At 35.4% G+C, this 144,179-nt stretch overlaps 3 protein-coding genes, 2 long non-coding RNA genes and 2 pseudogenes across 5 annotated transcripts; 2 read left to right on the top strand and 5 right to left on the bottom strand.

Annotated features, from left to right (window-relative positions):
• Positions 1-21,103: 21,103 nt before the first annotated feature.
• LOC126752300 (uncharacterized) lies at positions 21,104-23,766 on the bottom strand. Its single transcript, XM_050463010.1, has 5 exons — positions 22,759-23,766; positions 22,606-22,701; positions 22,433-22,518; positions 22,128-22,340; positions 21,104-21,201 (listed from the first exon to the last, which is right to left on the bottom strand). The coding sequence occupies exons 1-5, from the start codon at positions 22,850-22,852 to the stop codon at positions 21,118-21,120; spliced, it is 573 nt and encodes a 190-aa protein (XP_050318967.1). The 5' UTR covers positions 22,853-23,766; the 3' UTR covers positions 21,104-21,117.
• Positions 23,767-43,670: 19,904 nt separating this feature from the next.
• Positions 43,671-44,453, bottom strand: LOC126752110 (uncharacterized; annotated as a pseudogene).
• A 5,476-nt stretch (positions 44,454-49,929) lies between these two features.
• Positions 49,930-60,613, bottom strand: LOC126753710 (uncharacterized; annotated as a pseudogene).
• Positions 60,614-61,478: 865 nt separating this feature from the next.
• On the bottom strand, positions 61,479-62,341 carry LOC126753407 (uncharacterized). Its single transcript, XR_007666134.1, has 2 exons — positions 62,268-62,341; positions 61,479-62,212 (listed from the first exon to the last, which is right to left on the bottom strand). It is a non-coding gene; the product is annotated as an uncharacterized LOC126753407 (long non-coding RNA).
• A 27,153-nt stretch (positions 62,342-89,494) lies between these two features.
• On the bottom strand, positions 89,495-90,169 carry LOC126753402 (uncharacterized). The gene is made up of 3 exons (XR_007666130.1): positions 89,933-90,169; positions 89,817-89,874; positions 89,495-89,758 (listed from the first exon to the last, which is right to left on the bottom strand). It is a non-coding gene; the product is annotated as an uncharacterized LOC126753402 (long non-coding RNA).
• A 9,008-nt stretch (positions 90,170-99,177) lies between these two features.
• Positions 99,178-102,841, top strand: LOC126753381 (uncharacterized). The gene is made up of 3 exons (XM_050464777.1): positions 99,178-100,974; positions 101,039-101,242; positions 102,640-102,841. The coding sequence occupies exon 1, from the start codon at positions 99,545-99,547 to the stop codon at positions 100,796-100,798; it is 1,254 nt and encodes a 417-aa protein (XP_050320734.1). The 5' UTR covers positions 99,178-99,544; the 3' UTR covers positions 100,799-100,974; positions 101,039-101,242; positions 102,640-102,841.
• Positions 102,842-106,612: 3,771 nt separating this feature from the next.
• Positions 106,613-141,162, top strand: LOC126753371 (long-chain fatty acid transport protein 4-like). The gene is made up of 4 exons (XM_050464766.1): positions 106,613-107,051; positions 138,685-139,308; positions 139,368-139,569; positions 139,699-141,162. Exons 1-4 carry the CDS (start codon positions 106,933-106,935, stop codon positions 140,638-140,640), a joined length of 1,887 nt encoding a protein of 628 aa, XP_050320723.1. The 5' UTR covers positions 106,613-106,932; the 3' UTR covers positions 140,641-141,162.
• Positions 141,163-144,179: the final 3,017 nt, after the last annotated feature.

Here is a 144,179-nt window from a genome sequence, read left to right as displayed (position 1 = left end):
AACGTCAATTGTTACTCGCCGCGCTGTTCGACTTCGACTGTGCTGTTGTCATATGTTCTTGTCCGTGTAAGGGTCCGTTTAATTAGTTTCGCCAAGTTCGGTAAAACCGTCAGGGATGTAATTATTGGTATTTCTTTCCGCTTCTATGTTCCCTTCCTACATATATTTGGCTATATTTATGTAACTGTAAATTAGAAGTAAAACGAAATGTTAATTATTAATTGTGGAGACGATTAATTTGAATAATAACTATCCTATCATCTAAGTTGGTCCAAATTACATGTATATGCCAACTTTCATGAATACCAGTTGACTCGTTTTTGAGTCTATTTGGAGCATACATTATGTATTAAGATTTTCCAGAAATTACACTGTATGCTCGAACCTTTATGGAACACATTGAAGAGTCTAGATTACTTTCCGGCACAGTTATATCGCTCCGAGACCCCTACACTTTATCTAGTTCGTTGAAATATTCCCACGCCGTCGCAGCTTCGCCTGAAGTGTTGTTCCTCTTTTTGATGCGCTTGCAGGTCACCATGAAGTTGAGGAATTTCCGTGAAATGTCATCACGCGAGAAGGGAAATGCTAAGTCGGTGTCCTTTATTTTCTGCAACATCGCCTGCCACAAGACCACACGCTTTTTCCTTTTCGATTGAAAATCTGGCTCCATATCCAACCTTATTGAGAGTAAAAGGCTTTTGCGCTCGTGCGTCCACTTTTTATTGCTATAAAAATGAGATTTCAACTTGTAATATTGTAAAAAAGTAAATAGTTTAAAAATTTGCTTACCTCTCTTGTTCGGTCGCCATTGTATTGAACAAAAGCATCAACAATGTTAGTGATGCGCCGACTCCTTTTTTCTGCACATTTATCGGGCAGGGTTGCCATTAAGAATACGATACATCGTCAAAGTTTGTACAACTGCGTTTGAAATTGTGCTACATTGTTCGAATACAAAGCAAAATACGTTTAGGAAGTCAGCCTTTATGTGTATTCGGACAGTTTCTTACGCTGGCTGCAGCTTGGTTATTCATATTATAATTAGGCCTATACGCACCATAAACATTTTCAATGCGCGATAGGATGGAGGAGGAATTGTAAGTGAATTGTGTATTAAATATTAATTTTATTTTTGATATATATATAATATGGGGTTCGCTACCCTCTTCAGTCCACAATATCCAAAATAAGTATGCTCTTTTGGTTTGAAAATGTTTATTGCTTTACTTTTATTCAAAAGGTACAATTCGCTTTTAGTTGCAGTAATCTTAATTACAAAACGTTATTCTTTCCACTTTTAGTTACAATATAATCTTCACTTATTCCTTTCGGTTTTAGCTAAAATACTTCTTCTTAGTTTGCTGCGCGAGTTAAGTGTGTAGAGCCAAGATTAAATAAAAACACAAAGTTGTTATAATTAACTGCACTCTATTTTATTGGTTCTTCTGAACTAACTTGAAATGTCGATGTCACTGCTATTTATAATAATCAAATTGTTCAGCTGCTAAGCTGTTATACGATAACTTATTGTTTAATTGTTTGTGTACAAATTCTGCATATGCAGAATTTACTGGTCAATGCTCGAAAAGTAATATAAACAATAATAAAGTGAACGACCCTTATGCAAACATATTGCTTAAGTGTCGTTCTGTACATAAATAGTGTAAGTATCGCTACAAAGTAATAAGCGACAATAATTAAAACTGCTGTTTATGCTTAATCGGCATATTTCGTTTTTGATTGTTTATATGTATTTTCGTGCATTGGCTTTTTAATTGTGGAGGCTAAGCCTTAGCTGTGGTTTTGGAGTTGGAGCTGCCGTCGTTGTTACTGACGTAACTCGCGCGTCTGTTCAGTTTGGCGATCGACTTCTGACTCCCTTTCTTTTTGCTCATCGCAATCGGAGCAACCCACGCTACATCATTTCTGTGTTGTCCCTTTTCCTATTTTCCCTTTCTGCCAGGGATGCCATCCCACATTAATGTAATGAAAGATGTCATCAGGTTATAATTCAGTACTTTTGAAAATTCTTTTACTTTTATCGCTTTTCTTTTTTTGCAGTTTTCCTTAGACAAGAAACGATTTCATCTACATCTTTTTTGCCTTTTTTCTTAGTATTTTTCATAAAATTGTCACATCGATTTTCCAACATTTCGTCAGCAATTATATACCTTATATACCTTATTTATAAGCATCAGTGTATCAAGTTTAGTCGGTAATTACCCGCCAGTTCGTGAGTTCACTACTTACCGGTAACCACCACTGGTTACAAACCATAATACCGCCAATGACATCGCCATGTTAAATTCATGAGTGAATCCTCCGCTCGTTACCAAAAATGAATACAAATTACCGAAAAGCTATTCCTATCGAGAAAAGAGTGGCTATAACCACTCTGCAGAGTATCGTAGTATCGCCAACATGTTCGGTGTAGGAAAATCTACGGTTTGCGAAATTTTACTGGAATTTTGCACCGAATTCTGGAGATTACTGCAGCCATCCTGTTTTAAAATGTTGCCTCTAAACAGAGAAAATATAACCGAATTGGTGACTGTGCATATTGTATCACAATATCTACATTTTACACAATTACATATACATTAAATCAAAGATAAAGTTGTACACACCAAACAAAATTCAATTTTATTTTCCATATAAAAACTAATACATATCAACGTTAAACATACATATATTATTAAACAGAAAATACTTATATTCATTAATTTTTTTATTTATTTAGAAATTGAATTAATCGTTCATTTGTTTCTTTAGAATCTTTTATATATTGTTCCATCATTTCGGTTTTTTTATTGCCGTTTTCAACCATTTTTTTTGTCAAGTCCTTAATTTCGTTGCTGGTTTCACTGGATTCCTGACATGCTTTCTCGAGCTGTTTTTCTATTTGTTCAAATTTTTTTAATATGATGCTCTGAAAATGATTCCTTCTTTTATTAATAGAATCACTCGGCTCGGGAGACGGTACTGGTAGCGAAGAAGTATCGGTTGGCGACATCGGCATCGCTGAGGGCGAGATGCAGCACCAAATGTAGAAGACGCAGCCGTTTCCACCAAAATTTGGAGTGGTTCGGAGTTAGTAGAACCTTTTTAATATGAATGTGGGGATTTGCATCCCGCTTCTGATACCACTTTGTGGGGGATTGTTTTAAAAATGAAACGCTTTATCTTGTTTTATTATATAGAATGATTTATTAATACACCGGTTGAAAAACGTAGGTTTAAATATTCTGTACAAATTAGTTTAGTGACCAATGCGTCCGTACAGTCTGGAGTTTCAAAATCAAGTGTCTGTATTTTTAACTGTCGCTGTCGGCGTTCATTCCTATTCGTTGAGTCCGTTCATTTAGGGTGTATGTTTAGGGTTGCATGCGTGCGCAGGTCAGGTCATTATTCGTTGAGTCCGTTCAGTCAGGGTGTACGTTTAGAGTTGCATGCGTGCGCAGGTCATGGTTGCAATCCCACATGTATATATGTATGGAAATATAAATATTATATTTAATTACAAAACAAATGTTTCTTACTTTGAAAACTTTCCTCCACTAAGCTCTCGGCGTTGTAGCTGACGTACGGCAACAGTACGGCTCTCATTTTATCATAAAGTGGCCACTGCGAGGGAGAACCGCCAGTTGACCCGACTGTTGTCTTCTCTTTCCTGTAAAACATGATATATGTGTAAAAACTCTATTTTTCCTTAATTTTATTTAATTACATACCTATATCTCTGTGAAAGATTGTGCATTTTCGATTTTATTTCACTCGCCGTGAAATGCACACCTTGTTGCTGCAACTCCATTGCCATTACCTCCACTATGTGGTTGTTTTTCCTAGGACCGCGAAAAGCACTTATTTTGCTCTGCCACAATTCAATTAGTAGGGCTTCTGCCCTATCACTCCAACAACTTCTTTTCTTATATTTTTATTTTTCTATTTTTGAAATTAATATCAAGTGACAGCTGTATATTTATATGGAATGTAAACAAATATCAAGTGACAATTTAGGGCCGGCAAAATATGTCTTCCAACAAAATCGATTAAACTAGAGCAGGCACCGATTATAATGAGTGGAATGTAAGTTTTCAAGTAGTTTTCAGCGAAAACTGTCTTTTCGTTTGACAGTTTTTACATGGACGAAAACACAAGTTTTCGTGCGAAAACCACTTTTCCCACGAAAAAATTTTGCCGGTCCGAACATAGTATAATACTTGCTACGCTCTGATCTTTATTAGTAAAATCACTTATATTTATATTCTTAGAATTCTATGTGTAACGGCTTATTACTTAAAATGCTTTGACATTACATTAAGTGATGAAATGCCAGAATTGAATTTCCAATTATTCTCATTATCATAACAAATAATGGAATATTGAATTGCTTACTTAAGGTTGGTACGCGCTCTGTAATTGCTCAAGAAAAAAAAATACATTATTTCTCAAGTCACTGCGCTGGTTCGCATTGTGAATGATCTACATTAGAAGAGCAAGAGAGAATAAACAAAGAAAACAAACTTTGTGCGTAATATGTATGTGTGTATGTGTATGGTAACATAAATATTTTTATTGAGATTTAAGAAATGTTGTTGATGTTTGGTAGGTTTTATACAACATTTCAAAATGGAATATACTTCATAATAATGATTTCAACTAATTTAGGATGAATTTGACGATTACTTCGAATTTCCTTCAAGAAACAATTGTTGATTTGATGTTTCTTCGCTAAACAAGGTTTGCCATATTCACATTTTACTGAAAAAAGTATCAAAAATTGGTACTAGATTTCTTGAGAGCTGCGTACTAGCACAAGTAAGTTTGTCGCAGGAAAGTATCTTGACCGTTTCTTAAGCGTTTTTTTATATGAAGTTTTTATCATGAGAGCTGCGTACTAAGCTTTATTAAAACAAATGATGTATTAATATCTTATTAATTAAAGTATTCTGCCGTGGGAAGATACAATTTGTTTACATTTATCATAAAGTGTCAGTGTGGCTGCTGCCGTTAACTCCCCCCTCTCTAAGATGAATCGTCCCCGATTCAATATAATTTTTTGATATATTGTAAATTCTTCCGAAAATAGCGTTATATGCCATTTCTTGGAATTTTAATTCTTTGCTTATTAGTTTTATATGATTTTTTTAATTTTAAAATGTTGACCAGTAACCCTGTCATTTAGAAAAATATATGGCAGAGTTAATTTTGGCCAAAAAAATTACCCTCCTTAATATTATTAATGCGCTGTGTCTTAATCGGTGGCTACACATTCTGTTGTGTACTTCCATGTGGCCTTTTTTTCTAAATTGTTTTGGTTAAAGGTTGTTGGCTTTTCCAACATACGGTTGCGTGTATGGATGCTTGTATCGACATCCATTGGTGTAGGTCGTGGTTGGTTATTCTGATAACCCATTCTTTGGTTGTAATTCCTTTGTGGCTGGACTTGTGGGAACCGTAAATTATTATTGAAATTACCGTTATTGAATCTGTGGTTACTAAAAGTATGTTGCCTGTTCTTGTTGTTAGGATTTGAATGGTTTTGATTTTTTCCAAATTGCAATGCGAAGGTCGCTCGCATATTGTTAGATTCTAATTCTTGTGCTTTTGCCAAAGCATTTGGCAACCATGTCTAGATGTATGACCAGGAATACCGCTAATGAATGCTCTCGCTGGAGCATCGCAAACTATAGCACGAAGTTCGATTTGAATGGTTTTCTCAAATACTTGTAAGCCATAATGCAGCAAGTGCCCCGACTCACTACAAAACGTACCTAAAAAATTTTCAAGGTTATTCGGTTTACTATGCCCTAAAAATACTGCTACTGGAAAAACAGGCACATTTTCTAAATTATTTATTCGGATTAAAATTGGGCAAAATTGGGCTTTAGAACTCTTAAATAAAGTGAGTCCTGTATGTTTGTTTGTTTGTTGCGTCGTTATTTAAAGTACTCGAAGCTCTGCTATTCGATGAATCGTCTTTTTCTGTCACATCAGTGGCGCCGCCTACTACATTGCTTGATTTAAGTTGCACGATCATTAGCTTTAACTGCTCGACTTCTTTGGTCAGGAGCTCATTCTGCGTCTTTAAATCACGTTCCGCTGCCTCCTCCAAAGGTGATTCATCAATGCCCACCGATTCAACCTCCTCGCCAGCGAAACTAGGACAATCGCCACGCTCAATTGCAGGCACATCGCCCAACCTTATTGCCAGGGCACTTTTGTTGCCATGAGTCGGGAGCCCCAACCGCTTCAACCACTCACGCAACTGGGCCGCCGTAAATATGTTTGTATCGACGCACTCCATTTTTAGAAAAAATGTTTGCAAAAATTTTGTTAAAACTTTGCTACTGTGCCCGAATCCCACTTCTGAGATTTTGTAGTTTGTTATTTTTTCTCACTTTCATGTCGCCAGTTACAAGTTTTAAAAATTACATCAGGGTTGCTTATTCGAGTAACATTAAAATAAGGTATGATACAAATTCAAAAGTACAACAGGATTGCTTATACAAGTAATATTAAAATAAGGTAACGATACAACATAATACAGTAATCACATTTACATTGCTACATTTTTTATCTATTTGCTCAAACCGACATGGATATATGGACCCCCTGCAACATTGAATCCACAAAATCAAATTTATAAAACGCGTTTACATTAAAATTTTCATCTCTTAAAATTTTAACTAGGTCAACTGCGCAATCTCGAGTGGGCTTATGTTTATGAAACCATCTCGGTAATTTAGTATTGAAGTTATCTTTCTCTGGAACTCCTTCTAAATCTATCTCACTGCTTAAAACACTTTCTTCTATTTATAGCATTTGCTCATCTTTTTCACATTTTTTATTTCCTTTAATTTTCACAATTTCGTCTATATTTTCCGTGTATTGAAGGCGCCTTATTCTGCAAAATATTAATTCGGTGTGTAATGAAATTTCTAGATACAACAGAAAAATTTATGTAGGATTGCTCACGTTGAGCCTCCAATTTGTAGGAAGGCTTGCGTCGAGCCTCCGGTGACGAGTATAGCATACGGCCAACCGACCGATATATAATTATAAACTGATGCACACAAATAAATCGTACCAATCTCGCTTCACAAATAGATTTTTCTTTATTTAATTTCACTTTATTCACTATAACTTTACAAATGTTCAATTGCTTTTCTTAAATGTTTAACTGGCGCTTTACAATATAACTCTAAGTAGCTAATGCACTTTACTGGTCGCCGTCCGCTATTCAAGTGCCGTCCGTTATTGGTTTTTTTCCGTTCGCGTCCCCTTTTCGTTCAGTCAGTGTTGTCGCGTGTCAAAAATGTCCAGTCCGCACGGTTGCATTTCTTAGTCCTACATTTATGAATTAAAAAAAGAAAAATTTTCGCTGTATAAAATGAAAGAAGAAAGAAAGAAGGAAGAAAATAAAGAAAAAAATAGGCGACATAAGGAAAAAATTGAAATAAAACTAAAAGAATTGGAATAAAAAAAATTAAAATACTCAAAATAAATAAACGTTTTTCTGCAATTCAAAACTAATTTCAATTATATTATTGTATTTATGTTACATAGTATATGTACATATATTTTACATATATTTTAGGAATGCAACTATGACAATGCATTCGCAATTTGTCTTCGGCGATGATCTGTTGCTGTTCCACTGAAGTTTCCTTCAACTGGTTCCAGTGGACCTACCACATCAACAAAAGTTTCTTCTTCAGGATCATTCACATTATATTGTTTGCAAATATTGTGTAAAGCACAACAAACATTTACAATAACAGTTGCTTTACTAGGTGGATATCGTAGTTTAGGTTCACCTAGTATACAACGAAAACGGCATTTCAGCACTCCAATTGTTCGTTCAACTACGTTCCTTGCCCTTGCATGTTTCTTATTAAAATTTGATTCTACTGTTCCTGGTAAAGCGTTTCGGAATGGCGTCCATAGATACTCGTGTAGTGGATAACCAGAATCACCTATAATATATTTCATTTTAGTATTTATGTATGTACATACACATATATAAATTGTAGTTACCTAAGTAAACCGAATTATGATCTCCTCTTTGGTATGTTTGCTCCAGATATGTTTTTAAAGCTGTTGGATATCTTACTTTTGCACTGCACGAATCCAAGAAAAAACGTTTTGGAATGTTCAACTCAAAAAGACAAAAAGATGTAGTTTATTCAATAGTTAAAATGCAAGTGAAAGAATGTTCTGGTTTTTGGGTTTCTTACAAAATTTAAAAATCAGGGTTACTCAAAAATGTAAGTTGCTAAAGGGTTGCATTTCAACAAAAGCGCTATTGTTCCACACAAATGAGTCGTGGCTAGATCCTCCATATCTTGCATCAACACGCCGTATAACCGTATCCTGATCGCATGCCTGATAAAAATTAATTTTTTTGGACGAAATAATAATAAGTAATAATTTATTTATTTAGTTGCTACTTACAATCATCGCATTTATGCTGTAAAATCCTTTTCTATTCATATATAAGTGCTTGTTCTCACATGGAGCAATAATTGCAACATTGGTTCCATCAACGCAACCAACCACATTTGGAATTCCTGATCTGGTGAAAAATTTCCTTCTTGTTGTTCGTTTCTGCTCTTCAGTTATGTCTGTTTTGATCCAGACACTGCACAGAGTGGATTCCAATATTGGAAGCAATTCCTTAAAAATCAACGAAACAGTGGGCTGTGCAATACCTAGTTGGAAATCATTTCCCACTGTTTGCTGATAGCTCCCATGAGCCAAATCTGAGAACGCAGCACAATTTCAACATCGGCGATATTGACGGCGATAGGTTAGTCGGACATTTTTCCTCGTCTTTTTATAACGGACTTTGTTCCTATTTTACATAACACTGTGCAACCTCTTAACGAAAATCGGCTGAGAACAAATGTTGTCCTTCAATGTTATTTTTTATGCACTCTTATTAGCCATGCATTCTGGCTAGGTTAAAAGTGATAAAACAAACGCTTATGCAATAATATTTTATATCTGATTATGCTGTCGATCAAATCAACTCCAACATAACAATTGTCTAGCAAATTACGTGTATCTGTAATATTTTTATTTTTTTATCATAGCGTTTTACGGATTAAAATTTCAAAACAAAATTAACGAATAAGCGGACAATCTTATTATCCTTCAAGCCACAGTGGATATATCTACTCCTTCAATGTTACCGACGAACTCTTCTGAGTATCCTCTTTCCTTCTTCAATAACGTTTTCTCTCCTTGGTGTTTACAATCAGGTATTCTGTTTCGTCGAATTGTTCCGAGACTATGTATTCCCCTTTTGGCAAAAAATTCTATAAGGCGTAATGAAGTGAAATAATTGTCAAAGTAGATTCTATACTGCATTTGATTTGGAACAATCCGGCACAATCTCATGACAACGTTGGACGCAGCTCCTAAATCTGGTTCACTTGGTCCCACAATATTTTCTGCACCTGTCTCAACCTCAAAGTTGTATGCAAATCCGTTTACACCGCAAAGAACAAACATTTTATATCCCCGATTATTTGGTTTTTTGGGATTATACCTCTTCAAGTTATGTCTAGCTTTAGTAGAACATATTTGCTCATCCACACAAAGGTATTTTTCCAATGCGATTTTCTGACAACTTTCATTCAATTTTAGAATCAATTTCCGAGACACGAAATGCATTGCTAGGATCTTTAGCAACTATATATAAATTTGTTTGTTCCGATATATATTTAATGAGCTCCTTCGGAAATATTTGGAAAAAAATTGAGCAGGAGAATCTAGGTCTAAAATATTGCTATCTAGAGTCTCGTCCCCTGTAAAACGAAGTTGATGTTCGTTCAAAGATAGGTTTTTTTTCTTCCATAGCACACTAATTTTAGATTTTTTTTCAATTTCCTGATGATCCTGGTGCACTCTGCACATTACTTTCACTGACGGCCATGGACAAAATCGGCAAACTATCTTCACATTCGTCATCTTCTATTATGTTTTCAAAACACAAATCATCCAAATCAGTGGGGTCAAAGTCTGGATCTGCAATGCTATCGCCATCAAAATCAAGTCCATCAACGCTTTTTTCGTAATCCATAAGAATATTTTCGATTTCATCCTCTGTCAGTTTTATATTAGTCATAGCACATAGCAAAAATATAAATATTGTAGCTGTTTAATAATTATAGTTCAAAACAATGAACTCGCCTTTCGAACTCCACAAAAAAAAAAACAAACGTTAAATTACACTTTTTATATTTTTTTTGAATTATTACACAATAGAGGCTTGACACGATCAGCACAACTTTGAAATCAAACATTTTAAACAGCTGATCAAAACACGTGGGACAGCAAGTGGTGCAATAAGTGTTCAAACCGGGTAGTACCAGTGTTGTAACATTAATATAAATATGGTTTCTATGTTCATACGAACAATTGTGAGCATAAAACCGGTTTGTTACAGATATGTTACAAGATGCTATAAAGGGTTAAATCGTTTAAAGTTGTTTTGATTTCTATTAGATCATTATGATCTGGTACTCCAGTAATAAATTTTAGTACTGAGCCTAAAATATCTATTGACCTTCTGCGGCGGTCGGTGGCTAGCAACTGATTTCTAAGAATCTCTATGCGGTTTAGTAATGTTTCGTCAGTTACGTCTTGATGATTTTGTGCTTCTAAGGTTACTTGTATTTCATAATATGGCTTTAGTATTGCTGTTAGGTTGGTCATGTGGAACAGGTACTCTTCCTTTTCGAATATGTATGCCGGATCTGTTTCTGTCAGTAAGTATTGTTTGTCCTGCAGGCTCGTTATTCTCTGAGCTGTCATTATGGACATCAGGTTTAGTATCAGGATTGTCTGGGTGTACATTGCTTCGTAGATTATCTTTATGTACAATCCTCCCCTTCGTTGTTAAAATTGTGTCCTCACGATTCTCCTTGACTGTCTGTTTCATGTAGCGGCGTGTAAATTTTTCGCGACGATTTTGTTTCTCGTATACTTCTTCACCTGGAGTATATATTTTATTTTGTCGTTTTTTATTGTGGTATGCTAACATGCGTTCTTGTTCTTCTTTTAATATGTCCTTGATTTCACTAAATTTATTTCTTTCAAAAAATATGTCAACAGGTTTACGATTTGTCACTGAATGTATAGTTCTATTATATTCTTTCACTGCGTTGAATATTTCTTCATCCGCAGTACTTTTATTTTTTTGCGATTTGAGCGCGTATGATTTCTAAAATTGTAGAGTTTAACCGTTCGACTTGAGCGTTTGATGTCGAATGACTGGGTGTAGTCATGGTATGCTGTATATATAGGGTGCTTTTGACGCTATGCTTTAAAAAAAAAATGTTTCTGATGGCTGTGTTCACTAGTTGACTGTTCATTGTAGAGGGAATCATTATCGTGCTCGTCTCTGGTGATTTGGTTGAGTTTCCTGTCTTTCAATCGTTGCTGGTTAAATGAATTTTCTCGATCTCGTTTCCTGAAATTTTTTATGGGATTTCGGAAATGATTGAAGCATTGTCCTTGCTATTGGAGTTGTTGAGCTTGCTGGCCGTTGTTTGTTGTTGCTTGTTGGTGTTGTGTAGGTCGTCTGTATTGGAAAGACGAGTCTACATCCATCTGTTGCTTGTACTTTCCTGGGCTGGTTGAACGATTGTTGTTGAACATATTGATTTTTTGTAGGTTGATGTATCCTTGGTGAGTACTCTAGGAACTGGTACTGCGCATCGTGTTGCATAGTACGTGCTCTGGCGTATGCTTCCACTATGTTCTTACATCCTCTGGAGTATAGAGCATTCTTTGTTGCTATGCTTCTGAGTCCTGCTATAAATGTGCGAACTGCTTTAAATTGCACTTCTGTGATTATAGCTCGTGCCACTTCCTCATTTTTATGAGACATTTCAACTTTAGACAGGATCAAATTTAATGCTTGGTTGATTTGATCATAGTACATAGTGAGTGATAAGTTATTTTGCTTTATTCTCATCATTTCTGCTTCCAGTACGTATTGTGGGCGTTGGTCGGCATATGAATCGTCCAATCGATCGATGATGTCATCGAAGTTTAGTTTGGTATTGTTATTTATCAGTACTTGTGCGGCTGTTCCAATAATTTTTGACTGTATCATCATGAGTGCTTGGATATATTTATTATGTCCTTCGAAGTTCTTGATACTATCTGTAAGAACCTACTTGTTTGCGTGAGTAATAAGACAATCGTGTATAGTATAATACTCCGGTAATTTATTGTCTCGTCTTCACAGCTTCACAGTATAAAGAGTACTAAACTAGAATGTGTATACATGTACGTAATTTACTGGGTATTGGTAGGCTCTCGTTGTTCGCTCTCTGGTTCGGTTCTCCACACTATCCATTAATCTCATAGCCATTTTTCTCCAAGCTCTATAATCATTTTGGTCTCCGTTGAATGTGGTGAGGATTTTAAACATATTTAAATCAATTTCTTCTGGACTTGTAAACGAACATTTGTAATCCGTTGATGGAGGTGGGAGGCTCAGATGATGCGATATTTTTTATTAATTGTATCGATTTTTTAACATCATTTTCGTAATTTGGGAAACCGTACTCGGGGGACTTCAGAGCATCTAAAATTAGAAATAGCAATTGTGAGTTGTGAATTTATGTATTTAATTAAAACAAACCTATCAAACACAAATTTTCCAAATAAGTTGGTTTTTTTAATGATTTTTTCTTCTGCAGCCCATCCCAATTGTACTCTAACAAGCACTCTTCTGTGATGATAAATTGTAGAGATTTTGTAATAGGTGTTGAACCTATACATTCTTTAATGCTACAAATCTATTGAAATCAGGAAAGTATTAATTATATAGTTTCGCAGAAAATACTGTTCATTCAGTTAACTTACTACGTCATTTTTTGGAAACATTTCAGCATTTTCCTCAAAATGTTCCATTTCTTCAACGCTTTTTATTGGAAATATGTCCAGGCTTGTAGATTTCGGAAATGCTTTCTCTAACAATTTATCCATCTTCACATGTAGCTCACAAATTAAGTTTTTCATTTGTTGCACCTCTTCTTCTATAAATAAATTGTTTAATCAATAGTACTAATATACACAATTATTTATAGTAATTACTTTTTTACCCAATTTTTTCATTTTATTTCCACACTCACAAGGTGGAGAATTTTCGTCATTTATCCGTTTTGACATTTTGGAATATTTTGTCTAAATCGATTATATTTATATTATCTGTTTCAATTTGCATATTCAATTGAAAGGATAATTAAAGTGTGAAGTGATGAAGAATTGGCAAAAAAACCATTTTATCTTGATATGGTACAAGTCCTTCAACTTTTAAAAAGCGGGCACCCGTCTATATTGATATCAATATATAGGCAATCCATATTTGGAGGAAAAGAAATTTTCATCAAAAAAAGGGCATTTTCTACTCCGAAATGAAAGTATTTTCCAGGCGACACATAAATTATATTAATTTCTGAGTTAGGCAACGTCATTAATTGTTTCTTTGATGCAGGTACACGCACGTCAGCACTACGAAATATTTGGAGAATTTCATCGCATGCCCTCTAACGAACTTTATATTTGACACACCAATTTCTTAATTTCGCATTTATGTCATTATTATTGTTGTTGTTAGAGTTAACAGTAGCCGCATTACGCACATTATGCACATTACATAGATTTATATTTAGTTCTTCGGATACATTTTTGCTACAACTAGGAACATCACTCACTCCACATTTAGTTTTTCCCATTTCAATAGAATAATTAATTTACTATTCAATTAGTTTCATATATATGAAGGATAAAATTGATTTTATTTAGTATATTATTTATGACAAATTATTTATCTGGGTGTTGATCTGTTCGCTGTCCGTTTTCGAATGAATTTTCCTTGTCTCTTTGCGTTATAACGCTTCTAAGAACTCAACGCAAGCGTCCCAACGCTTCGTTGAGTTTTTGTTTCAGTCCATGGTTGTGTTTTGTCTTCGTCGTGTTCAATAACATAGTCGTGTTCAGTAACGTAGTTGTGTTCAGTAACAAAGTCGTGTTTATCCTACACTCGATACCACATATATGTATATTAATCTAGACTTTTCAAAGACTACAACTTACTTGTCTTGTCCGAAATGAGAAAATAGTGGTAAACGGCGGAAGACAGATAGAACAATAATGGCAAACAGTAACGCGGTTGCATATACGCAGTATTCGGTGGCGGTCAACCTCGATACTCCCCGAAAATCTACCAGTTGAGCTTCCATACTGCTCTGGACTGGTGGCCAATAAAGAAGGTGAGGTTGGACCCCACTGACACACAAAATATACCCAACACAACACACAACACTCATACCAAAAACTAACCCTAATTCACAGTTAAACGCCTTCGCCGCTTAAAAACCTCACGCGCATACAACCCTAATAATTCGGTATTCCGACTAGTGGAGATCACACCACTAACATCTAAGTGCCCATTTGTCCAGCTAATCCCCATACCTCCCAAATCCCTAATGTCAGAGTACATCGGGCATTCAGCAATAACATGCACCCAATCTTCTACCCGCGCCCCACAAAAACAACCGGACCGATCAGATAGGTGCCTCTGATGCAAAAATGCATTCAGAGGCCCATGCCCTGTAAACAAAAAACCCAGACTCAGACAAAAACTGAAGTCTGGGTTATCCGCGACAAACCCAACATCCCGAATGTACTCATACGTCACTCGGCCATTGGGACAATTGTCCCAACGTTCTTGCCACCTACACCTAACCCTATCATCTAGAAGCCTCTTGCTCCCTAGATATCCCTCCCTCTCCACATCATCATCAGAGATCCAATCACACTGCAGCAAGGAAACACTCAAACCCCTTCTTAACCTGAAAGCAACAGCACGCTGTATGACAATCAGGTCAAGAGGGGGTGCTCCTAACAAAACATGCAAAGCCCCCGTCGAAACAGTACGACATACAGGCAGACATGCAAGCATCATACAACGCTGCATCGAGAGGAGTTTTTGGCGACCCGAGACCGCCACTGCTGTCTCCCACCATACAGCAGCTCCATAAGTGGCACAAGCCACAAACAAGCCACGATATATGGTACGGACAGCACGACGCCCGAGACCCCAATCACTCCTCAAGATGCGTCGTACTTTGCCTATGACCGCCAGTATGCGCTCCTTAACCCTAACCAAGTGTGGAGTAAAACACATTCTTTCACTCATAGTCAGTCCCAGATATTTGACTTGCGTCACATATCTGATACTGACTCCATTCACACGGACAATCGGTGGACGAACCGGCGACAATCTACCTTTCAGCAGCATTGCCACCGTTTTATCCATCGATATGTCAACCCCCACACCTAAACCCCAAGAATTAACGATCTCTAAGAGATCTCCTCCCGCCCGTTCTAATTCACCCCGCCAACGACCTTCAACCAGAAGGAGAAGATCATCCGCATACGCACAACACTTACAAAGTGGCTCGAGCTGCCCAAGCAGAGAATCCATCATGAGATTCCAAATATATGGACCACAGATGGAACCCTGCGGGCAGCCACGAACCACCTCAATCTCCACACTTTCATTCATACCAACTAGAGAAGCCTTTCTGTCCGAAAAATAGCTCCGCCAAAGAGCAATTTCCGGACAGCCAAGCTCCTCCAGCCGTTGCACCACCCGATCCCAGCTTAGGTAATCAAATGCCCCCTTAAAGTCAACAAATATGCCAAGGACATATTTGTTGACATTATCCCTAACAACATTTTGAACAAAAAACCACGCATCCTCTACACTGCGTCCTTCCCTAAACCCAAACTGCCTATCCGACCACATACCCCTCGTTAGCTCCTGAAGTCGTTCCACCATTACTCTCTCCAGCACTTTTCCAAGTACTGGAAGGAGACTGATGCCCCGATAAGATCGAGGATCGCTCCTGATCTTATCAGGGGACTTCAGGAGAGGAACAACCCTAGCCGTTTTCCACTCGCGTGGAAAATATCCCTCCCAAACGCACTTATCATAAATAGCCTCCAGGTATTCCGGAATGAACTTCCACAAGCTTTTGCACATCTCTCCGTTCAAACCATCAAAACCGGGAGACCGTTTAGACCTAACCAGGCCAAAGGCGTACCCCAACTCCCCATCATCTAATGGAGGGACAGGCACCTCTTGTGCTTGAGGTACCTGCACCTCCGACCTGGGAAAGAACGCACCTAACAGAACCCCCGCACACTCTCTCCACGACGATAACAGAGTGTCACCGACGCGAAGAGAGGTGATATCCTGACTTCTACGACCCCTGCAGATCCTATAGACCTGACCCCAGGGGTCGTTCCTATTCTCCCTAACGAAATTCCTCCACTCATCCTCCTTAATTTTGACTAACTTTACCTTATAATCCCTATTCGCACAACTAAATTCATACCTAAGCTGGGACAACCTATCAGAATTGGACCGCCGGGCGCGTTGAAACTTCCGCCTCAATCGCCTGACAGTCCTCCTCATCAAGGTTAGCTCACGCGTCCACTATTTAATTTTAGTAACCCTACGAGACTCAAACCTACCAAAAACCCTATCATTAACCCCCCAAACTACCTCATAGAGACGAGCAATTTGCTCGTCCACCCCCAACTCCTCAAACTCACTAAGCGGTATACAAAATACCGCTTCCCTAACCGAGAGGCCATATTGGTTCCAGTCAGTACCAGAGGTACGCCATCGCCGCCATGGACTCACATAAGGCAAAGGAGGGGATCGAGGGGTAACCATAATTTGAATCAAATTATGATCACTACTTGCTGCCTCATTCATAAGCGTCACGTCAATATCACTCACACCCCTAGGCACATCGAAAGTATACCACTCACTGGGCTCATTCACAACGTGGAAACCATTAGCCACCACCCATTCACTTAATGCCTCACCTCGACTGTGGCTCCGATATCCAGTCGAATGCCGGGATACCTTACTGAACCACATCGAAGACGAGGCATTCGCATCCATCCCCAGGATAAATGGACTACCACCTACAAGAAGTAGCAGCATGTCCATGTATCCCAGGTAGGGCTCTAGGGGCTCGCCACAACCATTCTACCGAAAACCCCCTCAATAGCTACACAAACACCCAGCCGTGAAGAATCCAAGACTACACAATCATAGCTTGGATTATTCACAACTATTGCGGCATTAGCTCTAAGGTCCGTGAAGACCCTAAAACCTCCAGGAAGACACCGAACCACCCCGTTGGTGGCAAAGGGCTCCTGGAGTAGAGCAATATCACACCTACCCTCAATCATACAACCCCCAACTCACACATTACGGCATATGACCTCTGGCAATTTAGCTAGATAATCCCCCATCAATGTCTGGCAAGGGCACGGTCAACAATGCCACAGTAAATCGGGCAGACAGCTGACATCATAAGATGTTCAGCTGGCCTACCCTTGAAAGCACAGTTGCGGCAATGTGGTGCATTGACGCAACCGGCAGCTCTGTGGCTGTGGCCTGACCGCACTTCCGACAGACATCTGATCTAGCCCTACATTCAGCCACTCTATGGTCAAAACCCATACACCGGAAGCAGCCAGCGACGGGGCTATCCGGTCGCACCCGGAAGGAAAACCACTTAATGTAGCACCGACCTACCTCCAAGAGGGCGGACATCAACTTGTCCGTACCCTCTAGGACGACATTGGTCCTACCATCAGCGGCCACCGTCCAGGGGCGACTGACCATCCTCACGTCAGACTTCAGGGATGCCGGGCTGAAGTCCCGGAGGTTCAACCGGAATAACTCCTCCATGAATTCCTCATGGGGGATCTCCGTATGAACCCCCTGGACCGCAACCCGAGGACCCAACTTCCGGGTGACAGTCACGTGCAACCTCACCTCCTCAAACTTTTTATTCTTCACCACTTTTTCCCTCTCACGAGCAGAAGGAGTGCGAAGAATCGCCCCACCTCCCTTAAGTGGCCGGACATCATGGACCCTCACTCCAAGTGAGGGACCCACCTCCTGAACCACCTTCTTCATAATATCCTTAGAGGAAGTTGCAGGCCCCTTGCTCCTCACAACCACCGCCCAAGTCTCCACCGGCTTCGGCGTAACCGGTGCAATAGCGCCCCCAGCACCTGTGCTGCAGGCGCAGGCATCGGTGCCGACGGAGCCGGCAAAGACCCACCCGGCGGCGAAAAGTGCCCCCCACATCCATCTCTAAAGGCGTCAACCTGTCCACGAAGATAGGCATTCTCGGTAATAACCGTCATCAGGAGTTCCTCATACTTTGAGGCAAACTCCAGCAGCCCCTTCGCGACATCCTTCTCAAAATTCTTAGCACCGAAAACCAACTCACTAAGCTCACCATTTAATCTCTTCGCAGCCACAACATGGCTGGTTAAACACCAACGCAGAAACCACAAGCACAAGGGAAAACCCGGAACAGCTGCTCGCGGGCGCGTGTGACTAAACACACAGAAAAACCTATCAACCGCGCAAGAATGTTCAGTGGCAGCCGCCACCCAAGCGGTTGACTAACGCGAAAAAACGCGAGGGCACACCCCACAACCCAAGCACAAAGCCTGAAAATGGCCACTCAAACGGGTGCCGGGCGGAACTTTGTCCCCGTAAGTAAGTAAGTAAGTCCCCCTCGCAACACGGGTAGCTGAACGCTGGACGCACAGCACAACTCACACTTGACAGGCAATTCAGCCGGCAGAGAACACCAACAATACGGTACAGCACTGAAACTGTGTGACAGTTCAGCAACTACAACCGTATGGCAGTACACCCAACCGCAAAAACCACCTGTTACAAAAACCCACTTTGCCCTCATCATTTATTTTCAACATTAAGCGTTGGTCTTGGTTGTAGAAAATCCGTAAACAATATACTATTTTCGGTAGAACAAGACGGCGTGGGATACGACTCACTGTTTATTGCATCTACAGTGAATTCTGCCATTAGCCGCTTACATTCATTTCTAGATAGTACAAGTTTTGTCTATTTCGGAGAACGGTACAAGTTTATTTGCAGGAACGAATAAAAAGAGCGCAATTTTATGAATGATATTCAGATTTTCGATAACTGTACACTGTAAATATGTGTTCAGTTTTTCCTTGAATTCTGTAACTGGTTCGGAATCGGTGACAGCAACAGAACAAACTTTTTGTAACCTATGAAGTAAAACATAGATGAGATAAATTGTGGCATATTTTTCACCCTCTAACTTTTTAGACGCTTGTTCGAAAGGCTCTAAAATGGCGATTATAGCGTTTAAGTGATGCAACTGAATATTATTTATTTTGTCTAGATTATATCTTTGGTCGCTTCAATCGCTTTCTGAAGTACATTATGTAGCAAATGTCTCACACAGGATAGGTGACGATATGAACGGAATGCAGCAACCATATTGGATCCCCTGTCCGTCACAATAATCCCAGTTAGAACAGTGACGGTCACGTTACCTAGTGACATGCCGGTAACGCGTGCCGGTTTAATTGTCACTTTTTCCTATCACGTTCTTAAGGGCGAATCAAAAAAGCTCCCAAAACTTTTGTATACATGTGATCTTGTATCACCTTCTCGCTCACATATTTTCTGCTGTAATATTTCCTTCCACAGTCAAATTGTTTCCTTGTTGTTTTGAGAAGCTTGCCTCTGGGTTATAGCAACCAGAAATGTTGAATTTCTTCCGTTTAAATGTCAATTAGAACAATTACAATAACAAATGCGTAAAAATGGATTGAAAACTAAAATGACGATTATACATGTACCTTTTACGGGAGTGAAGAAGTTGTCGGGCATTCCTCCAAATAGATGTCATCAAAAAGCGCTGATGAATCCATCTGATTAAGAAATAAAAATTTGGCAGCATCAAATTCATTTTAAATAACTTAACATAATATAATAAAATACGATCGGGCTACAATAATTTACATCTTTTTCACAAATTTTCATAAATTTAGATGCACTAAGATTAAAAGCATTTTTTTCCCGGCTCATACATACATACATATATGCACTAAATGTATATTTTTTCATATTGAATTAGTATTTGTTTTACTCACCCTTTTTCCAAATATTATCTTGAAGACACAAAATGTTCGCAAAAGTTAAAGAAACACAATTATAATGTCCGTAGGTTTAAATATTTATTTTAAATATATGTAGGATTTACTTCAAAAGAATACGGCGTATTAATTGTAAACTGTATTTTTTATTCCATAATTCAGCGCGGTGACGCGACCGCATTACACAGCGTCTTCTTCACTACTCCCCGTTTGAACAATTGAATCTTAGTTTATATAACAAAAATGGATGATCCATGATGGCTGCTGATGGATGCTTCGTCCAATAACAGCTGATTTGCAGTGTTGCCATCTGAACTACATTATTCGTTCAGTGACAATACTGCCACCTATTCTATATTTTATTTCTTCCTACATATAATAAATATGCGCAAACACAAATCTGCACAATTCTCAACTATCGACGCGTTTGTAACCGAATTCTTTTTTTCTTCGAATTCAATTTGTCACAACGAACAAGCAAACGTCAATTCACGGTATCATGCTGTACGCTTTCACATCCATCGTTTTCAATAAGCGGTGACAGCTAAAAAATTTGTTGTCTTCTTTTGTTTTATTTTTTTTATTTTAACATCTGTTGAGTGAAGAGCTTATAGTATAAAACAAACAACGCGCTAAATATGTTTTCCTTAAAAAACTGTCTGTCCAAAGGTCGGTTGTTAATCCATATCCATATAGTTTGGCATATCCAAGGTCGGCTCTTACTACGTTAAAATATTTGTCGTATATATGATCTATGTTTCTGGATAATGTAGTCGCATGCGGCAACGCACTTTGCACATTGATAGGCTGCCCATATTTCACACCAAGATGAGAAAAATATTCTAATAGTTTATGTAACCTGTAAGAACCTACTTGTTTGCGTGAGTAATAAGACAATCGTGTATAGTATAATAAACTAGAATGTGCCCAGCAAGAAGACTATACGTTATATAATGCCATAAACCTGTCGTATAACTATGGATAGTATGCGTGAAAAAATCGAATAGTTTACATCAGTTTGTACAGAGGCATGGGAAGATTCTATCGCATACTTTGAATACGTGTGAGTTGTCTATCCTTTTTATTTGCATACAAATTTACCATCACTTTGTCATATGCTCGTCTCTTTTTAACCCATGGTAGGATGGTATAGTAGTTTGATGGTAAAGTTGTATGATGGTAAAGTAGTATGATGGTAAAGCAGTACGATGGTAAAGTAGTATGGTATACTTATCCTTTTATCCTACTCCATATAAAATAAAACAAATACAGGTTATTTTTAAAAATTTATTGAATTTTTTATTTTAAATTGTTATGGAAATGTATATTTAATATATTTTTAATTTGTTTATTAGTGATTAAAAAAATTAATTTATTGCATTCATTGCATACGTACATACGAGTATAATATATATTAAATAAATAAAAATTAAGAAAAAGACAAATCATTGCATTCGTTGCATTCAATGCATCCGTACATATAATATATACATATATATTACATATAGTACATATTTAAATAAATAAAAATAAAAAAAAATAAAAATAATTGCATCCATTGCATCCATACATTATTTAAAAATTGCACCTACTTTGGTTGTTGTTGTTCCGACCTGGAATTATAAAACATTAATTATTACTAAAATTTTGGAAAAGAAATAACTTACCGTTTATTTAAAGATAATTTGTTTTGGCGGTACCTATTGTGGCTAAGGTCCACCACAAAACTCCTTCCTTACAAATGCCCGTTCAAAACCTGGGCGTCCTTCCATTACAAATAGTTTAAGCTTCTAATATATTAAGCGCCCGTTTTTAACAAGTTTTCCTTCCATCAAAATTAAATCAAAAAAAGGAGGACATTGTCGGTAAAGATTTTTCTCATTACCTCATCTACAGATGCATTTGCTAATTTTATTTGTTGAAGATAAATTTTCTGTGAATTTAAGGAATTGAAATGTGTTAATAGTTAAATTACCAAATAAAATTTTTAATTAACAAAGTATAAGACTAATACATACTTAAATAATAAAATAGTAAGAGCAAAAAATTACCGTTTCGTCAGCAAACTCTTTGGAATTTAGTTTATCTTCGAAATCCAGCGCGGCGTCTAGTGTGCAGATTGGTAGTCTTGACGCTATTTCAATTTGCATGGGATTTTCTATTTCTCCTACCAATCGTCCAATGGAGTGATGGACTTTAGCTAAAACCACCTTACATTCGCGCAGCGTGTGTGTTTGAGCCAATAGAAGACCTTTATCAATAACCTAATGTACAAATATATATATATATATATATATGCATTTATATTTATCAAATAAAGAAATACATATATAAATTTATTGGTACATATACATACATTTTCTTTGAGGGTTTTCTCAATGTCATCCATCCTTGTCATCAGCACCTTTTGGTTTCTTAGGATTTCCTTAATACCTTGAGTTACTATAAAATAAAAAATATTTTATATAATTTATATCATTTAACCGTAATTTATCTTATTCATTATTTATTGAAATGTATATAATATACCTGTGTCCTGCTGTTGAAGGTTGTCTGGCTGTAGAATGCTGTGTCGTAGCTGAACATTGTATGGCGCTGAAACTTGAAACCTTCTTCTTTGTGATGCTAAACAAATAAATAACTAAATTAGCTATTGATTTCAATAACAATTTAAAATTTTACATTGGGGTATTTCGGCTTCCGGTGGTGGTGACTGGTTATTTATCGCCACAAATTCTTCATATTCATTCTCTTGGCTAAATAATTCTTCATCCATATTTCTTAAAAAAAAAAACAACAAAATTAAATATTAGTGCAGAATTTTATAGTACATAATATCATAAAATTGGTTTATAAATGGGAAAGTGTACTAGTTACGAAAGCCCGGGCAGGCGAGCCACAGGTAAACAAACGCACTCTGAAGTTTTTTACAATTTTTTTTGAACCAACTTTTATTCCATGATCTTTTAAGACAGCAATTTCCTCGCAAAAGTCCTTCATAAAATCATTAATGTTCCAAGGTTTTTCACTTCCAGAGAAACATGCGATCACAAAAGGACTTTCTTGTGGATATCCAACAATGGCGCCTAAAATTGGCCACAAAACTTTATTTGAATTTTTAAAAAGCCTGAGGCCATCAATCCCGACATCAATTTCAATATCATTATTACCTTCAAGAAAATCAAAATATTTTTTTAAAAAATGCTTTTGTATTCCAACATAAATGAATTCTCCACTGGGAATGGATTGAATATTAACTTCTTTTTTTTCTGTCCCAAGTAGGGCCTTTGCACATAAAGGAAAATCTTTAACACCGATTTTATTTAGCGTTTGAAGCAAATCAGTAACGGTGTTTTGTGAAACGCTGTTTCTTATTGCCCACTCCTTCAGTGCAGTAGCCTTTTCATTTATGTTGGAATTCACTGCCTCACTATTCCTACCCAAACTAGCACTTTCTTGCCCCTCATCTTCACACAAGGATAACTCTTCAGGTTCACTAGCACTAATAACTTCACGATTTTCACTTTCAACGCGAGCAAACTCATCTAGCCTTCTATATTTCGCCGCGTTAACTTCAAATTCTTTTTTCTCTTTTGAAATGGCGTTCCGAAACGATTTCATATTTATATTTAAAAACAATAAATAGTGATTTATATAATAAATACTTGCCTCAATTTTGTCGCTGTCAAAGTGTATAGCTGATTCCAATATTTTTAATTCTTTTTTTTTTTTTTTTTAAGATAACGATTAAAGTGTGCGCGCGCACGTCTATTCACTTCACAAGTTTTCACACAAATGTGAGAAATGCAGTTTTCCACTTTGTTATATACTGATTACTTCTACTGATTACTTCTACTGATACTGATTACTTCTTACATCAAACGACTACAATGCATATCTGCATATGATTGTTTATATGTATTTTCCATTCTTGTAGCACAACTGTGGAGGGAGCCGTCGTTGTTACTGAAATATATTCACTTCACAAGTTTTCAACATGTGATGCAGTTTTCCACATTATATACGTAAATTTTTGATTTTTTTTTTTTTTTAAGATTTGCATATGTGTTGGTGAATACGTTAGCGAAGTTTTGCTGGGTGTATACATGTACGTAATTTACTCGGTATTGGTAGGCTCTCGTTGTTCGCTCTCTGGTTCGGTTCTCCACATAACCCACTGTCTTCAACTATTTTGTATGGCCTGCAGCTTTTAATGACCCATTCAGTTATAATTTCCAACGCTTCCTTTTTGCGTTCTGCACTTATTTCTACTTTATTGATACTTTCGCAATTACTGGCCAATGTGTATTTTATGAAGCACTTGTGCTTCAACAAGCTTGAGGTGGATTTTTTGCAGTGCTTAAATATATTGAAACCCATTTTGCACGCTACAATATTTGGTATTTGTTCATTAATTTCATTTACTACTATTCCAAATACGTCCCAAACTTTGCTTTTCCCAGTAGCTTTAGAAATTTTTAATTCACCACTAATAATTCTTTCTCTTATGGCACTACTACTTAAGCTACTACTTAATGTGATGTTTGCTGCAGGTGAGTCGTTAGTAAATGACTGCAAATATTAATACATTATAAGAAAAGAAACAAAATATGTAAATATGTCGGTCCATGTGCGGTAGCATCGTCTGTATTGCTGTCCGTACAATTTGGTGCTGCAGTAGGAGCGCCGTTCATGGGCAAGCCGGTTTCCATTTCTCTAAGTCAATATATTTCTGGCGAAGCGTAGCGAACAACTGTGCGACCGATTTCCCCACGTACTTGCACACCAATGCATCAGTACCAAAAGCGCTTCATCACTCTTAGTATATCTACCAGAACAAAGCCTTGTGCACATTCTTTGTCTCTTTCTTGCCTTTACAACACTCGTTGATTTTATCGTAACGCGCAGAAGGACACTCGGCAAAACGAAATGCTTTTACCTCGCTCTCACACCGAAGGATATAATGAAGAGAAACATGAAAACAGCATACTTCGATTACATTGAAATTTATTTACAAAGTACTTTGCATACACAGTAGTTTGTCATTTATTACAAAATTACAGGGTCATTCGTCATTTCAAAAATGATATCCAAATTAACAAAGTTATTTGTTTACATCGACAAATATATATTTAATAACTTACGCTATCAAGTTCCATATCCGTAATTAAATAATGACAAAATTTCAGCGCAAGCAATACCAGCCAAGTCACAAACAAACAAAAACTAATTTCGGATTTAAAAGTACTTGGGAGTAATACAAGCAGCACGAAATATTTTCTCTACTTGTTGCTGTAGCTTCGGTTAACTTTTGTTCACGATCGTGGCTAGTAGTTTACTATGTACATTTGGTTCAACAGAAAGAGTATAATTAGTAATTGCACTCTCAATGGAGAGTAGCGGCTTTGTGCTGTTAAAGGTTCGCAATCTCTTTTGAGTAGAGTACAATACTAGGAGTGCTAGCAAGCATGTTAGTGGCAAATGTATTTTTGCAACTCTTTAATACACATCCTTCGTTGTAGGTCTGCTATTACTACTTGCATAGCTGCTACTTCTGCTGAGGTTGCCATTTTTATAATTTTTTTAAAAACAAATTTTCATAATAAAGTGAAATTTTTCACTTTTTTTCTTTATTTATGTATCCTTCTATGAAGGTTTGTTTTGTTTTATGAGACTATGTCCCTTGTAGATTTTACGACCGACTTATTGAAGGATTTTATATCCGGAATCCTTGTTATGCGGTCCCTGCTCGGGCGCCAGTTATTTTCTTTAATCAATGAACATGTATTTTAAGTCCTATGAAGAACTGTTTCTTTATTTATTAAATATGTACTTATTGTTATGACAATGTACAATGAACAAAGAACCTATATTATTGTGTTGTGTTTCTTTATATAGCATTTCTTGTAATGTGTTATCGATCTGTGATTTGCTGAAGTGTTTTGGTGTCGTGTGTATTGATGAGGACTTTGGAATGCGGTGGTTTCTGTTTGTTATTCACTTATCAGTATAGTTTGTACTTTGTATTAATTGTACTTTGGTTGATAGATATATTTACTCGCGCTACTGTCAAGATGATGGTCGACAGATTCGTTTGGCCAGGCATTGCGAAAGATTGTAGATCCTTTGCTAAATGTTGCATACAGTGCCAACGCTCTAAAGTCATTCGACACAACAAAAGCTTATTTCATAATAAATCCCAGTAGCCGATTCGGATCTAACCTAATTTGTCTAATTTGTCCACCGTTCTTCAGTGATAAGCATTCTGTGATAGAATCAGCGATTTTAATTTTGTCGCTAATTGCGGTCGAATTAGCAGAAGTCGCAATATTGTTGCTATTCTCTACTTCAACTGCGAGCGATATCAAAAAGTATGCAAGTGCTTTTGCTTCTGCTTCTGAAAAAATCAGAAGTCGCATGCTTTGACTGGCGCAAAAATCAAACAGCTACGAAAATCAGAAATCAGCATAAGTCGCCGTTATTCGTTTTTCTGCTTTCTGCTTTGCTGTAGCTTTCGATCGTATACATAAGTTGCCGCAGCAGCGATCGACAATTTTCGACAGTCGTCGGCAGTCACAGTCGCGAAAAGTAATGCATTCGACTTTTTGCTACTTTTGATTTTTGTCGCTGTTGCTTTCGATCAGCAGCGTAAGTCGAAAAAAGCAAGAAGCGTCAGATTCGTGGAAGTCGGCCGTTGCGACCGTTTTTGATTAGCTACGACTTTAAAGGAATGTTTGGCAATTACTTATAGTGTACTTGAATTTTCTTATTATGTTGTTCATTTTCAAATTTTTTAATTTTTCTTAAGTTTACAAAATTAAAAATTTAAATCAAAATTCGTTGGAATAAATAACATAAAAACATAACAGTAAATTAATTTTTCATTGCTTTCATTACATACATTACTCATTTTTTTGATTATTCATTACAAAGTTCCTCTTGTTCAAAAAGTGGCAACGTATCAATGGCCATGTCCAGAAAGCTAGGATTTAATTTTACTAGCAATATGTTCTCAAGAACATCGTGGCTTAATCGATTGCGAGAGTCGGTAAGCACCAGTCTTCAAGTAGAGAAAGCTCGTTCAATCGACACCTGTTATAAAAATAATAAATAAAGGAGAAAACTTTAATTAATTAGGCCATTTTCATTTACCTGAGTTGGCGGTACGGCATAACAAACATTACTAATTGCGTATAATTCCTGGTCGGTATACTGTTTTCCTTTCCAATAAGACAAAACGTCTATGTATGTCAATCCTTTGATGAGAAAGTTTCAGGTTTTCAATTTTTGAATATACATCGATTGTACTGTTGACTTCTGATTTAACGCCTTGAGATAAGTACGCTTCTATCAATTCGTCTTCCTCATCAAAAAAATAATTCTGCATTTCATTGAGCTGGAATTCGGAGTTGAGCACATATTGCCAGTAGGGTGAAGACTATTAAGTCTATCCCAAATAGATTTTAAATGATTTATTGCGTCATTTTTTGTTGCGGCGATAATATCTGTTGAAAACGTGGATCCAACAACAAGCAAGAAACTATAAATTTGTTATTCAACAATATTTTTGTTCGTTTTTCAATAGAATTTAAAATTTCATTTCCACTATGAGCAAACTCAATGGGTATGAGCAAACTCAACGCATATGAATAAACTCACTGTGCTTGAATAAAAGCGCCGTCTCCTTAAGCGATTTGCAGCACTTACATACATATGTATGTCTGTTTAAATTTGAAGAATTTTTTAGTGCCATCCTCTTTAATAATTTCAGATAATATATTCCAAACATGGCTCCTTCCCTTATGTCGGGCTGACAATGTGTAGATCCCCAGGCGTTTGTACGTTTTTTTTTCTAAAATATCTTCTTGCTCCATATCGACGGGATGACAAATACATACCTAATAAAATATAAGTTGTGTACCAAATTCTTAGTGCAATGCATGTGACACATAAGCTGATCGCGAACAAAGCATACAAAAACTATATACATACCAGAGAACTGCAAAACTCACTTTTTCCTTAAATCAGCTCATACGCAAAAGTTTCTATTCAATTCCAATCACTGAGCGAAAGTGAGCTAAACATTTCGTGAAGTGAGCGAGCATGAGCTAAATATTTCGTGAAGTGAGCAAACGTGAGCAAAGCATTTCGGACCGAAGGCTCACATTGTACGCAAATGAGCGGTTCGGCAACATGAGCTGATTTTTACTCAACGCTGTGTTTCGCTCAGTGATTGGACTTGAATAGAAACTTTTGCGTATGAGCTGATTCAAGGAAAAAGTGAGTTTTGCAGTTCTCTGTTCCTTATTGCATAAGCACAAGTCCCTGATGTGATTTGCTTAATACGTTGAATAAGCATTCCTGAAAAAATTTCCTTCATTGCCTCCCCGTTTTCATCGAGAGCTCCAAATTCACCTGCTCGTAATGTATTTATTTCCCTAGTTATGGTCATTTGATCTTTCCTAGGTTTAAAATGTTTTTTTTTTTAGTTTTTTTTTACAATCTTCCCAACTAGCTGGTGGGGCAAGATGCAAATGATGTTTTGCTTTCCCACCTATTTTTAAATAGTACTATACTCTAAAAAATTCTTGTTCTTGGTTTAGATAATCCCTCAGAATCTTATCTATTGCTTCAATGAATGCTGGCAATTGGCCGCCATCACTCTCAAAAGAATTTCCATTTTCGATACATTGTCTTATTGACAATTGGTTATTGGCTGCATTTTGCGCAGTTATTTGAGTTAAAGATGCTAAGCAGCGAGTTAGTAATTCTATTTGTTCTGCCATTATACTTGGTGTGTTTTTAAATTTAATTTAATTCAGATTAAGATTAATTATTATAATTTTTTTTTCAAATCACAATTGTATATTCTGAAGTTAATTAGTTTAAGGGGTTATACCCCTTATTGTTGTTGCTGGCTTTGATGATAATATTGATTGTTGCAACAGCTACTCCTGTTGTTGTTATTCTTGCCTTTGCTTTCAATTTGATAACAGTAGTAACCTTTTTTTTCGGTTTTCGGTCGTGGTATTTAATTAAAACAAGAACGAGGACTGTTTTATTAAAATCAAAACTTAAGTCTCCTTAAGCTACATATTATTTTTACTGACAAGAATAGCCTCTTTCATTCGGATTTGCATTAAACCTGTTCCTCATAATATTTTAGTACGGTGTAAGTATAGTCGTTAATAGGCTACATGGTACAAAAATTGTGTGTCTTCAAATAAATACACTATGTCTGTCTCAGTCGAAACAAATCTTCTATTACTGAGGTCAGTCACTAGATCTGCAAAACAGGAATAAATTGTAAATAATATTATAATACCGCCGTACATACTATAGCCTGTCTTCGTATGCTGTCTTTATGGATAATTTTTCCTCTCTCAGCTAGAATGGTTGCACCGCGATCTTCTTTTACAGTATGTTTGTTATATTTATTGGCACTTTTATTCCGTTTGTCCGTTTGGGAATAAATTTATCACCTGACTTATATGTAATTGTCTTTCTATCTTTATTGTGATAATTTAATACTCTTCCTTGATTTTTGAGTAAAACATCTTCTATTTCCGGATACTTTTCCCGATTGAAGAATACGTCTTCCGGTTTGTATCCTGCAGTTGAATGGATAGTTTTATTGTACTGTCGTACCGCGTTAAACAATTCTTCGCCAGGAGCTGTTTTGTTTTCGCTAGTTAAGCTTGTCGAAATTTCGATTAGCGTACCGTGAACCCGTTCAACTTGATCCTTCCTTGTTGTATGGTGTTTTGGAGTCAATGCATGTGTAATATGAAGTCTGTTATACACCGCCATCGCTACGTTGCCTACAAACATATTTTCGTTATCAGTCATAAGATGCTTGGTGTTGGGGTACACTTGAGATAATATTTCCTCTATGTACTCATGACAATTTAATTTGTTTTCCAGTTTTCGTAAGTAACAATATTTTGAGTACTTATCATTCATGAATAATAAATAATAATAATATTGTGTTTATTATTTTATCTATTTGTTGAGTTTAATATCTCCACCTTCACGTTTGATGGCAATACTAAGACTAAAGGACATTAGGTTTGCTTACAACTATTTGTACTATCGACAGAACATTCAGGTTGTTCTGTTGTGTTCTTATTTTAAGATGATAAATATATTTGGATAAGTTCTTATCTATTACTGATAATTACAATACATTATTATGTGTATGTGATACATGTTTTTATATTTACAGCTGATAAAGATTTGTTGATGTATTTGGGTTCGTGAGTATGATAAGGAATGTTATCTTCCTTAACTCGCGCGTTAATTAATAACACTTGGGTTATTTTAGTCAAAAAAATATTTTAGTTCTGCATTGACAGCAGAACGTTCTTTATTCAGTAATATTCAAAATACAAAAGACGAAGCGTGTATGGTTATGCTTCTGTTTATACTAATGGGTAATCTACAATACATATAATTTATCGTTCTTGATAATGATGTAGTTTAGTGTTATCACGAACTTTGGACATTGACCCTTTGGGTGTGGTCAGTTGTTGCCATGTGATAGTGATGTGTTGTAAGTTACATGTGCCTTAACTCGTTCGTATCGTTCGGTGACTGACTTCTAACTCTAACTGTGTTCGCTCATCGCAATGGGAGCAACCCACGCTATGGCATTTCTATGTTGCATCCTTTCATATTTTTCCCTTTCTGCCAGGGATGCCATCCCACATAAATTTGCCGTAGCTCTTTTTTGTTTTTAGGCTCGAAGGACCAAATGTTAATACCTAAAGGAAGTTTTATTCAATACGTTACCGCTGGTGGGGGGCAATGAAAGACTTGCATCGAGGAAGAATTATTTCAATCTGATTTTATCATTTCTTTGTTTACATCACTACTTACTTTCTTGTTCTTAACTATTTCTTTTTCCTCATCTTTTGCTTTCGATCGCACCATTTCGTATATCCTGAGTTTTTGTTTAAATTTCGTCATATCATGAGCGCCATACAAAATGCTTTTGTTTAAACTTAAATCCCTTATGCCATCGATCACATACTGGATGAAAGCAGCATTTTCAACGTTTCACCTTGATGCGATTTCTCTTATTAAAAAAAAATAATCTTGCACGTTCTCGTCTTTTTTTATTTTTCTTTCAGTTAATTCTTTGTGTATTGTAGCGCTGTTCGTTGCTGTTTGGAATTCTCTCAACAATGCGAATTTCACCTTTTCCCAGGAAACAATTCCCTTTTCACTGTTTAGAAATAAGTTTGCAGTACCTTTAATAGACTTTTTAGCAAAAACATATTTTTGAAAGTCATCCCATATTAGCTGATGTCTCCTCGAACTCATTTATCCAAACTTCCACTGGTAAATTTTCCTGTTCCATCGTATTGTTTCTTCTACATCGAGAAAATTCATTGCAAATCTGGAAAATTGTGTTGGTTGCGCTCTTCTGCTTCTCGGCATTTTTCTATTGCATAATCGTCGTTTAAAAATGATACGCGGCAATCGTCGTTTTCTCCTTCATGAGCGCTTGTTGTTTTTCTAATTGGATTATTTTGACGACAATATATCATGGAATTGCGAAAATGCATGGGGTTCACAAATCAACGGTGTGCAGAGTAATCTATCGACTGGCAAATATCGTGATAAACGAGTTCATGGACGTAACTATTCGTTGGCCAGAATTTGAAGAAAATCAAAATATCGCCACACAGTCTTTTTTTTTTTAATATTGGTGGATTTCCACAAGTCGCAGGGTGCATTGACGGAACGATGATTGATATAGACGCGTCTAACGTTAACGAGGAACAATTTGTGAATAGGCACGGAAATCATGCGATTAATGCAATGATGGTTTGTGGACCTAATTTTCAGATTTATGCCGTAAATTGTAATTGGCCATGGAGTGTGCACGATGCCAGAGTCCTACGTAATTCTAATTTGTTCGGCAGATTTGAAAACGGATTCCGTCCATTCCCTAATGCCGTAATTTTAGGAGATAGTGCTTATCCGTTACTGAATTGGCTAATTCCTCCTTTGCGAAACAATCCGACGTCGCCACAAGAGCAGCTTTTTAATAGAGCGCATAAAAAAACAAGGAGGATTATTGAAAATTGTTTCGGTATGACTTTTAGACATACATTTGTTTTTTAAGATTTTTATAGCCAAGTTATTTTTACAGGTATCCTTAAAGAAAAGTTGCCTTGCTTGAACCATTTACGGTTGCAGCCAGAAAAAGCAGCGAAAATAATAATAATGTGCTGCATTTTCCACAACATTTGTCGAATGGATGCACAAAATGATGTGGATTATGACGAAGGAATTATGAATGGAGCAAATGAAAATGAAAATGAGCAGTCCTTTCAGAACACGGAGTCACTAAACAATTCTGAAAGGCTCCAAAGTCTGCTAAATTGGTTTAATTAATAATTTCTTCTTTTATAAGAAACCTTATTACAAAAAAATTAATGCCTTACCCACGAGTTTACAGGTTACGAAACTTTAATTTGTACACATTTGTTATTTTATTTGGATTTGGATTTACATATATATATATTTTAAACTTAAATTCTTCTTAATATAAAGTTTTCAGAAAAAAAAATAAAATAAAAAGAAAAAAATGAAATCAAATAATTCAATAATATACATATGTATATACTAAAAATTATTATTAATACGACAGCAGCGGACTTAATGAGAGAGTTTTATCATTTTCATTCATTGACTCCTTCTCCAAATCCGCTGTGAATTTTGATCGTTTCAAACCTAATTTTTGTTCTAATGACAAAATTTTTAGCTTATTTTTGTAAATTTCGGTTTCTAAGAGTTCAAGCTTCAACTCCTCATGTCTATCTTGTAAATTATATGTTCTTTTCCTGTTGGTTGGTCTCGTCCTTTCTGGTTGGATTTGTTCCAATATATTGTCCAAATTGGAGGACACTCCATCGCTTTCGGGTTGGCCGAGACCCTGAACAACTGTCGACTCATTGCCCAAAATGTCAAGTATGTAGTTGTCGACTTCATCCAGCAATACGTTTTTGCCACCCGCAGTGCCTGTCCTCTTGGCATTGTCTTTTTTCGCCTAAAATGAAGCGAATTTTTAAATTATAACTAGCTAATTATTAAAAAAAAAAAATCCTGCTGTGCATGTACACGAAGTAAGAATTGAATCTTGTTGAAAATAACTGTTAGCTGCAGCAAAAAATCTAAGGAATAACAATAATTTAATCGTCGCAGCGAATAATGGTGTAAACAACAAAACTACAGAAATACTCTTGCAATTTTGTTGCTTTAGCTGGAATTAGACCGTTTGTGCATTTAAATAAATTTCACTCACTTGCAAGCTCACTTGCAAGCTCACTTTTTTTAATTGCTATTCCTAGAATCGACCGAAAATTCTTTGAAAATAACAAATTATAACAAAATTACCAAAGTTCGGCTCTTCCAAAGGCCAAATAAATTATCTCTGGCATAAGTCCATTCGCGATTAGCAGCAGCTAGTCCGAGGGATTGTGCCGTCTTTAGAACTTCAGTCCAACCATCTTGCTTTTGCGTTTTGCAAGTTGCATTATTTTGAAAAGATCCAAATAAAGAATCCTTAAATGTAGATAAATATATTTATTGCATATTCATGTATACATTCTAAATATGATAATCAAAATAAACTTACTTTTTTCTCCTTTATAACTTGTAAAACGGCCAATTTATTGGCTTTGTTTTGTGCACGCGACATAGCACTCTAAATAATAAAGAGAAACTGAGCAATATTATCGAAACGTACATTGCTTTGCTCCACTTCTCATTGAGAGCGCTTAGCACATTATTGGACAAGTTTTCTCTATTTGCAAAGCAAAAGAAATTGTTGGTGCAACGCTTATCAAATCAACTTATCCAAAGTGCTCGTCAGTTTCGACAAGTTGAAAAGCTTATTGATAAGTTTAAAGTGCAACACTCATCAACTTTACTTTTCAAAAAAAACTCTTTTCAAAAATTTGCAAAGTGAAAAGTGCTAAGTGAATGGTGCAATGGGGCCCAGCAGTTATTACTGCTTAACTTGCATACCGCTCTATAAACTGAATTGATAATTTAAAAATAAAAGAATCATCTTACCTTTTTTGTTCGCCACTCCCTCAAACCGGCTTTAAATTTTATGCGTTCTCCGAAATATTTTGCGTCACATCTATCGAAAAAAGCAAGAATGAGATAGGAATTTAACCCCCCGTTCAATCAGGGTATCAATTATTTCGTTTAGCAAGCCCCAAGACTTTAATAATTCCAAGAATTCCTCGTTGCCTTGGCTTGGTTCACCATAAATATCGCACATTTTGAATATAATATAATAATTTTTACAACACAACTAGCAAGCAATACAACACAAGAGCAACTGAATGTGGCACGTGCCATTTACATGTTATTGCAGGTGGTTAATATATGCAACTTCACAAAAAAGCAACGGGATAAAAAGAATATCACTGTCGCCAAGTAAAATTAATAATAATAAATAAGAAGTTATCTTTTTATTTTCTGGCGGTTTCCTTTTCAAGAGATTTTAGAAGAAAAAATTAAGAAGACTTTGTAGTAAAAGTTTCTTCAATTTTTCCCCCCTAGCTCTCCTTGCCCGAAAAGCTTTTTTAGAAGTCAATCTCATTGATTATAGGTGAAGTTTTTGGCTCTGTGTAACGAATAACGAATTTCGATCATCACAGAGTTGTTGTATTAAGGTAAGCGCCTTCGATTGTTCACTTCTCAGTGAACTTACTTCCAAAACCAGAAAATTAAGCACCGCATTTACATTATTAGGATTATTAGGCTCCAACAAAGGTTCAGTTACTTCCTTGTTTGATTGAGCATTGCGCACTGATGGCGACGCAGGCGGCGAACGAATGGAATTTCTCCGAACAACCGCGCACACTTTACAATAAAAAGCATTTTTGGATTTCAGCAAAAAATCCACATCAGCCTGTGATAAATTCACACACGACAAGTGGAAGAATTGATTACACTTATGGCAGCTGATCTTGGGCTGAGCACGATCAACTCTATGGCCGCAAACACACGGCATTAATATACATATGTAGATTAAATAATAGAACGCGGAGCAGAGAAAAAATACGTCCGTTCACAGTGACGACCGATTATTTTGTTCTTTAAAAAGTACCAATGTACCAGTCTTAATATTTTCAAAAGGAACTTGGCATTTACTTATTTTTTGTGGTTTATTATTTTTAAATTTTCTATCTAGAGAGATTAATCTTCCTTTTGTTTGTGAAGAAGAATCTCCTAAGTTTATATTTTTCTTTGCGAATGGAAAAGCTGCAGTAAATTTACTATCTGCATAAAATTTTAATTTATTACGAAAGCATTTCTCGTACTTTGTTTCTTTTTTGGTTTTATTAACACATCTTTCAAGGGATTCTATTTTCCTAAACTTTTTTCGTTGATTATCTAGCTCTTTATCTATATGTGTTACAACACCGCAGTGAGCTAATTTTGAGCTTATGTTGGTTGATCCATATATCAACCACCCAAACACACTGTTGTGGAGTTTGTAATTCATTTTCTCTTCTTTTATCAAATTAAAAAATATGTCCGCACGATGGTAAGGTCTTCTGTTGACTGTCCCATGCTCGGCAAAATTGTTTACAAGTCTCATTATGGTCCATCTGCTCGGAGGATTGCCGCCAAACGTGCGCCTATACTCTCTTTGAACCGAAACTACGGACTCCAGTGCGTGATAGCGGCGGACAATCCAAATTCTTGTTTCAGTGTCCCAGTTATCCATTTTTGTTAAATGTAAAAGTCAATCTGCAAAATAAAAAAAAAAAAATTAACCAGATTCATTAAATAGAAAAAAAGTTATTTAATTTTTTTTTTGGTAGCGGCTTTCATCAGCCACCCTGTAGTAAGTCAATCTTACCCTGAACATTAAATGAAGGGTCGACCAGTTTTATATTCTCTGGAATTTTTTGGACTTTTATGTGTTCTGTGGGCATATGGGACACAATCTTTTGTACTACAATGGTGTCTAAATTTGTTTCTTCAGAGTACCAACAATCGTCAAGTTCAAAGATAGTAAAAATTTTGCTAGTGGAAAAGTTGTGAAGAAATTATCCATTGTAATGTTTCTACCGGATCCTTTGTATGGTGCCACCAAGTCATTAACAACTCTTTCACCAACATTTTTGAATTGAACGAATGGTGAAAGTTTGGTCATTGACCGGACGGTTAATGACTTTAAATGAAGATTAACTCTTTCATTTGTATTTGTCTTGTTTTAACCAACTCCTTCAATAGTCATAGATTCTCTCCTGGAAGGTAGAAAGAAGAAAAAATATTTAATTTCATAATAAAACACAACTTAAAAAAATAATACTCAATTATAAATAGGAAACTGCAATTCATTCCTGTAAACAAAAAAAAATTATATAAATTCAATGTATTTGCTGAAAATGATTGAGGCATAAGAATGGAGACCGAGGACATTGTCCGCAGTATGTGGATACAAGTTTGGCCTTCTTCCTTGCAGCTGACGAAGAGGTTGCAGTCTTCAGTTCAGAATAGCAGCCTCCGCAGCGATATCTCTTTCGCCTTCCGTCCTTTGTTACTTCCACTGATGTCGTCAAAATGTGCTTGCCTTGAGGAGGTGCTCGCGAAATTGAAGCGCTATCTCTTCCACTTAAATTTAGAATTATGTTTTGCCGGAAGTCAGATATTTCCATATTTTCATATTGGAATTACTTTCGTTATACAAAATATATGCATTTACAAATTTTAAATGTTTTAAAACAATTGTTGTAAACGTTGATGAGACAAGAGTTCCTTCGGTTTCATCCCAAACGTAATTACCAGACTCGTGACTTATAACATTGTACTATATAGTGAAGTTGTGAACTTGTAGTTTCATTTTATAATAAGAGGAGCTGGCGTTGGACTGTGGTATAAGTTTAACTGCCTCCATATCTATGCAAAATAGTAGAAATGCACCTAATTTGGCATTTTCGACATCATTTTGCTTCTCATTTCGCATCCTTTCAATTTCATTTGTTTGCTTAAAATTGGAACAATTCAATTATAGTTAAACACTGAGATCGCTGAAAAAACACGTGTACTGTTTACTAAAAACTTTAATTGTGTTTACTGTGCTGTCTACTACAAAGCAAAATATATCTAAGAAAGATCTATTGTTACTATCCCTTAAAAAGGGGCCTTTTGGTTTACAGTGTCCGTCTTCGATCACAAACCGTTTTACTTGATCATTGAGTTCTTTAAAGTTACCTTTATCAGTAACATGCGGTAAAGATTTTAATTTTTCTATGTCCAAACATGATGCATTTAAAGATTTGCTCGTACCTGGTTGTAGTTGCTCTGAATCTAAATATTCACTGTTATCGGGCCCTGCGATATTGCCACTTATGTCATCATTTTCTGCCATTCCGTCACGCTGTTCATTTGATTCTTCTTGTATACTATCTTGATTATTAAAGTACTGACTTATTTTAGGTAACTTTTTATTTTGTTCTTCAGACTCCTGAACTGATACTTTCTAGAACAAAACCGCAAAAAGTTTGTAATAATACTATAGGCTATGTTCGTAAATGCATCATGACTTGCAGCATAAGCAACAGTAGCAACACTGCAAGTTTGACGTTTGATACTTCTTAAACAATTTTTGACAATTTGCAGATACATTTGTTTGCAATTTTGAACGCGAAACCAACAATGAAATCGAAGGAATTCAAGATGCCCCCATTCGCCGTGTTGATTCAGATGATATCAATGGAATCGATAGAAGAAACTATTTTACCACTCTGTTTTCATCATAAAAAATTTACTTTACCTCACCTTCCTTTATTTGAATAATTTTTTTATTACTTTTTCTGATGAACTTCATTTTAATTTTTATTGTTTTCATTTACATTTTTAACTTCGGTCACAACTTTCTTCCACAATACATTTTTTTTCCTTCTACCCGATTTAAACTCGTCCTCCATATTCAACCGTACTCTCAGCAATAACTGTGTCTCCGCATTACTGAGATTTTCACTAAAAATTTAAAAATAATAATTTATACAATTATTATTAACATAATTTAACTAAATTTCAATACAAAAATTAAAATAAAACAGTTTTGCACTTACTTTTCGTCAGACATCGTAGTTAAATGCAGTAAACAATTTTTTGATAGAAATTATGAGTGACAGCTGATAGAAGTGTTGTCTTTTTGAACGCTTGATTATTGCAGTGCTGCAATATTGGCATTTCTGAACGTTCTGTTTGTTATGCAATCGTCATGATGCGCGTCATGATGCATTTACGAACATAGTCATAGTTTTTATTTATTGAAAAATCGACTTAATTGCTAACAAATGCCAAAAAAGCGACCGTAAAAATGTTTATAACGAAAGTCCACCGATTGTTCAAAGTTCAATTCAAGCGTCAAATTTTGTAAGTTTTGAAAGAACGATGAACATATGTAGGTACCGAAATAGTTTTGGTGCTTACGAATGTCAAAATAGTGAATTGATTTTGAAATACGCAATGAGAATCATTATTTTAAATAATAATTTCGTAACTTGTGATTTCAAACTTTACTACCGATACCTACCGACGATGTAAATGATTAATTTTACGGGTAGATTAAAAATTAAAATAATTTTAATAGTATAAATTATTTTAAATATCAGAATAAAATTCTTAAGGAGTAGACATTGTCAACCTATTTTCACAATCAACTAATTAAATATATCCTCACTTGCAACAAACAACCAATTCTTACAACAATAAACTGCTAATTGCTTGGTGAGTTCTTGCGTAATACAATAGTGGAGTTTTTCATATATATGCCGGAATGGCCTCAGCAATTCCGTTGATATTCTGATTGCAAGACATTAGTTTTATTATTTTATTAAATTTATTTATTTTTTTTTTTATATATTTTTTTATTATTTTATTAAAAAAACTGTAACGCGGACTGATTCGCGCAGTGAGTCCCTGAACACCGTTTATCTCTACGTTCAAAAGAACATTGCGTCATTGCGTTGGCTGACGCAATTCAACCACCATTACACCTACTCGTTACTTTTCGTAATTCAGCAACATCCAAGCATTCAGGGCCACACTCGGCAGAGCCTTTAGCTCTCACCTCGCTCTCAGCTTTATTCGTTTAGTTACAGTTCACAGGCGTTGGAGAAACAAAAATGCAAAGGCTACTACGATCATAAATTCACACGAAGTTTATTAGAAATGAACAAGTACAACAGAGCAAAGTAAAAGTGAACTACTTATATTAAACTACAATTGTTACTGCGCCGACATATACAAACTTGAATCGGGGATTCCCCAAGCATCAGCAAGTATTGCCAACATAAATTTTAAGCAGTGTTGCCGTTTGAGAAAGAAAAAAATACACCAAACTTATTTCAAAATTGCGCAAAATTTTAGCTGTGAATTTTTATTGGCAATAAGAGGTGCTGTGTTTTTATGTGAATTTATTTAACCATTATTACATTTATCAAAATCAACTAAATTAAATAACTGAACATCTTTCTGGTCATCATTACGTTCGGGTGCGGTTGGTCACAGACAGTCATAACATAACACTTTAATGTAAAAAAGAGACAAAATATTAAACGCATCAATAACATTGTGGTCGGGGAATACTAAATCCTTTGGGGAATTCCCAGCTCGTTATTTTCCTAACGTTTTACGGCTCTGGCAATTAACTTATTGGCTTAAATTTACGATCGTCAATAATTTTTACAATTTTCTACTAGATTCCGAAAAATATTTTTTAGCGCATTGTATTGCGCTGAAGAGTCTAGAATTGCGCTATCTAGCGCGAAATGCGCTAAAACGGCAACACTGATTTTAATGCCGGCAGTATACCCAGTCTCAGCGAGACACCCTGAGACATGCCCAGTGAATATAAACCACTGACCAATGATTATTCTCGAACTGTCGACGAGTCGCTTTGCTACTAAGAGTGGTGGTGATGGCCGGTGGACGTCTTGATTCGCTCTTCCTTCTTGGTCGAGGGTTGAGAAAAAAGTGATTAGCTTGCTATGCTATTGAGTGCAGTGTAGTGCCTTTAACGAAACTATTGCCAGTTGAGTGAAAGTTGTTAGCGGTTTATGTCAACAGCTAACTGGCAATAGTTGTTATATACTCACTACGGTGGGTGATGAGAATTTAGGCACTGGCCTAAACACACAGTCAATATCTTTTTCATTCTCTTCACCTTCATTTCCAAGTAAATCATCTAAAATAAACTGAAATTATTTTTATACTCATTTATTACATGAACATGTCGTTATTACTATCTGAATCTTCGATAGCAACTTCGTTGCTATTTTCATCACTTGGCACTTTTGAGTTATTATTAAATAATTTACCAACGCAAACCATGTTGGCGGCATTATCGATTGTTATTGAATAAACCCGATCTATATTTATTTGAAATGATTGAAGTACATCCGTGATTGTATTGAAGAGATTCAGTGCGGTATGTTTCACAAATATTCCCTTCATTGCCAAAGTTTCAATTTGTATTTCTCCATTTTCAATATATCGAGCCTTTACCGCCATTTTAGCGTAAGCGACAAAAACCAAACTTTACAGGAGAAGGTTTTTTTAAATACTTTTAACCATTAATGTGGTAGTAATTTAAATGCTTTTCAGACATTTACATATATAATTGAAAAAAAAAATTAAATTAATAAGTATTTATGCTATTTATGGCGCTTACATTTTTTTTTTGCTGTTCCAATCTAAGGTTATTTTGGCGTTTACGATAAAAATATCTATTAAAGTAACTAAGTCTAAGGAACTGTATTTGGTAAATAAATACGTATTTTTGAAGGTTTTTAATGAAATAGTCATAATTATAACTGAAAAATATATTTATTTATATAAAATATTTGAAATATTTGTTAAACTTATGCTATGTATATACAAAATAAAGTTTTTTCTTTAACTTAACACCACGTATTATTCCATCATAGTTGTTAAACAAAATATTATGTGTAAATGAAACATATTTATATTAAAAACTCGTAATCAGATGTACTAGGTACTTATATAAAATGAAGTAATTTGTTTTTAATGCTCCTTATCAGAATCATCATCATCCGTTTCAGCTAAAGCATCGCGTATGGTTCCATCATGCCTCATATTTAAATATTCTTGATGGTATCTGCTTGGTATTATATTTTTGTTGCATAGCTCTTGTAAATCTTTGTATTTAGCAGCTGAAATTTTGAGCTCTTCAACGTATAAAGATGTGGGTCCATTTTGGACAGTAGCTCTGTTTGCTCTCGATCTGATGATGGAATCCATATTAATTTCGTAATTGTCACTATCTTCAAAAAACCCGTATTTAAATCTAACAATATGATTGTTTTTATTAAATTGAACAACCCTTAATAATTTAAAATTAATTTTTAATTTAGCTGGTAATAAAGCATGTGAAAAGGACTTCCAATCCATGAAGTCTTCATACTTTAAAACATTTACAATGTAGCTTTTAGGATTATATCTAGCATTAGTAATAATAGTTGGCCACTCAGAAGGAGCCCATACTGTTTTATTACGAACAAAACTTTCAACAGTGCTGTGAATAGAGTCCACAGGCATCATGGTGTGCCCAGGTAAAAGATAAGTTATCTTTACTTGTGTAATTTCTATTGCGGTTTTCAAGAAATGAATCATCGCATGGTTTCGATTTTGCCTAGCACTGCTAACAGAATATAAATTAACAACGCTATGGGTACCGTTTTGCTCTAACATATTCAAATACTTAAAAAGAACTGTAACTATTTCATTACGTCCCCTTTTCCCTTGGGATTCGCCCCAAACGTAACAATATCCATCCCTTGTGCCGCTTTCATATATACTTTCATTATAGAATGCATATTTTCTCGAGTAATATAAAGTCACACTTTTGCCATGTGGAGTATTGAGGACTTTTTCTAAATCAAAGCTTACGCATAAGGAGTTTGAGTCATCTAATTTGCAAATTTTTTGGTCTTCTAAAAACAATTGCTTACATTTTTCTTTATTCATAATGTGATTTTTATATTCAGTGGTTTCTTCAAAAATATTTCTGTCCTCAGGTGATAAATTTTTGCACTTCTCACAAAAAGCACATTTATCTTTCTTAGGCAAGTGGAATCCAATCGGCCCTGTCGTAGAATCCGACTTGGAATTGGTTTTTGCCGGAAATGAAAACCGATATCGCTTTCATTTGGTGTCGCGAAATTCTATCGGAATAAGCTTTTTTCGAACATGAGCAAAACCGATATTCGAATCAGCTGTTCCATTGATGTGTTAAATTAAATTTACGCTTATTTGTAAACAATAGAGCATTTTTAAATTATTTGAACTGTTTTGTGAAAATTCAAAGAAAATAACTGAAATATATTATGGCAGCTGCAATTGCCATATTACTTATGATGGAGGAGGAGCAGCAACACAGTTTAAAGCGGCGAATATTGCGAGATAAGAGCAACCCTCTCGAGCTGCCGGAGTCAACGTATACAAAACTTTACTTCAATGGCTATGTGTTTATAACTCACTTATTTGCAGATTTATTGCTCAATATCGCTTAAACAAAGAAGCTTTTGTTATGGTATTGGACAAAATTCAGCCACGCTTACGTTCATCGACGATTGTTTCGACGACAGTGCTTCAACTTGCTGCAACGCTTCGTTTTGTGGCCGAAGGCGCATATCAGCGATCAGTGGGAAATGATGCAAACATAAGTATGGCAAGAAGCACTATATCTGAAGTGCTAACACGAGTGATAAAAACATTAGAACATTCTATATGTAATCAATGGATACAACTTGCAATGGGAGCCAGTGAAAAACAACACTCCAAAGACTATTTTTATAACAAATATAGAATTCCTGGCATCATTGGCTGCATCGATGGAACACATATTAAAGTTATAAAGCCTTCCACTGATGAATACCTCTACTTTAATAGAAAAGGATTCTTCAGTATGAACGCTATGATTGTAAGAAATAGAAAAAGTTTATGCACCAAGTTACAATTAAATGTATATGTGTTTACTTTCAAAGGTTTGCGACAGTAATATGACGATTCGTGCAGTAGATGCAAGGTATCCTGGATCCAGTCATGATGCGTTTGTTTGGAGCATAAGCACCGTTCGACAGCACTTTCTTAGGGAGTACGAAATTGGCGATCGAACTTCCAGGTTACTAGGAGACAGTGGATATGGTATTGAACCGTTCTTGTTAACTCCATACAGAGATCCTGAGTACGGCTCACCGCAAAATACTTTTAACAGGGCTCATTCTTCGGCACGCAATGTGATTGAAAGAACGATAGGCCTTTTAAAAAGTCGCTTTCGATGCTTACAAGGTACATTGCAATATAACCCACAAAAAGGTGGTTAAAATTGTCAATGTTTGTTGCGCACTGCACAACATCTGTCGGTGCTATAACATTGAATGCCCCAATATAGAAACTATCACCGTTTCCACAGAAGTTTACGAGGAAAATTGTGAAATTTTATCACATGGTAGAATGCAAAATGAGGGCCAACGGATCCGAAACGAAATAGCAAACGCTCTTTAAATCTATTGTTCTTTTGTTAAGGCACACAACATGAAATTGTTTATTTAATTACGTAAATCCTTAAATTAATTAAATTATAGAATTCATTGTACATATGCAAATAGTTTTATTTTAACGTATTTTAAATTAGCCATACTCTTCCAAGGGATCATACTCCTCCTCCTCATGTTTGCGTAATACTTCAAGCATTTTTTTGCTGAATTTTTTGAATTCCTGTGTTAGGTTATTAACCGCGCTAACTAAAGCCTTGTCTGTCTCCCTCCCATTCTTTGTCGTACTCAAGAAACTTTTTTAGCCGCTCATTTGTTGTTTCTTTTGGCGTAGGTTTTTGAGCGATAGAGGTGTCAAGACGAGGACGTTTCGCAGAAGTTGAAGGGATATCGTCATCGCTTGATATTAAATATTCTTCCTCGAGACCAAATGATAGTCCCGAAACCCCTCCAACACTCTGAGCCATTCCACAAATGCGTACAAGGTTTCCTCCGTTTGGTTCAATGTATACTTAGAAAATGGTCCTCCACCAGTGGCTCCGGCTTCGATTTTATTCTGCGCCAACTTCTTTTTCACTTCGCTTTTCCAGTCCGTCCATATCTAAAAATAGGAGAAAAGAATTAGAAAATGGATTGGATTTCCACAAGCATGAGAATGAAAGCATTGTTGATTACCTTCTTCCAACCGTTCACATCCTTTATTGGCGGGCCTGCGCTGTTAAGCGACTCTGCTAATTGTTGCCAAAGGGAGACCACAAGCGCCTTTTCTCGTTTGGTAAATCCTCTGGCGATGTCGGGATACTTCTCCATAAGCTGCAACAGTACATCATTTTGTCCTCTATTTTTATGTTTTCCCCTGGAAATGTTGAAATAGTATCAATGGTATGTTAATATTCAAATGTGAATTACATTTTACACTTTGGACAAAATATATGTATGTACTTACATTTTATAAGAAATAGTAGCTAAAGCGTGTAAATATGGCACATAAAATAAAAACGTTAGCGATCGTCTGACCGTTTTGTTTCCGATAAGAAAACCTACAAACCCGGAATTCGCGACACCTTAAACCTATAAAAATGCGTTTCGAACATGAAAATCGATAAGATCGGATTGTGCGACACCTTTCGAAAAAAACTGTCGGATTGAAATGCGATACCGAGAAAATCGGATTCTACGACAGGGCCGAATATTAACCAATGGAAAGCAAATCGTTTGTAGATAATAAAATATCTTGGTTTCATTCTTTTACACGTAATTATTCATTAGATTTTAATTAATTTACAAAAAGGTCTATGGTATTTCACTATTTCCATCGTACAATGTATAAGTGATCCCATACCGTAAAAGTTCAATATCGAAAAAGATATGTACGTTCGCTCACTTGTCGATTATATCGATAAAGCAGGTATTGAAAAATGTTTCACTTCACAAATCAAAGTTCGTAGACTCAGTGACTGATCCCTTTAATGAGTCGTTTGAACTGCATGAGAAAAGTGCGGATTTAGACGAATTCAAAGTGCTCGTCACTGCAGCTGAATGGATGAGCATACAAGGAGATGAAAAAATTTGTAATGATGGACGTACTTATACTACTCTCCGTTCAATGAAAAGTCACTTATTAAAAGGTAATTAACGATCGCTCGTAATTAAAGAGAAATAAATGCAAAATCAAGCGAATGTCAAATCAGAATGAAATATCAATTTTTAAGACGTTCAAATATCACATTTTTAGAATCTCCTTTACATTACATAGCTAACTTTTTTATATCTGAGTGAAATAAGACATCAAATATTCAGGTTGTTGAAATAGTCAACATTAAACCACGAATATCTGCGTGAAAGTTCAAGACGATTTTTTTTTACATTTTTATAAATAATGTTACATTCCGATACACATTTGCTTGTCCCTAAATCTATTCTTTCCTAATTACATGAGAGTGTAGCTAGTTACCTTCATCAATTAATCGAATGATGAATTCTAATTCATTTGAATTTTCTTAACGAATGTCGAAAATGAAGAAAAGTACGGCCACATCGATCCTTGGGAGTCCACGCATGCGCAGATGGACACATTGTCATTGATATCATTAATTTATTAGTATTTAAAGAACAATTAGGTCTACAATGAAAATTCAAGGATTATTTTTTACCTACAAATAATAATTTTACCTACAATAATCCTAATAGTCATAAAAAAATCTTCTTCTTCGGGTTCTTCATCCAGATAACAATATAAAGGATTATTGCATTGTTTGCTAGCACAGTGACCAGTGACGATCAGATACTGGGTAGCTTTGCCCGATCGTGAAATTTTGTGCTTGTCGAAATTGAAGCAGCATGGGAGATTAGTTTGACGTTGAATGATCTCGAAAAGTTCATCTGTCCATGTACCTAAGGGAGGTTAGGAAATAAATAATTCCAATATTTAATTATATATCATCACAATGTCTAAAAATTAAATTTTTTTTTCAAATGAATGGTTAATGGAAGATAATAGAACAAACAAAAATTCTTCATATTTGTGCCAATAATTGATGGAAATTTTTACTTTTTATTTTTCATTCATTTAATAATGCGATACAAATCACTTTCCACAATTATGTAATTGTTTCAATGAAAGTAGAAAATGTTTTTCCATGTAATACTCTTTGTTTATTTTATTCAATTCACGTTAACAAAGTTTAAGATTACACGATTTTTATTTCACATTTAAGTTTAAAATATACATAACGACTTGCTCGCGGCGCTGGTCAACATCAACTGTGCTGTTGTCATATGTTCTTGTCCGTGTTAGGGTCCGTTTAATTAGTTTCGTCAAGTTCGGTCAAACCGTCAGGGATGTAATTATTGGTATTTCTGTCCGCTTCTATGTTCCCTTCCTACATGAATGATAGAGATTTTTTTATTATTATTCTGATAGTAGCTAATTAAAAAGGAAAATGTTCATTATCGCCTTATTAATTAATGAAAAAGGCAAGAATTGGCATTCATTAAAATCGTCTCCTGAATCTTAATTCAAGTTTGCTGGTACGTAACGCATTGGACTCGCTTTTGCAAATTTCATATTATACTCATTGATTTTAATATTAAGGAAAAATCCCCAATGATGAGTTTCCACTCAAAGTTCCATTTAAATGTGGCTGCCCTATTTCTCATTATCGAAATGATTTTACTTTTAAGAATCTTATTTTCCATTGAAAATAATTAAAAAATTGGAATAACAAATTTTTCATTTCTTTTGAGATTTAGTGTCGTTATACCAATATGTTCAATTTCACTTGGTATTTTAAATATTGTGAATTTTATGTTTTTTTTAATATATATTCCAACACCACCAAAACCATCTTGTCTGTTGGAATATGCGTAATTATAATTGTTTAGACTTGTATCGTTGTTATTGGTTAACCATGTTTCAGCTAATATTGCTATATCTATTTTATTGTTGTGAAGACAGATTTCTAATAATTCCTTGTTTCCTTGTGTTTAAGATTGCCGAGATTAAGTTCTGGTTTTGGGTGTAGCACCCCACGTTTATTATCATGAGGACTGATCTAATATATCAGCCCTCACTTTATACACAGCCTTTGAATTATTACAATTAAATATTAATTATATAAAAATTGTCTTACAGAATAGTTGTTAAGATGATTTATATCTTTGATGTATGTTAAATGATGTGTCCGATTGCCTCCGATTTTTATTCCAAAAAAAAACAAATGTTGATGAAATGAACTGATACACTTTATGATTGCAGAAAGAAGAAGGGAAGAACCCAGCCACATTTTCCATTTATAGCGTGGCTAGAGTGTTGTAACTGTATAACAGTGTGATCAGAGTGTCGGCAGTGCATTGGCAATTTTATAATAGTGTGACTAGAGTGTGGACAAAGCATTGGCAATCCGTAACACCTTGTTTTTTTCAAACTTTGTATATTAAATTGTAAAACTCTAATTTGTGATGTCATTTGAACTATTGCTTATTAAGATAGTATCGAATATATTAGTTAATTTGTTGAGTGAAGTACGAATGTTGTTGAATAATTCAATTGTGACTGGGTTTAATCTTTGGTGAATATTGGTAGTTAGGTGTTTTGTTATGGCTGCACTTAACTCATTTACTGTGTTTTGTGTTTCTTGTAATTTTCGTGTTTCAATAATGATTTCGTTGCTTTTGATTGGTTTGATTGCTTCTCTCCATTCCTGCATCGTATTTCTTGCATTTGCCTGTTCTCTACGTCTATTGCTATTTGTATTGTTAGTATTACTTTTAATTACTTTACTGAATGGTAAGATTTTGTGGATGTATGCTGTGGATTCATTATTTTGATGCGTATTATTAGTGTCTTTGCGATGTAATTCGGGGAAATTGTTGTCATAATTATCTAAAAGTTCGAAGCGGTTACCTAAAATACCTGCAACTTTCTTGTGGGCTTCTCTGTATGAGCTTCCTTCCAGGGTCATCGTTCTTTTAATTATGTATGCTTTTACCCTTGCTGGGCATTCCTTTGCGGTTGGTGCATGTTCGAAGTTACAGTTTATGCATAGTAATTTTTTGCATGCTTCTTCTTCTGCGTGTATTTGGAAACATTTTTTGCATCTGGATCTCGTTTCTTTACAGTGCTGCGCAAAATGGTTAAAGCGGTAACACTTGTAGCACTGTGTTAACGCTATGAAGGGGCTTACCTTAATTTTAGTGTAGGCATAGGTAATGTATTCCGGGATCGTTTGGCCTTTGAAAAAAACTTTTACTCTTTTTGTTGGAATTTTGACCTTGTTTTCGTTTTTGCACCTGTTTTCCACTCTTATCAACTTTAGTATTGGCACACTAGAGTGTATGTCTTTCATGAGCTCCTCCATTGTGATTTCTTGGGGAATATCAAAAATGATGCCCACTTTGGCTATGCAGTGTTGCAGGATTTTTGGCTCGTATCCTTTATCTCTCAAAAGTTGGTTGTTGCATACATCGTTTGCAACTCTTGCCGTCTTGCATATAACCTTGACTCTTCCATATCCAACTTTATTCACTTCTTTGATATCGTCGTGTCCATATTTTAGTTTCTTAATCAAGCCCGTGATCGCGACCGCGTTTATCGCGCTTCGTTCATTTCCTCTTGACACATTATCATTTAGACATAATGATACTACTCCTCTTGAGAAATTACCACATTACACATGAACAGTACAAACGTATCTTTATAGAAACAAAATTAAGTTTATTTAAAAGAAATTATTAAAATTAATAATAGGAATACAAATGCGATTAATTTAATAATTCAGCAGTCACGTCTTCGGTGGTTGTTGATCTACGACTTCTTTCTTACTGCTCTCTCCGAGTCGTATTTTCGGTCGCCATTAAATCAGAGGCGCATTTTGTAGCAATTATGTTCAGAGACGCATTTTTGTGGCGTGACACTCTGTATTTGGTATCTATATATACAATGAATGGACCTTGGTGGTCTTCATGGTATGTAGTTTTTTCCGGGTTGAGTATGTTTGGTGTGTTTGTTGTTGAGAGTGGTTTTATTATAATGTTGCTTTCAATATTAATTTTATCATTAACATATTTTGCTTTTTTGGCAGATTCTTTCACATTATGAGCCCAGGAGCCCTCGGGCTCCTCAGCCTCTACGTCCATTTTGTGTTTTTGTTTGATTATTTTTTATTTTTTTTTTTTTAAATTCAGGTCTGAACTATATTTTATTTTATTTTTTTAATTATAAATTGCAATTTATCACGAATTTGATCTTTGATCTTTAACGGATTTCAATTATAGCTGTAAACAACTGTTCAGGATGGCGTCTAAAACGCGAGTGCAGATATGCCAGATATCCTTTACTTATCAACAACTCATCCATAGTTGAATGTTATCGAAATTGCAACTCTGCGACACGCATAACTTTTATTAATTTCTTAAATGACATACAATTAAGTTTATAAAATTGATTCACACAATACTATATAATATTGAAATGGCGATGGCGTTATAGCTTTAAAGCTGGCCAAATAAATCTTCATCCCTTGTAAAATTGTATCTCAAGCGGTGAAGTAACTTTAAAGACTTAAAAAAAAAAAAAATTTTTCATTTATTATTTAATTGATCATAAGTGAGTTTAAATTTGCATTAGATTGGAAAATGAAAAAATCAAAACATTATTCGGCATTAATATTGTCATAAAAATAATTGAATTTTGAAAAAGCCATTAATAGTTTAAAGAGTAATATTTTTAACGATCTCTGATACCTGAACGGAGAGTAGTATAAGTACGTCCATCATTATAAGTTTTTTAATCTCCTTGTATGCTCACCCATTCAGCTGCAGTGACGAGCACTTTGAATTCGTCTAAATCCGCACTTTCCTCATGCAGTTCAAACGACTCATTAAAGGGATCAGTCACTGAGTCTTCGAACGTTGATTTGTGAAGTGAAACATTTTTCACCTCTTCACGAAAAGGAATTCCCAATTCATCACAGGCAATAGCAAGTACCTTTCTCCTATTGTTAATGACATTCACATATACATTATATGGTGTCCATTTATTTTTCAACTGCTTGCTCATAGTTTTCCATATTATATGCGAAGAAATTGGAAAATTACTTTTCTCTGTCTTCAATATTTTTTTCTAACCATGTTGTTATGAATTAATATTGTTATATTGTGATATACATATTAATATGAAAAATGAATTGACTGTAAATGAAAAAATGAACTGATAAAATAAAACACATAAACTTACATAGAAATTGAGCTATAGATTTTCTCTATAGATGTTCTCTGCATTAGGGTCGTCGGTTCCAAAAATGAATAATGGATCAGGTTGCTCTCGTGGGTGTGCGCTTTCGAAATTTGTTTGCATTTGCAACCATTTCGTGTTTATGCTATCATTCATTTCATTTACAAAATTGTGCAAGGCGCAAGAACATTTTATTATTAATATAGCGTTTTTAATATCGTTGTCAATTCCTCTCGCTATCCTTCTAAACCTTGCCTTCAGGTGGCCAAAAGCGTTCTCCACAACCCTTCGAGATTTAGATAAGTGGTAATTGAAAATATTCTCGTGCTCCTCAGCGGCTTGGTTATAGGGATAGGGCTTTATTAGAAACGGAGTAAAGCGAAACGCCGAGTCTCCAAGAACTACAATTGGGACATTAGTGTCACAACGTTTTTTCTCATTCTCTTTAAGCAGAGTATTTTTTCAAGTCGGATTTTTCAAATATTTGGGAATCATTTCAACGACTAGGTGCTCCAACATTAATGTACATAAACCTATATCTAAAAAAATGTTTTAAGTATTTTCCAAAACATGTATGTTGTTAACTACCTGTAGTCTACGAGGGCTAGTAAAGCCATTGAGTACCAACCTTTGTAGTTGAAATAGTCAATAGCATCAGATGCGGAGGGCCTTATCTCAATATGACATCCATCTGAAATAAATTATATTTGCATGTTATGGGTAAAATATTTCAAATTCATAGACTTACCTACTGCGCCCAGACATTGGGGAAATCCAATTTTTTTAAATCCTTCAACTACGTAATTTTTTCTTGCGTAAGAAATGAGCTGGCTAAATATTTAGGCGATCGTATGTCCCACACCGCTCTGCAAAAGTCTTTAAGGATAAAACATACAGACGCTTTGGAAACCCCGAATAGTCTTCCAACTGTTTTGTACTCAGCAGAAGAACCAAGGGCATACAAAGCGTTAGCTATTCTTTTTTCTAATGGAATACATTGCCTGTATATAGTATCACGTTTGCCAATGTTTGTTAGCTCATTACATAAAATTTTGAATGATTCCCGACTCATTCTGAAGCTCTCCTTGAAGAATTGGTCACTATTGAAAGCAACGTAGAGCTCCCAAAAATTACCGTGCCTTTTTTACAATACAACGTCAAGTGGGAATTTTATAAAGTGATGTAATTGCTTACGTGTTTCCACAAACGTTTTGGCCTATTGTTATTTATTACAAAAAGCAATAAGGAATTTTGCATTTTTATCTCAGTTAATATTTTTTCCAATCTAAGTTGTCGTCTTTTCCGTATTTCTGCCAACTTCTTATTACGTGTTTGCGTTCTTTTGTTTTTCTTCCATATCTTTAATTTTTATAATTTTTTTCTTTTCTAGTTCACGAGTAAAAATATTGATTCACGAAACTTTACAATTCACCAAGAAGAATACAAATACAACAAATTTGACAGTTGATAATCTCATTTGCCTATGTAAACGGGTAGATTATTGAACAAGCTATAACGAGATTAAGTTCATATGTAAACGTACTTTAAGTGTAAAGTCGAAAAGCCATATCCAATACTTTGTATTTCGTTGTTAACTTTATTTATACTATTTAATTTCGAATTTATTATGTTACGGTCGCTTTCTATAATAGACTTGAGTTTAGAGAAAGTTTTATTATCTATTGAATTCAGATATGCTTCTATTTCTTGCCTATCTTTATCATCCATAGTGCCGAATAACCATTTTTGAGCTGTTCCAAAAATATTAATTAGGCCTCTTCGCTGTCTGTGTGGTATTAAAGTTAAAGCTTTGCTTTTTATATTGTCAAGTTACATTTCCAAAATTTCTGTTTTTCCTGTAGGCCAGCATGTTCTATATTTTTGTGAATTGTGTCGATTATACCTAATATTTCCTCTATATTTATTGTATGTAATATAGTGTCGTAGGTTTCTGCAAGTTGGACGTGTTCGATTCATACTTCCATTTATCCAAGATTAGTTTCAATTTTTCTATTGTGAGATGAGGTTGGATTGGTGTCAATGCCAGTAGTATCATCAAAGAGGTTAGGATCCATTTCAAGTTATAGTTCTTCATCGATATTGCTCGATGAAGGAGTTGATTATACGTTTCTCGAACTCCAAAGTTCTTGATCAGTTCCAGTTTAATTTCATTCCACGTTGCCGCCTCGCTCAGGGTCTGGATAACCCGGAGCGCATCCCCCTGTATTTTGGTTTTTATGTGCCTTTCCAGGATGTATTGCTGTGTTATCGTGGAATAGAGGAAGTATCAAGTCGACCTCCCGTAGGAATGATGTTAAGTCATTCTCCTCATTTCCAAAGTATGGGCGGATTCTCGCTGCTTCTTTGATTAGCTCCGTGACCGGGAGTGGTTGTTGTTCTTGGTTGTTAATTTTTTCTAATATTTTAAATTGATTTGTTACTGAGTCTGTTTTTTTTCACTTAATATCTTAAATTGATTTGTAAAAGAGTTTGTTTTTATTTATTTTTTTCACTTAATATTCTTTAGAATATTTTTCGATAAGCGTTAGAACTGTGGTTCCGTACAATTCTTTGGAGTTGTACGCCGTTCGACTGCGCCAGAAATGAGAAATGTGATTAAAACAACCGTACACTTCAGTGTCCAAATTATTTCTAAACTTTTATTCAATAAAACTGAAATTTCTTAGTCTAATTCTTCATTTACAAAATTTGTTTAGTTGGCATTTCATAATGTAGAGCATTATTGCAATTTTCGTAACATGACCACCGTAGGAAAGAGCAAGCAAATTCCATTTTTTCTTCTGTTAACTGTCCCATGCTCGGCAAAATTGTTTACAAGTCTCATTATGGTCCATCTGCTCGGAGGATTGCCGCCAAACGTGCGCCTATACTCTCTTTGAACCGAAACTACGGACTCCAGTGCGTGATAGCGGCGGACAATCCAAATTCTTGTTTCAGTGTCCCAGTTATCCATTTTTGTTAAATGTAAAAGTCAATCTGCAAAATAAAAAAAAAATTAACCAGACATTTAATAGAAAAAAAGTTATTTAATTTTTTTTGGTAGCGGCTTTCATCAGCCACCCTGTATGCAACTGTACATTTTCTTGTTTGCAGCTCAGCTTTAGCAAGTTGCAAATGGAAATTAATTCTGCTACAGATAAATTTGATGCAATGTATGCGCACTTTTGCGCATACTCGTCGTAATTAAAACCTTCAAATTCGCCTCTGTCTATTCCGTCTATAACCTTCGTCTTCGAAATTATGAGTTATGTATGGTATGGAGATATATAACCCTCATAAACGTTGTGGTTGTTGGCAGTTGGTATTCCAAACGTACCTGCTTGTGCAGGCCCAAGTGGTATTGAGATCTTAAGCTGATTAACATTTATCTTTTCTCCAGTTAACGTACAAATGGAATCAAATAAAGGAGTAAAATTTTTGGTACCTTGTATTCCGCATCACCGAAAGTATCTGTCCCCATTATCGATTCGTAGTTGCAGCTCGCCGAACATCACATGCGTAAACATACAAAGAGGAACTTTCCTTTCAAATAAATTGTTCTCCTTAACTGCAACTCTCCAAAACTGCTCAATGATAGTTGTTTGAGGCAGCAATGTCCAATTCACCACTTATTTAAAATCCACTTCCACTTATTTTAATAAAAACACGCGGTTAATGTTTAAATTCAATTTGGGTTTACTGAGCCCTTTTAACGATTACAATTTCAGTAGAGTAATTACAATGTTTCGATTCGAGATTTTACTAAATAGCAGGCGACGGCGGGAAGCGAGAATTAGGCGGCGATGCGTATACTTCGTTTGTAGGTCAAAACGAGACTGAAGAAAAACTTTTAAGTTGACCCTTTTGACAGTTGATATGTGTTTTCATGTGTGGATGTCCTCTCGCGTGTGGGTGGTGGAATGTGGGTTCTGTGTGTGTGGTGTATTGGTGTAGTGGCATTAGGGGGGGGCGGCTTATCTCATTTAGCCAATAGTTAACAAACTCGAATATTATAAATTGTGGTTTAGCGTCGTCGTTACAGGACATGATGCTGATATCAAACCTTCATGCAATGGTTCGTCCTTTGGTGGTTTTTTAGTCGTCGCCACGGGTGGAGATTCCCGTCTCGCGGTATTTGAGATAGCGAGTTCATCCCATCTTCGCCTAAAAATTGGCTCTCATTTATATTATGATTTCTTTGATTTTTTTCTTGCGGGAGAAGCTATGATTACTTTCTATTGGTCGCTTTTTAAGTTTTAAGCCGTAAATCTTGTGGGTTTAGGGAAAATAGCATGTCCCTTAATGGGGTATTTAGGCCTGTTATAAAAATTCGTAGTTCATGATTCCTATTCTTTTTGTTTAATTCTCTTGTAATATCCACGTTGTTTCCATGTGTCATAATTGTTTTGTTTATTAATAGAGTAAATTTTTTGTTGACCAGGTTGTAATATTCTACAATCGACATTACACCCTGCCTTAGTATATAAACTTACCACTTGGTTTTAACACCCACTGCTTTTGGGACGCAATATATATATATAAGTATGTGGTTGTTCACTTCACGTTAACAATTTTATTAAAGAAACAGAAAGGTTATAATAAAAGCCTCCTGGTCGGATACCAGTGGAGGTGTATATGTTCTTATAAACGAAGTGGTGATGAGGTGTTGATTCAGCTGCTGCGCGTACAGGATCTCCAGATGAATAACAAATGATGTTTTAGATGCGTCGAATAACGCCGGATGAAATAGAAAATAATGTTTTAAATACGTGCGGAAGATCGCCGGATGAATAGAAAATGATGTTTTTGATGCGTCGAATAACGCCGGATGAAATAGAAAACTGATGAAAAAAAGTGTTTTTAACCGCGTGCCGAATCTGCAACTAGGATAACGTCCGCCGATGTGTACGTCTCGAGACAAGTGATCGGAAAAAGGAAAAAGCTTCTTTCAGGACGAGCCCTTTTTTGCTCGTTGGGCTGTGGAGAGTGTGGTCTCCAAGTGTGGAGAGTGTGCCAGTGTTGCTTTTTGAGTGTGACAGAGTTGCTTTTTGAGTGTGTTGTGTGGTGTAGTGGTGTATGAGGGCGGAAGGCTTAACTCATGTAATGCTTAGTTCCTGTTCTATTATTTGTATAGGATGTTTGTCCCCACTTGCAAAATCTAAGCGAGATAGAAGTGCATCGAAATAAAGTACCGTTTTATGGTTCGTTAATGCATCGTTTCCATCTTACGTTATTTTATTTCAAAGAATTGTGAGCGCAGCGAAGTATTTTCTAGCGCTGCCTCCCTCCAACTAACATATGAATTCATCCTACCAGTAAATTCAGGTAAGGATTTAATAACATCTAATGACTCTTGGCATACCATATTATCATCTACTGTTTGTGTTTGAAAATCAGTAGCACTACTAGTATTTACTACCATTTGTGAGCGTAATTGCTCTACTTCCTCACGTAAAGCTATATTACTGTCTGTGTAAATTACAAATAACCGTTTTTTTTTTTTGTTATTATTGCTTTATTGATCAGACCATCCTGTCTGATGAGTTCTCTGTTTAAAACTAAACTTAAATTCTAAATGTCTTAAACCCGCGCCTTGTCTCAGTTGTTGTGGAGTTATTGCAGCGGATACGACGCCGACGCTTGCGTTGGCAGTTTGCCGCTACCGCTGTGCCTTACCTGTCAGCGTGGGAATGTGAATTCGCTGACTCAGGCTTGTGGTTATTGAACCCGTGTTTTAATACTAAATTAACTCATTGATCGATGAATACTGAACTTTAGTTCAAATATTCTTATTAACACTAAACTTCGGTTTAGTGAATCGCTAAGAGAAAACCACGACTTGTCGGATTAACCGTCAGAATTCTTCTGTTCATTTATTTCCAATATTTTCATAAGCTAAGTTCTATTTTCTGATACAAAATACATTATTTCTTTTCTTATTATTATTTTGGCGCAACCACTTGTAGTTGCGACAATATTTGTCAAGTGGCCTACTTCTCACATTACATCAATTGCATTCTCTCAAATATTTATGTTGCACTATTTATTGTGACGTTAATTGCTATCGCAATATTCGTTTGAACATATTAAATGTGCAGCGGATATGCAATGTGATACAATGTAAGTGCCCTGGTTTGTTTCGAAATATGATATGCATATTTCGTGTGGTCGCAATATTGTTGCGGTAACAAAAAAGGGAAAATATTTAAGTAGACCAGTTAATTCTAAGTGTTTTGGGGTAGGTTGTTAACGTTGACGTCGGCATTATTTCTTTGTTGCAGTTCTTATGAATTGCAGTTGCATTCATATCAGTCATGCCGATAGTGGTTGGCATCGACGTCGACGTAACTCCCCCCCTTGATTGAGCTCTCTCCTGGGAGATCACATTAGTAATTTTGAAATTCTTTCTCTTGTTTTTACAATAAATGATTATCGAAAGACTGACTATAATTACAATTGATATTGTATATATGCTTATATGAGCCCCCTAAAGCACAAGTGGTATAACTCCACTTTTTCTTCTGTCGAGATATTAAAGGGTTTGCTAAAAGTTGTATATAAAAATCAATATTGAACTTTTGGACTACTTTTTTCAATAAAACTTCAGAAAAAGGTCTTATTTAACTTAAATTGATGTTTTTGAAACTTTTTGTCCATTAACTCTTGTTTTATCGAGTACCGAAAATTAATTATACCATTTGTGCTGTAAATGCTTTTAATATTTCATTTAACTTATAATTAGTTTGAAATCTGTTTCGTTTTCTCAAATATTTTTTTATTCATCGTCACTTTCTTGAGATTCTTCCTGAAGTGGGCCAACATCTTCAGCAGTCTCACTAGTAACAAGCCCCTCGAAATAATTGTGGTGTACTGGAGGAATGTATGGCAGCAAGTCCATCATATCTTTCCTTTTTTCTTTTGAAATAGGCCGAGCTCTTGTGTACAGCTTACCCTGATCAATGATGCAAACATTAACCGGTCGTCCTTTTTTTCCTGCTGATCGTCATAACTGTCACATGAAAGGCATTCTTTTTCCTTGACAACGCAATAGTTCTATACCAGTCGTCAGGTGTAAATATTTGTTGCGACTTACCAAAATTTTCAATAGCCGCAAAGTCATAGTCATTGGGGAGGAATGAATGTCCACTTTGCATGAACTTTTGGTCCATAATTTCTACATTATTGTCTGGACTTTGGACATATTTCATCAACGTCATAGCGATTTTCCAGTTACGGTTTTGACCTGTGCATGTGTCGCTATACATAACCACATGTTTGGCTGCTGTCGATCTAAATTTTATGTGTTTAATTAAACACGATGAAATTTCTTGTGAACCTTTAGAACCATTTACTTCGTCCCAACAATACATGAACCCCATTTTCGTACGTACATATTACGTGTGTAGTAGGCCTGTTGACACACCAATTTCGAGAAAGGCAGGGACTTCTCCAAATCAAAAGAGAATGCATAGTAGCTGTCATTGTTAGCACTTTTTTCAGCATCCGCCTTCATGGAATCGCGAGCTTGTTCTGCCTTCCGTAAATGAAGTTCATGGTCCTGCTTGAGCTGTCTCTTTTCTTCTTCATCTGTTGAGTATTTTACTTTATTAGAAAAAATATCACAATTGACGCAAGTGTCTTTATGTGGGGCGTGAAATTGCAGATTGAACTCGTTATTAAAAGTTCTTCGATATATATGCACCCTAACAGGCTGAAGCCCTTGGCTTTCAACGTGCTCCTTATACAGATTGTACATAAGTCGTATATTTAAGTTCTCGGCTAAATATTTCCTATTTGGGTTGTGTTTTCTTGTGTAGTGAGATTCGTATGAAGGAAAAGCTGAAATATGGGCTCTTACTTGTGCCATTTGTTCATCGGAGGTTTTGTTACCAGGCACCTTCTTATCCCGTTTATCGACCCCTGGAGGATAGCCCATTTTGACCTTCTCCAAAGCTCGCGTCATTCTTCCATTTGAGATTTGCAATGTTTCTAAGAAGTACCTCTTGGAAACCTGTTTGGTTTCCCCAGCAACATTATGATAGAACCAATTGAACTTGTTCGATTCTTCTCAGCGGTGGTTGGCCGACGACGTACCGGTAATATTGGTTTCAAAAGACCACAAATGAATGCATTTTGGGCAGAGAATGTCCCTATTTTCCAAAATGCTTCGAATATTTTTTTTTCGTTCTTCTTCTGTTATTTTGTTAAAACACTTTTTGGTGCATTTGCAATCGAGATTGCTAAATTGCTTCTCTGGAATTGGCTTTCCCTTTCTAGTGACGTAAGAGTCTCCCGAATTTCGCTTCCTTTTCCTTTCTTCTCGCTTCCATTCCTTTCTCTGCCTTTTCCAAGAGAGCCCTTCCTTCTGCATTTTCCTCTGCTTCACCACTTTCATGAGTACTGGGTCTCCCTTCCACATCAGCAGCTGCTTCATTGTCCTCTGTGGAACCGGGATCATCAACGGCTGAAACCAAAGTTTACGTTCAATTATTTGAGAAAGTATAAACATTACGACATGAATTAGCATTTTCGATTAAGCACCAAATTGGGTTTACAACAACAACAAACGAGTGAAGAAATTTTGCCATTTTCAGCTTAACAGTTAATTCTTAATTTCACTACCGTTACCTTCACCTGAGTCCATCTAAAGAAATTATTACAAAAAAACACTGAGAATAAGTCTTTCTCCCATGAAATTCACTGCACGAACGGTGAATTTGTCAATTATACCGCTTGTGCTGTCAACGAATAGGCGGCAGCATTCACTGCACTAGTAATTTCTGCTTTTTATGAGGTTGCTATGGGAACTAGAAGCTGCCACGTTATTGCATTAAATAGAACACATTTTCCTCAATACAGTACCATAGCTAACTCAAAAAAAAAAAAAATGGAGTTATACCACTTGTGCTTTAAAGGGCTCATATGTATGTATTGTTGTCGTTTTTGGTATTTAACTTCATCTATAAAGTTTATATTTTCTATTTGTTGTAATATAATATCATCAAATATAAGTTTCTTATTTATATCTTTAATGTTGTCTATATCGCTTGCTAATACAATGCTACTTTTAATTATTTTACTTTTTGTTGAAAATGTTTTATTATTAATTGTTATGCTACAATTGTAAAAATGTATTAAATAGTTTCCGCTTAAGGGAAAGCTGTTGTTTATAATGCAGTCACTTTCTACACTAGTATTTTTAGTATTTTTTACAAATATAATTCCTTCGTTAATGTTTATAATTTCGGAGGCGTTATTAAAAATTTTCATACAGTTTCTTTTTATCAAACAATTATTAATTGGCTTAAGACGTTGTAAATCTATATTATCATTAAACTCGTACAATTCATTGTTATATCTTAGTGCATATACTTGTTGAAACATTAACTCAAAGTTGCTTATATCTCCTAACGGCAATATTATAGATGTGTGTAGTGTTATTAATTCTGTTGGAATTTTGATAGCGAAAATAATATTATGGTTTTTGTCTGTAAGGGATCCTAATTTTATTTTTTTCAATTTTTGTGAGTCTAAGTTGTATTTTGTTATTTCTTGGTCGGTTATCATGTTGCTATGTAAAATTCCTAAACCACTTGCTGCTATATTGTCTTGTATGTGTTCTACATTGTCCTGTAATATTTTCAGTTTTAGAGAAAAGTCAAGGTATAAAATTTCGTCTTGGGTCCTTTTACTTATGTTCCCTATGGAGTTTAGTTTTGCAGATATCATATCCCTATCGTTATGCATAAGTCTTTTTAATTCAAGAAACGTTTTATTGAAATTAGTATTAATATCTATTTGTTTGTTTATTGTTTCGATAGCCTTGTGGTTGTTTGTGTCGATGATGTTGAGGTGTTGTGCAAGGTCTTGTCTATCATTGTCGTCCATGGTACCGTAAAGCCATTTTTGTACAGTTCCTACAGCATTTAGTAGGCCTCTTTTTTGTCTGTGGGGTGTGATAGTATTTATCTTGCTTCTAATAAATTTAATTTGCATGTTTAGTGTTGCTTGTCCTACTTGCAGATTTGTTGATTTTATATTAGATTCTATTTCATTAAGTAAATTTGATATTTCTAGTGGATTTATAACGTGTAGTATTGTTACATATGACTTAACTATATCTGCATCGCCTGTTTGTATTTCTATATATCCTTTGTTGCTTTCTATTTTATCTATTGTTACTTGTCCCAGCCCCAGGGTCCAAATTGCTGTCAGGATCAAAAGTTTCAGGATCCATTGCCCATTATACTGCCTGGTTGTGATGGCCTGGTGGAAGAGTTGGTGGTAGCTTTCCCTTATTCCGAAGTTCCGTATCAGTTCTGTCTTCACTTCGTCCCACGATGAGTCTCTGTTTAGTGTCCGTATTATCTGGAGCGCCTCTCCTTGGATCTTGGTCTTTATGTGTCTCTCCCACACATAATTTTTGACCGCTTGGTTCTCGTTGAACAAGGGCAGGATCAGTTCCACCTCTCCAATGAATGAAGATATGTCGTAGCTCCCATCGCCTCTGAACTCTTTGATTTTCGCAGCTTCCTTAAGGAGGTCCGACGCTGATATCCGGTTTAGATCGTTGTTGGTGATTGCCATTGTGGTAGTTAAATGTGTATAATTGTGTTTTTTTTTTTTTTTTTTGTTTTTTTTTTTTTTCGAGAAGTTAGTTCTTTTATATTTATAGAATGATGTAACACTGTTTGAACCCGCAAGCAATAGTAAGTTTCTTATAAATGATTCTATGACTTTTGGCAGTTAGATTTCGTAATATGTCAGAAGTTCACTCTAAAATATTTCTTTATGTAACTTTTATTATAAAAATTTCAATTGTAAAATTATATTTATATTAAGTCTTGTCTTTTCAGTGGCCTTTAAATCATTTGACGTTTTTACTTTTCACTTTAATAAGTACGTTTAAGCGGTTTACATGTTGTGTCAGGCTCTTTTTCTTTGTCTAAGGGCAAAGTTCCGTCGACTGCGCCAGTTGTGGTTATTGAACCCGTGTTTTAATACTAAATTAACTCATTGATCGATGAATACTGAACTTTAGTTCAAATATTCTTATTAACACTAAACTTCGGTTTAGTGAATCGCTAAGAGAAAACCACGACTTGTCGGATTAACCGTCAGAATTCTTCTGTTCATTTATTTCCAATATTTTCTTAAGCTAAGTTCTATTTTCTGATACAAAATACATTATTTCTTTTCTTATTATTATTTTGGCGCAACCACTTGTAGTTGCGACAATATTTGTCAAGTGGCCTACTTCTCACATTACATCAATTGCATTCCCTCAAATATTTATGTTGCACTATTTATTGTGACGTTAATTGCTATCGCAATATTCGTTTGAACATATTAAATGTGCAGCGGATATGCAATGTGATCCAATGTAAGTGCCCTGGTTTGTTTCGAAATATGATATGCATATTTCGTGTGGTCGCAATATTGTTGCGGTAACAAAAAAGGGAAAATATTTAAGTAGACCAGTTAATTCTAAGTGTTTTGGGGTAGGTTGTTAACGTTGACGTCGGCATTATTTCTTTGTTGCAGTTCTTATGAATTGCAGTTGCATTCATATCGGTCATGCCGATAGTGGTTGGCATCGACGTCGACGTAACTCGCGCGGACTTTGTTGTTGACAAAGTGCTGCTTATGTTGACTGCTAGCTGCCAGCGTGAGAATGTGGATTCGCTGACTCAGGCCACGCGCGGACTTTATTGTTGACAAAGGGCAGCTTATGTTAACTTGTATACTATACTATTGAGTTGGTTTTAGATGTTGCACCCCACGTTCATTACCATGAGGACTGATCTATTAAATCAGCCCTCACTTTATACACAGCCTTTGTATATTGATTTAATTAATTTTATTGTATTAATTTATATTGATTTACTTACAAATTACACGAAATGAGCCAATAAAAAACAGAAATTAAAAAATACTTTTACGATTGGACGTGTGTGACTTGAAGATTAGAAAACGAAGAGAGTGTCACATTTTCAATTTATAATAGTGTGACTAGAGTGTTGGCAATGCATTTGCAATTTTATAATAGTGTGACTAGAGTGTGGGCAATGCATTGGCAATCCGTAACAGTCTGCAATAAGGCAAATTTATTTTGTCTTATTTTTTCGCGTTTCTGTTGTTTTTTTATAAGGTGGTTATTTTCACCAAAACCGTAACAATTTGAAATAAATTATTTTATTTATTTATTATTTTTTTCGTGATCCTTTAAGAAAGAAGGCTCTTCTATTCTGGAGGGTCTGGAATTCAGAATCGCAGAGTTAAGCTTTTATTATAAACCGGAGGGCCCCCTTGCTGTAATGAATCGCAGCTTTTGATTATATTATTTATTGGTTGTACAAACCATTAGTTATATTCTTTTATTTTTGCTTCCTTATTTTGATCATTCTTTCCAGTTCGTCAGTATTCAAGTCTGCTGGTAATACCCCGGATATATTACACATATGTATGTAGGAAAGCAAAAGTCATGAGTTTATTGTGCGAATATTTACAAATGTTAATAAGTTAAAAAACAAACTTATTTGTATAAGAAATTATAATTATTATTATACCATTGTAGGAAAATGTGAAAATGTGTGTCTTCTTCTGCAATCGGTCCTAGAATGAATCTTTTTTGACCACCATCGTTATAACTCCTCTTAGAACTCAACTGTTGGAATAAAATGTATTGTATTTTATTGTGAAAATCGCACTTAGATTAATTACAAGTTTTTGAGAGGATAAAATATTTGATCTGCCAGTCATAGTTCTAATCCAATAATGATGTACATAACAGTAAACTGCGAAAGCAGGTGTAAGTGAACAATGCGATAAATAAGAACACAAACTAAACATCGCAGTGTTGCCAGACTTATGCAAAATCTTATACATACATATTAAGCTTATTCTTATACAATTTCAACATCAACACAGGCGTTTTAACACATGTATTCTTAATGACTGATTAAGTAACAACGCGAATGTTTCGGATTTAAAATAGTACTCCGCTCTTGTTGCCCAGAGCTCCTTTATTTATAGATTTTCTTATCCTAATTCACGTATGCATCACATGCAGAGTACATACACATATCTTAATACTAATATACTGTACATACCGACAGTATGTCCACATATCTTAAACATAAGTGATCCCAACGGCATACACAACTATTTCTTATCTATTATTATTTTAGGGTAATTTGCAATCCTTTACATTGCATACATTAAATACTACAGTCTCTAATCAAAATATCCAAAATGAACATTTATTACAGTGATGATTGAAATAGGTATTTGTAAGTACATATTTATGTTTAAGACTGTATTTGTATGTGCTAGCGATAATGTATATGCCGGAATGGCCTCAGCAATTCCGTTGATATTCTGATTGCAAGACATTAGTTTTATTATTTTAACGCGGACTGATTCGCGCAGTGAGTCCCTGAACACCGTTTATCTCTACGTTCAAAAGAACATTGCGTCATTGCGTTGGCTGACGCAATTCAACCACTATTACACCTCCTCGTTACTTTTCGTAATTCAGCAACATCCAAGCATTCAGGGCCACACTCGGCAGAGCCTTTAGCTCTCACCTCGCTCTCAGCTTTATTCGTTTAGTTACAGTTTACAGGCGTTGGAGAAACAAAAATGCAAAGGCTACTACGATCATAAATTCACACGAAGTTTATTAGAAATGAAGTACAACAGAGCAAAGTAAAAGTGAACATACGGTATACACTGCATATATTAAACCACAGTATTCACTACTTATATTAAACTACAATTGTTACTGCGCCGACATATATAAATATTTGTAATATGATATCTGTTTCTATACAGATTTGCAAAAATATCTTATTTACAATTTTAGCCGTTACGAACTGGTTATTTTCTTTTACAATTTTTGGACACTCCTTACTGTCATGAGCGCAATATGATAATTTCGTATATTTGATAGTTAGGCTATCTGGAAAAATCGTCAGTAAATGTCACTGAATGTGAGCAAACTATCAGTGAACCGCAAAGTCGCTGTGTACAATTTCTAATAATCCAGTCGTACGTTGTCCCCTCGACTATCACACTCAATAGCTAAGTTTTTTGACACTTTCACCTTCTCTTTTACCAGTGAACCTATACGTATAAAGTTCCAATAACATATTAATATTTAAAGTATTATAATACAAAAATTTCCATAAGTCTTGGAATTGGTTGTACATCGTCAAAAATCCTAATAAAAAAAGTGAATTTTTCCGTATAGTTGAATAAATTTTCCATGTCAATGACGTAACCACAGTCTACGCACGTCAGCACGTGAACAATTAAGGATACTCTGGAAACCAATTTTTTTGTATCGAGGATCAAGAGGCGTTGCGATGTGATACACTTTAACAGACTCAATGTTGGAAAATTTTTGCTTTATTTCAGCCTTTAACCTTTTCTTTAATTCTTTACCAACTGTCGTGATGGAATTAAGCTGATTTGTTTTCTGCAAAAAAAAAAATTAAATAAAAATTATACAGTTAATTACAATTATTCTTTTATGATAGTATTCTTTTCATCTATTATTTTTTTATGATAGTAATTACTTTTAAAAATCAGATCACATCACTTTAAATGTATTATATAAAAGGATAAATAGTAAAAACAAAAAAATTACTTACTTCTTGAAGTCCTTTTACCAGTGGAATACATTTACTCAAAGTCACGTGCTAATTTGCACGAGCTTCATGTGTAGCAAACCACAAAGGATACAAAACATCCTTTATTTCAATAAGCGTATCAAGATCATCACCTGATAAAACATCTAGTGGCTTTGATCGTGAAGTTTTATCTCTTTGCACTTTAAGAAGAGCTTGATTCACGTAATCAGCGAGATTAATCAAACGGTCCAACATCTCATAGCATGAGTTCCAGCTAGTTCTAACTTCTTGTATTAATTTTAACGATGGTTTTGATCCAGATTTCTAAAGACATCTAAAAAATTTAACTATTTTTTTAACCTTGACGAGTAAATTTCTTAGTTGTGATTTCTGATTATGATCCGAGATATTTTCCGTATCACTATCATTTTCATCGATGGATTTAAGCATCTCACTTTGATCAGATTCAGATGCCGGCTGTGTAATATCAACTTCAATAAGACTTGAATCTGCCTTTTTCAATTCTTCTTTAACTTTCAATTTTAATTCTTCATATTTTGATTTCATTCGTTTTGTGATAGTAGGCTCACATGGAGGTTGATAAAGAGGCTGCAATTTTTTTTACAAACATTCTAAAGCCATTCTAAAGATAAAGGAAGATTGTCGACAGCAATCATGTACATGAGAGACGTTGTTGCATCATTATTACGATGACCACCCGCTGTAAAAATACAGATAAATGTTAACATATAAAAATTAATTGTAGTTCGATTAAAATTTACCTGAGAAGGAACTTGCGTTATTTATACAGCGATCAATAGGTCCTTGGAAAGTTAGTCTCTCTGACTCTGACTCAGCCCTTAAATTTAAATTTGATGTACTACTGAATGGAACTAGTTCAGTAGAAACTTCTGATAAACGAGACTGTAAATAAATGATAGTTGAAAAAATAACTTGTTAGAAATTAAGCATTAGATGATATAATACAATAACTGGTATTTAAATATACATAAAGAAAAATACAAGAAAAACAGTATAGATTTGAAGGTTATAAATATAAACCTATATATTTCCCTTTTTAGGTTGGGAGACACTTATTATTTCATCGTCACACTCTTTTTCACTCAATATGCGATTTTGGAAAGTTTATGTGATTTTTCGAGATGTTTGATTAAGCTAGACGTACTATTATTATATTTTAACTGCTTTTCACATTGGTGACACTGGACATTCGACCCGTTGTTTATTTTTTTAAAGTAAATCCATACAGCGCTAGGCGCCATTTATCGTCAAGATATAAGAATCGCGAGTTTTCTTGTGCTCGTATGTTGTATGTATAACTTGAAACTAGTCACTTGATTAATAGTAAAGTCGAAGGTCAAGAATCGATTCTTAATCGACTTCGACTACTGAAGATCGATTCCGAAAAACGGATTATTTTACGAGAGAACTCGATTCACGAGTCGAATCGGAATCGAGTTTACCATCCCTATAGCGTATGCGTCTTAAAAATGTATCGTCATTCAAAAAGTCAAGCTGCCGCAAGACTGAAGGGGTACTCTCATGTGAACGCATACATTTTACCACTTTTTAGGAAAATTTTTTATGCGACAACAAAATGAGTAGAAGAACATACATATGTAAATTTTAAAGCAATCGGTTGAATACTTTTTTTTAGAACCATGACAGTTTCAGAAAATGATGATTCGAGAAAAATGCGTTTAAAGTTTCAAGGCGCCTGGTAGACAGTCGCTTACGACACGTCGGCGACTATGAGCTGTAACTTATCAAATACTATGAATTTCGGTCTGAATTTTTCACAGCATGTTTTCAATAGGTTTTACTGTCAAAATATAAAAAACAAAAATCGATTTTTCGAAGTGATTACATGAGAATACCCCCTGAAATTACGTCACTATCCAGCTGGTTTGGGGGACGATAACCCAATAAGATTCGCGTTATCTGCGCATCATTTGGTACCCAGCCATGTGGGAAGGGGTTCTAATCCCCAAAGTTTTAATCGACTGAAATCTAGATCGTGCGCTCAATAAGTTTATGAGTTATGTACGGTATGGAGATATATATGTAACACTTATAAACGTTGTGATTGTTGGCAGTTGGTATTCCGAACGTACCTGCTTGTGCTTTAGCATACTTTCCGTTTTCTTTGACAAGCCCAAGTGGTATGGAGATGTTAGGCTGATTAATTTTTATCTCTTCTCCAGGTGGCGTGACGCAGGTACAAATATAATCAAAATAATCGCGTAAAGCTTTTGGTACCTTGTATTCCGCATCACCGAAAGCCTCTTTTAAATCAATTAACTGGAAGAAACTGTCCCAGTATGTTTCGTTTTTTAGATGTGTTCATCGACTATCTAGGTAGCTGCCATTATGCCAATATGTGGAAAAATAGTCCAAGTTACCAAGTGATCACATCATCACATAAAACTTACGAAAGATGCAATTATCCTGGCCGCTTCAGCATATCCTGTTTTTAGATACTTAATTGCTCCTTTTAGGGATAACGGACACCTCTCTAGAGAGGAAAAATAATTCCACTATTATTTGAGTTCAACCCGAGTATTTATCGTGCAAACAATTGGATCGCTGCCAAAATCTTTGAAATACTCCCACGTCGTGGCACCTCTTTCCATCGTTTCTATTTTTTATACTTTCGAATGTCACAAGCAAATTCAAGAAGCAAGCAAGAACTATTTTATTTGTGACACTTCCGAGTTTATACTACTTATGTTTTCCCAACACTTTCCTCCAAAGGACGAACCTTATGCTTTGCCAGGCGGCGAACTTTTGGCTCCAAATCAAGCCGGGATCGTACTAATAGTTGTATCACAGATGAATTCGCTGAAAATATATGTGCAGTTTGTATAAAATGTATATACTATATAAACAAACTCCAACCAGCCCGATTTTCATTTAAGTAATATAGTAATATTTTATTCTTAATACAACCGCACGCACTCGTCGTCTGCAAGCAAGTAAGTAAGTGTGTAGGTACGCATGTGCTTTTTAAACAAAAGCTCGTAGTCAGAGAGAGAGAACAAAGAGAGAGAGAGCTTTTTTTCCAAGATCTTCTTGGTTCTATCCCTCTCCCATACACACAACACTATATTGCAAGAATGATAGAGTACAAGATTGCGCAGATGAGAGACAAAAAATTTTTCGTTCTGCGCATCTACGTCACACGGCTCATAAATTTCGTGAAATAGCTTGAGTAGCAAGTAAATATTGCTTGTTAATAATAACTGATTGGCTTTTGGTTTATAAAAATGAAATAAAATATTGAAGGTCCACGAGATTTTAGATTTTTATTAATTTATTAATTATTATTTTGCAATATAAATATTTTTATTAATTTTTCTATTAAAATACGCACCAAACATTTTCTTTTTAAACATTTTTAGTTATAATTTAGTCATATTAAAAGTTATTTATATAATCTATACATTTATTTCTTAAATTTGCTTATTTTACGTTTCTTTTGGTAATTGAATTTCGCAATATTGGCATTCAGTTTTCGAATTACAAAGAACATTCGAGATCTAAAAAACAGCATTTTTATTTCCTTAATAGCAGCGTCTTCAGTGCACAATTCATTGAAACTATTTTCCATTAAAAGGTCTGCACAATCCTCAGTCACGTTAACATCTTCAGCAGGTATACACTCTTCTCGCACTTCTTGAGGTTGGTCAACATTTATCAGCAAGGAAGTCACTATTTTCTTATTTTCCCTGCGCTTAGCTCTGGTGACTCGCTGCTCATTTTCACAAGCTGCAACGTTATAGCGTCAGGGAATAGCTCCTGGTTTCAAAGTCCTTTTAGCGGCAAGGCCTATGAAAAGTTTAAAATTAAAATATTTTAAAACAAAGGTGATTTATCAACTTACCCATTTCGAACATCCCGTTTCCAATAATGTCTTCATCGTTGAAGTGGTCCATGCAAATTCGCCATGTTTTCGGCTTAAATGCTTGAGTATTTCTGCAAAATTGGATCCACTTTTTTTGCTGCCCTTTGTCGTTCGGAAACATAAAAAAATGTTTTCTTCACATTTTTATTCCTTCTATCGTTAACACAGTTTTTCACAACACACTTCATTTTGATATTTAAATACAAAATTATACTTTTAAAATAAATTGTTTCTCTATTCACACTGATTGCTACCACGAATTTATAGCTGTCAAATATTTTACTGCGCCGTGTGACGTAAGCAATTGTTTGTTTACATTTTGCAACTATAACGGACCTGCGCAATGTGTAATCTCTTTTCTATCATTCTTGACTATATTGAATATTTGAATCCTCGTGTTCAGTAACATAGTATTTCGACTTCGTCGTATTCAGCAATATAGTATTTCGTTGTCTTCATCCTACACTCGGCACCACATATAACTTAAAAAACGTTTAGTTAGTTTTAATAAAAAAATTTTTTCCGGGAGCTATGCTCCTTTTTTTGGGAGCAATGCCCCTTTATTTGGGAGCTATGCTCCTTTATTGAATTCTGTGCAAGAACTGAATTTTACAATTATTTACGCTTAACTCTAAACCTACGTTTGCCGGTGCAACGGGCATGGAGTTTGCTGACGCTGCGCTTCCCACGAGTTGCCACTACACGTGTCGCACTCTCAGCGATTTAGTGGTGTCATATTAAATTGCATTGTATCATATGATATTAATGCATCATATGATACTTTTTAAATGTATGGGATGCTAACTTATATAAATGACAAGACCGGTTGTTTATAAGTTTATAATGTTCTTTATTTCCCTTGCTTCGGAGCAAGGGCAGCCGTAAAAGCTGAGCGAGTAAATACAACTGAACTTTTTAAAACTATTGCAGCGGCGACTACGCCTAAATACCTGTCTGAATAAACTGCACACGCTCTGCCGCGTGACTTGCCAGCTCAGTAGCAGCGATAGGTGTTTGTTGTTGTCACGCGCAACTCGTTGAGCGCGTCGTCAGCAATATCGTTGGCAGTGGAGTACCTGACTTCTGTAGTTTGAAAAATAATTTTCGCACGCTCAGCTCCAGACGCATCGTCAGCGATTTCGGTGGAATTGAAATGTTGTCCGGAAGCGTGTTGTTGCTCTTGTTCTTTTGTTGTTGGCTACTATGGTGTGTTAACTTATATACCAAGAGATCCAGTTTGTCTTGGTTTTTGAAGTGAAAAAAACTCCATATATTCCGAGAACTTCAGGTGATATTCGTCATTCAAGGTTCAGTTAGCCCCAGTTGGTCTCGCAAGTTAGTGAATCTAGCTGTTGGTAGTGGCTTCGTTAAAATATCGGCCAATTGTAAATCTGTGGACATATAATATATCCCTTCAAATGCAAAGTTACCATTTTTGATTACTTTAATACCATACGGATTAAATTCGTCTTCTTAGCATCTTCTTCGCGGATAGTAAATTTTGCGGGATTTCCTCGCAATACAGCACATTTTGTAATACAATGTTGTTCCCAGAACTGTTATGGTTAACTAGTCCTTTCGCAGTAGCATACACTATATTGAATATGCGTATCCTTGTGACTTTTGTATTCTCAACAATATAAACAACAAGAATGTATTTTAATATGTTCAAGTGAATACATTAATTAATAGTATTAATTTAAATAAATACCACTTTTATTTACCAATCTTCTTCCATTATTGGCGCGCGGTACAAAAATTCTTGATGCACAATGATGACATTTGGCGTGCATCAAATGTCAAATATTAACTCGCTCGAACGTCTGACATTTGCCCGTGTTGCCAAATTTTTACATCGAATGTGATGTTTGCGCAATATTGCCAAGCTCTTAAAGCCCGTTGTCTCACACATGTAGCATCCGTTTTTATTTTACAAGAACTTGCAGATAGCGCTGTCATGCAATTTGTAACTGAAATTGTTGAATTGCCGCAATCCGCAAGAGTATCGGTCTCCAAAAAAAAGTTATTTACTTTCTGTATTCTTGGAAACTTAACAATCTATATACATATGTTTATAAAAAGCAATGCCACTTTCCATTGTAATGTTTTAACTTAAGAACGGGCTCCACCTATCCAAGTTAGGACGAGCGGTTCTTCATTTTTTGTAATAATCCAATGAAGGTGCTATATTTACACTGGTCGGCATATATATTTTGACATGGCGATGCCTCAGTTTCGGTTTGAAATTTTATTTATTTTAAAGAGAAAAGTATTTATGGATTGTACATAGTTCATTTAGTTACAATATATTAAATTATAAATATATAACAATTTTTCATGTTTAACATTGATTTAGATTTTTTATTTAATTAAAACTAAAAACAAAGTACTTTCATGGGTGGCATAAGTATTTTGACAAAAATTTTTTTTTATCTTAATTCACTATTTTGTTTTATAAATCTATTTTAAACTGGAAATTAATAAAAAAATATAACCTCCTTTGGTGTCTATGACCTTTTGGAGGCGATTCGGGACGGAATCGACCAAGGTTTGGAGGTATTTCAAAGGAATTCATTGTGACCTCAGTGAAGGTTTCTGGTTTTGTCCTGGTCAGATCAGTGCTTCTATTTCGCTTTATTAGCGACCACACATTTTCAATAATGTTTAAGTCAGGACTTTGTGGTGGCCAATCGAGGGTTTCCACCCCAACATCTCTTAAAAACCTAGTAATTAATCTCGCCTTATGGCATGGAGCATTGTCCTGTTGGAGAATAAATTCTTTTCCTATTAATCTGTCGCCGGAAGGAAGTGCATAATTGTTTAAGGTTTCTAAATATCGGTTCTGGTTCATGGATCCGTCTATGGGAACCAAGTCTCCCACCATTGTATGAAACTGCGCCCCAGAACATTACGCTCCCACCCCATGGCTTACTCTTTGACACACAGCAGCAATTTTTTTACGATAATTCTTGTTAATTCTTACAAAAACTTTCTTTTGAGATGCGTGGAATTCAAAACTACTCTCATCCGTCCACAGGATTTTACGCCAAAATGAAGGGGACTTGGTGATGTACATTTTCGCGAACTCCAAACGCTTTAGTCTATTTTTTGGGGTGATAAAAGGTATTGGCTTTGCAATATATGTTTTCATACCTGCTTCAATCAAACGCCTGCGTATTGTTCTCTCACTTATGGAAGTGGATGCAGTCTCATTCCATTCCAAGGACACAGCCTTTGGTGTTTTTAGAGGGTCCTTCTTAAAAGCACGGACGATAAGACGGTCGGCATCAGCTCCTGTCTTTCGATTTCTGCCTTTACGGCGAACATTGATGACATCATTAAATTTTTTGTATTTATTGATTTGATAGTAAATGGTCTGACAAGACAAATTATATTCCCTAGCGATGTTTATTACGGAAAAACCCAAGTTGTATTTGATCACAATTTCTGATCTTATTTTGGTGCTCAGCTCAGATGTTTTAACCATTTTAAATATTAAAAGATCAACTTTATGCAATGTTAATGAAAACTTGTAATAATATTCTGTAACCACACTTTCAGCTTGCCTAGAAACAACTAAATCACGCAATGACAAAATATATATGCCGCTGCAAAAATCGTTGCTTGCCGGCATTCTTATCAGCAGAACGAAAAAAACAAAAGACAATTGACGAAATATTTCGCATATTTACAGTTATTAATTTGCACTTCTCTTTCATCATCATTTTCGGTTCTAATAATGCACCGGTACTTAGTTCAAGAGTCTAAAGGTCAAATGAATGCTATGACAAAATATATATGCCGATCAGTGTATGTCATATGCAAGAATAAGATAAAAAAAACATTGGTTTTATTTTTTCATTGAAAATGTGTTTATTATAAAACATAGAGCTTAGCAATAATAATATTTTTAATTCAAAGTAATTATATTAATTATTTTATGCTACAAAAGATTCTATATTTAATTCATTAATATTGGAATGCAGAAACATTATTTTGTTGACCGGGCACTATATTACCACAAATATACAAAAGACATTCACAAACATATAAAACAACAGATATTTCTAGTTACAAAATAGATTTGTATATAATATAATGACAATATATAATTTTTGCGCAACAAAAACTTACAGTTTCTTGTGCGTTCATTGCACGACCGTCGTTTTCTTTACCATCCATGTCTGTGTACGTGTTGAATAATACTGAACTCATCTGGACAGTTGTATAATAGCACAGGCAAGCTGTCCTTATAGTTTCGCTTAATGTTCAGCGTATTAAAAAAATGACAAATGTAGTACTCACTCACAAAGAGTACAACCATATACTGTTCTCACTCTAAGTGAGGTCAAGAAAAATGCTGTGCTACCTACATACTTCTGCCCTAAGAGGTATACTGTACAGCAATGAATGAGTGCAGTATTTTTAAGAACACTATACTACTGTACAGTTCTGTCTCATGCAGAAGTCTAGTCTGGTGGTCTAGACTGCACTTAACACATCTGTATGGCTTTTTACAGTATCGTTTAGTATGTCCAAACTGCTGACAGCGATGGCACTGAAATAAATCACTAAATTTGCGAAGAGTTTCGATTTTGACTACCGCCCTACATAATGTCTTATAAGTATGTATGTACACTTTTGTTGTTTACCGATGGCTCTATGTCAGCAAAAAATAGTGACATTGGCATCTTTGTTAGCTTTTTGAAATAAGTCAAGTATAGTGAATATTTTTTATTACAATTCTATAGGGCTTTTAACTATGTGAAAAATTATATTATTTGAGTTTAAATACGTCACAAGTTTTCTATAAGAGTTATAACTCTGGCTTGTCCGTCTCTACCAGACTTGTATGCAACGTTTTCTCTTACGAATTAAAGTTGAGAAACTGATTATCATTTTATTTATATTGTTTACTTTTGGTATCCTCAGCAGAAGATAGAGGAAATGTTATAAGTTTTTCTTCTTTTATCTTTTGTACTGCATTAGTTAGTTTTGGTTTCGTCGCAGTTGTAGTTAATTTGAGTATCATTATTTTGTCCCCCTGCGTTGGGAACAGAATTCGCTGATTGTCATACTACGTTTCAAGAGTTTTTCCGCAACACTTCTACTTTTTATGTAACTGCTGGGTATTCTCCAAAGACATCGTTGGAGGTATATGATTTGGTCGCCTAATTGACCCCGACTCACAGCCGCTGAATATTGCTTGGATGGCAGTTTGATGACTGCATTTAGTCCCTGCCAAACGGCTTATGCGTTCGGTTTAATATACGGGAATATACACCCATCTTACAATTATTTTTGTTTTAATTTGCCTGTATTTAGACTTTTTTTATATTGCCTGTTTTGTAAATACAGGACTTTTTAATTTGGTTGAGCAATAAATCCGGCTCAAAGGACCAGAAATGTTTGATTTGTATGATCAAACATTGAACTCAATGAAGATTTTATCAAACCTTACCGCTGGTGGGGGGATATGAAAAGTCTTTTCTTGAGTGAGAATTTATTCATTCTGATTTTTATTTCATTACTTATATAAGTTATCGGGCCTTTTACTTCGGCACCGAAAAAAATTAAATTGCAACTGATTTTACATTTTATACTTAAACTAAAAAGTAACCTTATTCTACCTGTCCCTTAACTTACAATCCTTAGGAATTTTAACTTTAGCGGCTCGTGGCGAATATTATTTCCTGTTGACATCCTTAACGGATCACTTAATTCAGATAATTTCACCAGAAAGTTTTATATATTATATAGATTAAACAAATTTCTAAGAGCACGAAAGCACAGCTGTACACGAGAAAAGTTGCCAGATCAAGTAGAGGTAGTACTTGCATTTGGCGCTCATAGCTGTTTTGTTGTGATGCGGAATGATTCCTAGTATTATAATTTGCAGATCACGTGTTCTGCTATGATGGATCTACGTCCATTGGTTGGTGCTGTTATCTGGGTGCAGTTTGATTGTTTTGTACCTGCACGTTAAGTCCGTACCTTTGTGGTTCCTCATGATATCTTCTGCTTGGCTTTTGATACTGCGATGTATAATATTGTCTGTGCTGATTGTATTGCGGAACGTCGAATTGTGAATATATTCCATCATAGCTGAGGCATTTCTTGAGCTATCTATCTCAACTTCAGTCAGTACAAGATTAAGTGACTTGCTGACTGCGCAATGGAACTCAGCCAAAATCCTTTTTCCCTGCTTTATTCTCTACATTCCTTCGAGCAACACATAGAGAGGTCTCTGGTTCGCATTAGTATAATCGAGACGGTTTATTATAGAATAAAAGTTGAATTTGGTGTTGTGAGATATTAAAATATCGGCCGTATTCCCTAACATTTCCAATTGTAGAATCAAGAGTGTCGTGTAATACGTGGGTGTAGTAGCGTAATTTTTGATGTTCTCCATGTGTGTCCAGACACGTTTTCCTCATAACCTATAATGGTTCATGTCACCTTTGAAAATTGGTAATATTTTGATGCCCAGTTTCACAGTTCATACTTAAGTTATGCTTAAGGTAAAACAGGAAAATAGTATTTTACAGTTCATTCTTAAGTTATGCTTAAGTACTGAAAATAGGAGACTTAAGAAGCAGTGCTTAAGTAACAGCTGATTTTTGTTTTCAATTGCTTTGAGTTTTCAGCGACATTTTTCGTAGCGTTCGAACAAGTGTTCGTCCGCTTGCATTCGATGACAGCTTTATACTTTTCCACCAGTTCCAATAGGTGCTCCGACTCGCTGGCGGTAAACATGAATATTTCTACGTAGATTTGTGACGCATCGGTGATATTTGGTGTACAATACTGGTATTGGTTGGTAACCGTGGCGTTAGTTGTTGCGTAGGTTTCGAAGGAATTCATTCTCTGTTGGGTTTCAGAGAGCGTTGTGATCAGAGCAGAGATTTCTCTTGTATTGTCATTTCGGGGTTTCCAACGATAGACGTAATAAATTGAAGCTTTCTTGTCGCCTTCTCTGCAAATCCAGCGTGAAGCGATAACCGTTGGTATAACGTTGCTTGAATTTTTTAACTGTATATCAAAACTTATCTATTATTATTTTCCCGATTTTTCAGGAATCTTAATTTTTTTATTTGTAAAATTTACGTACTTTTTTTTAAAGATCTAGTGCTGGGAGAACTTATTCCAGTAGAATTTTTTCTATCCTTTTTCTCAATGAATAGAGCTGGCTTAAAGCCCGGTTCGAGTCGAATATACAAGTGTCAGGAGACCTCTTTTCAGTTAATAATACGAAATAGTTTATTATACAAATAGTTTATTTAATCTTTTAAAAGATGGTTTTACAAAGTTCTTTTTTTAGAAGATATAGAAATAATAAAATAGGTAACGAACAGCGAAACGTGTGTACGCAGCCGACACCACTCGACGACTCTCTTCATGTACAGACGCCACCCCTTGGCTGTTACTATTTAGGGCATAGGTTGCCAGATTGTTGACACAAGTTACAAGAAAATCGTCTTTGAACCTAAATATATGTAGGTTAGTGTTTATTTAAGTTTAAGTTTATTTCAAGAAAAGTATTTCAACCTGCTCAGTGCAAACAAGGAACAAAATCCAATACGTATAGAATTACCGCTTCTCTCCCTCCGCTTTTGTAGTTCATTCAGAACAGAAATGCTGGTGTTGTTTGTTGTTTATGATTTTGACCAAGAAGTTGGTAATTTTTGCAACGCTTTGGTGAAAGAATATATTGCCGCACCAAAAGGTTATACCAGACAACGTCAATTTTACTTGGTAACTTGTATAGGTTGAAACTTACTAACAAAACTCCCGAGGGGTGCGGTTTACCTTCAATAAACTTTCTAAATTTTAACACTGGCAACACCTTCAAAGCTGCGCTTATTTAATATTTCCTCCTCTGATACGTTATTCAAAAATGGAGCAAATTCGTTCCGTTTACGTGGTTGAGAGTTTCGTGTACTGTGGCTGATATGGAACATATATTCGACAGTTCTTTTACTTTCATGAATTTTTTTGCAACTTCGTTATTCTTAACAAGCAGAAGCAGTTTATTATCTCGAAGGGTAGATATGGAGTGGACATAGTTACTAATTTGCTTGATGGCACGGTAAATAGCAAAGTAGAAAAACACTCGAAATGTGAAAGACACAACTTATCGGCGCGGGAGCTAGTCGATGACTGGCAAATACTATTGCTGTATTTTTCTTGTAGCAAATAAGTTAATAGGTACATATTTGAGATAGTCATTAACTCCCCTCCTTCTTGAAATTAATTGAAATTTTCCACAAAATAGCCTATTAAACTCATTTCGTCTAAATTAATTGGCTTAGCTATATCCATCAAAACGTATAAGTATTCCCTAAAAGATTCGCTACTCTTTTTACGGCGATTTTGTAACATACTATGAATTTCTAATGCAGATAATTTGGTGCCAAACTCATCAACGATAGCATTTTTTAACAAAAGACCAATTTTTTATGCCCACCTGACCGCGCAAGAACAACTTAGCAGCTCCTTTAAGCAGTTGCTTTGCATACACATACAGTAGCGGACAAAAAAAAGAGGACACCTTAGAAATGTTTGATTTTATTTAAAAATGTGGTCTTATATAAAAAAAATTTTCATGAAAGTTGGTTTATATAAGTATTCGAAACAAAAGTAAATAACTTAGTTCAAAATAAATATTTCCATTTTTTATTAGAAGCCGAAATAAAATACTTCCGATATTTCAATTTCTACTATGATACTTATAAAAAATGTTCTCAAAACTAAACGCGATACAATGAAAACTCGATTTTTTTTTTAATTAGTAATAATAATATAAACATCAAAATGTCTTGAATTAATATTTCGTGGCGCCTCCTTTGTTTTTTATCACGGTTTTTATTCGTTCGGGCATGGAATCAACCAACGACTGTAAAATTTGTGCCTGTATACCGTTATACCAAATGTCTTCAATTATTCGGTCAAGCTCTGACAAAGTTCTTGGTCTCTTCTTGGTTATCCGCGCTTTCATGATGTGCCAAAGGTTTTCTATGGGGTTTATATCAGGACTGTTCCCAGGCCAGTCCAGTGATAAAACACCCAATTCTGCTAAATATTTTTTTATCTGAAAAAAATTAAAATGTGTATTAACCATGTCTTTGTAAAAATGAAATGTTATTAAGGTTATGTAATATAAAAAAATGTTACTTACCGATTTGGCTCGATGGCATGGCGCAGAATCATCTTGAAAAATTATGTTGTCCATATAGGAAAAGTGCTCTTTAATTGACGGGACCCGGTTTTCCTGTAAGATCTGTTGGTATTTAATTGCGTTAACATTTCCATCAATCAAGGCCAAATGTCCAACACCATGATAGGAAAAACACACCCAGATCATCCGACTCCCCCTGCTTGACCGTACGTTTGACGCATTCATTACTAAAACGTTCACCAACTCTTCTGCTAACGTACGACATTCCGTCAGAACCGAAGATGTTAATTTTGGACTCATCCGAAAATATGACCTTTCTCCAATCTTCTTTGGTCCAAGTTTTGTGTAGTTTCGCCCATTGGAGGGGTTTTTGTCGCATTTTTACCGTCAATAGTGGTTTTTTGGCAGGTCGACGGGCAGTTAGTCCGGCTTCTTGAAGCCGCCGTCGTACTGTTCGCGTACTGATTTCGGTTCCATTTGATTCCTGAATTTCGCTTCTGATGTCTTCAGCAGTTTTAAATCTGTTCTGAATACTAATTCGTTTAATATGGTGGTCATCCTTGGTAGTTGTCTTCTTCGGGCGTCTTCGCATATTTCTGAAGGAAAGCACTGACAGTAGTTTTGCTAAAATTTATTTTACCACTAATTTCTCGTATACTCAAGTTTTGCGATCGCAAAGCCAAAATTGTGGCTTTATCAACTTCAGTCAGTTTTGGACTTTTTGGGTAAACTGCCTTCGATATCCTTTAAGGTAAAGTTGGTAGTAAGGTATCTTCGTAAGTACTTTCATTTTCACTCCCCTCGTCATCACTTCATATGAGTTCGCAATGTCGCAAAAGTTTATCTCTCAGCTCACTCTTTGGTCCTATCTGGTTTAGTCCAACTCGTCTTAATTCTTCTCTCAAAGCCGTTACCGTCATTGCTAAAATCGTCTGACTGTCCATGTTTTACAATATGTTACAAGCAGTAGGTATAGTAAAATACAATGTTTTCAAATTATTTAAGTGATAAGATATGTGTACTTAAACATAAATATTAATATACATTAGATATTGTTCTTTCGTATTCGTGTTTTTTACATACATGTGGGATTTTACCACCACAACACGCTTTCAATTTAAATAACGACACTTCACCCGGTTCCAAAATTACACTTTGTTGTATAACTTTTATTCAATTTACAGTTTTGGTTACAGTTTGTTAATTATAAGTTTGATTACAGTTTACATAAAATTGTAAACTCGCAATGGTATCTAAAATATTAACTTAAATTAAAGTACAGTGCGTATTGATTTCACTAAACACCGAAAGTATTAGTTTTAAACAAATACCGAAGAAACACCTACCGCCGATGACATCAGTTTAACGACTGACTTTAGCTTTTGTTCTCTTTGTCTTTCGCACCTACCCGTCTTCGTTGGCGGAGTTGCCACCGATCTATATTCCCACATACATTTACTCCAATTGGCCTTTAATACATTGCAAACATGCTTATTTGTACGAATAAGTACGATTATGTTCGAATATTCTGTGAATCTGTGAAATGAATACATTAAAAATTATTATTGTTTGATTAAAGTAGTAATATTAGGTAATAGGAATGTAGTAGCAATTAGTCTTTCAAAATATGCTTCAAAATTTATTTACTTTTTGTTTTGACTACAGCTTTCTTACAAAAATGATCAGCTTTACTAAGCCACGAACAATAGTAAAGACTTCTTTCTTCCTTTTATTTTTCTACTTGGATTTTGATTTGTTTTTCAGTTTTAACTTGCTTAACGTGCTTTATCGCTTAAATCTAATATGAATACCTGCTCCCACTGCTGTTTTTCAATACGTCGCTGTGCTGCGAATCCTAAATCGATTTCTTAATTCGAACTTATTCACTGGGCCTTGCTGTGACGTATGCGTTTTCTTCAGTTATTTGTTGTGCTGCAAATTCTGCTAAAATTTTGAATTTTTCTGGTACTAGTTGAATGCTGGTGTTTATTTTGTTTTCTTCTCCATAAGTTGCTGTGCTGCAAATTTACACCTTTTCACGGCCTCTTTGTACAAATTAAAAGACCAGACACTTGCTCACTTCGGCAATCACATTTATTCTGATTCTTTTTCTGATTCGATACAGTTTCTTTTACCTAAAAAACTAAGCCTACCAAGCCTACGCAAATACCAAATGGAAATAAACAGGTTGTTGTTGATGGTGTCAGGTATGCGATTAGCGGACGCTTTCCATAGATTTAGTTACCGCAAGTTGATGTCGCTTAGCGTGCCGTGTGCAAACTTTCCAACGCAGCATGCCATTATCATACCTTTTCAATGAAGGTCATCCGCAATAAATATTCGGGCAGTATCAATTGCTAATTGTTGTTGTAGGGTGTCATTTACATATATGATTTTCTTTTAGAATTACTACAGCTAAGCGTAACTAGATTATGAATGGTAATAATGAAGAAAAAGACACAACGCGTCTAAAAAAGTTTTGGATCACCTTGTTTGATTTAACCAGTTCCTGAAAATATATTCAAAATTTTAGTTAGAGAATATAATCTGAAGAAAAGATTTTTAACCTTTTCCACATTCTAAATTCAGCAACGAAATCATCGGGATCTTCTACATCAGCGGACCATTGCTTTTCTAAAACACGAACAGTCTCCTGCATCTCAATAACGTCCAGATTTACGCATTTATTTGGCAAAATGTTTTCAATTTTGGAAAGCAGCTCTCGATGTTTTAAAAATCGTTCATTGATTTGGTCCAAAAAATGATCTAAAAACGGTATATAAATTGATCTGAGGTAATATTCTTCCGGTTCGCCTTCATAATTGTCGCGATTAGTTTGCCGTTTCGCCAAACGCGGAATTTTGATTTCTAAATCTAATTCTGCGGCTATTATTTTAACTGATTCAAAAATTAGTTTAAACGATTGTTCAGAATCCTTACGCATTTGACTAATTTCAGCATACAAATTATTTGCATAAGCAACGCAGCTGCTCAAATCACAATATCTTTGCTGCAAACATAGGCTTATGTGTTTTGATAATGCAAAAATTGGCTTTACTATCGCCATAGCAATCACAAATTGAGGTGATTGGATTGCAGTCAACAAAGCATGTGGCTTTAATAAATCACTTCTTAAATTTTCAGTATCAAGCTCTTCCAACGCAGTACAGATCAATGGGAATAAATCGTTAAATAAAGAAAGAGATTCTAAATGCTCCACCCAACGTGTTTCGCAGAATTTAAGTAACCTCACTTGCTTTGAGTTTGGAAAGGATTCAAGAATAAGATTTTTGAGCAGTGTGCCTGCTTTAGTTGACGTCCGAAAAAGATTTACGGTCTCTTTCATGGAACCAATACAATTTCTTATAGCAGGTATTTTGCAAGTCGTTGCGATGGCTAAATTTAAGCTGTGATTAGCATAGTGCACATAAAGAGCCGCTGGATATAAATTTTGGATGACACTAGCACAAACTTTGACATGTCCACTCATCGACCGCGCTCCGTCATAACCTTTAGAAAGAAAAAAGTATAATTTAATTGTCCAAAAAATAGAAGAGTTGAAAACTCACCTTGACCCCTTATGTGTGCAAAACTAAGTTTAAGTTCTTTTAATTTATCAATTAGCACATTCGCAAGACCGCTGCCAGTTGTATCCTCAACAGGAACACAACATAAAAAGTCCTCTCTCAGTTTTTCCTCATTCTCAAAACGATCAACATACCGTATACAAATTGAAAATTGCTCAATGCCACTAACATCCGTGGTTTCATCAGCAATTATTGCAAAGCTTTGAGATTTATTAATACGGTTAATCATTTTTTTTTTGTATTATTTGTCCTGCTATTTCAATAATTTCATTTTGGATGCGCCAACTGAAATAATTAGCATTACGTGCTGCAGTTTGAACATGTTTTTTTAAATTTTCGTCGCCACTATCTATTGCTAAACGCAAAAGAGCCCTGAAGTTCCCGTCGTTTTCAGCAGGCATTTCTAAAGAAAGATTTCCTTCGTCACGATGGCCTCTTAACGCAAGCCCTTGCCTCCCGCAGACAAGCAAAACACGGATTATAGGATGTAATTTTGCTCGATTTTCAAGCTGTTGCTTTTTGCGGCCATGATCAATTTCTGTTAATACATTGTTTCTTTTATTTTCAAAAATCAGCTTGAAATTGGCTGCGTCTTCCACTGCTCTGCGGTGATAATCCTTCTGCTGATGTTCTTTGCATTTCTCAAGTGCTTTCTTCCAAGTTTTAAAAGCAGTTTGAACAAAAGCATTTGCCTTTTGGTGACTACCATTTCCAACGTTTTTCCAAACAAAAGCAACGCAATATAGACAGTAGGCACCATCTTGGCTAGGCGAATATACTAGCCATGGAAAAGACTTCAGCCACGACAACTGAAATTTTAAGTTTCGATCACCAGACGACGGAAAAATAAATAATAAATCAGGCTGCCACACATTCGTTAAAAGCTCATATGTCTGCTTTTCGTCAATTTTTTTGCAAAAATTAACGATATCATTCGCAAACTCCTAAAATTAACGTGATATTTGTACATAGGTAAACGAAATATTTTTTTTATTGAAAATAAAAGTAAACACTTACTGCCACTCGGGTGACCTTAGGTGCAGCGTTTTCTTCATTAATTATAACGGGAGAATCACTTACGCGTTTTAAAACACTACTTTGAAAATATTTTTTAATCGAATTTTCACTCATTTTTACAACTTAGTACTTTCTTCAACGACCACTTTGTAATGACGCCAATTACTGTGTAGTACACATTGTGTACAATAAGCAAATACATTTCATTGACGCTACTGCGGTAACGGTACATTAACAGTCAAAAAATTCGTTTGTGAGGGAGAATCGACAGTTTAGTGACAAGTGTTGCCGCGAGCTAAAAAAATTAAGTATATGTTGCCAAGCAAAATAAGTATCAAAAAGTATCAAAAGCACAACCGTATTGCTGCTGACTCTTCGCGCTTCGTTCTGTCTCTTCTTCGTGCCAGGCTGTCCTCTTTTGTCTAGCGTTGCCACCTGACACCTTACATATATATTTTAATCATACAGGATTTTCCAAGCTTATTGATAAGCATGGAGATGATGCCGATGGTTCAGTGGTTAACTGGCTTGCCGGTTGCCCATAGTTTGAATGTATTGCGCTGCCTAATGGCAGAGGACTAGCTGCAGATGATGCAAGTAATGTTGGGCATTCAACTGTCAAAGGTTCATGTGTCATCACCCTGCCAACATTTTCTATCGCAAAAGTCACTTATAAGTGACTTCAAGAAGTTACAATTCAACGTCTTTGATACATTTTTTTCATCGTAGAAGTCACTTCCTTATTGAGAAGTTGTTCCCCGCGGACGTTACTTTCAGAAGTTACGTATTAGTGACTTGTAGAAGTTACGTATTAGTGCCTTGTGGAAGTTACGTATTTAGTGCCTTGTGGAAGTTACGTATTAGTGACTTGTGGAAGTTAAAATTTTCGTTTTTAAATTTTTTATATTTATTTCAATTCAAAAATATATTACAAAAAAAATAAATAATTAATTCATGTGAATATTAGAAATAAGATTTTTTTAATTTTTCAGTTCATTAATTGTTTGTTTGTTTTTTTTTTGTATTCTGTCTCGGGCGTGAAGTATGTGCTGTTGACACACTTTATTTATATCCATATCGGTCGAGTTCGAACATTTGGAATGACAGGCATCTATAGGAAAATAGAACTACTTGATTTCTTTATAGTTATAGTTTTATGTTAAATATTACTTTCTATTAGTGCAAATGTTGTAAAGCGTTGGATACTGGGTTTGTCATTTGTTCCACGCCAAGTTAAATTAACGGCCATAGCATCCGATATAATGGATTTCAATGCCATTCTTAGGAATGAGGGGAAATCCTTTCCTCCAACTCTATATATGATATTTTTCTAAAATTAAATATGTTCCAAATATAGTACAAATTTATTCATAATTATGGGCATTTAGTATAAGAAAATCGACCTACCAGCTGAGATGTTATTTTGTCGTTCAACAGCAGCTTCTTGTCAAAATCAATAAAGTCCTTGACATCCATGAAAGGCAAGGAAGGTATTAGAGACGTATCATCCTTCTCACGCATATTTCTTTGCTGCTTGATTTCGGTTTTTAACGCAACGACTTCTTCCGTCAAAGTTTTTATTATTTTTGTATTAGTTTCTTCGAATTTTTCAAATTTTGTTTGCAAAGAACGTAACTCTTGCAAGATCGTTTGTATGGTTCCTTGATCTGAAGACGCAGCTGTTGTGTTTACTAGAAAATTAAACATTTATAATAAATTGAAAAGAATTAAGATCTATTGAAATATATACCATTCGATATATTCGTCAGTGGGATGTATTGTACTTGGGTATAGCCATCACTCAAAAACAATTCACTCATTTTAATTATATTTTCAATAATATTTCAAATTAAAACACCACGAAACAAATAGTTTTACTAGTTCCAAAAACAATATCGCACTTTACCACTGACCACAAACTGCAGAAGACACAAAACCAATGAACCAGATGTCAACAACTTCTTTTTCTATTCTGTTGTTTTCATCTTATTTCATTTTGCAGGCGCTGCGACTTCAACGTCGGTGATCGCGTTCATTGTTTATCTTTTGCATAACGGGACAACAATCTTTATTTTAACGTACGGAAGTGACTTAAAAGTGACGCATTTGGCGTTGGCGATAAAAGGCACTTCCAAATGTTGGCAGGGCAAAGCGAAGCTTTAAATGTCCTTCACTCCATCCACAGCAGCCGAACCAAATAGGGCTAAAGCCTTTTGTTCAAAATCGCACATCGTCTTTAAGCTTGGTCCTCCACCAGTCAGTCTCTGGCTTATTTTCAAATGCTTTGCCCGAGTTAAATAATAATAGTTTTGGGTTTATTATTATTCTTTATTGAGTTCAATATACCTTCTTGGTTTATGGTAATACTAAGGCTAAAAGACATTAGGTTTGCTTACAACTATTTGTAGTATCGACAGAACATTCATGTGGTGTGTTGTGATCTTATTTTAAGCTGAAAAATATTTTTGGATAAGTTCTTATCTGTTACTAATAATTACAATACATTATTATGTGTATATGTCATGAGACATGTTTTTATGTTTACAGCTGACAAGGATTTGTTGATGTATTTGGGTTCGTGAGTATGATAAGGAATGTTATCTTCCTTAACTCCCGCGTGTGCAGTTGGCTTTTCCAAACACCCAACGTCTACAAATACATAAACACACCAATACATATCACATAAACTAATATAAAATACTTACGTCTTTTCATTTTGCTGCTGTTCGTGTTGGCGCTCTAGATGCATTTAACACCTCCACCAGTTCCTACCACAATTCACGCATTTTTTTAGGCGTCTTTGGCAAATTTTTCCTGTGCCTATTTCCGGATGCGCCTGGCAAAATGATACATACGCCTCTAGTTGCTCATGACTAGCCCTTTCGTGCTTGGATTTGCTGTTAAATTAAAGTTAGTTAATTAAATTATTTCCTGTTAAATACAAAAATATACGTACGTTGTAGAAGAATCCACTTTTAACGAATTAATAATTTGAATAGAAATTTCAGCTGTTTCTGTTTACATTATTTTGTTCAATACATGTGTGGGGAAAAGCTCTGCGTACTGAAGCTTTGTATTTTGTCAAACCTGTCACAGAATACCGAAAAATTTCTTTCTTGATAAAAATTTCAAAAAATTAATAATATTTTATTAATTTGTGAAGTGCACAGAATAGGGGTGTAATTATAGGTAAATCTAATACAGGGTGGCTGATGAATGATGAAATGAATTGAATATGGCAGCAGCTACAGCAGCGATTGTTTCCTCCGTTCGAACTGAAGGGTTTCGATGGTAAGGTCTTCTGTTGACTGTCCCATGCTCGGCAAAATTGTTTACAAGTCTCATTATGGTCCATCTGCTCGGAGGATTGCCGCCAAACGTGCGCCTATACTCTCTTTGAACCGAAACTACGGACTCCAGTGCGTGATAGCGGCGGACAATCCAAATTCTTGTTTCAGTGTCCCAGTTATCCATTTTTCTTAAATGTAAAAGTCAATCTGCAAAATAAAAAAAAAATAAAAATTAACCATATTCATTAAATAGAAAAAAAGTTATTTAATTTTTTTTTTGGTAGCGGCTTTCATCAGCCACCCTGTATTTCATTGTATACTATTTGTTGAATATCTTTTAGGTTAAGAGTTTCTGAATAAAAATTTCCTTTGTTTGCGAAATTAATTGTATTAGCAATAGAGGATAATTCATTATACACTTCGGTAATCAATAACTCTGCTAAATTTGATAAAAGATTGAGTTTGTAATATTTTTTTTAAAAGTGTATTAATTTTTTTTTTGTTTGTTATTGTTTTCTATTAGCATCGCTCGGTACTCTCTCTAATATTCCGCGGCTGTTTTCCTCTTCCTCAATTGACTGCCAGCTCTCATTTCCAATTTCTCCTTTTCCCGCTCTGCTTTCTTTCGTGCTCGGTATTCATGATAATATTGTGCTGTTTTCCCTCCTCTTGAAACACGGGCTGTAATTTTTGATTTTAAACGGAGTGTGCCGTACGACCGCCGTTTAATAGCGTCGCGACAATACCTGACGAAGCTACAGCAACTGCTATTTTTTGGTCTTTTTCCAATTCCTCCTGGTGTGTCGAGAAAGAAGAGTCCACCACTGCCGGAGTCTATTTTACGTAAAACTTGATGGAAAACATCTAATTTTTTTCCAACCATCGTTAAAATATACATATCTACCAAGAATTGACGAAAAAGTTGACTTGTACGCAGAAGAAGGTTGAAGTCATGCTCTCGAAGCATATGTAATACGCATAAAAGTCCATGCAGGAAACTTTTTTATTTGGTATTGGTTGTCCCGTTGTTGGATTAATGACTGGAATATTAAAATGATATCCAGATTCTCCTTTACTGAAAATTAATGGGTACTGCAAAGCATCATAGAATCTATGAGTATCGGCTACACGCTTTAGCGTATTGTCATGTGCCCGTAGTACTATGTCTCGTGGAGAGCTCGGGTCACCAGTAACCAAAACAGCAACTTCATTGACCATCGGCGCATTATAACGCCTTTCGTGTTCGCCACGTGGCGAATGGTAACTTTGTAGTTATCTGCAGGCCAGTTGTCTATCGCACTTTTAAAGATTTTTACCAAGACATTGTGACTGTGTAATATTCGTTGAATTTTCAATACCGTTTCTCTTTCTACTCCTTCAATATATTGGCAACGACGATTTACTTCATTTTGTTCATCACCTATAAAGTATACCTGCAGAAATTTATGCTGATCATCATCTTCTGGAAATAGTGATCCAATTTGATGATATATCTGTCCTTGTACAGTAAAAGTTGGTGAAAACCCGGGCATTCTTATCACTTTACCAACTCCAAAGGATGTCATTTGAAAGCAAGAGTTATACTTTCTTATTTTGCTTAGAAATTGCTTTGCCTCATCTGTAACATTTAATAATAAAGTTTTCAAAGGCTCTTTTGGTTCACTTTTGGAAGTGAAACTTTACCACCGAAACAGCACATTCCAGCAGTTTCATCTTTCCATTTAAAAGCATGGCAGTACTAACATTTTTAATTCATTGAGCCAATAACAATCAATGGATGATTATGATATTCAATTGAATGATCATATTGAAACCCAGTACCATTAAACACAGCCCAATCATTACGCATGAAATTTCGACGGCGCGTGGTCTGCATGTCTGCATTATGAATTCTTCTCGCCTGCGATTGTTCTGGTGTTTCTATCGCTCTTCTAGTTTCTATCGATCTTCTAGTTTTCTGCAGTGCAACTAGTCTTTCTAAACGAACTCGTGCCTGATTAGGCGTTTCAGCTGCTCTCAAAACTCTTTGTCGCTCTGCTTGTTCTTGTCTTCTCAGCTCTGCGTGAGCCGCTCAGTGAACACTTCGATTAACTCTATAAAACGAAAAGTTGAGCAACTCGATATAATAAAGACTGATCTATATTTTTCAAACTTAGCGGTCTATCCACCAAATATTTTCTTATATTAATGGCTTGAAATTCTGTATCTTCATTATAGTCACATTTGAATTGTATGAGATAGAGTTTGGACCTTTATAACTTTATCCAGCGTATTTTAAACCGATTTACTGAAAGCCATGTGACGGTTACTTTTCTGTTAATGATAGACTGTTCTAAACGTTTTGTTGACAAAAAAACCTTTGTGAGTCAGTTGGAAGATGAAACGACGATTTCTTTTTACATGTTCTGCTTATATGGTAGCAATCATCTGTTGAAAAAATGTTTTAATTTTTTTTTCGCACATGACTCAATAATGGCAAAATATGAGTCATTGGGCAAATAGCTGCGTCCACTTTCATGTCAATTGATTCAGCTTTGATTTCCGTGCTTTGAACAAGTTTCAATAAACTTAAGATGGTTTTAATATTTCTGTTTTGACCGGTATACGAATCCGAATACGTTATTATTTTTCCGAAGTTTGCAGCGTAAGTCTTTATGTACTTTTTTTTTAGACAAGATGAAATTTCTTGAGACTTCAGTTTCTGGCCAAACAAACATGTGGCTTATGTTTTTATTGAATTCATGACATCCAAAATCATAAACATATAAATTTCGCTTCTAGTAAGCTACGGATGTGATCAGCTTGGGAAAGGCTAAAGCTTTTTCCAAGTCAAAAGAAAATACGAACAATTCTTCCGATGTTGCCATTCGATCGGCAGCCATTTGACTGCGAGATTTTCCTTTTTACTTTTTGCCATCTTAATTCCCTCTTCGTCTGAAGATTGAATTTTTATTTGAAAAGCATCACAAGTTTGACACGTATCCGTTGATGGTTGTTTAAAATGTAAATTAAATTTCGTAGAGAGCGCAATGTAGAACTCGTAATATTTTGTGTTTCATTGCTGCTACGTTTTTCTTTTCACATTCTGTGACGTATAGTTCATACATCTTCTTAATATTTCAGTCAGGATTTAAATATTGTCGTCTTGGATTATGAGCTCTGGTGTAGTGATTACTGTAGGCTGGAAATGACTTTATATCCTCCCGTCACTCACTTGATAAGTGTCTCTAAAAGTATATATCTATAGGAGAAATAGTTCTTGAGGTGTGTAAGGAAATTTGTACCGTTTTCTAAGAAACAATGTTGGATGCGTATCCACCAACACAAGTTCAAATCGAAGACATTATTAATGGTTTTGAATTATTGGGGTTCCCTTAATGCTATGGAGCGATTGATGGATGTCGCATTGAAGTGAAACCTCCAAAATGTGAAGCTTTAGATTATTATAACTTTAAAAGGTGGTATCAACAATTCTCTTTGCTGCTGTAGACTCTGTAATGGGGTTTCGTCCATAGCTGAGGTATGCTCAGCCGCTCCAGGGTCAGCCTTGGGACCCACGAACCCTTAGCAAAAAAAAGACGAGCTTTATCCTCGTAAAGTTGTATCCACACCCCACCCCTTATGTGGACAGCCAGACCAGCGTGATGAAAACGAACGGGATTGATGAGCCAGGCGTTGACGCTTGTTGAGGCTGGCACGGTGATGAAAATGAACGGAATTTATGAGCCAGGCGTTGACGCTTGTTGAACCTGGCACGATGATGAAAATGAACGGAATTTATGAGCCGGGCGTTGACGCTTGTTGAACCTGGCACGATGATGAAAATGAACGGAATTTATGAGTCAGGCGTTGACGCTTGTTGAACCTGGCACGATGATGAAAAGTAACGGAACTTATGAGCCGGGCGTTGACGCTTGTTGAACCTGGCACGATGATGAAAATGAACGGAATCTATGAGCCAGGCGTTGACGCTTGTTGTGACTGGCACGGTGATGTATACGACGGGCTCCTGTGTCGCCTGTTAGTCACGTTAGTTTTTAATAACGGTGCCCCCTGCTTACTGCTATTTTCCTGCGCGATGCTGGGCGACCGTCCGGTTCGGCGAGCTGGAGCAAATGATCGCATTTGGTGTAAAGTGCTTGCTTTTATAGCAGCATCGCGCAGCTTTCGTCATCGTAGTGAGGTAAGTTGTGTGCGTAGTCAATGCGGTGAAGTTTAGTACGTATGGTGGTATGGTGAGGGTACATGATGTACTGTGGAGCGAAGTTTACGTAAATTATTGTAAGGTGGTAAAAGCCACGTTACAACTCTTTATAGGTTTACTTACATAAACATAAGAGTACCTGGAAGATGTAACGATTCTTCCATTTTTGAATGCGCGGCATTAAAGGCTTATCACATGAATAATGAGCTATTTGTTAGACATTTTTTTAACTTTTTTTCTTTGTCTAAATACTTCTGCGTCATTTTCTGTTCATCTTTTATTAATTAATTCTTGTCGATGGTTCATCAGCCTGTATTTCAGCGCACGGTGTTTTGCTAATGGAGTATTCACTTAACGATACCTCCATAACATCAGATTCAGAATCAATCAAAGATTATTCACAATTCGCCTGTAAGAAAAACAAATGATAATAATAAATACGTATTTTTAAATAATGAATTATTAATAAATTAAAACTTCGTCCATTACTTCATTGTTTGATTTAAAACTGCCCAACACCTTATTTACCTCGTTGTAGATCTCCCACTTTGACGGAGATCCGCCACTGGGACCAATTTTACGTTTCTCTTGCCTAAAAAAATGTTAGATTCACAAGAATTAAATAAGAATTTTCCATAAATCGACTGGCTGCTTAGATAGCTATATCTTTTTGTTACGTTATTTAGCGGCGTACGCATCTCAAAAGCAGTCAAACATACTTTGTGCTCGTTTTTAAGTTGTGCGCACATATTTTGTAGCACATGACTATTTTTATGGGTTCATCGTATCTTTTCAATACTTTGGCCGCAAACTTCAATGAGGGACTTTGTCTCAGAAGTCTCCAAATAAATGCGAGTCGTTTTCTTATCACTTCACTTTTTTGTTTTTATTATTGAAATACAACAATAAAACATCATATTATTTTTACCAGCAAAATACACACACATTTATCACGACTCAACTGCTTATACCATAATTTGCACCCATTTTCCTCTTTTTATAAACCCAACTCAGCTATAGCAAAAGATCAATCGCGATTGACTTACATTTGCTGTCAACACATCAACAATACTTCAATGCAGGAAATCCCTTTATTGTCTTACAAACTAACCGGCAAATTCCACACATTTTTAACTTGAATGTGAGCTTTTCATGACCGCTAGTGTAACACAACGACGACGACAGATTTGCTGATTTCTGGTTGCCTAAATCGTCTGCGCTGTTTGTCAATTAATGGCTTAGCTTAATCATGGCTTTATATGGCCAATCTCCTTTGAAAGTGATGACATTATGAATATTTGCCTTTTTGTTAAATAGTTCTCTGCATCCTCGCCTCGGCAATTTTGAACCATATACATATAGTAAAATGAGTCAAATAAATGTCCCGTCTTATTGACTAAGGACAACGCACAAATCCCTAATAAATTAAACACAGACACAGAATTCCGAGTTCGCGTCTTTATTATTTCAGATTCGGCTTGAGCCTTTTTTTTGGCCCAAAAATTTTGGGTGAACATCTTATCTTAACTACACTTACTATTGCTTATTTGTTTACATCAAGTATACTATACTGGCTATAGGTTATTTGTTTATGTTATGTGAGCGAGACCGCCCAGAATCGTTTATTGTTGCATTTGATATTTAATAATTAACCTGCTAACTACCAACTGACAATTTAGAGATAGCATTTGGTGACAAGGAATACCATGTTGTGAATTGTAAATGGTGTAAAACTGTGATTTTATTTCGAAATGTCTCAAATAATGACAAAGAGACTATTTAAATAAAGCTACAACCGAATAAATGTTTCGATATTTAAAAATATTAAAAATCGATTATTTTGATGATTGTGTCGCCACCAAGCGTTTAAATATAAATAAATGACTAAGCAATTTTCCAGTTAGAAGCTTTTGAAACATATAACTATGGGTCCATATTACTTATTGTTGTCCTATATTAAGATTGCTGGGTTCAACGCCAATAAGTTCGTTACAAATAACGATTACAAAATAAAATATTCAAAGTAAAATTTGAAAACATGTCAACGAGCTGTGTCAATATTTTTAAAATTTCCCTTGTAAATTATATAAATTTACTTGTTAAAACTGTTCCACTATAAGGGAAAATAAAAATAATGCGCATATATGTATTATATATATAAGATTGACGAAATTATAGAAAGCAGAAAAGTTTGGTTGATTTAAAAAATTTCTCAAGCCTTATATAAATAAATTTCGTAATAAAAATTGTATACTAAATTAAAGAAAAATAAGGTATAAGCCACATAAATAGATATAGAAGTAAACACCTAAATGTATATAAAAACTATTAAATATAAATAAAAATAAGTTCAGCAGAATTATTTTGTATTAAGATTTGAAAAAGTATAAATTATTTTAATATTGCTGTAGAAAATGTAAAAATCGATTACTATGAAAATAGCAGTACCCAGTGTTTCCAAAAAGTTTGTAAATAAGAACCTAGTAGTACGATTTGAACTATTGTATGTATAAATGGTTCTTGAGAGCTTACTTGTAAATGGAAAAACTGGTTATAGTTAATATTAATATATGGGTTTAATTAACATTATTTTACTAGCATTTTACAATTAAAAATAAGCCTTTTTTTACATAAATTCAAAATTCCTTTGTTTACATAAATAACCTATTTTCTATTTATAAAAATAATTAATCGAAAAATGCTGGGTTTTACATAAAAAAAATGTTTTAAAGATAGTAATAAAATAAGCCAATAATAATATTGATTTTGTATTAAGCGTTTATATACAGTTAGAAGGCCGAAAAAAGCGATTTTTTCCAGAATTTGTTTCTGAAAAAACTTTTAAATTTATCGATTCAAAAATTTTTACACATTATGGTATTTTTTAACTGTATTTTAAGGCTTAGTATCAGTAAAAATATTTATTTGGAAAGGAACTACAGCTGATTTCCGAGAGCTACGCTCAAAACAGTTGTTTTGCGGTGGCCACTATATATCTGAACTGGTTTCTCTGAAATTAAAAAACCAAGCAGATTTCGTTAAAATAATGTTAAATATAGTAATTAATCGAAGAAATAAGCAAAATATTTTTTTTTACAAAATGGCGGTTCTAAAAAAATTAGTAGATTTTTAAACCGAAATTGCAACCTTAAATTAAAAAATATAAAAAAAAATATTTATCGGTGAGAAAAAATCTTCGACTAATTACTAAAAAATATATTTAAGAAGCTCGTGTTAAAATTTGAGACTAAGCGGTTTAGCCGTTTTCGAGTAATGTTGGTCACCGACTTTGAAAACACTATTTTGAGAAAAGCTCGTTTAAAGTTTGGAATGCACTTCCAAGCACGCTGAAACGCCTTTTCAAATTTCCGTGTAACTTCGAAAATATTCACCGGAACGATATGAAATTTTCTGTGTGTATTATATAGAAAATATATCTACATTAAGAAAATAAAAAAAATTGATTTTTTTTTTAAATTCTAGCTGTATATAACCCCTTAATTTCTATAAATTGTAAGTAAATTATGTAATTTTTTAATTACATGTGTATAATTTATAACTGTGTATAAACATGTACATATATTATTTAGTAAGCAAATATTATATTTTTGTTGCTATTAAATTAAGGTAAGCAAATAATGTAATAAATTTTATACAAAAAAGTAAAAATTAAAAATAATAAATACATAAAATTTAATAAAAATCGACGATCGTTCTTTGCTATAACAAAAATGTTGATTTATAAGGGTAAAGTACCATATACATATATACATATGTATATATATAAATTTATTTCATTAGCCAAAAGCAGACGAAAAGACATTAAAACATAAAATATAATTAACAATTTACGAAATGTTAGCACTTGGCAAGCCTTTTACTAATATTTTCAGTTGTAAACTTTTTTTGATCCAACAGCTTGTAGAGTTTGTTCATGTCGTCAATTTGTTCTAATGTCATTCTTACTGCGCTCGTTTCAAAAGCCCAATCGAGTTCGCGTGGATTGTTGTATTGTTACAAACCTTCGCGTTAGGATTAACCAAAAATTTTGAAGCTCATTCAAACCGATACTATGTGTTGGCCATATCGTCAACTGTGAGCATTGGACAACTTTCTTCCGTGATTTAGCAATTCGCTTGCAATTGTGGAAATAAGTCGTCAAAAGTTCAGCTCGTTGTTTTTTCCTTGTTATCGGTCATATTTGTATTCCCATAACTCATACGCCCTGTACAACCACTATGTATATACATATATGTATATTATATTACTTTGTGGTAGAGGATTACCGCAGCTTTGTTTTGAATGCGTGTGGAAAAGGTCGTGTACGCGAATTTTAGAAAAAATATACGATCGGATTGAAGCCGCCAACACGAAGACCTACTTTAAACGCACAGTTTCCAGATGGGTAAAAGAAGTTGGAGAACCGCTGGATGAAAATGAATCGAGCTAAAAGAAGATTTTTTTGAGAATTAAATCGCCATTTTTCCAAATTTTCGTTTTTCTTTTCAAGACTTACTAATAATTGGAACACCTTCACTTTGGTAAGTGATGTTAAATCAAATTTTGTAAAAAATATGTGGAAAATAATGCTTCTACAGAGCTGAAGACAAATCGTCAAAATAAACATTAATTGTAAAGAAAAGTGAAAAAAATTTATAAAATTATCTCATAATTTGGGAGAAATATACAAGCGGTGTTAGCGTTGCAAATAATGCATAAAAAAATATTTGAATTAAATTTTTTTTGTAATAACGAAAATAATTAAAAATAATTTTTAAATTTTTAATCCCACCGGATACCGGGTTGAAAAATAAAAAAATTAATCCCAAATAGGAGATTGAAAAATAAAAAAAAATTAATACCAAATAGAGGATTGAAAAATAAAAAAAAATTAATCCCAAAAACCGTATTAAAATTTTTATTTCAAGTTTCCTCCTTTTTTTAACTTTTAACCCTCAAAAAAATTTAATACCAAACTTAAAAAAAATGTTTTAGAATTTAAATTTTTTCCCAAGCAAAGCTTATTTTAAATGAAATATCAACATAGTTTAAATCTTTTTGTCTTATTTATTTTAAATTGCTTCTAATTCTAGTGTTTCAGTAAGAAATATGTCAATCTTATACCTTTTCTTATCAGATTTTAATTTGAAAAATAATTTTCTATTTTCAAATCAAGTGTTATCCAATTTTTGTAGAAGCTGTTTGAGATAAAAAATTAAATTAACAAATTTTAATTTGATTTTGGGATTAAAAATTAAATTTTCAATTTTAAACTTGATTTTAAATTAAAAATTGGAAATTAATTTAAAATTTGATTTACAATGAAAATTTAATTTCCATTAAATAAATAAATTCCCCATTTTTATTCCCAACCAACACAATTTGTTTTTTATTCCACAGTCCTGACCGGTACTATACTATAAGCTTAAGGAACTGGTAAGACTATTTCTCATAGTCGATTATTAGTTATCTGCGACTTGTCTTCGCCTATCAATTGCCATGCCGATCGTTCGAAGTTACTACATATAGAGGAACCTTAATTCAGTCATCAAAATCTTTTACAAGTACCCTATGATGCATGAAGGAAGTACAGGTAAAAAAACGTGGATAAATTGATATTAAATTTCAGATTTTTAATGACCTTTTTTTAACAGGATAATACACATACACTACTTGATTTATGAGCTTGGGCAATGCAATTGGAGTTTGGCGTAAAAGCGCTGCATTTTCTCCACAAATTTGACAGATGTTGCCGTTAACCGAGTTAAGTCAAATCTGAACTGTATTAATTCCTAGAGAACCAAGTTGAAATAATTTTAATATCTCTTTTTAGTCATAGGACCGTTGATCTTCCTGCTACGTTCTGTACTTAAAAGCCAGTTTTTTCGGATTGGAGACATTCAACCAGTCGTGTTCCTGGATTAACGCGATTTCCCATGTTAGTCACAATGTAGGTGATATCTTATATTCCTCTTATTCGATATATTCATACATTAATATATTTTTTTTTTTGCTTTTCTAGATTTCCGTGCTTTATAAAATATGGTATATCCCACCAAAAAGTACATGAAACGGATAGTTAACAAAAAATATAAGCAGGTAAGATAAACGAAATTCGAATATAATAACAATTAAGAAGTAGTGGATTAGGTACATACTTATTACATCACTCTGCACTCCGTTGTCGCCGTATTTGCGACATTAAAATTCTTACATTAAATCCTTACATTTGAAAATTTGAAAAAAAGATACACCCAACTCTTTTTTTTACACGGTAGATACGTTCCTCAGAAATCCGTGTAAAAAAAAAACCGTTTAATCTTTGAAATTTTGGACATTTTGTTAACTGTAGTAAGAGCAAAGATTTTATTTTTAAAGCTTAACTAAAAATTTATAGATAAAATACCTTTTTTCACTTACTAATGTCAGAAATGTTCAAAACTAATTGATAACACGAACGTCATTTGCATTTGATAAAATATTGTGATTTAATAAACTCTAAACACATTAATTAAGCAATATTTTATATAAATATCATGCGAAAAAAATGTGTAGGTTATCGAATAAGGGGATTTCCCAGTTACTACTATGTATGTATGTTCATTTCAGCAATGGTGCCAAGTGTGGTAAAAACAAACATAATTACAAGACAGTGAATTTGAAAACGTACCAGATTAAAAATTGTTTACCAATTTTTTTTTTTCAACCGTGTAACTTCAAATCCGTGTAAAAAGAAACCGTGTAAAAAAAGATTTGGGTGTACTTACTTAAATTTTTTTCGGACTTTATCGTTCGTTCGGGATTTTTTCATTTTTTTTTTTATATTTTTGATAAGCATAAGTAGACTAAATTATATTATTTAATTATAATTATAGTTGTTAATTTATTACGTTTAATAAGTAAAACACAAATTAGCTTTCCTGAGTTTACACAAAAACGGCCGATTTTATTGTTTTTAAAGTAATCACGCGACTAAACTTTGTGTTTCAATAAAAAAAAATAAAATAAAACATTAATTTCAATTATAATGTAAATGAAATTCAATTCAAAAAATATTAAAGTATATAATTTTTTCATCGCATGTCAGTCTCTTACATTACGAGCTCATTTTGTAAAGCTCCCTAACTTTCAAATGATTCAATCTATAGCTGAATGTGTTTTGTTTTTAAATCTTAATATTTTTGATAAATAATATGCCATTAACTTATTTATAAATATAAAATTTCTATACTGCAAAAAGTGCCGCTATAAAGTATTGTCAAATAAGCACAACACTTAAAAATTTTGAGTGGTAAGGTTTGCGTGGCCACGAGTGTATTTTGGCTTGTTTGTCGAAAAATTTCAAAATGTAGTAAAATAAAAATGCGTAAATTAAACAAAATTGGGGGATTCTGGCTACTCCGAAAATGATAATTGCGGGATAGTATTCGTGTAATTAGTTTTTTGTTTTGATAAAACATTTTGATATTTACTTAAGGTATTCGATGCGGGCGAACCTGCGAGAAAAGCTGCTAAAGTGCGAAGTGCTATTATGAGCACAAAATAGTAAGACTTTGTTCATTATTTTAGAAACCCTCAATACGCTTGTGCAAACATTTTTTCCAATCCTTGAAACAGTCAATTATCGGAATAGCCTTCAATGACTCAAAACGGATTTTGGTGCCAGCAAGTAACAATTTTTGTAGTGTGTTTCGGATCGTTATCATGTTGAAAAACGATCCCATCGTCTGGATAAGCACACTTGTCCCTAAAGTCCGATAAATTTTACTGTAATATATTTAAGTAATCTTCTTTTTCTATAATTCCAGTGGTCATTTTTAACGGGCTCCCATACCATGAGACTGTCTCCACTCTATTTTACAGTTTGTCGCACATGATGTCGTTGAAGGTTTTTATGTGGACGACACCAGTAGTATTGTTTACCATACGATTGGAAGCGATTCCTTACAAAAGCTTAGACGTGCCTTAATATTTTTATTAGAGATAGCAGGTTTCTTCTGTTTAACGGTGGCCCCAAAACCAATTCTTTGAAGAGTTCTCCGAGCTGACAGTTTTATTTATGGGTATTGCTGTCTAGATACTTTTTGTTTCATTTTCATCAACAACAGTATCTTCTTCTTCTTCTTAATTGGCGTAGAAACCGCTTAAGCGATTATAGCCGAGTTAACAACAGCGCGCCAGTCGTTTCTTCTTCTCGCTACGTGGCGCCAATTGGATATTCCAACTTCTTTTTGGAGGTCTTCCTCTTCATTTTCATCCGGACAACAACAGTATCTGATAATTTACAGCTCAATATTCATCCATTTAAATCTTGAACTTTTCTCTCGAAAAGAACGTGTTCATCCGTTGTTGACATCGTCAAGACTCTGCACCATACAGCAGGTTGGTTTTTGTTTGTCGAGAGAGGATTTTTTCTCAATTGCCTACTCAGTCCGAAGTAGCACCTGTTGGCAAGAGTTATCCTGCGTTGGATTTCTAGGCTGACATTGTTGGTGGTGTTTACGCTGGTTCCAAGATAGACGAAATTTCTACGACTTCAAAGTTATGACTGTCAACAGTGACGTGAGAGCCAAGTCGCGAATGCGACGACTGTTTGTTTGATGACAGGAGATATTTCTCTTGCCCTCGTTCACTGCCAGACCCATTTTCTGTGCTTCCTTGTCCAAAGGATGATATCAATATCATCGGCATTCCCAACAGCTGTACACTCTTATAGAAGATACCTTTCTATTTAGTTCTGCGGCTCGAACTATGAATCGCCTTGTAAACCTCGTTTTGGTATCCCAAGATGGATCCTGACGGAGTTTTATTTTGGTGTTACTCAACGTCAGTTTACTCGTATTAGTTTTGCGGGGATCAACAGTATCTAATAATTTAAAATACATCCATTTGTCTGAGGAGAACTGTTAATTATTAATTAATTTCCTCAATTCCTACATTTTTTTTCTCCTTTAAGTTGGTCGCCTTGACGTGGCAAAGGAGCTTAAGTAATTGTAATGTGCGCATCCCAAATGGGAACGCACTCTACTCTTACGAACCAAGAGGGACACCTCATAATTCCCACAATAGTGATATGGATGAATAAACCTTCGGTTTTACGCCCATCCCCTATTGTGGAAGTATGAGGATACCCGCACCAACACCACCCTAAGCCAAGGTGTTGAGGTACCCGTGCCGATGGCTGAATGGTCAGCGGGCGGTAATGAATAGCTGATCGCTAACGGTCCCCTCCGATGCCCGGGCGAGGTCGGATGTATTAAATGCCTTCTCTACGCATACCGGCTCTGCGGACGAGTGACCAACCCTTTCCGGCCTACTCGTGGGACCAAAAATGAACAATGAAAATACAACAACAACAACCAACTTGACGCCAACAACGACGATTACGGGAACAGCTACACAACTACCGACATATCAGAATCCAATAATCAAATCGGAGGAGGACGACCTAATCGCCTTCAGCCAGGAGACGATTAAGAGTACTACCGAACGTATCAGTAACAGCACACCGGTAGTGACAGCAGCGGAAACCGCCAAACCAAAAGTGGAAGCCTCCACTTCCAAAGCTGCCATTGCCACCCACCAAAGTGCGCTGGTAGCTAAAGTAGACAACCACCACAAGAAACGTAAAAAAACACAGAATCAACTGAGGAAACGCCGGTACCAGCAAGCAGTCTTTATACTTGGTAAGAAGGCCAAAGATCAGGCAGCCGGAATCCCAGTAGATGAGGACGAAATCAAGCGTCTTAAACAGATAGTGGAGGATTACGAAAGCTTCCTGAAAGGGAAGCAATCCGAACCTCAAAACGAAAGTACAAACCAGAGAAGTTCCCTAAAAAGGAATCGCCCAACCACCGAATCGCAAGGCACTCTGCCCAAAAAACCTAGGCGGAGTGAAGGGGAACAAAGCAGCTCAACAGCGGCAAGACATTTCTGCGATGTAGCCAGAGATAGCCTACAAGTAGCCGTTATAGACGGCAACTCCTCCTCACCAAGCACAGTGCAGGAACGATGGGTGGAGATCGACGTCAGATTGTCGAGTATGGTGCTAAGCTATGTACTCGACAATCCTGAGGGTCCTTACCCAGAGTTTGACTCCTCTGAAACCGTTAGGGGTTACAGGGTCATCAAATGCGCGGACCAGAGCTCTCTAGATTTCCTAACGGGTAGCGCTGATAAAATTAGCAACGCCTTTGTAGGCCTCCAACTGAGGCTTATACCCGCCAAGGATATCCCGAAGAGACCTCGTGCTCGCATTTGGCTACCCCCGCTAGCGGACCCAGGCGAAAAACTCCTCAAGTGTATTAAGCTGCAAAACAGAGCTATATCAGGCATAAATAAGTGGCAGCTGATTAAGGAGGAGAAACCAAACAAAGCAAGTAGACCAATTCTAGTGGCGATTTGCGATGAGTCCATAGAGGCTCTTACGAAGGCTGACAACAAAATCAGCTTCGGCATTCGCAAGGCTAGGATAAAAATCTTCCAAGGCGACAAAGCGGCTGACGAAGACGACACGGACGAGGTCGACGACGCTAGCCAGCTGCTAAGGAACGGGGACATCAAGGAAATGCAAGACGAACAATAGCCTTAGATATGTGCAGATAAACCTGCAGCACTCGAATAGTGCTACAGCCAATCTGACAACCCTCATTAAGGAGAGGGGCATCGACATCAGCCTTATACAGGAGCCCTAGGTTAATGAAGATACCATTAAAGGGCCAAACAGCAGTAACTGTAACATTTTTTACACACGTAACGAAGGTAAATAAAAAGCATACATTCTTATCAATAAAATTATAAATTCATTCCTTTGTCCAAATTACAGCACAACAGATATCACGGTGGTAAAGGTGGAGCAAAAGAAAAACCATTTCTTCTTGGTCTCAGCGTACATGGCTCATGACGTGGACATACCACCGGCATCACTCATTAGAGTAATCGAGAACAATAAAAAAGGATGATTTCCTAATAGGGTGTGATGCCAACGCAAAGCACACCTTATGGGGAAGCTCCAATACAAACACCAGAGGTGAGTCACTCTTACAATAAGTATATTTTAAATAACAATTTAAGTATATGCAACAAGGGGGATAAGCCGACTTTTAGTTTCCCAAGCTCTAAAAGGTTTACTGGTTGGCAGGAAGTATTGGGCCTCACGTTATTAACAGATACAGATAGTATTGTTTTGAATAACTAGAGGATGTCCGATGAGACTTCTATGTCGGATCACTCCTAGATGATACTGTTCCGAATTCGCGTGAAATTCGGTACTCCTCTCAAATATCGAAACCCTAGAAGAAAATCATGAAAAAAATTTATTACAATAGCAACAAAAGACCTTGAAAAAGGAGACAATAACACTATCACTAATCCTCAAGAACTTGATACAGAAGTAGAGAGGATAGAAAAAATTTTAACAACATTCAATAAATCCACTCCGCTAACAGCTCTGAAAAAGAGAAAGTCTCCTCCTTGAGGGAACAGTGAGCTTAAGAACCTGAGAACATAACTAAAAAAGCTTTCAATGAGAGTTTCAGAACTAAAATGTGACAACCCTACAAAGATATCATGAAAAGATACAAAAAAGCAGTCAGGAAAGCCAAAACTGACTCATGGCAAAGTTACAGAGAATCCGCTAGGCTGAGTAAAATGCCATCCAAAGAACGCACCAATACTGCCTATATAAAGGTGGAAGGAAATGCTTGGACCTCCTCTGGAGAAGAATCTCTGGAGATACTTATTAAAACACATTTCCCTGGGAGTCACCAAACGGCGACAACGGTGGTTTAACCAGAACCACTGGCAAGCGCAGCTGACTACCTAGGCCTGATAGTAGACAAAAGGAAAACTAAATACGCCATAAATACTTTCTCACCATTTAAAGTGGCAGGACCAGACGTGATTATGCCAAAAATGCTGCCAAAGCTGTAAGAATCAATGGTTCAAAGGCTTGAAAATATATACAAAGCAAGCATTCAACTGTCTTACATCCAAGACAGTTGGAAAAGTATTAAAGTGGTGTTCCTACCAAAATCAGGCAGAGGGACACATGATAATGCTAATAAGGAAACAACTTTCCACTTTCTCTGTGAATGCCCAAGCCTATCGCAGATCCCTGAAAAATTGAACTCTTGGAATCCATCAAGCACCAAACTTTGAATGTTTGTCTACGAAAAGCATATCGGACATTAGTTGCTTCATCGGAACCACAAAATGATTTGAAAGCGAAGGTGAAACGTGATAGCAATAATAAAATGGTCTACGACTAGTGCATCAAAATGGCACAGCTAGTGCTAATTGAGCCCGAAATACAACAGGGCTGCACTCCTACCTACCTACCTACCATACCTCTACATTTTTAGCCACTCATAATGTAACCCGATTATTGAGCCAGTTATGATACAAATAATTAATTTTTACTTTCAGGAATATACTCTCACCTCATCAAGTTTTTTTCGTGATGCAGTACGTATTTGGTTGCAGTTCTAATCTATCATTTCCAATATATAGAAATTGTATTACATCTTAGACCGGATATATTTTTTATGTTAGATGTTGCGTTTTGTTTGTTATGAATCTTGTGCGTGAAAATAAATAAAAATAAAATATCCTACAAGTTTGTCATTTACATTTTTTCTATAGTTTTTATCATTTACGAAATATATGTAATCTGGTCTACGGAAAGGGGGTTTAGGTGTCAAAAAAAAAAGGAGAACAATTAATGAGATAACGAGAAACTGACGATTATTTTAACAGCTTTTCCCAGAAAACTAGTTTTCGCACGTTAGCTCCCATCTCGTAGACCAGGTCACATATACAAAAAAATGCGCTTTTCGTGGAAAAACCAGGTTTAGAGCCCCGTACTACCTCGCCGGTGTGAGTTTCGACTTTGTCGCAATGGGCACTTTTGTAGAGTGTTCAATTCTGAGAAATATGTGTCTAAAGTCAAAGCGATGCCATAAAATGCCTCTGAGCTATAGAAATTTAAAGATAAAAATCACGATTTTCGTCTATTTTCAATGGAAAATTTTTACATGCCTTGGTCGAGTCCTTAATTTTAATATTAAGGGCTCAAATTTTCAGGGATTTTTTAGAGTATTTCCAAGGTAATTTCTTGAGAGGATGGAAAAAAAAGAATAGTTCAAAAAAAACACCCTAATATACATACATATGATATACGACGACTTTACCGAATGAGTTTGTTTTAGATTTCGTAGGGATAACCTTTTATTTTTGTTATTGAAATTTTATAAATGTTAGAAATTTATTGTACATTAAGCAAAGAACTGACATTTCAAATTTGTTAAAATTTGAGCTAACAGTTAAAATATTAGAGCACTCAAAATGTAGAAGTGACGAACATCCAAACGGTTTTGCTCGCCAATGTATGTATGTAGGAATTTGTAGACAAACTATAGTATGAGTAACTCTTAATATACATACAAGGTGCGTTTCAAAGTAAACAGGACTTTAAAAAAAAAAACAGAACAAATGGTTTTTTCGGCAAAATCAATTTATTTTATTCAAAATAGTCTCCTTCTGCTTCAATACAGTTTTTTGCACGGTCCAAAAGCATGTCGAACGAGTGTTTAAGCTCGTTGGCCGGTATGGTGCAAGCCTTTTGAATGGCCTCTACGTCTGCATAACGCTTTTCTTTCATGGGCAAATACATTTTTTCGAAAAGGAAAAAATCGCACGGTGCCATATCAGGTGAATACAGGTTAATGGTTAAAATGTGATTTTTGGTCAAATAATCGGTCACAAGCGTCGATCGATTTTTTGGTCGTCAATCAATTTGTGCGGAACAAACCGTGCACACACCTTTCGTAAACCCAAATTTTCGGCCAAATGGGATAAATCGATGTTTTGGAGATGTTCAATTCCATTTCCATGAATTTTATTGATAATTTCGGCTGATTTTTGCTAAATTCACGCACAGTTTCGATGGAATTTCCGGTGACCACGGATTTTGATTGACCCATATGTTGATCGTCATTTACGTCCTCACGACCACTTTGAAAACGTTGAAACCACTCATGCACTCTGCTACGGGATAGGCAATCATCGCCATAAACTTGTTTCATCAATTGAAACGTTTCGGTAAAAGTTTTAACAATTTTAAAACAAAACTTAATGTTGGCTCTTTGTTCGAATCTCATTTTCGCACCGATAACACAAACATACTGACACTTAAAACGCAATAACTTCACTTCCAATAGATGAAATGTCATGAAATTCTCACTGGACAATCGATAAAGATAGCAGATTCTAACGCACCAGTCGACATATAGATGGCGCCACCAGGGGCGCTAGATTCAAAAAGTCCTGTTTACTTTGGAACGCACCTTGTATGTATGTATTTGTAGTCGCTTTACTGACGTCTTACTTTTTTTATGTTTTATTCTTGCATGCTGAGATGCCAACGCTTGGAAAAAAAAATTATTTCGATGTAGCTCAGAAACTGAGAATGATATCATCTTCGGTCGACTAGTAGTGTGTGACTGTGAGTGAGATCAGTAAAATACGCCTCTTTAGTATAGAGAGCTTCGAAATATATACAGAAACCAAATGAAAGTCTGGAGATGACACTTAATCTGCGGAACTACTTACTTAATTTTGACTACAAGTTTTATATAAAGAGGTAGTAAAAATAAATCCATTATTTTACCAATAGATGGGTAAAGGGATCTGTATTTCACGTTGTATAAATATTTATATATCAATAATTGAACCGTCTTAGAGCCCAAAAGCGGTCATCTTTAGCCAATAAGAGAGGAATTGTGTTCCAACAGCGCAAAGTCAGGCCATACTCAACGATAGTCACCCCACAGAAACTTCGGTTCTTACGCATGCATCATGTATGTAGTTCGGGCCTGGCGCCAAGCGATTACTATCTCCCCTTGTCTATGGCGAATGATTTGCTTAAACGAAACGCTGTTTTTAGAGATGTACAAAAAACGACTTTTTTGGGAAGTATACCCGCGGTAAGGCATGCCTGTCGTAAGAGGCGACTAAGATCCTGGCCACCAGTCCAGGGCTGTATGGAAGCTCAACTGGTCGTAGCTTCGGCTACAAGGTCATACCAAAGACTTTAACCTGGTACCACGGGGACAGTAGCCCCTGGAGTTCGCTCCAGTCTGCTCATTGGGTTTGGCCCTTTGTGGAGATTCGTGGTGGCTATGGTTAAAACCCAAATCGCTGGAAGAACTGCAAAGTACGGCAGAGGTTTTAGATGGGACTCGAGCCCTACCAAGGTGGTTAGTGTGTCCATGCCACACTGCCAATTGGTACTGAAAATGCTTACTGTATTGATCCGTTGTGCTTTGAGCACCGTGGAGTTAAGCTGTCGACAGCAGGATCCCATGTTAAACACAATCAGACGTTATTCGGGAAGTCACGTTTTGTCAAAAGTCAAAAATTTGACTAGTCATTTGATCATTACCTGTATTCGTCTATTGTAATAATGCATCTCTTTAGTTTTTTGACTTGAGCTAACTTTAAACAAAAAAAGCTTTCCTCTCCGCCAGACACTTTGTTTTGGAGATCCTCCTGGAGACCGGCTATGGGAACAAGGGAATCTAAAGTTTTTCAAAATTAGTCAAATGTATATTATTTTTATTAATTTATTAAATAATATTCATAATATAACTATATTATAAAGTAAAACGCCTCCTCTAACACATAAGAAAAAAATCACTGAGAAACGCGATTTTTCTTTCCTGCAAGTTGATATAACCCCTTAATGCCAAAATTATGGATTTATTATTTACTAGACCTTATGTCATCACTATTTGTTAGCATTAAATTATCTAGCCACTTGTGAATACCCCATGTTGTTGAATGTTTGTGAGCGTAACATATTCAATACATTGGGGAGCACTTCTCTATGCTCCACTGATAATTTCAATGCAAATATTTATGAATGCAAAATTGAAAAGATCGTTGTGGAGCTAAGTTGTTGAGCGATAAAGAGCAGCAATGCTCAAAAGTAAAGTTCGCTGAGTACTGATAGATAGAGAGAGAGGCAGAGAGGGAGAATAACACCAATACTAATATTAACTGTATTGACTCTTCTTGAATGAAATCAGTTGCTAAATAACGAGGGGTGGAAGACCTCCGCAGAGGCTGTGAATGTGTGTTGGAACATTTGGAATTGCGGACCAAGCACAAATACAAGTACAAAAGTGTTAAGTATTTTGAATAATAGATGTATGTTAACTCTTGGAACACTTTACTTAACATTATCTTTTGTTTATTTCTTATTTTTTATATTCATTTACATATTTTTTTTTATATGTGAGAGACAGTCAAACATTGGAACAAACCTGAATGCGAACAAAGCAATACGTCAGAATTTGTATTATTTTGTGTTCATTACTATGGACGCGTTTGGTTTCTGTGCGCTTCAGTCGTTGCTGTTACGCCATTGTGCGCGGTTCGCTCGTTCATTTCAAAGGCGGGTGCATATTTTTCGTAGACTTGCGTGTTAGTCCATTTGGCCACGTCTCGTACGAGCAGCGTATGCCGTAGATGTGTGTTTTGTTCGTGGTGTTAATTGATAAAATTAATCATACATATTTTGTGTACTGAATTTTCGTTCAAAGTACGCGTCTGAATATTTTCGAAAGTGCGTTCTGCAATCACTCTTAACTTTGTTGGTCTTAACCGGTTAAGAAGTGGTGGAAAACTATTGATTTTGAAAACAAAACAAAAATCGCTATGAATTGGCTTGTTACGGTTGCACCGGCAGTAGCCGTCACGCTGATCGCTGTATTGGTGACGAAAGTCGGCTGGCGTTGGTTTTACATTGCAGCTGTAACATCGAAGCGTGATCTAACGTGAGTTGCACCATACACTGCCCACTTTTTCCATACATATGCACATATTTCTTATTAAAAAAAAAAGTTTTTTTTGTTTGTGTCTAAAAGTCATAAAAGAGGCATAGACAGCAGCAAAAAATTATTTAAATACAATATATAAACTCATAACAGGTTTATATTTTCGCGGAGAGAATGCCAAAGGGCTAACTTTTTTTTTGTTTTTACATACATATAAACTTTTTATTATATCTACCAAAAAATAACAGTACTGTGGTTGTTCAAACGTAAACAATTTTAGTTTCGTTTACTTTTATATTTGGCAATCCCAAAAATATATTACATTTCTATGCCAGAATACGCAGACGTAACTTTGTTCATATTGGGTGTTTAGAAAGCTCTTCATAAGCAGACGAACTTACATACATATATTCGCGTAATTCACATGTTTGATTTTTATATTTCTTGATCTCATTCTCAATCAGATTACCTCTTCTCGCTTTTTTTGACAAACTAGTGTCATTGAAACCATTTATTCATTTGTTTGTTATAGATGATCGAATTTATTAGATAAGTATCCGTATAATCTTTTATAAAACGACTGCTACACGTTCAATACACATACTATATATTTATCGCGTTCCAGGATCTTTATATTTATTGAACTTTTAATATGCAATATTGGTGGATCGCGTTCCATGTTGGAAAACATTTAAGTATTTTGAAATTCGAATCGCATGATCTCCATGAACGTTTAGCACATTTTATATGTCAATTCGCGATACGACGAAAAAAAGTTTTAGAAAAATTAAAAATTGTGTGATTTTTAGTAAAAATATTATTTGTTTTTATTTGTTATAAACAATTTTTAACATTTTCTTTGAACTGATGAATTCTTCTCTAAGGTCCCTAGCGGTTTTTGCTCCAACCCTTTCTTAGAATTTTTTTTCTTGAAAGCCACACATGTTTTTCTTTGGTTTTCTTGCGACATTTTGTAGAAACACGAACGAAAAATTAAACAAATAACAAAGAAAAACCATTATTTGAAATCTTTCTTTCAAAAACACGATTTCATACGAATAAATATGCGCGAGAAATATGGAACGTATCGCCATCTTTAAGGGGCTATACCAGTGTGACGCATGAAAAATTAGGCGATTTTCGTGAATTTTTTTAAAAGAAAGTACTAGATTGAATGTTTCGACGTTCTATGGACGTAATAAAGTATATTTTTAGCTATATTGAAAAAAAAAAATTTTACAAAAATATTGAAAAATAACGGAGTAATGTGCTGTCTGCGGAAGTGCCAAAAAAAAAAAGTGCCTCAACTGCTGGCATGATTCCGGTCGATTGAGTAGCTGAAACAAAAAAATTCAAAATGTTTATTAAACTTAAATATATTTTCTATACAATGGACTACGATCTTTGAAAAATATCAAAAATTAAGAAAATGGCGCCATTTTGAAAAAAAAATCGTTTTTTACGAAAAAAATTGTCGTTTTTTTAATGCCAAATTGACAATTTTCAGCCAATCAAAAAGATCGTAGTCTATTGTATAGCAAATGTATTCAACTATATCCAGTTTTAATTTGAAGTCGATCGGTTAATTTCTCGTTGAGTTATAATGTCAGCAAATTTGAAAAATGTCGTTTCGAGAAAAACGCGTTTAAAGTTTCACTTATATATGTTTGCACCTCTGAGCGGTCGCCATTTAGAACGCTGCCATTCAAAAACTATTTAAAATACGACCTCGCCGATTTCACAGGATATTTTTGAATATATAAGCTATCGAAAAAAGCAAAAAAAAATTTTTTTTTTTGAAAGTGTCACACTGGTATAGCCCCTTAAAGTCTACTTAATCTTTCTTAAAAATATGCATTCGTCTAAAAAATTCGACAATATTTTTGGGCTCATATTTTTCTATTTTTAGTTACTCTTTTTGTTTGCCTATAAATAGTGACTCAATACTCTCCTTAAATATATTATGTGGTATTAGCAACACTGATTCCTTTGAGGTTCTTAAGGTTGGTGAAATGTTAAAGCACATCTCCATTCAAACCAAAAGGATATACTATATATACTTTATTTTTAATCTGTTTTCGACTCATTAAGATGTTGGGAAAGAACGTAATCCCACAAAGACCCGAAGTTTTTAGTAAATCTCCATAATTAGTTTATTGTTCATCAGCGAAAAAAAGCTGGGATATTATGTTTTCATTCATTTAACCATAGCTAGAATTCTCAACAAGTTTATTGAATATACAGTATATAACTATGTATATTTTCCGTTTTGTTTTTATTATGTTGCAATATTTTTGTTTAATTTGTTGATCTCTGCTACAAAATGGAAATTTCAGTTTCGTGTATAAATGTATATGCATGTATGTATGTACCATATATAGATATATATGTATGTATTACCACCTTATATGTATAACTTTTTTTTCTCACTCTTGAGCAGTACATCTTTTAAAGTGTTTTATCCACTGCAAGTTAGAAAAAACGCATTCGCGAGGAGGCGTTTTATTTATTAATAAATAAAAATAATAAATTAATTAAAATAACATACTTTTTGAAAAGTTGTATATTTCTTTGGAACTTCCTCTTTAATGGAAGATATCTCTGCTTATACAGAGTTAAGTTTTTTTTACAATTTTAACATTTACGATTCAGTGTGACTTAAAACTCGAAGTTATTATCAAAAATCGTATACCTTCGATCATTACATAAATATATATGTACATATATAAAATTGTATCTGAGAAGATATATCTAAAACGATCGTGCGAAATTTTCAAATAGAAAATTTTCTCACCGACTCTGAAAACGATTTTTCGAGAAAAATACAAATGTGAAATTGAAAGTACTGGAAATCGATTCCACTGAGTAGAAAGAATCTTACAAATGCACTCAAATCTCGGAAACCATTTTCCAAATCAACTTCAAATTTTTGCAGAACATTCTCAAGTATCTGTTGTACATTCGATATAGTAGTATGTGTAAATTTTAAGAAGAAAATAACTGAAAAGTATACCTAAAAGCCATTAACTTTGCTTTAGATGTGTGCGGCTGCGCAATTCATTTGTCTTCGACCCACATACATCTTGTACTTACATTTGTATATATGTATGTATGTACTAATGTGGTGAAGCTGTTGTTGATTTTGCAATTAGCGGTTACGACGTAAAAGTGTCACAATGACTGACACCTTGCAACCGAGTCCAAAGAGTCAAAATGTTATGGTGTTGGTCTTTGCGTGTATTGGCTTTAGATATTTTTGTAAATACTACTTTTGTAGACACAAATGTGCATACAGCTGAACTTGCCTAACTCGTTCACCATAATCCACAAAAAACTTCAGCGAGACTTCGAGTTATAGAAGTTTTCATTAAACCATACAATTTTTTAAAAAATTGTAAAATTTAGATTTGTACACAGTTTTATTTATGTATTTACTTGTATGAAATTTTGACTTTTTTTTCAAATGTTCGTCGCGGGTATCAGATGGTCCATCCGTTGAGTCCAATTTCCGATCACTCATTCGAGCATTTCAACTGGTAACTGGCGAATGCCACGCGTGATGTTTTGCACCAAAGCTTGAATCGAAGCGGGCTTGCATAGACTTTACATATTCTAACAGGAAAAAGTCGGACGGTGTGATATCATACGCTCTTGGTGGCCAATCGACCGGCTCAAAACGAGATTATATTCCCACCGAACTATTTTCTCAAGAAATTCATTGATTTATGCTATTATTGGGAAGTGGTGCGGTCTTCTTGAAACCAAATCTCGCCGATATCACGAGCATCACTTTCAGCTACCAAATAGACGGCTATCATAGCGCGGTATCGGTCGCCATTGACGGTTACGTTCTCACTGACGTCATTTTTGAAGAAATATGTTGTTTTTCTTGATGAAATGACAGCTCATGAATTGCTGCATGTTGCTCTTCGTCCCAAATGCGTTAATTTGCTTGTTTACATACCCATTGAGCCAGAAATGGGTCTCATCGCTGAACAAAATTTGGCTCGAAAACGTCGGATCTTCTTGGAACTTTTCAAGAGCCCATAGAGCAAAGCGATGTCGTTTGGAAAGGTCGAACGGCTTTAGTTCTAATGCAAGCTGTATTGTGTACGCTTTAAATTTAAGATCTTTGCGCCAAGTCGTTCCATACGTCAATGCGAGTTGCTGTGAACGGCGCCGAATCGACTCTCCACAGTCTTCGTGTACACTCTCAGCTACAGCTGCTATATTTTCTTCACTGCGTGCTGAAAGTGGCTTATTCGGTCGAATATTATCCAATAATGAATGCTGGGTCTCAAGATGGGTGATGATGTTACGAATAGTACGCTCAGTAGGCCGACTACAAGGTCTGTCGCAAAAGAACCAGAACTTTTTAAATATAACTGTTTCCGGTGGCGCCACCTATTGGTGGGTATATGAAATAAAAAGTTTGATCTCTTGTTAACATTTCGTAAAAATTTTAAGACAATTGGATAACTACAATCGATGTTATCGATCAAAAAGTGACAGCAGCTTTTGGGCATCGGTCGTAAAATGCAAAGAGCAAATATTAAATTTTGTTTTAAACTTGGGAAAACGTTTACTGAAACATTTCAAATTATGAAAAAAGTGTATGGTGATCAGTGCCTATCCCGTAGTATTGTGCATGAGTGGTTTAAGCGATTCCAAGAAGGTCGTGAGGATCTCTGTGACGATTAGAAGTCGGTCGTCTTCAGAAGTCAAAAATAAAGACAATGCTGATTTGTTTTTACGATTCCGAGGGTATAGTACACCGAGAGTTCATCCTTACTTGGCCAAACGATTAATGCTGTGTTTTACCTTGGTGTTATGAAGCGTCTTTTGTCACGCATTCGTCGTGCTCGACCACAATACCGTGAGGCAGGGTCCTGGCGTCTGTTGCACGATAATGCGCCGTGTCATCGGTCGACGCTTGTCACTGATTTTTTGACAAAAAACTCCATATTAACCATTAATCACTCACCCTACTCACCTGATTTGGCACCCTGTGATTTTTACCTATTTGGAAAACTTCATTTGCCCATGAAAGGACACTGGTTTCAGGACATTTCAGCTATCCAAAAGGCGACGACCGATATTCTCAAGAGCATTCCGAAAAATGACCTTAAACACTCATTTGAAATGCTAATTGACCGGGCTAAACGCTGTATCGAAGCACAAGGAAACTACTTTGAATAAAAAATATAACTTTTAAAAAATATTAATTTTTTGTTGTTTTTTTTAACAGTCCTGTTTCTTTTGCGACAGACCTTGTATATTGACCATAAGTTGAGCGAAGCGCGCCAAACACATTCTTTATAGAAAATGAATTTTCGTATTAAAGTTGCCAAACAATACTGAAAACAAAAACAGCTTGATACGACTCAGCGTGATCTGTCAAAAAAAGGCTTTGAAAAAAGTAGCTCTACTTGGTTCACCCGTTACATAAATGCATATTTATATCTTGTATATATGAATGTCATTAAGATTGTATGTATATATCTGGAATAATTGCTGTGATACTTCATTCTTGCCATATTTTTGCGCTTAAAGTTGACTCTCCAGTAAAACGGGTTTTTTCAATGTCTACCATCTTTGTGCTACATACATATATATGTATGCACATAGCATCTGTATTCAATGCTAATATGTTTTTTATACAATATATATTTACCGTTTTATATATTTGTATTTCTATATACTCCCGAAATTCACACCAACAGCTGTTCAAAATTGAATTATTTATAAATATTATTTTATTTGCATTTTACTGAATGAATAAACACGTAATTATATATATACATACATACATATGTATATATTAATATTTATGTAAATATGTAATGTCAATAAAGAATTAAGCACTCTTATCTCGAGGCTTTGATGATGTTTTGGATGACACATTGATATTAAAATAAAGAAAGTTGTACTTTGACTGCGTTATGCATATGCATACACATACATACAAGCTGTGCTAACAAAAGAGTAGGCACTTACTAGTAGTACGTCAACACGTCATTAATCTCTAAGTTGTGTTCGATATATACATACATATGTATATGTACAAGGTCTGTCGCCAAAGAAACAGGACTATTAAAAAAAAACAACAAAAAATTAATATTTTTCAAAAGTTATATTTTTTATTCGAAGTAGTTTCCTTGTGCTTCGATACAGCGTTTAGCCCGGTCAATTAGCATTTCAAATGAGTGTTTAAGGTCATTTTTATACTCTCGCAACAATGTTGCTAAGGAGAGTATTATACATAGTTTTGTTCACATAACGGTTGTTTGTAAGTCCTAAAACTAAAAGAGTCAGATATAGGGTTATATATACCAAAGTGATCAGGGTGACGAGTAGAGTCGAAATCCGGATGTCTGTCTGTCCGTCCGTCCGTCTGTCCGTCCGTCCGTGCAAGCTGTAACTTGAGTAAAAATTGAGATATCATGATGAAACTTGGTACACGTATTCCTTGGCTCCATAAGAAGGTTAAGTTCGAAGATGGGCAAAATCGGCCTACTGCCACGCCCACAAAATGGCGGAAACCAAAAACCTATAAAGTGTCATAACTAAGCCATAAATAAAGATATTAAAGTGAAATTTGGCACACAGGATCGCATTAGGGAGGGGCATATTTGGCCGTAATTTCTTTGGAAAAGTGGGCGTGGCCCCGCCCCCTACTTAGTTTTTTTTACATATCTCGGAAACTACTATAGTAAACCATATCTCAGGAACTACTAGACCGATTTCAATGAAATTCGGTATATAATATTTTCTTAACACCCTGATGACATGTACGAAATATGGGTGAAATCGGTTCACAAGCACGCCCTCTTCCGATATAACGCTATTTTGAATTCCATCTGATGCCTTATCTGTATAATATAGTATACATTAGGAACCAATGATGATAGCGGAATAAAACTTTACAAAAATACGGTATTTGAAAAATATGTAAATGACGTATAATGAAATCTCGATTATCACTTTATCATGCGAGAGTATAAAATGTTCGGTGACACCCGAACTTAGCGCTTCCTTACTTGTTCGGAATGCTCTTGAGAATATCGGTCGTCGCCTTTTGGATAGCTGAAATGTCCTGAAACCAGTGTCCTTTCATGGGCAACTGAAGTTTTCCAAATAGGTAAAAATCACAGGGTGCCAGATCAGATGAGTAGGGTGAGTGATTAATGGTTAATATGGAGTTTTTTGTCAAAAAATCTGTGACAAGCGTCGACCGATGACACGGCGCATTATCGTGCAACAGGCGCCAGGACCCTGTCTCACGGTATTGTGGTCGAGCACGACGAATGCGTGACAAAAGACGCTTCATAACACCAAGGTAAAACACGGCATTAATCGTTTGGCCAAGTGGGACGAACTTTCGGTGTACAATACTCTCGGAATCGTAAAAACAAATCAGCATTGTCTTTATTTTTGACTTCTGAAGACGACCGACTTCTGATCGTCACAGAGGTCCTCACGACCTTCTTGGAATCGCTTAAACCACTCAAGCACATTACTACGGGATAGGCACTGATCACCATAAACTTTTTTCATCATTTGAAATGTTTCAGTAAACGTTTTCCCAAGTTTAAAACAAAATTTAATATTTGCTCTTTGCATTTTACGACCGATGACCAAAAGCTGCTGTCACTTTTTGATCGATAACATCGATTGTAGTTATCCAATTGTCTTAAAATTTTTACGAAATGTCAACAAGAGATCAAACTTTTTATTTCATATACCCACCAATAGGTGGCGCCACCGGAAACAGTTATATTTAAAAAGTTCTGTTTCTTTTGCGACAGACCTTGTACTCGTATGTATGTATGTCTATAAAAAATTTATAGATTACACATGATGAGTAATGAAAAATATTTGGAGTCTTTGTGTACGAATGTCTTACTATAAAAAGTATAATAATTTCATTCATAAATATATGAATATGTAGAAAGATGATATATCTTCCACAGAAGAACAGAATACATTTTTTTTTATTTCAATAATTAATTCTTAAACTTTGATATGTGTTCAATTCACAACCTGTCGTAAAGCATCGTAAAATTATAAATTTTTACACTTGTTTTTTATAATTTTACGATTTTACGATGCTTTACGACAGGTTGTGAATTGCTCAATAGAGAAAAATAATATATTTTTGAAATCTCTGCCCTGAACGTGCCGTTGAATGCACCACTGCTGCTGGGACGTAGTCGACCTCTTGACAATAGTCTTTAACTTCAGAAACGTGAAATAAAAAAAACTTCATGTTTATAGCTTATGTAATCTAAAATCAAGCTTTTTTGAAAATCTGAAAAAAAGTAAAGGCTAAAAAAGACTGTCAAAAATTGGAATTTTTTTATCAAAAAACAAAAAAAACATAGCTAAGCATAGCGAGATGTAACAATTTACAGATTTCGAATATCTTTTGTAGTTTCGAAACATGCCAACAACACTAAGAATACGTGTTTAAAGTTGACTGAGCGACGTGAATAGTCCGCATGGCACCAGTTTGAGCCTTGATATCTCGTAAACCAATATACTTTCACTCAAATTCCTTATATGGTATGTTTATAGTTGTTTACAAAAAATATTGATTCTTTCTAACCGCGAAGATAGACGACCCCTTTAGTCATTAAATTTATTGTGATACCATTGGAAATATAGAAGTATCAGACGCCATGTAAAAAGCCATCTAATAATTTCGAAACGCTAACATTCTAGAAGGAGGTGCAAAGATTTTCCAGAACAATATCCTTCAAGAAAAAAAGCTTGTACTTGTGTGAAGACACATTTATGAGTATATGCTTTCCAAAGCGGTGGCTCATAACTGCCTTTATTGCCATTGTTTGCTCATATTTTCTAAGCTAGTGGAGATCGTGGATTGTCGGCTATAACCGCGTAAGCGGTGTCTACGTCATTAAAGAAATAATGAAGATCCTGCAGTCCCTGTTCGTCGACCCATTAATGGTGAGGCTTTGTAATTTTCAACATATTTGTGTGTAGTAAAAATCTGTAGGCTTTGATAATCTAAAATATTGTCTACTGTTTTTATGAGATGATTTCAATAATGCAAGCTTGTGATTTCATCGCAATCGAAAAGGATTCAATGTATTTCGCGAAAAGCTTCGACTTACGATTCAGTTCGGTAGGAAAGCTGTGATCCCTGGACACTCCGAATTTTGTATGAATAATGTAAAATTAATTTGTCCCGTCGGGTACTGTGTCGTCTCGAAGCTGGAGTTTCTTCATCCATTCGCTGAAATATTTCAATATGGTCGCACAGCTCATCGTTCCATCGACTGCGGTATTTGCCGTTGGCAATGCGCAAAGGACCATAAATCTTTCGCAGAACTTTTCTTTCGAAAAACTCGTAACGCCAACTTATCAGTTGTTGTCATCGTCCAAGCCTCTGCACCATATAGCAGGACGGGAAGTATGAATGACTTATAGAGTTTGGTTTTTATTCGTCGAAAGAGGACTTTACTTCTCAATTGCCTTCTCAGTCCGAAGTAGCGCCTGTTGGCAAGAGATATTGTGCGTTGGATTTCGAGGCTGACATTGTGGTTGGTGTTAATACTGTTTCCAAGATATACGAAATTGTCTACGACTTCGAAGTTATGACTGTCAACAGTAATGTGAATCCCAGTCGCGAGTGCAATGACTGTTTGTTTAATGACAGGAGATATTTCGTCTTGCCCTCGTTCATTACCAGACCCATTTGCTTTGAGAGAGCACGTTATACCATAAAGGTGCATCCTTGTGAACATCTTTCGAAATATTTTCAAAATAATGTTTTGTCAACAGTTGAATTTTTTTATACTCTCGCAACAAAGTTGCTAAGGAGAGCATTATAGTTTTGTTCACATAACGGTTGTTTGTAAGTCCTAAAACTAAAAGAGTCAGATATAGGGTTATATATACCAAAGTGATCAGGGTGACGAGTAGAGTTGAAATCCGGATGTCTCTCCGAATGTCCGTCCGTCCGTGCAAGCTGTAACTTGAGTAAAAATTGAGATATCATGATGAAACTTGGTACACGTATTTCTTGGCTCCATAAGAAGGTTAAGTTCGAAGATGGGCAAAATCGGCCCACTGCCACGCCCACAAAATGGCGGAAACCGAAAACATATAAAGTGTCATAACTAAGCCATAAATAAAGATATTAAAGTGAAATTTGGCACAAATAATCGCATTACGGAGGGGCATATTTGGACGTAATGTTTTTGGAAAAGTGGGCGTGGCCCCGCCCCCAACTAAGTTTTTTGTACATATCTCGGAAACTACTATAGTTATGTCAACCAAACTCTACAGAGTCGTTTCCTTTAGGCATTTCCATATACAGTTCAAAAATGGAGGAAATCGGATAATAACCACGCCCACCTCCCATACAAAGGTTATGTTGAAAATCACTAAAAGTGCGTTGACCGACTAACAAAAAACGTCAGAAACATTAAATTTTACGGAAGAAATTGCAGAAGGAAGCTGCACCCAGGCTTTTTTTAAAAATTGAAAATGGGCGTGGCGTCGCCCACTTATGGACCAAAAACCATATCTCAGGAACTACTAGACCGATTTCAATGAAATTCGGTATATAATATTTTCTTAACACCCTGATAACATGTACGAAATATGGGTGAAATCGGTTGACAACCACGCCTTCTTCCAATATAACGCTATTTTGAATTCCATCTGATGCCTTCTCTGTTTAATGATAATAGCGGAATAAAACTTTACATAAATACGGTATTTGAGCTGAGGTATCCCTTGTGGAAAAATTGTCGTGATCGGACTATAACTTTTCAAGGTCCCTGATATCGAACACGAAGAATTCAGTGCCTAACCTAACCTAATTTTTCACCGAAAATATCGGTAAATCTCTCAGATATTTTCATGTAATTCTGAGGGCATCATTTTTATATTCTCGCAATAAAGTTGCTAATAATGGTATCTCGATTATCACTTTATCATGCGAGAGTATAAAATGTTCGGTGACACCCGAACTTATCCCTTCCTTACTTGTTTTATACTTTGATCCTGGCAAATTACAATAATATAAAATGTTCGATTACACCCGAACTTAGCAGATCCTTACTTGTAATTTATATTTTATTCATTAGTTTAATATTTTGTAATTAAATATTATTTTCAATTCTCCTTTGGTTACTTATTTATAAATATTTTTTAATTTTTATCTTATATTTTCTCATTTTCGTTTCATTTTATTATTTATTGCTACTATATTTTATTTGTATATTTATCTATTAATTTTCAGTTTTTGATTTGTTTATAATTCATATAATTTCTTTCATTGACAATATCCTTTATTTCCTTTTTTTCTTTGCTTAATAGCATGTTTTTAATTTTACTCAATTTAATTGCAAATATAATATAATGTACAAAGTAATCGCTCTGCTGATCAGTTACTTAATCAATCAGTCAAGTAATATTCTGTTACCTGCTCTGCACGTGGGTAAATGCTGTAGCAGTATGTGTGTATGCCTGTGTGTGGACTAGCAAGTTCAGTTGAGTTAGGCTTTGATTGTTCAACAATAGTCGCATTTACAATAAAAGCGAACTCAACTGATGTGAATGAAATAATAAGTAGGTTTTTAGTATAAGTAAATGCATAAAACGCGGCAAAATAGTAAAAAAATAAAAAAAAAATGATTTTCTCTATGCAAAATATTTACGCTTTATGCACTTTACAATCGCAATTTTCTGCAAAGATAAATAAAATACTTAATATAAATATATTTTGATGAGCATTTATATGCATTAACAGACTCAAATTCATTGTAAAAATAAAAATAAAATATTTATATTTATAAATATTGATAAATAAATAAATTCTTTCTATGTATGTATTCTACGTAGGTTGCTATATATATTTCTGGCCTAATAATGTAAATAGGCATATTTATCAACGAAAATGTTTTTTTGTGTTTTTTTAATTTTTTTATTTTTATTTTTTTTTATATTTTTATTTTTTTTTTTATATTTTTTATTTTTTATTATATTTTTTTTTTTATTTTTATTTTTTATTTTTTTTTTTATTTAAATTTTTTTTATTTTTTTTTTTTTTGTCGACTGCTGTTTTTTTTCGGGCTCATACGCATAGATCCATGATTCGTCACCTGTGACGATCTTATAAACGTCGTTTGAAGCACCGCTATCGTATTTTTTCAGCATTTCTTTACACCAATCCACACGAGCTTTTTTTTGAGCGACTGTCAAATTGTGCGGGATCCAACGAGAACAAACCTTTTTTACGGCCAGGTGTTCATGCTATATCGAATGTATGCTGGTGGGAGAAATGCATGGGCATGCCTCTATCTGAAGGTATGTTACATGACGGTCTTGCATTATCAGTTCACGTACGGCATCGATGTTTTCTGGCACAACGGCTGTTTTTGGACGACCTTCACGGAATTCGTCTTTGAGCGAGCGTCGGCCACGATTGAATTCGTCGTACCAGTTTTTCACAGTGCTATAGGATGGTGCTTCATAGCCATACAAAGATTTTAGTTCATCGATGCACTGTTGTCGTGATAATCCACGTCGAAAGTTGTGAAAAATGATCGCACGAAAATGTTCACGAGTTAATTCCATTTTTTGGCCGAGATGAATTTTTTAATTCCCTGTAAATAAAACAATTCACGTTTAAATGACAAAACGTTCTGAGTGATGTTATGCTAAAAAATGTCAAACTTTCCAATGGAAATGTCAGATTGCACCTGGCAACACTTAGTGTTACCCTAGGCCAGAATATATATAGCAGCCCTCGTATGTGTTACTATGAGCAAAAAAATAGTAAGACTTTTTTCGTAATTTTAAAATTCTTAACTTATTCTTCAAAATATACGTCGCCTCTCTCAAAGTAATCTCCTTGGCACCAAAATACCAGTGCTAACGTTTTTTCCAATCCTTGAAATAGTTGTTAAAGTCAATTTCCGGAATAACCTTGATTTTTGACCTACTTTGACGTGATTTTTTCGGTTTCGGCTCACCTTTGCCACATCCTTTGCAATTTATCGTCTGTTTTCGGGTCGTAAGTATAGATCTAAGACTCATCGCCAGTAATAATACGTTTCATGACATTCTGTTAGTCGAAAAGCATTGTTTTGCAGACGTTAACGCGACGCTGTTTTTCGAAAAAATTTAGTGATTTTGAAACCAATCGTGCTTTCTCTTTTCTTAGGCCCAAATGATTCTTCAAAGTGGTTTTCACTGATCCTTCCGATATTCCAACGATTCCAGTAAGATCTCTGACTGTTAATCGTCGATTCTCAAGCACAATTCTTTTATTTTGTTGACGTGTTTAACCCAAAATTGACCAGGCTTGTATTTTACCTTCTTGAAAGTTTTTCGCTTGTTTTATAGTTGAAAAAAGTTGGCTGAAACTGTTACACCCTAATACACATACATAAATACTTCGTTGCACTTTTAAAGTTACATACATCTATAAAATTACATATCTTAAGTCGACCTAGCGCACGTACGACCCTTTGAGGTTCAAGGTAAACGATACAAAAACAACTATGCAAGCCAACAACGCCACGCTGTAACTTGCATACAAATTAAAGAAATAAAGTAAAACAGCAACAAAAAATAATCAAAATCAATTGAAATGGAATCAACGTAGCCGGTTGGCTAGCCTAAGTGGGACTCAAACTAAAAGTAAAATCGAAGCTTGAAACACATTTGTGGATAAAATCATAAAAATGGCTAAGCTTCATAAAAAAAGTGTGGATAAGCGGTCGATGACGGGCAATTTGGCCTGTCTCCAATGCTTAGTAATGGTCAACCGAGCTTAGCTTGTACTAACGCTGGTGCTATTACCTACTTCCTCTATTACCACACATGCATTTAAACTACATATGTACATATTTATGTAGATATATGTTTGTGTGCATTAGTATTTGTGTTAGTAGTTGTGGAAAAGCACATTTTGTATTAAAAGCGTGTCGCTCAATGACGTTTCAACCTTTGGGTGCCATCGCGCTTCACTTGTCTGCCGCTTAATGAATCAATAAGCAACTATTCTTTTTTATTTTTAGTTTTTTTTTTACTTTGCTTTGCTTTGTGACGACGCATGCGTCTGCGCTAGCGAGGTTGTTCGTCGTATTCGTTGTGTAGTGCGGAAGTGATGCGTCCATTGACCAGCGTTTAGGCAACCATTTTCGGTGGTTCGCATAGCTGAATGAGAATTTTTTAATTGGCTAGAGGCGCAAATGGCTTTTTAATAAGGGAACTAATGCAACATATACATACATATATAATGCATATGCATATAGAATACATACATACAACATAAACATTTATACATACATACATACATACATATATAACGACTATTTGCATATACTTATTTTCATTATTTATTATATTTTTTAATGCATTTCAAGGCACTAATTCAATTTTGTTGTTTGCTGCCTCACACAATACAAATAACACTGTGACACTAATTAGCTGTTTAAGAGGGAAGATTTACGAATATAGTAACTGTACAGTTTTTAGTTTAATAAAACTTTATTTACAGCTTCACTTTTTATTATTATTTTTTCTTTTCTATTTATCATACATACACATTTATCATTAACCGTTGGTATATAAGCGAAGTAATGAAATAGTTCCTAAAAGTTTTAGTTATCGCTCTGAAGTTTTACACAGGTCTTTTCTCCTCAAAAAGCTGCTTGTCGGAACCACCTATATCGGAGTACTATAGCATAAAGCTGTCCTATAAACTTATATCAAACTGATCAAGCAAAATCTTAACGAAATTTTGAATGAATTTTTGCCAAGGCAACGTTTCCTTCGGACTATTATAACATAGCTGTCTTGTATGAACAACTTTTTAATTTGACAAGATATCTTTACAAAATTTTGAACGTATTGTTCAGATAGGGCCATTATGGCATAAAGCTGCCATACAAACTTGTCGATCATGATGAAGATAAAATTGTTTGTATACCCTTTCATGTTTTAAGAAATTCACATATGTACAGTTGCGAGCATTGAAATAGTAGTGCCTATTGCTCAAGAGAGTTTTGCTTTAAATTTTGTTTATTTTATGATATTGCCGTCGATCATTACTTTAGTTATATTCTCTGAAGTATAACGGTCCTGTTATTCACAACAATAAGTGTGAAACACTTACCGTTACTTCTTTAGAGTCAATTGAATTGGGATATCTGTTTTTATGAGCGAGCAATAGAATGTATGTAGAGTATTACAGCTTTGGTGCGACAGAAGTTAATGGTTTTTATACCCTGAACAGGGTATATTAAGATTGTCACGAAGTTTGTAACACCCCGAAGGAAGCGTCGGAGACCCTATAAAGTGTATATAAAAAATGATCAGTATCTGTCCGTCTGTCTGTCTGTATATATACAAACTAGTCGCTCAGTTTTTAAGATATCGTTTTGAAATTTTGTAAACGTCATTTTCTTTTCAAGAAGCTGCTCATTTGTCGGAACTGCCGATATCGGACCACTATAACATATAGCTGGCATACAAACTGAACGATCGGAATCAAGTTCTTGTATGGAACACTTTCACATTTGACAATGTATCTTCACAAAAGTTGGCACAAGTTATTTTCTAGGGCAACAATGTAATCTCCGAAGAAATTGTTCAGATCGGCTTACTATAGCATATGCTGCCATACAAACTGAACGATCGGAATCTAGTGCTTATATGGAAAACTTCCTCATTTGATGATATATCTTCACGACATTTGACATGGAATACTGCTTAAGGTAATAACATAATCTCCGACAAAAGTGTTCAGATCGGATTACTATAGCACATAGCTTCCATACAAACAGGACACATAGTTATTAAAAGAAATGCACCTATGAAGGGTATATTAGCTTCGGTGCAGTCGAAGTTAACGTTTTTTTCTTGTTGTTTTTATTTCCAAATTCAACAAAAACTGTTCAAGCCTCTGGGCACCGAATACATGGACTGTTTTTACGGAAAATATCGGTCAATGTGTGATATATATAATTGAAATTCAGAGAGAATCCTTTCCTGATAGTAGTATGTCTGTGTTCTACAAAAGGATTGAATCGGATCAATACTTCCATTAGCCGCCATTTTCCTATTATATAGCTTTTCGAACTTCTAGGTGCCTTTATACCGCATATATCGGCCACTATTTGAGTTATCTTAGTGAAAATGGTAGAGCGTATTTTACTCATAACAGGGTAGCTTTGTGCCTAAAAAGGATAAAATTGGGCGAAAACTTGACCTAACTTCCATATAACTAATATAAAAATGTCGAACATTCGCCTGGTTTCATCAGATAATGAATGTTTAATTCTTTCGAAACTTTTTTTAATACAAAGTATTTTCCAGCACCTGAAGGAATTACCAAGCCTTTGATCTTTGCAAGTTGCAAGAGTATAAAATGTTCGGATACACCCGAACTTAGCCCTTCCTTACTTGTTTTGCAGCTTAATTTTAGAGAATTTCATCGTAATAGAATACGGAACTAGAAAATCATTTCGTCAACATGGACCCAAACACGGTAGAACAGTTTGCAAGATTTCAGAGCCAAAGGCTTTGAATACTGACGATTTTTTAAACCATAAACATAACATATTTACATGAGCTTTGAAATTTATTATTATTATTTTTTTTGTTCTTTTTAACGGTAATACATATATAATACCAAGAAAATCTACAGTGTTTTAAAAGTGTAAATTCACGTTGTACGAATAGCTAGATTTGCATATAAAAGCTGAGTTTTCTTTAACTTTTTCCTTTTCTTGCAATGATTTTTTTTTTTGTTAAATTGGTCCAAGTAGTGAGTTTTATATGAAAATCTGATTTTCTTGCACTGGTAATATGTATACTGTCCCAGTTAACCATTCTAAAGATGGTGATATACTGTCCGGAATTAGACATAAGGTAGACACTGCAGTATATTTTAAGCTGATGTCTTTGCTATTGCGAAAGTCGCGGCGCTGACCTCCAATGCACCTGCAGTCAATTCCAGAATCAGCATCTACGTAGACAGCCAAGCAGCAATCAAGGTATCACATATCGGCCAGAAGTGTCTTGGAAAGCAGGGCAGCATTGGAAAGTGTTACCAGAAGCAAGCAACTTCATTTCTACTGGGTGCCAGGCCACAAAGCAATCGAAGGCAATGAAATGGTGGTCGTGATTGTGAAGAATGGTGTAAGGCTAACATCCGAAAACGTGATCAATATTGGGAAACCCCAAGCATTGTCTATACAGCGATCTGAACAGAAGCATGGTAAAGGAAATCAAAACCCGATGGAACGAGCTAGTTGGGTGGAAAGCAACAGAAGTTATGTGCAAAACGATAGAAGTACACAAAATTCCTATTGATAGAAAAGTGTGTAGGAACATGATTGGAGTACGGAATCGAATGGTCACTGTCTGTTGGTGACACACGCATGCAGAATGGGGCTGACAGATTGAGAAGACTGCAGGAAATGTCTAGAGCAAGGCACCATGGAAACAATGGAGCAGCTCCTATGCACTTGTCCAGCATTGGCAAGACTACGTTGTAAGCATTTGAAGCCCCCACGTTATGATACACCGGATGAGGTATGAATGGTGAAGCCATAAAGTCTGTTGAAATTCGCATCAAGCGCAAATATCCTAACTCTCATGGACCCAGTAACTGAACTCCATCTGGTATGGCAAAGGACCAAAACTGGTCTATACGTGGCTCATTGGCCTACCAGACTGTCCTAACCTAACCTTTAGTGTACGAATTATTTTTTTTTACTTAAAGAATAACTCAAAAATTTTTTTATAAACTAAACAGAAAGTTAAAAATATGTAAACCTTAATATTTGTATTTATTTACAAAAATTAAACATTTCTTTCAACTTCTTTTAAATTTCACTTTCATATTTACTTTTTTAGCTCAGTTTATTATTATATTCATTACATTAGACCCTTTTTTTAGTATATTTTAAGTTATTTAATGTATGAATGTTGGGCCAAAATCATTTAGTCTTTGATCACAATTTGATATTTTTTAAAATTTTGTTTATTTTTTTGCGAATTGATTTTTACTGTATTGTTTTCAACTACGATAAATAGACTAGGGTAGATAAATCTTGAAAATAACAAACATTAAGGGAAAAAGAATTTATGGGTGATTTGTTAGCAGCAAAAGGATGGGGAGGAGAGGGGCGTGGTTGGAAAACGGTTTATCCTGATTTCCTTCAATTTACGAACCCCATAAAAAAAGTTATACAAAGTGTATGGCATGATGTTGGTAATGAAAAATATATGTTGCGTTTTCCAATAGGGATGATGTGATTTCTAAGTACCATTTCGACAATTTTTAATGTCATAATCTGAATATTGTATTCAGGGGGTATTCTGGTCTAGAAGCATGAATTTCAGGTAATTTTTAAAGTGTCGTAAAAAAAGGCAATTAATATTTTTACTATCAATTTTTTATTAGTTATTTGTTAATTTTAGAAGAGTACAGAAAAAAATTAAAAAGTAAAAAATTTCAAGAATTATGAGCTGACGAAGTGGGGGGTCTCTAAAATTTCCACGTGACCATACCCATGATTTCAACCCTCCTAGTTATCTGAAACCAAAAAAAAAAAAAGATTATTAATCTAGAATAATGTCGCAATGGCCGGAACTACGGAAAAGTGGGAAAAAATTTTTTTCACAAAATGGCGACTGCCTGAAAAAAAAGTTTTTTTGGATCACTTTTTCTGACTATTTCGAATTTTTTAAAAATAATAAAAATAAAAAATTGGGGATGGGGCTAGTTCCAACCATAGACAAGCTTATAGAGAAGACTCTATAAAAATTTCAAGTAAATCGGTTCAGTAGAACCTGAGAAATCGTGGGTATCGTTCCGAAAAAGTCAGTTTTGAGAAAAAAGTTTAGGAGACAATTCTAGTGAACACGGACGCCACGTCACAAAATCGGCTGTATCTCCGAAAATAAGTCGAATTTTGAAAAATCCTTCCAAGATCATATTTTTGAAAGTCTAAACTTTCAAGATATGCAAAAAAATCATTTTTTTCAAAATCCTAGACAAGAATACCCCCTTTAGGAATGTTTACGATTTCATCATGGAAAGATACATATATACGCAAGAACAACGTTTACAAATTTATCAATAATCATCCCCCAATTGCAACTTTTCGTACGCTTTTGTCATTTTATGGTCGTAAAAATCGTCCACCTGTACTCGCAATTCGTCGAATTGTCAAGTGCTAATAACACAAAGAACCGCTCGAGGTAATAAAAATATTGCTGCCATTCAAGCAAGTGTTGCTGAAAATCGCAATTTGTCGATTCCAAGACGTTTTCAAGAATTGAGACTGTCTCAAGCCACAATCTTGCGGATTTTGAGAAAGAATTTAGGCTTGCATCCGTATAAAATTGTTCTCTCCGATAAGACTCACTTGCATCTGAGTGGTGCGGTAAATAAATAAAACTGTCGACTCTGGCGCGAAGAAATTCCACAAATTTTTCATGAACAACCATTATACTCGTATTCATCTAAATTGACAATTTTGTGTCGATTATGGTCTGATGGAATCGTCGGTCCGTACTTCTTTCGAAATGAATACTGTCAATGGAGAGCGGTATAAATCGATTATAACCAACTTTTTATGGCCGCAATTGGAAAAAGTTGATCTTGACATCATCTGGTTTCAACAAGACGGGGCTACGTGCCACACAGCACAGCAACAACCGAATTATTGCGAGAAAGGTTTGGAGATTCGATTATTTCAAGAAATTGTGGCATTGAATGGCCTCCAAGAAATTGTGATTTAACATTATTAGACTACTTCTTGTGGGGTTATTTGAAGCCATTGGTCTTTAGCAATAAACCTGACTCACTTCAAGCTTAAGAAGTCAAAATTGAAAGTGCTATTCAACATACATACATACATACATACATATGTATGTCTTGATTTAGTGGAAAAAGTTTATCGAATTGGTTTCTGTAAAGCAAGTCGAGGAGGCCAATTGAATGATCTTAATTGTATATGTAGATTGCACTTTACATTAAATAAAAAACGTTGGAATTGGAAACCCTGTATATAATTGTGTATAAGTACTAACATACTTAAGATTTTCTTAAACAAATTGCAAAAACTACGATTTTAGGCGATCATACTACGTATAAGTATAAGTAATTATAACGTGATTGAATTTTATTTTGAAACTTTTTTTATTCAAATTTGTATAAGTGTGAAAACAGAGATACATGCTGTCTATGTACATATGTATATACACATAATTCTTATACAATAAACTTATAACTCCAAGTAATTAAAATTCTAATTGCCTACCGTCGCTGTGAATGTAAAATCCAACATACTAAAAAAAATGACAAAAACAAAAATATAACAAAACCAAAAAAGTAAGTAGTAGTAGAGGAATGTCAAAAGCAAAAGTGAAGTAATATCACAAAGCTTTGCTGGCTGCCGTTCAATGTACCGGACGCCACCACTGACCTACAGAATTGTTTTACGTACAAATTTGGCGCTTGAAGAACATTTTCTGTTTCATTTTCGTTCCACTACTTTATTGTCACTTTCAATCATTACATTGCGTGCTGTTGGTGATCGCTAGCGAATGTGTGTGTGTGTACTATATATGTATATGTGTATATATAAGTACTTACATACATATTTATATATGCATATCAATTCATGTATGTATTGGACGCTGATTAATTAAGCACTATCGACAATTTAGCTTATATATATGTACATAATATTTCGAAGTATATATACATATGTATGTATGTATTTATACATATACATATGTAAAATGCAATAAATTGAGAGCTGTATTGAGTGTTCGTTTAAAACTGAGGTTTAAACGAGCAACTCTGTACAACTCACATGGCTGATTATTATTTGTGAATTTATTAAATCAATGGCTTGCGTTGGATACGCCGCGTGATGTTTTGCTCCAAGGCCTGAATCGACGCGGGATTGTACGCACAGGAAAAAGTCTAACGGTGTGATATCACATGCTCTTGGTGGCCAATCCCCTGACCCAAAACGTTAAATAAACTGCTCACCAAAGTGTCCTCTCAATAAATCCATTGATTGATGCGATATGTGGGAAGTGGTGCGCTCTAGTTGAAACCAAATGTCGCCGAGATCATGAGCATCAATTTCAGGCATAAAATGCGGGTGTTATCATTTCGCGATAATGGTCACCATTGACAGTTACGTTCTCACCGGCATCATTTTTGAAGAAGTACAGATCATTGTGTGATTCCATCGGCTCACACACCAGCAGTTCTTTAATCTTTTTAGGTTGCTCTTCGTCCCAAATGCGGCAATTTTGCTTATTTTCATAGTCATTGAGCCAGAAATGGGCATCATCGCTGAACAAAATTTGACCCGAAAAAGTGCGATCTCCTTAGAACTTTTCAAGAGCACATAGATCGAGATGTCGCTTGGAAAGGTTGGACGGCTTCAGTTCTTGCACAAGCTGTATTTTGTAAGCTTTCAATTTAAGATCTCGACGAAGTCGTTCCATATGCCAGTCCGAGTTGCTGCGAACGGCGCCGAATCGACTCTGCATGGTCTTCGTGTACACTCTCAGCAAAGGCTGCTATAGTATATTTTCTTCACTGCGTGCTGGACGTGTCATATTCGGTCGAATATTATCCAATTATGTTTGCTGGGTCTTAAGATGGTGTTGCGAATAGTACGCTCAGTAGGCCGATTATATTGACCATAAGTTGAGCGAAGCACGCGAAACAGATTCTTTACAGAACGTGAATTTTCGTAATAAAATTGAACGATTTGTAAACGTTGTTCAGACATAAGTCTTTCCATGATGAAATGCCCAACAATACTGAACAAAATAAACATGACAGCTTGACACAAAGGCTTTTGTAAAAATTATCTCTACTTGGATCACTCGTGAAATACACACAAAAATGATCAGCGTGACGAGCTGAGTGGAACTAGCCATGTCTTACTCTTTGTAAATATGCGAAATAGTACTTCAGTTTTCGAGATACCGATCTGAAACTTTACACATGCGCTTTTCTCTTCAAGAAGTTGCACATTTGTCGGAATCCCCGATATCGGACCTCCATAGCAGAGAGCTGCCAAACTGATCGATCAAAGTCTAGTTCTTTAATGGAGAATTGTTTTAATTTATGAAGAGTGTTATAGTTCGGTGCAACTGTAGTTAAGGTTTCTTCTTTGTTTTTTAACAGTACAAATTAAATTTTTTTTTAATAATTATGCTTGAAAGTCAAAGTCAATACAATATTAATATTATATATGTATTAAGCAAAAATGTATGCTGCTAACTTATACTATTATTACTGTTGAATTTAAATAAAAGCTTTTCTGCCAGTTTCCTATTATTAAATTTTTTCTCTCTAAAGAATAATTTTCTCTCTTAATTTTTGTCAACTTCTTGCATTTTTCGCTTACACTTTAGTTTGCATTGAAAAAAGCAAAAAATCGACCCAATGCGCTTAAGATTATTTCGACCTTTAAACATATTTTACTGTTATACATACTTACATACAGTCATATTCATGTTATGGAGGTTTTCTGTGCCATAAAGTCACACTGAGATCTATATTTCTGCTTTACTCACCACTTTTTTGTGTGAAACTGGTTTTTGCGCATTTCGTGCAGTTTTCTTGCAGTATCTGGCTGCTTGACTGTTGATTATGTCGGAGTTTGCTGGTTCGGTTATGAAAATCGCCGAAAAGCAGTGTGTTATGCTGCAGCAACCTTGGCGAAGTTGAGGCGAATTTGTTTGAATGTGAATTTGTTTAAATATTAATACATAAGTTTAAATAACTATATATATGTATATGTACATATATTCCTCTGTATATATGCTAAGTGGCTAACTCAATACGGACTCGGTTATACTTATTCTAAAAAAACATATTTTTTTCTCTTCATTTTCTTCAAATATTAGCATTATATTTATAAATATTAGCAGGAAGTAAATTTCCACTCAAACAAAAAAAAAAATATTATGAAAATTGCATGCAAAGAAGACTTAGAGTGCAAAACCATTTGCAAATAATACATCAATATTCTCTTTCAATTTAATTACAATTGCTTGCGGTAATTAGAGAAATAATATGTGGTTTGCTGCTTTATAGGCAATTCCAGATATACATATGTATTTTCATGTGATTGACTTTAAGTGCATCTTCGTTGTATTTGTCATGTGTTTACATAAAAATAAGGAAATGCGTTAAATTCGGCTGCACCGAAGCTTTAATACCCTTTCAAAAAAAAAAAAAAGTGTGCAGACAAGAAATCGATTTTGATCGTCCAGTTTGTATGACTGCTATATGCTCCAGTAGTCCGTTCTGAACAATGTGTTGGGAGATTGTAGCGTTACTTTGGGGAATAATCTACCCTAAATTTCGTCAAGAAAATTTATCAAATGAAAAAGTTTTCCATACAAGAGCTTTATATTTATTCTTCGTTGTAACCATTACGTCGGACAATAATTAATGCCAAATATCGCGAAGTTGTCTTGTTAAATAAAAAAGTATTCCCTAAATAAACTTCATATTGATCATTCAGTTTTTATGGAAGATAAAGCATGATCCGTTTCGAGGTTCCCTTCTTTTTTTAAAGGAAAAACACAGAAACTTCTTGACTGGTAACTGGCGAATGACACGCGTGATGTTTTGCTCCAAGGTCTGAATTGAAGCGGGATTGTGCGCATAGTGTCTGGGCTTTACATATCCCCACAGGAAAAAGTCTATCGGTGTGATATCACACGATCTTGGTGGCCAATCGATCGGCCATAAACTTGAAATTATTTGCTTACTGAAGTGTTCTGTCAATAAATCCGTTGATTGATGCGATGTGTGGGAAGTGGCGTCGTCTTGTTGTACGAGTAAACACCTGTCACTGAGGTCACGAGCTTCAATTTTAGACATCAAATAGTCGGCTATCAAGTCGTGATAACCGTCGCCATTGACGGTTACGTTCTCACCGGCATAATTTTTGAGGAAATAAGAACCGATCGTCCCACCGACTCATAAACCACACCAAACCATTGTTTTTTCTTCAAATGCTGCAATTTTTCTTGTTTACATGCTCATGGAGCTCGAAATGAGCCTGAACGCTGAACAAAAGAGCCCATAGAGCGATGTGATGTCGATTGGGAACTTCAAGCGGTTTCAGTTCTTGCAAAAGCTGTATTTGGTACGCTTTCAATTTAAAATCTCGACGTAAAATGCGCCAATTTGCTCCATACGTCAGTCCGAATCGCGCCGAATCGACTCTCTACAGTCTTTGTGTACACTCTACGGCTGCTATATTTTCTTCACTGCGTGCTGGACGTCGTCAATTCGGTCGAATATTATTGAATGCTGGGTCTCAAGATGGGTGTTGGTGTTGCGAATAGTACGCTCAGTAGGCGGATTATGTTGACAATCAGTTGAGCAATGTGCGCTAAACACCTTCTTTACAGAACGTGAATTTTCGTAATGAAGTAACAATGGCGATAAAAAGTTGACAAAATGGTGGTGCTTTTTTTACTTTGAATCTTACCCAAAATTTTGGTAATTTTTGGCTTTGTTATTTGGTGAAAAATGCTTTTAATTAAACTTATGGACTGGTTTGAACTGAGCGGCTACCCTTTAAATGGCTGTAGTAGCCTTGACAGACGGCAGCGGTAATCCGGATTAACTGCGCACTTAATCAGATCCAAATTTGTAGGTGACAGACGGCGTTGCGTTTTGAAAGGTATAAACAGCTCATTGTCCTTTTTATAATATTTTCAATGAAAATTAATAGAAGATAAACATCACGGTTGTTATCCGACCAATTTTTACCAAACCATTTTTTATTACAAAAACATATCAACACATTACTTTTAAAAATGGATCATAACATAGAAGTTTTATTGATATTATATTGAGAATTTGATAAACAGCTGTCAGGGTTGATTGTATTTCATTCACAATAGATGAAAATTGGCCATTTTTAACAATGTTGCCAACGAAAATCTCACAAACTCCCTAAAATTTTGAGAGTTATTTTTGGATTCAGCATATTTTGTAACTTCTGAATAAAAAAATGCTATTAATCTTATTTTAACGCTGCCGTCTGTCAATGCTATAACTCGTAAACTGTTTGAGGCATCGTGTTGAAATTTTAGTACGTTATTTTTAAAGGTATAAACTATCGAAAAAGCAGTTTGATATGACAGTTAAAAGCTATAGTTATCCGATCGGAAATTCTAGAGTTACCTTTTCATACAAGAACTCGATTTTGATCGGTCAGTTTGTATGACAACTTTATACTTAGTGGTCCGAGCTGAACAATATATTCGGGGATTGTAGCATTTCCATACTAAATTTCATGAATATATGTAAAAAAAAAAAAAAACTATATAAGAAATATTTTCATCTGGTTGTAACAAACTTAATATACTCTGTTCAGGGTATAAAAATATATATACCTATATATACATACATAAGTTGATATAATATATATAGTACATACATATGTATATATTTTAGCTTATAAGCACACATTTGCATATTAAATTTCAATTTGTTATATGCCTCTCTATAATACCCACAGTCATATAATTCTATAACCACAATATCAATCCATGAATCCATTGGTATACCGGTAGTTGATTTGATTACTTGTTACGCTTTCCATTTTTTTTTTTAATTTTTTCTTTACCGGTAGACCGGAAAAATTATTGAATTAGCATTTTACAAGTATACTCGTATATGAGTTACATATTATGCAATGACGTGTGGTTGATTGCAGCAATATAAATATCTAGCTTTATTGATGTATTTACATATTTAAACATATTGCTGTTGTAAAAAACTCTTCTGCTCGATCAAAGTTTCGCACTCAATTGAGCGCGCTGAGTAAACAGTGCAATGTAACGAATACGAGTACTAACGATGTTCAATAAAAGTCAACTGAGGGATCATAATATTAGTTATAAGGAAGATACTTAGCCGGTGCACTTAAAAGCATGTGTCTCATAGGTTATGTTTGTTCTAAAAAAAAATATGAATTTAATACTAGTGGCGCCGCCTATATAGTTTTGGGTCAATAGCATTATCAACCCTGTTAAAGTAATACCATTGCGATAAATATATAATTTTTCCAGTTTCGTGAAAATATTTCTTTTAGGTGCCTGCACAATATCATATGTACTAGGTTAGTTGCGCAACAGGTACCATTAAATACTCTTCACTTTATTAACATTATGGAGGCTTTAAATCGAGACGGGCTTAAAGGAAGTTATCAAGATAGCATTAGAGCGATTTCCATGCTGCTATCCAGAGTACACGAGCAATTGTCTGCTGAAGATTTGACACAACATCAGTTTGGCAAACTGACGGTGTTATCGAATCTTACACCTCATGGTCCTTAAAAGCTTTGGATGCCTGTTATAACTCTTAGGCTATTTTTGGAATAGCCTTACGAAACCAAAGGTCCGTGTTACTTTATAATTGAAAAAACTACACCGCTGATAAGCCGACGTGAAAGGAAACCTCTTTTTGTTGTAGACTGAGAATATATGAAAGGTCTACTCTTGGCCCTGACTTATGCTCTTCTTCTTCACTGACGTAGAAACCGCTTATGCGGTTCTAGTAGGGTTAGCAACAGCTTGCCAGTCGTTTCTTCTTTTCGCTATTTGGCGCCAATTCGAGATACCAAGTGCAGCCAGGTCATTCTCCATTTGATCTCTCCAACGGAGTGGAGGTCTTCCTCTGCTTCCACCGAGGGTACTGAATCGAAAACCTTCAAAGCTGGAGTTTTCTCTTCCAACCGGACAACATGTCCTAGCCAGCGCAGCCGCTATCTCTTCATTCGCTGAACTATGTCAATGTCGCTGTATATCTCGTTGGCAATGCGCAAAGAACCATAAACCTTCCGCAAATCCTTACTCGAACACCCTTAAGATCAACTCATCCGATGATGCCATTGCCTATGCTTCTGCACCGTATAGCAGAACGGGGTTGGTGCGTGACTTGTAGAATTTGGTCTTTGTTCGTCGAGAGAAGACTTTACTTATCAATTGCCTACTTAGTCCGAATTAGTACCTGTTGGAGAGAGTTATTATGCATTGGATTTCGAGGCTGACGTTGTTGTTGGTGCTAGTGATGGTTCCAAGGTAGATGAAATTATATACGACTTCGAAGTTATGACTGTCAACAGTGACGTGGAGCCAAGTCGCGAATACGAAGACTGTCTGTTTGACGACAGGTAATATTTCTTTTTCGCTTCTTTGTCCAACTTGAGGAAAGCAGAACTAATGGCACGGTTGTGTCCACAGATATGGATGTCATCGGCGTACGCCAGCTGTTGTACACTCTTGTCGAAGATTGTACCTTCTCTATGCAGCCCTGCAACTCGAATTTTTTTTACAGCAGTCGATTTAAGAAGTCACACGATATGTAATCGTCTTCTCTGAAACCTCGTTTGGTATCGAACGTTTCGGAGAGGTCCTTCTCGATCCTGACAGAATATTTGGTATTGCTCAACGTCAGTTTACACAGCGGTATTAGTTTTGCGGGGTTGGATTTCTTTCTACTAGAAATAATGTTTCCTTTGATAATTACATATACTCAAAATTCTCGGTAAGATACAGAGATCGTTTCGTCTTGTACTTCCTTCTTGTATTCCTTCACAATTCACTTCTCAGTACTTCTTTCTTCTATTCCAACTGAATTATCTATTATTGAAATTGGTTGCCTTACCTGATTTGTGATAAACTGCGGCACATTTCGTGGATAATAGGTTGTCAAAAAGGTCTTGCGGTATTTTCGATAGTTGGCGCTGAAAGCGCGTAGTTCTAGTTTTATTCGTCGCATCGGGTCATGCTTTACCTTTTTGGAAAGCTCATTTGACGCGCTAACACGTGTTTGATTGATTGTCGTTTCTTTTAAGTTGTTCGTGAGTTATAGCGTCGCAAACATGGAGCAAAATAAAGAGAAAATACAGCATATTTTACAGTACTACTACGCAAAAATGCATCTCAAGCCGCCAATAAAACTTGTGCAGTTTATGGACCCGATACAGTTTCCATTTCCACCGCACAACGATGGTTTCAACGCTTTTCGTTGTGGTGTAGAGGTGGTCGAAGATGCGCCACACTCCGGAAGGCCTGTCGTCGAAAATTGCGATAAAATCGCTGAATTGATCGAAAGAGACCGGCATAGTAGCAGCCGTAGCATCAGCACCATTATATAGTGAGATATATGTAGATGTTTATTCCTTTAATTAGCGCTAAGTGTGTCTTAAGTGTAATCACCCGACCAAAAAGTCAATTTTTTGTGCTTTAATTTTCCCTCTCCTCAGTAACAGTAAAAATAACAGTAATAAAACCTTGTACTATATGAAGTACATATACTTAAACATTTTCAAGTTCCTTTACATCCGACCTAAGTTTATTTTATATAGATTTTTTTATAGCTTTCTACACTCATTAACGATGCAATTTATTTATTTATATTTTAAGCATTCACTTTCAATGGCGGCAGTCATTGACCTATATGACACACATACATATTAATGTAATTTATGTAGGTACATTAGATTTTATAGTACACACATACATATCTACCTACAAAACTGTAGATAATCAGAAAGCGTTACACATTAACCACTTAAAGATTTATATGTTTATATGAAGGTATGTATACTGTGTGTATGTCGCCGTTAGGTGAATGTACTTGTGAATGACTACTTATCTAAAGTAAATACGAAATTATTGAGTTCGAAATGCATTGCCCTGCAATAAATCGTGTAAGTATTATAATAATGTCTGTAATAAAATAGTTTCATAAAAAAATTGAATGGTTTCTTTGAAATAAATTATATTACTATATATTGCACATGCTTATGGTGAATTATGGGTTCACACTTAAGCCACAATGCCATCTCTCGTCAAGCAATATCGAATATGTCACCGACTGCAATAAATCTCCTCGCAAAAATAAACAGAATCTAATTATTCTTTTTTTCACTTATTTCAATGGCGTATAACGTTTTTTGTCAAATTTATATGATTGCTGTTTCTAACATATAGTATTACTCAATCTCTCGTAATATATTGATTTGGTCGAATTCCCAGCCTAATGTTGTAGAGTGTAATAATTCAAGGCTCGCACCATATTTTGCCTCTCCAACTGCCATTTCATACAGAAAAAACAACGGTTGGTGTGGTTAGCTTAGGGGCGGTGGAATCATCGGTCCATATTTCTTCAAAAATTATGTCGGTGAGAACGTAACCGTCAATGGCTACCATTATCGCGCCACGATAACCGACTATTTGATGACTGAAATTGAACTCGCAATTAGGCGACATTTGGTTTCAACAAAACTTCCCACACAACGCATCAATCAATGGATTTATTGAGAAACCGGAACAATGGATTTATTGAGATAATACTTCGGTGAGCAGATAATTTCACGTTTTGGGTCGGTCGATTGGCCAGCAAGATCGTATGATATCACATCGTTGGACATTTTCCCTGCGGAGATATGTAAAGTTTAAAGTCTATGCGGACAATCTCGGTTGGATTCACGCCTTGGAGCGAATCATCACGCATGTCATTAGGCAGCTGCCTGTCGAAATGATCGAAGGAGTCATCGAAAGGTGGACGCAACGGATGGACCATCTGAGACGTAGCCAAAAAAATTTCTTTCTAATAATAAACATTCGCCATTAAATACAAAGATTCTGTGTTTTTTCTTTAAAAAAAGTATTCAACCTCGAAATGAATCACCCTTTAGAACATCAAAATCTTCAAAAAAAAATCAAAATATGGAACTAAAACTATCTTCTAGTTGGTTTAATCAGATGAAGAATAGTGAAGATGATTTTTTTTTAGTTGGAATATGATATATGAGAAAGTCTTACCTCTAAGGCGGGGATTATATTCCAAACTTATGTTAATAATGTATATCCTAACATACAATTTGATCAAATTTAACGCGGACGGACGAAATTTAAATAGTTTCACGAATTTAATTACAAATCTATATTATCGCCTTCAAAATCTGTGTCAGCTCCTCAGCCAAAATACAAGCATCCCAACGCATACTCCAATTTTCCATACACTTGCTATAACTTCGATTGGAATGGTCTTCAGTGGATTTCAGCGATTTTTGTATTTTTACTCGGTTTCTGCTCATGCTTAGAGCTCCATTCGCTAAATTGTTGTACAGTTTCGACGTTATATTCAAAAACTAACGTCTCCTCATTAGTAATGATGCGTTTGATGTACTCGTATGTAAGGTCCTCAGCTATGTTATCAAACGTCGTTCTTGCAAAAGATTTTGGTACGAGTTAACGAAAATGTGTTGAGTTGATCCTTAAGTGCTGTCTGTCTGATACCAACACGACGATTTTTAAGCAAATTTTTTCATGATATCGTCAATAACAGATGTGGATGGTCAACTCCGATGTGGCAAGTTTTCGAATACTTTACGATCTTCACTGAATGCCTTGTGTCACTCAAATACTTGTATTCGTGATAAAGGAGACTCCGTTCTGCGACATTTTCCGGCCGTCGTCGGGATTCCGCTGGATTTTCCATTGGTTTTGAACTAATTTTTTGATAGTAGTGTAGTAAGTATATCCCGTCCAATGGATACAAGTGAAGGGTTGAGTCTAAGCGGCTCTAAAAGTAAATGTCAATAAAGTGCTCATGAAATAAGAGCATTTCCTCTGCATGATGGTTGGCTATACCGTCTGGCCTCGGCCGTCAGAGTTTTGTTAGCTAGGAAGACAGGGCGCACCAATTGTAGTCCAGACAGTGGGTGTGGTTTTCAGTTGAATAGCAGAGGCTGTATGGTATGGTCGCTTCATTACCGTATGCACCGTATGGAACATAAACTATACACATAACCCAATCAGGGGCTTATTACTAATATTATTAATTTAGCAGACAAGGTCCGATATCGTCAACAAAGTATTGGAATGTAAATTTCAAATAACGGGTATGAAATAAAAAATATTTTGAAAGTTTTCCACAACTCTACATGGACTCCCGTGTAGCTGTTTCCTTAGCTTTTCTTAACTGCAAACAAATATTTACAACCATTAACGATAATCTTATCCCATAAGCAATTCGAGTAAATGTATTTGTCAAGCCTTTTAGCATGCTCCCCACTTGGGTCAACACGGATCAAAGTGCAATAATCGTATCAGCAACAAAGGGTATAAAACTGCGAAAGTTGGCAAATAGCAAATGAACGTGACAAAGCATTGCATAGGTGTTTATGACTTTTGAATGCTAATCTGACAACAAAATTCGGATAGTTTTGCGCTTAAAGCGTACGATTAAACGATTAAAGTATATTTTATTTGCGATTCCGTAACTCCTTATCGACGAAGTTTCGTTCTGCTATAAATTAGGAGTTCGCAAAAATTGTTGAGACTTTATGATCTTCAAATTTTACGGCGCGATTGTTTTGGTTATGCTAATCTAAATGATCATATCTTAGTAGAAATTAAAAAAAAAATAAGAACTAACTATTTTTAGCACTTGATTTTTGAACTAATTTTATCACATAAAATCGTATGAAAAATAGAAAAACTTTGCCCCCGAACTCTTTTTTTACGCACGCTTTTTCGTTCCCTTTCATTGCAGCGCACTCTGGGCTTACCTCAAGCTGCTGCGTCTAACCAAAAAATATGAACGTGAAAATCTCACCATCGCCGACATATTCCAAATGCAAGTCAAACAGAATCCGAATAAATATGCGATAATCAGCGAGACACAACAGTGGACCTTTCGACAATTGGATGAATTTTCAAATCGCGTTGCGAACCTCTTTCATGCACAAGGCTTTCGCAAGGGTGACGTAGTCGGCTTGCTATTAGAGAATCGCGCTGAATTCGTCGGCATTTGGTTGGGTTTGTCGAAAATCGGCGTTATCACACCATTGATCAACACCAATCAGCGTGGCCCATCACTTTTACACAGCATTACTGTGGCGCACTGTAAATCCTTGATTTTCGGTGAAGGTTTCAAAGATGCCGTAGAAGATGTACGTAATGATATACCCGCTGATGTGCCGCTTTATCAATTCAATAATGAAGCAAATGGGGAGGTAATCGCAACGGCGCGTGATATGACTACATTGCTGGAAACAGTAGAGAAACGTAAAGTAGCGACCACAGCGGATCGCGCCAATCATCATGATCGTCTGGTCTATATCTATACGTCGGGTACGACTGGATTGCCTAAGGCGGCGGTGATCTCACACGCGCGGTAGGTTTAAAGTAGTTTGTGGCTTGTAACTCTCAATTTTATACTCATAAACCTTTTAGCTATCTTTTCATTGCGGCTGGTATTAACTATACCATGGGTTTCCGTCAGGACGATATCTTCTATACACCACTACCACTCTATCACACTGCTGGCGGCATTATGAGTATGGGTCAGTCTGTTCTGTTTGGTTCTACCGTAGCGATACGCAAGAAGTTCTCCGCCTCCGGTTACTTTGCTGATTGTGTCAAATTCCAGGCAACCGTAAGTAGTAACGCCTTCTATTAAACGCTCAAAGTTTTAGGTAGGAAGCATACTCTGAAAATATTCTCTATCATATACTTTTATTAATTGAACTATAATAAAATCCATACTTTTTCCACTTATCCACAGGTCGGTCAGTACATCGGCGAGATGGCACGCTATATACTTGCTACCCCAGCATCTCCTAACGATCGCGCTCATCAAGTGCGTCTCATTTTCGGCAATGGTTTGCGCCCGCAAATCTGGCCCCAATTCGTCGAACGTTTCAATATACCCAAAGTAGGTGAATTCTATGGCGCTACGGAGGGCAATGCAAATATTATGAATAATGACAGCACAGTCGGTGCGATTGGTTTCGTCTCACGCATATTGCCGAAAATTTATCCCATCTCAATACTGCGTGCTGATCCTGATACCGGTGAACCAATACGCGGCCCCGATGGTCTCTGTCAACTGTGTGAACCCAACGAACCTGGCGTATTTATTGGTAAAATTGTTAAAGGTAATTCAGCACGTGAATTTCTCGGTTATGTGGATGAGAAAGCTTCGGCAAAGAAAATCGTACACGACGTATTTCACAAAGGTGATATGGCTTTTCTCTCCGGTGATCTTTTGGTTGCGGATGAGCGCGGTTATTTGTTCTTTAAAGATCGTACCGGCGATACGTTCCGTTGGAAGGGTGAGAATGTGTCGACTAGCGAGGTGGAGGCGCAGGTTAGCAATGTCGCAGGTTATAAGGATACTGTTGTTTACGGCGTAACCATACCACATACGGAGGGACGCGCTGGCATGGCTGCTATTTATGATCCTAACAACGAAGTGAATTTGGAGGTGTTCGCCGAGAAATTGGCGAAGGTTTTGCCTACATATGCGCGTCCACAATTTTTGCGTTTCCTCACCAAAATCGATATGACCGGCACATTTAAGTTGCGTAAAGTGGACTTGCAAAAGGAGGGTTTCGATCCTTCGAACATAAAAGATACCATTTACTATCAGACGCCAAAAGGACGCTATGAACTGCTCACACCGGAGATTTATGAAAAAATCAACTCCCACGAATTGCGTTTTTAAGCGCATTTAATCACTGTTGAAATGCGTTGCCTCTTTTGTGAGGTTATGTTTGCCTGTTTTCCAGAGTTTAAGCATTTTATATTGAAATTGAAAATTAAAAAAAAAAATTGTTACTTTAGTTTTTAGTACACACTTTGTTTACACAAAGTTTGCCAACTAAAGATCAATGATACTTTTTTATTACTTCATATACATTCATATGTAAAAATTGTTATCTTGCTGTTAGGATTAGTTGGTAGAATAATAAAATTATGTAGTATAATACTTGTAAATATAAATTGTTTACACTAGGTTCGACAAATTTCTATCGATTAAACGATAACAGTTTGATAGGAAACTATTATAACTTAAGTGTATGACGGCTAACGTATTTTCTAGCTGAATTCATTTAAAATACTATATAAGACGGTTGAGGTTTACGTACCTAAAGCTGTTAAAGACTTTACATACATAATATATATATATATTTCTAGTACGCACAAACCGATTTGGAAAATAAAATGAGATTAAAGTTTCAATAAATTTTTTATTTTTATTTATATTAATTATTTCATTAATAATCATCGAAATGTCAAGGTTTCCATTACAAAAACCAAACTATCTACTTAGCAGCATTTCTCAAAATTGTTTGATTCTGTTTATCTACATCTTTTCTGGGTGTTTGACTCAGTTATCTGGTTCTTGAGTTCTAAGAGTTGTTCAGGAGCGCCAAGTTGTTGATATTGGTTCTTTATTTCATATTAGAAATAGTCAAAATTTTATACAAAATCCATCCCGGATTAAGTACATACTAACATTAATAATCTTAATCTTATATGTGAAAACTGGAAAGCTGTAAGACATGATTTACTAGCCATAATGAACTGATTTGTCATAGAATGAGCGCTCGATCACAACATACAGGGTTTTTCCGAAATGTAATAGGACTGAGTTGATTTAAAAATTTATTGAACCAATCGTTACATTCTTTAATAACTTTCAAAATAAGCTCCTTCTGCGTCGATGTAGCGCTGCCAGCGCGATTTCCAAGCATTGAAGGCGTTACGGCATTCTCCGGAATAGCCTTAAGAGCCGAGATGCATGCTGTTTACATTCCCTCTGTTGTCTCAAAATGCTTGCCTTTCATCGGCCTTTTCAGGCAATGAAACAAAAAAGTCCGGGAGGCCACATCTGAGTTGTAGGGTGGCTGCGGAAACGTGGCGATGCCGGCCTTGCTTAGGTAGCTGTTCACAAGAAAGGCGGTTTGAGCCGGGGCGTTGTCGTGGTGCAACTTCCAATCGGCTGCGAAGTCTTGTCGGAAATTGACCTGATTAACCCTTCATTTGAGTCTCTTGATGACTTCCACGTAAAACTCGACGTTGAAGGTTTGTCCAGGAGGAACAAATTCATGGTTGACGATGCCTTTGATGTCAGAAAAGACAATGAGCATTGTTTTCACATTGGATTTGCTCATTCATTAGCGACCTCTTTCCGGTCCTCCTTAAAGGCTTGGTGCCACCGAAGCCTGCTTGATCGCGTACCTCTGCTTTAACGAGCGCTATTTCGGCTTGCACCACTCATAGAAACACGTCGTGTGAAAATGTTTGTCTTGACTCTCCAGGTGCTCGTAGACAACTGTCCAGCCGGTCGAACGATAGCTAGGAACACACTCTACCGAATACAGTCCTATTACTTTCTAGACAAACCCTGTACAGCTGAATATAAGTACAGAAGATATTATGAAACAAAATCTATGAAATAATTAGGGCATAAAGTAGTTTGGTTGGCAGAAGAGGTCAACACCGAGTCAAAGACCTAATTCGGGGTTACAATATAGTTTTGGATAGTGAAAATAAATTTTTAAACATAAAGTCTTTAAATAAAGAGGATATACTCTTTTAAATACCATCATCAATGAACTTATTAGAACTTATAAGTGTCGACTTAGAAATGAAGAAGTCGAAATTCGGAAGATGTCGGATGGAATTATGCCGAACTACCCACCTATATATCTACTTTGAAGTCATCCTGAACAGTTTGAAAACAAGCTGCATTTTGCTGTTATGTCATAATAAAGTGGTATGAAGACCTTCTTGAATCGATTGATATCAAAAAAGATTTCAGTATGAGTACTCGTTATCCACACAAAGCCGTAGGAAGAAAACCGGGCATGGATATGATTGTAGTGAGTCTACAAAATATTGTTTCAGAGCACTGGACGAAACTGAGAACTGCAAGTCGGGGAGGGTTTTTCTCCGATCTTCCACCTCTTTTGGTCACTGCACACTTACTGTACAAGTATTTTAATTAGAAGAAACACGGCATCTAGTGCCAAATATGAAATCAAACATATCATCATCGATTCGATCATTAAGTCAACTAGTTACAAAATTAAATATTTTATTCAATGCTAGTGAGAGCAGAGAAATAGCATGTCTTTTCATGAGCTGGAAAACCTAAACTAAGGAAGAATTTTGTTTCAACTGAATATTTAAAATTAACGACAACTCGCCCAAAATGGCTTAGATGATTTTGGCAACAAATGTGAAGAAAAACCACCTTGTAAGAGAACAATTCTCGTAGCGTTGTCAAAAGCTTTTCACAATTCTTAATCATACTGGAAAAAATTGATAAATTCATGATTCCTTCAGGGCTGAAGAGGTGGACCTTGAAGTATATGAATTTTCATCAATCATCCATACTATTTCGAGGTCGAAATTCCAAACGGAAAATAATTAAATAGGGGGTTCGGCAGTATCGTATACAGGAATACAGACTGGACCTCAACGTCAACGACCTCAATAAGCATACCACTGCGATTATAGCCAAAGTACAGAACAACCTGGCAGCACCAGTAGAAAGGTGGCCACTTACAAGGCAATCGGCAGGGCGATCTTCAATTACGTGCCCCAATATGGTCGCCTGGATGCAGTAGAAAAAGTTACAAAAAAGTCAGAACATCGCCCTTCGAACTATCACATTACGTCTCTTGATGCCCCCGCCCCCTACAAAACCAATTAATCCATTGACCTATGAAATAAATAGGCTCATTTGGTTTATAAACACGTTTATTCTCATTCATATATATATATATATATATATATATATATTAAATATACTATATATCATATACTATTTTAATTCACAATGAATGTGACATTTTCTTAAAACAATTTCTTTTATTTTCATTTATATGTATGTATGTATGTATATGTTTTGCATTTATGCATTTTGTTTTTCACTTAATGCTAAATTTTATAGTTGAACATTTATGTATGTATGTACGACTGCTACATTGGTGTCACTTGAGTAAGTAAACAGTATACTGCCAAAAAATTGGAATAACACAGAAATAATGCGTTTTGTTTCACGGATTTTTTAAAATTACATTTAATATTTATAAATTGTTTCATATTTAAAAAGGTTTTAAATTAGTATATCTTTGCATAACGGACAATTTTTAATTTTAAAAATTTATGAAATTAGAAGTCTCAAACTTTTTTAAACTATTATATACAATAGACATGATACTGATTATAATAAAAAACTAAATTTTAACA

Source organism: Bactrocera neohumeralis, chromosome 3 (assembly GCF_024586455.1).
Source record: "Bactrocera neohumeralis isolate Rockhampton chromosome 3, APGP_CSIRO_Bneo_wtdbg2-racon-allhic-juicebox.fasta_v2, whole genome shotgun sequence".
NCBI lineage: Eukaryota > Metazoa > Arthropoda > Insecta > Diptera > Tephritidae > Bactrocera > Bactrocera neohumeralis.
This window is presented reverse-complemented; position numbering and strand designations above follow the sequence as displayed.

Bases quoted from the DNA above. Each gene is read 5' to 3' on its own strand.
- LOC126752300 (XM_050463010.1), bottom strand. From the start codon at position 22,852: ATGGATGAAGAATTATTTAGCCAAGAGAATGAATATGAAGAATTTGTG. The intron at 22,341-22,432 runs GTATGTATATGT...TTTGTACATTAG, and splicing joins AGAAAACCCTCAAAGAAAAT to GTTATTGATAAAGGTCTTCT. The intron at 21,202-22,127 runs GTAATTTTTTGC...TGGGTTAAAAAG, and splicing joins AAGAGTTTGCTGACGAAACG to AGACGAGCATATGACAAAGT.
- LOC126753381 (XM_050464777.1), top strand. From the start codon at position 99,545: ATGAACAATGAAAATACAACAACAACAACCAACTTGACGCCAACAACG.
- LOC126753371 (XM_050464766.1), top strand. From the start codon at position 106,933: ATGAATTGGCTTGTTACGGTTGCACCGGCAGTAGCCGTCACGCTGATC. The intron at 139,309-139,367 runs GTAGGTTTAAAG...TAAACCTTTTAG, and splicing joins GCGGTGATCTCACACGCGCG to CTATCTTTTCATTGCGGCTG. The intron at 139,570-139,698 runs GTAAGTAGTAAC...ACTTATCCACAG, and splicing joins GTGTCAAATTCCAGGCAACC to GTCGGTCAGTACATCGGCGA.